At 40.1% G+C, this 144,179-nt stretch overlaps 3 protein-coding genes and 1 long non-coding RNA gene across 6 annotated transcripts; 1 reads left to right on the plus strand and 3 right to left on the minus strand.

Moving 5' to 3' along the window:
* The first annotated feature begins 474 nt into the window (after nt 1-474).
* ITGA2 (integrin subunit alpha 2) lies at nt 475-68,005 on the plus strand. Of its 2 annotated transcripts, none has more exons than XM_064736529.1 (30): nt 475-632; nt 19,268-19,394; nt 27,256-27,365; nt 28,296-28,387; nt 31,901-32,015; nt 32,420-32,547; nt 33,689-33,837; nt 34,842-34,992; nt 35,420-35,585; nt 36,878-36,951; nt 38,303-38,441; nt 41,014-41,159; nt 41,861-42,004; nt 43,906-44,109; nt 44,887-45,023; nt 46,486-46,625; nt 47,582-47,733; nt 48,778-48,888; nt 49,485-49,567; nt 50,369-50,510; nt 52,114-52,206; nt 53,226-53,302; nt 53,400-53,483; nt 56,517-56,619; nt 57,406-57,516; nt 57,981-58,085; nt 58,395-58,508; nt 60,753-60,842; nt 64,106-64,222; nt 64,982-68,005. In XM_064736529.1, exons 1-30 carry the CDS (start codon nt 587-589, stop codon nt 65,069-65,071), a joined length of 3,540 nt encoding a protein of 1,179 aa, XP_064592599.1. In that variant the 5' UTR covers nt 475-586; the 3' UTR covers nt 65,072-68,005. The 2 variants fall into 2 exon arrangements, with proteins under 2 accessions (XP_064592599.1, XP_064592600.1); XM_064736530.1 differs by having other exon boundaries at nt 19,271-19,394.
* On the minus strand, nt 19,244-49,395 carry LOC135459997 (uncharacterized). The gene is made up of 3 exons (XR_010443135.1): nt 49,251-49,395; nt 33,881-34,935; nt 19,244-19,311 (listed from the first exon to the last, which is right to left on the minus strand). It is a non-coding gene; the product is annotated as an uncharacterized LOC135459997 (long non-coding RNA).
* A 3,371-nt stretch (nt 68,006-71,376) lies between the features above and the next one.
* LOC135459995 (molybdopterin synthase catalytic subunit) lies at nt 71,377-79,012 on the minus strand. Its single transcript, XM_064736531.1, has 6 exons — nt 78,950-79,012; nt 78,775-78,850; nt 77,717-77,852; nt 76,703-76,856; nt 75,187-75,310; nt 71,377-74,077 (listed from the first exon to the last, which is right to left on the minus strand). The coding sequence occupies exons 3-6, from the start codon at nt 77,835-77,837 to the stop codon at nt 74,009-74,011; spliced, it is 468 nt and encodes a 155-aa protein (XP_064592601.1). The 5' UTR covers nt 77,838-77,852; nt 78,775-78,850; nt 78,950-79,012; the 3' UTR covers nt 71,377-74,008.
* MOCS2 (molybdenum cofactor synthesis 2) lies at nt 77,793-82,633 on the minus strand. Of its 2 annotated transcripts, none has more exons than XM_064736532.1 (5): nt 82,529-82,633; nt 82,085-82,206; nt 78,950-79,096; nt 78,775-78,850; nt 77,793-77,852 (listed from the first exon to the last, which is right to left on the minus strand). In XM_064736532.1, the coding sequence occupies exons 1-3, from the start codon at nt 82,538-82,540 to the stop codon at nt 78,970-78,972; spliced, it is 261 nt and encodes an 86-aa protein (XP_064592602.1). In that variant the 5' UTR covers nt 82,541-82,633; the 3' UTR covers nt 77,793-77,852; nt 78,775-78,850; nt 78,950-78,969. The 2 variants fall into 2 exon arrangements, with proteins under 2 accessions (XP_064592602.1, XP_064592603.1); XM_064736533.1 differs by having other exon boundaries at nt 77,820-77,852; nt 78,775-78,868.
* Nucleotides 82,634-144,179: the final 61,546 nt, after the last annotated feature.

Genomic DNA, 144,179 nt, shown 5'->3' on the forward strand with positions numbered 1-144,179 from the left:
CAATACATCCTCACCATCATTGCCAAGTTCGAGACAGTTGTGTGGCAAGGCTTCTGGATCCTGTTTCACTCCTGCATAGCTGGGGGCATATTCTGCAAAAATTTCATTTAAAGAAGAAGATATAGACTCAGTGTCATCAAAAGAGCATTTTAATAAGAAAAAGAGCCATCCCCAGCCCTCCAAACCTCTGTTGCCCGGGGTACCCAGGGCGGGGGTGGTGGGTGTCCCGATCCCGGAGCCCCCCTTGGGCACGCAGGCTTGGGCAGCGCCGGGCGGGCCGAGCGCGAGGGTCTCTCCTCCAGGGAGTCAAACCAGGAGGGAGCAGAGTGGGACAACCCGGCGGCAGAGCCTGCAGGGGACGGCACGGCCGGCTGCGCCGCGGGCGCGGAGCGAGGGGCGGGGGACGGGAGGAGCTGCCTCTGGCCCCTCTGCGGCCGTGGATCGCAGGGGGCGTGGAGGAGGAGGAGGAAAAGAAGGAGGAGGAGGAAGAGTATTTGGGGGCGGCTCGGAGCAGGTGGCGCTCAGTGTCGCCCTGGGAAGCGGCCAGCTCAGAGCGGCCCCGGCCCGACCCCGCAGCGCGCCGGCCATGGGCTCCGCGGGCGCGGCGCTGCCGCCCCTGCTCCTGGTGCTGGGTACGTCTGCCTGTCCGTCGCGCCGCTCCGGGAAGCAAGAGAGGAAGGAGGGAAGGAGGGAGGGGAGATCCAGCGGCGGGCGCGAGGTGCGGAGCGGGAGCGGCCCCTCCCGCGCCGCCGAGCCGGGCGGAGACGCGCGGAGGGTGCGCGGCTGCGGGCGCGGGCGGGCGCCGTGCATCGGCGGCGATTTTAAAGCAGGTTAAACTCCTGAAGTCGCGTGGATTTCACTTTGCCGTGAATGGACTGTGTGTGTGCGCGCTGGAGCGGAGGCAACGGGGACAGGCTGATGTGTGCATTTAGGATTATATGATGATTCTACCTTTTTAGGCGCGAAGATGATGTTCTCTCTGTGAAAGTTGCTCCTATTTGCAGGAGTCCCCTAGGTCTGTTACTACACTGTTGGGCAGATGTCGCTCCTTGGACAAGGATAGGGAAACTTGAACCATCTCCTCCTTCTCTTGGCTAACTTAATTACCATTACATCTATTTTCCTGGGAACTATAAGCAATCATATTCACTTGCCATGAGCAAATTCCCAGGCAGTTTCAGAGTTTTAATATTACTGTATACTCTCAAAAACCCTTAATTAGCAAGTCACCAAAGACGCAGCATGAAAATGAGTTTTCACTGATGAGCTGTTCTAACTTGTTCTTTCAATAACTATAGCGAACACTGCAGTGGAATGTGTGGCTGCAGGGTATGAAATAAAATACAAAAATATTAACCTGTGATGTGATATATAGAACAAAACCAACCTGACAATTTTTTTTTTTAAAGAAACAATTCTGAAAAGTACTAGTGGACAAAACATTCTACCGTGTACTTTTGCCTAATCTACTGTTTATTCTCCTAGTTACAGCTACTGAAAACTAGGACCATTAGCATTCACTGTAATTCATGGGGCCTTAAGACTTGCAAAGGTTGTAGAGCAGTGCTGAAAGCAGAATATAAGGCTGATTGTGAGAGGAGAATTCCCCTGGCATTTTGAGTGACAGAAGTGGGATAGGTCTGCTTCATTCATGATTTTTCTCAATTTATACATCTGAAAGCTGTCATAATTTTGATTTCAGATGTGTCATGACATTTGATGTTAGGGCATACAATTACTGGGTTAATACTTGCTAAGGCCTTTTTGATCTTGAGTAACAACAAAAGTTTCAGGACAGGAGAATTTTCATCAAGTGTTTTTAGAGTTCTGCTGTGGTGGTACTCTTGTACCACCTCCCACAATAATTTTCAAGTTGTTCGAATCCTAGTGAACTGGTTTACTTTCAAAGGTGGTATTCTTAAGTTTAATTGGGATAGCTTGGCTGAATTAGTCTTTGCTTCCGGAAAATATTCCAAGTTATTCCATAAAACTTGATTTTATGTCAGTATATTAACTTCTGAATTATCAGTTGTATTAAATGGGTCACATGAGGTGCTTTGCTGTGTCTCTAAATTCAACTAAAAATACTGCAGCAGTGAAGTAGTGGGTTACTCTTTGCTGATGTGTATTTTTGTGTCTGGAAAGTAATGAAGACTTTGTAGATGCTACAAGAAGAAGAGATCTGAAACAGAACTATCATTTTGATAGCATTTGCTACCAACCTTGTTAATTGTTGACCAAAAAGTGTATAGCATAGAGAAGTAGATCATGTCAAGAGGACATAATGATGCATAATAAATGATGCATTAACAGGGCAACCTATGCAACAAAGTCGGAAGCTTTTCTGTTGCCACATGCTGCTGATAGATTTGCCACATCCAGTTCTTTAAATTTACATTTTAAGTATGCATTTTTTTCCTTATCCTGTTCTTAAAAGTCGGAGCCAAAACAACCCAGCTCTCTCTGAGAGTGAAGCCAGTGGAAAATACAGTAGCTTTCCTGGGCTCAATTCTGGTAACATTTTCTTTGGAAAGCTCTAGTGCCCTCATGCTTGAGAGGAGATATTTGAAATTTGGCAGGAAGGCACTATTTGCATTGTCTACCTAAATTTGGCCAAGTAACAAGTCTGCAAAACTGTATTCCTCTGGAAAGACATGCGTTTTTATCGGCTACATTCGAAGTTAATTTATGTCCACATTGTTGTGTACCTTGGTCAGATGTGATGTTTCTGTGTGAGGTCTTAGATGTACACCTGCAAATATAAAAAATTTCTCTCTTGATATCTTATGTTACTTGTTATTTTTAAAGCAATATCCATTGTTGTTTAAATCACTCTGCTTTCCAGTTTGCTTTTCTATGGTGGTCTCCTGACTGTCTGTATTGCATACTCTTAACTGCTTCCTGGGTTTTAGATGAATCAACTTGTTTTCCTTTTTATAAGAATAATTAACTTCAGAGTGAGTTATCATGTGATAGTGTTGGAGTACCATACATAGGGGAGGAAGTAAAATTTGAGGTGACCTCGCCTATACTTTGTCAGCAAGCCTTCATATTGAAGCCTAACATACACCTTCCTCCAGCAACCCAGGATGTGAACGATACAACTCTTAGCACATTCATAAAATCTCCACTCTGTGAAGTACACATCCCTTGAACTCTTTAATTCTGAAATGAAAACTTGCAGTGACACAAGGGTTATGTCTTTTGGCCTACGGGTCTACCACATGAGTGCCATGGATTCTCAAATCTCTCTGTGGGACCCAGGCAGACCAAAGGAGGAAACACGTCTACTTGAAATTGGGCTGTCTGTGTAGAACAGAGAGCTTCCAGTGATGGAAATTCTTGTAATAGGCTGTAAAGCCCTGTAGAGGAATAGGACACCCTACTTACAGACTCTTTTTCTTCAGTATGCTTTTGTTTAAATGGGGATGGAAGCTGTGATAATGGCATTTAACATGCAAGAGCTGGAAAGTGCCCCGAGTAAGTTGGCCACCTGGACTTGTCTCTTGTGCACATCAGTACACCATGCTGTCACCACCTATGAACAGAGAAAGATGGTGTGATCAGATAATGAGCTGGAACTCCTGCCTTGCTTAGTTTTTGAAATTAGAAAGTGGTCTAATGAATGAGAATTACATGTAGGATTAAGATAAATAAATTTCGCTTTTTTCCTTACAGAAGTGGATTCTTTCTCACTCTCTCTTTTTTTTTCCCCCGCAAAAGCTGAGTACAATTTCAGACGAGTCATTTAAATCAAATCTTTGACATGTGGTTGGAGCTTTTGTGTTCTTCTCTTTCTCTTTGCTCAGCCAGGGGTTCTCAAAACTGAAGCTGCGTTTTCACGATCTGGTTAAGCTGACCTGAATGTGGAGCTGATGCTGCAAGGACATTTCATCCACTCCTGTTTGCATGTTTCCACCGGTTTCTCTGTGCTATCACTATGGCTTAGTCTTGGGAACAGGTCAGGGACCCATTTGCTTAAATAATTTTTTCCCCTTTTGAGCCAGGTTAGTTTTGGAGATGAGCTAAACTGATCACTTGAGCAATTTATTTGTTAGTGCTGGCATAGGGTACAGTCAGAACTCGTGGCTAGAGGAGGGAGGAAAGCTGGAAAAGTCTCTTTCACTTGTAGCTGTCACTTCCACTGGCTTGAGCTGGTTGTGCAAGTGCATCTTGATGTGCAAAACTGCTCTGTATTCACTGCTGTGACTGAAGTAAATGGAAATTGTATTTTAAATGAGAAAAAATATAAGGGTTTAGCTGTATCACTAGATATCCAAAAGTGGTAAGTCCTTTTTTTTTTATGGAGGTAAGGATGCTCTCTCATTTCCCTTGAGTGTTGAAAAATAAATCCTCTGTCACATGCAAATACTTAAATGTTTATTTTCAATATATGTAGGCAATAATCAACAAGGAAGCTGCTAAGACTAAAATCATATACATTAAAGGACATGGCAATGTACAAAGCAGAGTGAACTAAACTGATAACTGAATAACAAATGGAAACAAAACATTTGGTGCTATAAATGAAGCTAAAAATTGGGGTGAAAATGCTTTCAATGTGCAATCATGCGCACCATGTTAAATCTGTACAGCCTATTTTGATTTCTGCCTTTCTCCCTCTTTGTGATCACTGTTGATACCTTGATGTTTTATTATCATATTAGTGAGTAATGTTAATGTTTAAAATTATTCTGTAATCTGGAGATGGCTTGAAAGAAGGACCTAAATATGAACTCTTCTTAAAGTAAACCTGATTCTAGTTTTTCCTTCTTTCTGAGATAGCAAGAAGTAGCAGCACTACTATGTATTATTTTTGGAGTTTTGCCTCTCACAGCATTGCAGATTGAAGTAAGGCTTCATTCATACTGCATTACAGGACTTGTATTTTATATTATGTTTATTTTAGAAAGCATACAGGCTATTACTATCAGACACCTAAACACATTAACAGTTAATATTTATTTGTGCATAATTTGGTCAAAGTCAACATGAGATCCTACCAACAAGTTTTAACTGTGTGCTGCCTCTCTCTGGAACAACATGAGAATTGTTCTTTGCTTTTTTGATTCAGTATCACAGCACTTTAATTTAAGAAGTTAAAGAAGTAAAAGTACAGCTACTCCTTTTTTTCATTGTGCTTCCTTGCCACTATATAAATATTATTCATTGTGGTCTGTCTTCACTATTGTAATTTTGAATGAATGAAAGTGGGGTTTGTATGTCCTTCTTGTGATGTATTTTCATGAGGGCTAATAACTGCAACTACCAGTGTAATGTCTTAATGTCAAAACAGCTGAATGTGAATAAAGTACTTTCCTTTAGGATTAATGCAGGTAAAAGGGAATTTCTGCATCTCCAGATGAGTAAAGCAAGTAATTTTCCCCAGCAGAAATCTTGTGCAGCCTCTATCCAGTGTTGTTATTTTCATTTAAAGGTTTCCTTTGTTAGGCTCTGTGCAGGCTGGTTCCCATTTCCATGGTGACCGTGCTGAAATGCAGACAGGACACAGACTGGTTTCTCATCGGCATAGCCATGCACTTGCATACCAACACATGTTATCTGCTTGGCTTAGGACATTTCCATTAGCAGTTCTAATGTTTAGAGCTTCTTTTCTCTGGAGCTTTTAGACCACATAGTGGTCTGGATACTACACAGTGTTGGGATTTCAGACCCTGTGCAGCAAGACAGAACAAGTTGATAAGCTTATTTTTTTGTGTAAATAATTTGGCTCTGCTGTTCCAATTTAAATTACTCAAGGACATCAGAGAACTGTCTGAGCCTTAGTTTTCTTTTCTCTTAAAAGTGATAACACAGAACGATGTTTATTTATAAACCCTTAGGTGGAAGACTGACATATACGTGTGCTAAATAGTTATGGGAACATACACCTTCTTAAGGCGTAAGGATAATAAAAGCAAGTGAGTGTGAATTACACAGGATAAATGATGTCTTCTGTCGGTATTGGTCGAGTGTGAGTATGTGTCTTTGTTAAGCAATATGCAATAATCTTCTTCCTGCTCATATTGTAATAGTTTTCTGAGGTGGTGAATACTAAAGGCATTAAGTGGTGTCAACATAAGCATTTCCATCACTTCCAAATAAGGCTGTGATTTCTGAATTGCCAAATAAACTCAATATTCTGAGTGTTGGTAATCGTTATTTTGAATTATTCCCTGAGTAGCATTTCAGGATCCTGAGGGGAGAAAATTTTATTTTCTCCTGGAGATGCACATGCTATAAAAAATATAGTAAGACTTGCATATTATTCAGGACTTAAAAGAGCAGGCAAAGAAGAAGGATCAACACAGACTCTTTGAATGGAGGATGAGCAAAGACATTTTGTGTGCAACTGAATGGCATGTGCATGGTTGAATGTCACACATGATGAATGTCACGGATTCTTTTGTCCCTTTTAAGTTGCTCTTAGACAGGGTGAAGGGCTTGAAAGTTATGCACAGCCCTGATGGAACTCTTGCCTTATTCCCGATTTATTTTGCCCTTTGCAACCTTCTTACAAGTTTATCATTCTTCCCTTACATCATACACTTGTATGCCCTTTGTTTTTTTCTTAATCACACAAATCTTCTTGCATAACAGGTTGGTTATTTCTAAAGGACAGGCAATAAAGAAATCTTGGGGGAAATTACTGTCAACAGCAGGCTTCAGGGAGGAAGCTTAGTGCACAGTAGAAATACCTAAGGAAGTAGTGGAGTTTGAGGATGGAAGGGGGGCTGTGGATAGGTGTAAAGAATTGAACTAAATTTTTACCTTTTATCTATATGACAGCTAATCTATCTGCCTGTCTAGTTATCTGTCTCAAACATAACGGACCAGCAGAAAAGCTGGCAGTGATTGATGCTCTGTTAGGACTGCAATACAAAGCTGTGTGTGATAAGACTGCAGATGACCAGGCTGCTTCACCCACTGGATTACCTGGTGAACAACTACCTCTGCCAGCTGCAAGATTGGTGTTCTTACCTGACTGAGGAGTAGCTGCCTTGCGCTAGGTCTGTGTGCTAGTGCAGCTAAGGATGCTGTTACTAGAAGCTGTCAGTGTTACCAGCACTTCCTGGGGGATTTGCCTGTGCCATGCTCTGTGCTGCCTGCAGTGAGGTAAACCAGTGGAATTAGCTATCATGTGTCTAAATTTCCACATGCACAGCAGTCACTTCTCATAATTCCTCAGTTTCTGTGACTGTTGTGTTCAAGTTTCCCTTCAGCTAGGAGAGCACACTGGCTGAGAAATTCTACTTCATTATATATTCAGCTTAAAGAACAAAACAGTAAACTGCTGCAGTTCAGGCCTAAATTTATTCTTGGCTGGTCCTGTTCTCTTAGCTGAGTAGATGTCTGCGTAGGTGTCAAATCGGAGCAACTCAAGTCATGAATTTGTGTCCTGCTTTCTTTATAGCAACATGCTAAATAAGGAGAGTAAGACACAAAAGAATCTCCTTGAGAGACCTGTTCAAAGCAGCAGCGAGTGAACTAGCAACTAGTACATCCTAGATAGTTACCAAATATCACTGTAGAGGAGGGTGTGTGACTCAAATATCTCTGTGCCTGTATTCTTATTTGAATTTTCTGTTTGAAGAGAATATTAATTGCTACCTAAACAATAGCAAAACATTTTATGAAATAATTTTTCAGTGATTCAATTTTCTTACCAGTAAATTCTAATAAGACAATGACAGCAGTCTATAATAATGAATTTTAAAACTATTTTATCCAGTATTCCTACTGTGTAAAATTCAGTTGTCTTTATGTGCAGTATTTTAGATGCATTTAAAACAGATTTAATTTAAAATATTAAATTCAGATTTCACTGAAATTCCTCAAATGATAATTTAGCTAACCTTTTCTGCATAGAAAAAATTTAAGTGACATAACACTTTTTTTAATCATGTTCACCAAAGAAAGTTCCCATTTAAACATATACTTAGGTCAAATACAAAACAGCAGAAATTACGAAGAAGGAACTCTTAGTAAGATGGGCAAATATAAACTGACAAAAAAATCCAGCAGTGCTACTCACATAGTTCTTCTGCTAATAATAGTTATCCATTTAACTCTAGCCAAATATCCTTTTGTTTCACTATATCTACTCTCATTCTTTATTTTTTTGCGCTTTTTTTGGGTGGTGGGAGTCAGGGTTGGTACGCATTTTTTTTTTTTTGGGGTTTTTTTTTTTTTTTTTTTTTTTTTTTTTTTTGGTTTTTTTTTTGTTTTCCCTTCCAAGCTGCCAAAAGCCAGTTGATCATATTGAACAGTAAAAAAGTACTTGAGTCTCTGGAGTTGTTCTTCTGAGAAGCTGAGAGCTACAATAGACTTTGGTTCTGTGAGGACAAAAAAGCAACTGTTCTGCTTTTGTGGAAGCAAGAATTATCTCCAGAAAACTCTTCTTAAATGTACATGGGCCCTTCTCTCTGACCCCAAAATGTACAATGGCTTCATTTTACTAAAAAAAAAAAAAGAAAAAAAGATAACTTCCTTCTGAACTCTAACCACAGTACCTGTCACCAACCTGAGCCCTGGCATCTGGGTAAACCCTGTGTGGTGTGTGGGCTGAGGGCTGGAGGAGTGCCTTCTGCCGCCCCAGTTCAGCTAAAACATGGTCCCCCTGCCGCAGAGTGCAGGGTTCAGTGCCTTGGACTCAGCACTTTAAAATGCACAAAAAACCAGCTTCTTGCAAAGCAGGAAGACTCCTGCAGCTAACAGGTGGATCAAGAGTATTTGAACTCCATCCTTCTCAGGCACCATCATAGGGGCTTCCTGCTACTGAGGTCAAGGATGGGGAAGAATTCTGGGAGACAAGTATCCGATTCAGCTTTCTTTCGAGAGGTAGCTGCTTCAGAAGTAATGGTAATAGTCATCCAGGAAATACGAGAAATAGTTACCTTGTTCCCCCTTGAGCCTCATGGTGTAGATTCACCCCTCAGTGTTTTCCAGAAGCATCCTTGCTACCTGGCAACAAAGCAGTCAGACAAGCAGTCTCTACCCCATATATTGAAACGAGGTCTCAGCTCCTCCCAGGAGCTGAGTATATTCATGTTTCCAGACAGGCAAAGATACATCTTGCCTGTGGCCTAATGTCTGGGCACTTAGCTGGAAGGAGGTCTGAGTTGGCTTTTTGGGACCAACCACCCATATAATTCACAACTGGTAATTTATTTGTGCATAGAAAGTTACATAGCTATTCAGTTAAATAATTTAATTATTACAAGTCAAAATAATTAAGTTGAAAATCCTTCATTACCTCTTACTGTTGTAACAGAGTGGGTTAACAGTAGGGTAGAATACTTTGCTCTCAGACAGAGCTGCTTCTAAACCTGATTCATATTCTAAACTTTTGTGCAACTTTGTGTAATGACACCTAAGTGACAGGTAATTTTAGGTTCATTGTGGGCTGGCCAGCTGCTGAAGTCTGGGCTTCCTGGATTGTTTTCCTGATTTTAATGTTCCTAAATTCTGCCTAGACACTATCTGGTGCCAGATTGATCATTTCAAGGTGCATTAAGGTGCAATTTCAGGTGAGTGATTGGGACCACCTGCCTACCCTTCAGGATGCCCAGCCATGAGCTCCCATTAAAATCAAAAGTGAGAAGTAGTCGTTACTTCTGGCATAGGAGAACAAATGTTCTGATAATTATAGCTCTTCCAAGTATTGTGTTATATATCCTGTGGTGCTTTGGAGTTTTTCTTCTTGCAGGAAGCTGATGTAGCAAACTTCTTGCAGCTGAAGCTGCTCTTATTTCTGTGGCTGTCTGTGTACAGGGTACAGAGCTAAGCTTCCAGTTAGCTTCAGAAGCTGTGAGGGAGCAACGGGGTCTTAAACATGCTGCCCTAAAAATGGTATGGTGGAATGGTCACTGGACCCACTGCAGTCCTCATGCTTTAGGCTGTGACACTGGAGTGGCAGAGGGATGGATGGTGATGGCAAGTCCCTCAGCTTTTTTCTAGTCTAGCCTTTCAGGTCACATTTAACATTGATATAATATGATAAAACACACAGTATAATATGTTACAATACACTGTAATTTTCATATAGGCTAGAGTGTGATATGGGTAGGGAAGTACAGATACCTGTGCTTGCTTTCCCTTCTTGATACTTGTGTGAAAACCTTCATTTTTGCTTTGTACAGTCATGTTTTCATAGCAGCTGAGATGAGCAAATGTGGCATACAGGGTGTATAGATGGCAGTCACATTGCTTTCAGTGTGGTGACATGCATTTCCTCTCTTACAGTTGTAGTGTGGCTCATGGTTCTCTGACTATATTTGGAAATATTCCTGGTTTAAAAAAGAGAAAACACGACCACTGATATTGTGGACACAAGGGAAGAGAAACTGCTGGAGTGAAATGCCACTTGGAAAGTCAGTTTTTATCATAGGGAAGCATGCAAGGTTTTTTGTGTTTATCATCATTACTTGTGAAGGCCAGTGACAACTGCATAAATAACATATGTATGTGTACAGCTTGTTACCCTTATGTACTTTTAATCTCATTGTGGTGTTGAAAAAAAATTTGGTATTCTAAGAACAAAGTTGAAAAATCCTGTTAGTACCAAGATAAAAGAAAAACTGCATGTCATAACAAAATGATAGTATTTAAGTGAATTTTCTGCAAAATAAAGCTTTTCCCCACTGAAAAAATGGACGGAAACATGCCAAGATAATAAATTTGAGTAGGCTTGAATACTTGCTGTCTTTATTAAAAACTCATAGGAAGTTGTCAGTCCTGCAGGAGCTGCTCCTAAGCACTTATTTGGAACCAGTCCTTGTGTGTATAGTAGGTTGTCTGGATTTCTTAACTACAGATGACGAGTGGTTGATTTGTCTGCTCTGGAAACCAGGAGGGCAATATCTGGGCCACAAGTAGGGAGTTACCAGGAGAAAGACAAGTCTTGTGGACTAACTAATGAAATTGTGGATAAGTTTAATTAGATCTCTTACTCTGCAGCAGTGTCAGAACAGCAAAATAGACAGCTCCTAGTTGTGTTAGCACACTCTCTGCAACTTTACAGCCACAATTTGTGTCCTGTGAGCTTTGGGCTACTTTCATAGGAGGCTATTGATAACTCCTCAGTGCAGCTTTTGCATTGTGAGCCATTGCAAGGGAAAGGCAGTGTCTCAGGCTTTCACACACGCAGAGGCTCTCAGGCTGGAAGCTGACCTATTTCCAGGAAGATGCAGTCAGCCAACTAAGCCAAGAAAACTTGCTGAAAAGAAGGGGAGGAAGAAGGGTGGGAGGATTGTTACTAAAAGAGGCATTGTTTCTCTTTTGTTCCGAGTGGTGGATTTGGGGGAGGCTTTTTTGCCTATAATTTATTTCTACTCTGAATGTTTTGACTTCGGTTAATTATTAAGAAGCCTGAGATATTGTGGCTGTTGTGACGAAAAAGTTGATCTCAAGATAACAGAAAGTAAAACAGTTAGTTGAAGTAGAAAAATGAAGACTTGCCTTTTTCAAGCTTCTGTAAACGCATGGCATAGTGACAAAGAAACTGAAGTGAGGATTATACAATATTTCAACTGTCAGTATAAAAAGTATCTTGCCAATCACTTTATTCTTTTTGATTCCTGTAGAGGTTCACATTGTCTCTATTTAGGAGGTTGTTCTCTATAAGAAGTGTGTTCAGTTTTAAATAAAACCAGATTAATGTGATTATAAAACTGCTCTTTTAGTATATGAGTATATGACACTCTACTGCTGAGAGTGTGCATATTGAAGAAAAAATTATTACAGAAAGTAGAAAAGCAAATATAAAAGAAAAAACTAATGAGATTTTTTTTTTCAGTTATGTTGACCATACTGGGTAAAGGCTACACCTTTCCAGATTAAATTATAAGTAGTCCTTTATTTTTCTTGCATGTTGTCATGTTGGATTGGATTCTGTGTAGCCATTTGTGAGTATTCTAAAGACAGATAAAAAAGTTATTTAATATTTATGTTCATTTGTAGGAAAGTCCCAAACAGTGAAACCAGTATAGCTGGAATAGTACATTACAAAAGGGAAAAGTTTACTTTTTTTGTGAGGATTTTGCTCATTGTAATGAGAATTGCTTAGTGGCTTCTGAAAGCCACAATGAAGAACATCCATATTGCAATTCAATAGACTAAAGTAACTGCATGCTTGTTGTTGCTTCCTTAATGTTTCCACAGTCTTGTCAATAAAGTATTCAAAGCACAACATATTATGAAAGCTGGGTAAGTTCTTTCTGTAAGAATACTTGACTAATTCCAGTTGGATTATTGCTCTGGTAATATATGTTCTGAATAACAAGGGAGTAACATTACTCTGAAACCAAAATGTTGTTCAAACAGTGAAGTAAGCCTAAATATATTTAATATAAAGCAAATACTACTTGACTACCCTCTTTCATAACTTTATTGCTTCCCCTTCCTGCCTTCATTCCACCTTCTGGCTAACATTGCAAGGACAGTAGGTGATTATAGTGTGAAGGGCGTCTGTAGGTGCCTGTACTCCCTCTCTAACTCTGGAATCTGTGAGCCAACTTCAGCAAACCTTTGCAGAGGGATGAAAAAATTGACCAGCTGGGTATCAGACAGAAACAAAAGCTCTTTTTAAAGTTCCCTGACAACTAAGGAGATCCAGTGTGACTTTGCACAATAGAAAATAGCTGAAAATCTACCCTAAAGAGAGCCCTTAGAAATATTTCAGTCATGGAGAAAGCTTGAACCAGAGTGTGCATCCACTGTGAGATGAAGTCAGTGGAAAACAACAGCTACAAGTTCTCTCATCCCTCCCACCCCTTTCTTTTCTCTGTCCTCAGCAGGGTCTGACAGGCTTCAGGGCCCTGCTGATGCTTGTTCTTTGGAGGTAGAAATCTTTGAGACCAACAGAAAAATTTTCTTTGTGGAATTTGTAGCAGCTCTCTTCGAGCAGTATAACATAAAAGGGCAAAGCAGTATAACATAAAACAGCAAAGCAAAGCCCTCTTCTGTAATGAATAGATATTTTTTAAAAGGCCAGACTGACCAATTAAGGCAATGTCAGCAGCACACATCTTAGAGGCTGCCAATCTAAGAAACTAATTCAGGAAGCAGCCAATAATCCAGTGGGGTATTCTTGATTCGTTTTTCCACACAAATTAATTTACAGATGAAAAACCGTAGTGCATGGTTTTAGCATAATGCCAGGCCATGGCCTTGCTTTTCCTTGGTGACTACATGCTTACCCCTCCCAGCCTTAAATCCCTCAGCATGCTGCTGACCTTGAGTTTAGGTTTTGCAGGGTCAGCTGCCCCTGCTGGAGCTGTCAGAGGGGGCAGTGGTTATAGCTGTGGCTGGGCTCCCTAGCGGAGGGGAGCTGCCAAGGATGCTCTCCTGGCACTGTGACTGACACAAATGCTCCCTCACAAAGACAAAGGGTCACTTAGCTGGGTTATATAACAAACTTTTTCTGGTTTATAGCTAGTAGTTGTTCAAGGAACGGAACACTATGACATTAAGTTAAAAAGGCAAACTTTCCTACTGGCAAGGTTAATATTAGATAAATTTAAAACTTAGTGTGTGGTGGATCCTTACAGACTCAGTGGTCAAAGTCCGTTGTCTCTTTTTTTTTCTTGATGCTGTCTTTGCTAGATCTGTTTGATGGAGAGAGATAAATAACAACAGCAGAGAATGCCTCTGATTGGATATTTTAATAAGAGGTGAGACTTGGCATAACAGACTCTGCTTATGGTATTTTGTAATTTATTGCCATCTAAATTGCGCACATCACCTTTGCAATGTAGTAAAATGTGATTGAAAATTCAATCCTTACTATTTAGAGTGAAAACAAAATGACACATTTATTATGATACCTATGATACGTTCTATTAGAGTTTTACAAAGTTGTTCCACCAAATGAAATAATCAAATATAAAAATCAGATTTCATTTTTTTTATCCTGTTGATTTTTTTTATGCTTGATGTTAATCTGAGTAAGGGGCTTCAATAAAACAGCTATTAAATCTCAGCATCAAACAGACATTTTTTGCTTGATCACTTTAAGCTGTGAACTTTGCTTACAAAATCAAAACAATTATGAACTGGGTGTACCTAATACAAGCTTTTACTTCATTAAAACTTGCTTCAGCTTGTAGTGCAAACAGAATGAAGCAAACAAGGCATTAGAGCTATCATTAGATATGTCATTTATAGTTACAAAGGAATTTCCACATGTTGAGGCTTAAAGGTGCCCAGTCATAACATGCATTATTTTTCATCCTGCTAGGAGAAAAAAATAAATCCTGGTGTTAAATTATAAAACCAGCTATATAACTACACTGCAGCTCCCATGGCTCATACTGCAATAATGCAGTTGCTTAAATATGGGAATTCCTAGGGGAAAAAATATACCATGCAGAGAAGTACTCGAGCTTATTAGAAAACTTAGAGTTTCTTTTATCCCTTTAGGATTTCTTTTCTTGCTTCCTTTCTGAAGCTAGATGTTGGGACTACTGTACTTAGTGAAGGTCTTCCCTTTAAACTGAACTGCCCAAGCAACTTTCCCAGTGGAGAGGAACTGCTGCTTTTGAAGTCTGCAGAGGGACTTTCAGAAGCTTTAGGCTCATATCTAGCTTCCTTTGTTCCACAGAGTCTGTTTACTTGACTGTAAATAAAGTGCCATTTACAGACAGAAGTTAGGAAGTGGATTTTTACTTGCCCGACCAATCTCTCATCATGATCATTAGGTCACAAAGTAGAAGTCTGTCACCAAAAGCTATTAAAATCCAGATAGTGAATTAGTTTTCTTTATTTCAAGATTCTTAAATTATCAAAGTTCATTGCCTGAAGGCAGCAACAGATACAAAATCGTTCCAGCCTGGAATATACAGTACTTTGAACCTAGATGCTTCAATGATTGGCACCCTTTTAATCCATAAGAGACCCTCTTATTTTGCACAGGCTTAAAATAGGTCTAAAGGAAACTTAGAATTTTCTCTTTTTTTGGCTGCAAATGCTTGAGTTTCTTTTTATGGATACTATATAAAGATAGATGTACAAAATGTATAAAAGCTGTCCTTATAGTGTAAGCACTATATCAGATGGAGGAAAATGGCAGGAAAAATGCCTACTATATTATTGCCAGTATATACTTGCTAGGCCCAGCCAACTAAGATTTGTGTGGAGTAGATCTAAAAAAATCTGCTGATGATTATAAAAATGTGGAATTTAAAATGTGACTGAAATATGCTGAAACTAGGCTGATCTGTAAGAACACTGCAGACAACAGTGTATCTTCAGAGGCTGGGTTTTATGATTGCTTTTTTTTGTTCTTCTCTTTTCACTGTCCTTGACTGGATGCCGGTCCAGAAAGTGAACATGATAGAGTCAGATTTGAAGAGACCTGTGATCTGGCAGACACCTCTCCATTGTTCCAGCTGTGCATTTTTGCTCTCAAAGAGCAGTGCTCTGATGCTGCACTAGTGCAAATTATTTAAAAGAAGAAAATCAAGCCCGAGTGGTAAATGGGAAGGGTGGGTGAAATGGTTCAGTGAGAAGAAGGCCATGGGAAGAGAAAAAGGACATTGCTTCTGTAAGCTGTGGTGAAGCCCAGGGAAGCTACAAGGAGTTGAAGCTTCCCAGTGCTTGGACAGGTGCATTATTCCTTGCTCCTTGGAATAAGCCCCCATCTTGGAGAAAATAGGACCACAGAGGGTGGCCCTGGAAGGTTCAGGGATGAATGTTACACACTGGTGGGAGTTTTTGAGGACAAGGGAGGAGATGAACAGGCAACACATAACCTACCACACATTTTGCTGACCCCACCTGTCTTGTCACAGCACCCCAGGGGAATTTGAACCATGGGGACTTTCCTTCAGGCTGTTGGCTGTCATACCTGCTCCCTGTATTTTCACCGAGTTCTGGAGGAAACTTTTGCCTTGCCTGTAGCATTTAACAAAACTCTCACTTTGGACATAAATTAGAAACACCTTCCATGTATTTGCATCAAAGTTGTCCAATGCACTCAGCAATGTAACCATTTGACTTGCAGTATGATTTGCTAATAAGTAATAAGTAACTAATTTGCTAATAAGTCCAGAGAGTCAAGAGTTTTTCTCTAAATGTCACTGGATTTCGGGTCAGACTGGAACTGTTCATCATTCTATATTGCTTTCGTCTCTTTGAAAGCCAGTGTTTATTTTCATGTGCAACATATAATGTGGAGAGTTCTTCTTCAGTATTTTCATGTAGGATGTTGCTGTGTTATAGTCTCCTTTGGCCTCCTGAGAAAGGGAAACTGCTAAATCATGCTTGATTTCTGGTTGAGAATAATACAATTTAGCAACAGACACAAAAAAAACCCCTCAGGATATGACATGCAAAAATGTTTATATAAAATATAAGTATATTAGATCACAAAGGAATTACTGGCAATTGTCGATTACTATCTCAATACACCATTCCTTGTCCTCAAAACCCAGACATGAACTGTGATTATATGAGGTTGTGTTTAGTGTCAAAAGGCTTGCAAAATACAGGGCAATGAGTCTGTACACATTCTCTTCTCCAGTCTTAAACAGCTTGACTCAAGAAAAATATATTTCTCTCTAAGGATGTTTCTCAAGAAACTATACTTCTAGCAGTGGGTGACTTCTAGCTTTCCAGAGGCTGACTGTAGATGTGGTTGTTTGAGATAACTAATGTATGACTTCCTGTTTGAATTTGTGGTAAAAAAAGTAGTAACTCTTTTACTGTTTTATTTAGTCTTCTGCTAATGATATTCCTGTTTTGAATTCTGTGGGCAATGATACAAAATACATTGAGACTTTCTACAGGTCATGAACTTTTTCTGCAAACCTGTGTGATTTTAATATTTTCACTATGATTTTATTATCATTATTACTATTACAATTCAGCTACTGTGATGGGCTGTTTCATGCTGATATAAACCCTGTTAACCTCTCTTCCAAAGCTGCTCCTGGGACCTAGGAGAAAGTGATACCAACAGTAAGCTCTCTGCCCATCAAAACTAGAGAAATGGTTAGAATTTGAGATTATATTTTCAAGATGTCATCTCTCCATAAAGTATCCTTGTTGTAAGGGATTATTGAAAAAGCTTCTTCTTTACTACACAGTGACTCATACTAAATTATTGTGGTGAGGCATATTTGTGTGTAAAGCAGATAAAACTCATTCTGTCTGGGCACACAGGAAGGGAGGGGAAACATGAGGGACATTGTTTAACCCAAGAGCAGCTCTGTGAACCTGCCTCATCTGGAAACCTCAGGGAGTAGCTGAGATCATGATTTCTTCCATCATTGCCATTTTTGGAGGCTTTTCAGGAGATCTAAGGTGTTTCTCAGCTGGGCTGTAGCTTGTTCCTGGAATCCCTCTGCTGTCTCAGTCCTTCCACCTCCACTCTGGGGAAGCAGTTACCTACTCACAGCAGAGTCCCTCAGGGGAGTCTGGTCTTTTTCCTGCAGCTCTCCCAGTGCATATTCTCCTAGGTATCCTGCTACAGTTCTTGATCAGAAAAACAATCAGGCCCTTTATGGATGAAGAGTGGGCCCCCCTGTCCTACAAAATCGACTTCGTCCCTAGTCCACATAGTTGGTTCCTTCCAAAATGGCATGGAATGGCATGCCATTATTCCCAGGCACGTAAGTGCCCAAGAAAAAGCAATTAATAACAAAACCATAGCTAAGTAGAATTGCAATGTTAAATGTCACGATTTATTAATGCTGTTCTATCTTGCATGTTTGTAGTTCTAAGTTTTCCTGTTTGGACAACTGTTCAGACTGTTTGGACTGAAAACAAAGGCTTCTGGCATGATAATGAAATGACTGAAAAATTTAGGTTTTCTGATGCAGCAGATAATCTCATTTTTATTCCAGTGCCACAAACTCAATTATAAACAGTGTTAGCAGGTACACTGAGGCCATTTTGTTTGAGCACGAAAATTGAGGTGAATGGAGTTGCATCCAGCTGGTAGATGGTCACAAGTGCTGTTCCAAGGTTCAGTTTTGCTTTGATATCTCCATTGCCTGGATGAGGGGATCCAGTGCACACTCAGTCAGATTTTGGGTGACACCAAGTTGGATGGTGAGAGTGTTCATCTGCTGGAGGGCTCTGCAGAGGGATCTGGGCAGGCTGGATCATGGCTGAGGCCAATGGTGTGAGGTTCCACAAGGACAAGTGCCAGGTCCTGCCCTTGGGTCACAACAACCCCAGGCAGCTCCACAGGCTGGGGCAGAGTGGCTGGAAAGGAGCTGGGGGTGCTGGTGAGAGCAGCTGAACATGAGCCAGGCTGTGCCCAGGGGGCCAAGAAGGCCAATGGCATCCTGGCCTGGATCAGCAATGCTGTGGCCAGCAGGGCCAGGGCAGGGATTGTCCCCCTGTGCTGGGCCCTGCTGAGGCCGCACCTCCAGTGCTGTGCCCAGGGCTGGGCCCTCACTGCAGGAAAGGCCCTGAGGGGCTGGAGAGAGTCCAGAGAAGGGCAATGGAGCTGGGGCAGGGTCTGGGGCACAAGTGCTGTGAGGAGCAGCTGAGGGAGCTGGGGCTGTTTGTCCTGGAGAAAAGGAGGCTCAGGGGGGACCTTATCACTCTACAGTTGCCTGAAAGGAGGCTGTGGCCAGGTGGGGGTCAGCGTCTTTTCCCAGGTAACGACCAATAGTGCAAGCAGAAATGAGATCAAGTTGCACCAGGAAGTTTTAAACTGAGCATTAGGAAAAATTTCATCCTGGAAAAGGTTGTCAAGTATTGAAGCACTCTTCCCATGGAAGTGGTGGAATCACCATCCCTAGAAGTTTCCAAAACATGTGTAGTTGTAGCCCTTAGGGACATAGTTTATTGGTGGATTTGGCTTTGGGACATGGTTTATTTGGTGGTTGAGTAAGGTTCTTTCAACCCTGTGATTCTAGTGTACCTCAGCAGGCTGTTGATGTGTTTGCTGTGCCATAAGCCCAACTTATGCCTGAAGGTAAAGGAGGATAACAGACCTGTGAATCACACTTTTTTTTTTTTTTGCCTTTATTCAGCTAAAACATTCCCATTAGTAATGCTGCAACTTTTGTTAAGACAAACAGTGAATGAATCACTGATCTCTGCCCGCAGTAATACAACACACATAAACAGTGCTAGAAAAGGCATTTAGCATGGCCAGGGTACTGTGGCAAAATCTCTGTTTTTTCAAGCATGTGTCAAAGCTGTGTTTATTTTCTTCTGTTGGGGGAGCTGTCGCAGATGAAGAGCCTTTTTCACCGGGATCAAAATTCTTCTTTAATTGCTTCTGTTATAATCATAATCTTTCTGTTAGCAGGAATTCTTCATAACTGCTGTGAAGCCTACAATGTTGGGCTCCTGGAAGCAAAAATATTTTCCGGTCCACCAAGAGAGCAGTTTGGATATGCAGTTCAACAGTTTATAAATGAACAAGGCAAATGGTAAGCATTTTGAATGGGTTGGTTTAGGTCCAACTAAAAGGTTAAGTAAAAAAATGTTGCAGCTCTTAATATTTCTTTTATAATTCCACATCTCATTTGAAGGGATTCTGGCAAATTTGTCTTTATATTTCAGCTATCTTTTTACAAAGAAATACTTAATGTTATTAAACCAAAAGTTGAGATATTCTAAAAGTGCGTGCATGTGATGGTTCATGCTTTTTTACTTAACACCATGTCTTTCCTTAACCTGAGGTCATTCTTATGGTAATTTTTTTCTTCATCTCCAATACTCTGACTTCCTTAGCCTTACAGTTTCTCTAGAATTTTAACTTGCATTCCTTTGTGTACCCAGAGCATCTTTGTTGCTCTTTATGCTCTTTTATACTCTTTAATATGTGGGTATTTCCCCATTTTAACATTTTTAAGATCAAAACAAATTATTAGGCCTAGTGAGTTCTAATTATTAGTATTAAAATTAAACTAAATGGATATAATTTTGTGTCTGATACAGTATTAACTGTTTGCCTCACAAGGGATGGTGTATTTAGATGTTTATAACACAATCATAGCAAAGTATTGTTCGCAACATCTCTTCAGCTACAAAATTTGACCTGAAGTCCTCTGTTGCCACAACATTGGGCTTGATGAGCAATTAGTAAAATATTTTTTCTAGTAAAGTTGGTTTCAAGAAGAACTTTAACGTATTATTGGGAGTAAGCGCATTTAGTAGAAAACACAGTGTTTCCTCTTCTGCAGCCTCAGCAGGCACAAATCTTCAGGTGTCTTTATGTGTAAGGACTGTAAGTCTTAGAAAGCTGTTGAGAACTACTGAACTCTTCAGTGGCTGTTTGTGTATACATGGGTTTAAGTCTGGAGCAGAAAGGCCCACGAGATTGTACATATTATGGTATCCTGAGACACTTCGGACCGGTCATCCTCCATGGACAGGAACTGTGTCAGAACCCAAATAGCCGCAAACTGGAAGTTCTGCTTTTGTGACAACACCCTCAGGAACTGCACTTTTTTTCAGTAAAGAGAAAGAAAGATGTCACTCAAGAAAGTGTGTTTTGCCATTAAAATTTGGAAAAGTGGCACAAAGTGACGGAGGCAGCTGAGAGGTTTGTGACCGCACCACTGCCATCGGCTGCAGGCACACACATACAACCCCGACTTCCCAGAGGTGTTGGCTTCCAGGGACCAGGAGACACAGCCAGAGCAGAGCGGAGCTGTAGCCTCTGAATTAATACCTTGGCATTTTCTCTCCCTCAGCTGAGTAGGCTTCCAACCTACCCCCACTCTTCATCTGATGCTGTGGTGGCTTCTCGCTGCGTTTCTGCCTGCTTTAATTACGTGTTTAGTCACCCATAGATCAGAGATCTCTTTTAAAAAAAAAAAAAAGGCAACCAAACCCCCCTCCCCTCCCCAGGTTCTGTGTAAAGCCATTGAAGGAGAACATGTGCCTGTACTGAACTGAAACATTTTGGCTTCATACATGGAGAAATTGTTGTGTTTTACACTTCTAGCGAGTTTTTCTGAAAGCTTGCAGAAGAAGCAATAGCTGCCTGATCCATTCAAGCTATTTATGTTTTATATTTCCCTCTTTTAGTTTTGCTTCTAATATAAAAACTCCTCCAGTACCACTTTCTCAGATAATGTGTGCTGGATAGAAGGAAAAAAAAAAGTAACTTTGCTTTAACTTTTCCTACCTTACAGAATCATGGAATCAGTTAGGTTGGAAAACACTCTTATGACCATGGAGTTTAACAAATCTTCTCCTAAGTATATGAATATTTTGAATCTAGTAAACTTTTCTGTATGTAGGCACTTCACCATTAGTTCTTTCCCTGCATGGTGTCTGATGTATCTCCAAAAATCAGGGAAATTTTATCAGTTTGTGTTCAAGTAACGAGGACTTGTTAGACACTCTTCAGTGAAGAAAAGCCCTTTTCAGTCTTCCACTCAAAAAATCATTAGGCAAGCTTAAAAAAAAGAGTGAGTCATGTTCTACTGTCTTGTTCTCTTAATTTCTAGGCTATTTTATTTTTCTGGGGACAATAGAGCTTTATCTTGTATGCGTTATTAAAAAACAAACAAACAAAAAAAATTAAAACCCATAACAAAAAACCCAACCAAGCAGACAAAAAATAAACCCCAACCCAAACAGAACATTCAATCTCTTTTAAGTTGTTCAGTAGAGTTGTTTTCTCCTATGAGCCATGCGGAGGCTGCGATCCATGCTCAGAGTTCTTGTTGACATGGCTGAACTGGGAACAAGATAAACAGTCTGAGATAAGATCAGGGTGATTTTTCTGTCTGAGGGGAGCATTTATCATCATATGCTTTTGTGGAGAGATCGTCACTGTGCAGCAAGAATGCGATGTACCAGAAAACTCTGTCCAGGCACAGAGAATGGGGCTGCTCACCACACCATGTGCTTACTGGGGTGCCATTTCTCCCCAGAAGAGATTATCCAGAATCTGAGCTCCACCAGAAATTCTGTCACTTCCTAGATTTTGCTTAATAAGTTCACAGGGTGCTATGTGAAATACAGTTTTAAAAAACCTCCTGTATTCAAAGAGTAGAAAGGAGAGCTACAGAAATATAGCACATGCCAGTTATGTTATTCAGCAGTATTTCTAGGAGGTGCATCTCCTGAGGCAGTAAGAACTAAAGAAATGATAAAGAGAGAATTTTTGCAAATTGCTACTGGCTTTCACTTTTTCTTGGAGATGAGTTCAGAGAGAAAAGGGAAGACAGTCCAAAAGGGAATGCAGGACTGTTGGAGTCTGGCACATGTTGGGACGCTGTGGCACAAACCACCAAGGAAGACTGTTTGTGTTAGAGCAGACGATCCAGGATAATTGGGCACTAATCCACTGTGCATTGATGAGCATTGATGGTGTGTGATGCTCATAAATAAGGACAAACTTGCAAGTCAAGCACAGCTCAGGCTTTTCACAGTTTTTGATGGGAATTTTAAAATAGGAACTCTTTAATGAATTTGAGGAAAATTGTGAATACCAATGAAATTCATCAATTAGAAAAACAGTTGGCCATACAAGTAATTAGCCACCGCAGAAACATAATTTAGCTTATACTGTGGTTCTCCCTGTCAAGAGATCACCTGAATCTGAATCTTAAATTTAAACTAAAATTTCTGTTATTTTTTAATCTTTTAGAAAGCCAGATTGTGCCCTATAAAGTTCATCTTGAATGTGCATTCCCTTAACAGCAGCTTACAGTACAGTCTTCAGAGATAACCATATTTACTCCATGTTGAGAGTTGGTTTTATAGCTGTCTCAGGTGAGGAAGATTGAAGAAGTTGTAGATAGCTGTGAAATGTGTCTTCAGACACATGCTCAGCTGTGTCTGTGTGCTTAGAATTTGCAATTATAAAAATTATTTTGGTTTTGAATTTATATTGTGGTATTTTTGTATTAAAATATTTTGTTTCATCTCACATGTCAGTAATGACACAATATACAGTGCACTTACTGATGTATGTCATAATTATTGCACTACCAAACATAGTTTTAAAAATCATTGCCTAATTCTCACTGGTCACCAAATATAGTGGCCTTTCTCCTGATGATCTGTGCGGCCTTTTCAGACCAATAAGATATTTTGCCAGAAAGACACATTTCTGTGTGAACTTCTATTGAAATCAGTACATTTTCAAAGCTTTCTGATTTTAATGAGGAAGGCCATTTCTTTTGAGGATGGTAATTTTTTGATATTTTTTTTTTCTTCTAACAGAAGCTGCCATTGTTGCAGCTCTGTCTTTTCAGTGCCAGAACCACTGCTAATGCTGAGTTCTTTACCCAGTTTTGTTTTCCCTGACTGCATGCACCACAGTTTGCCCTTTTCCTGCTTGGAAAAGCTCTGCCTTCTTTTTTCTAGGACTTCTGAGTTTGTCACTCAAATTCTCTTGCCATAGCTCACTGTAGTTTTTGAACTTCTGATTCTTGTTGAAAGGATCAAAGGTTTTAGATGGTGAAAATGTTTTTATATGTACAGAGAAGCATCTATGAGCATGAAGAGTTTTCTGGTCTCCATATCTACTCACCATTTCCTGTAATTGTAGGAAAAAGGCCAGATAATCTAAGAGGTTCTTTCTATTCTTATTTTCCTATTAACCATCTTCATGTTTAGAAAACAAAACACAATGCAGCACAATAAAAAGCAAATATATGAGAAGAGAGGAAAAAAAATTAAAAAACCCCAGAAAATACAAAACATGCTCTGACAACAACTGGGAATTCAGCCCTTTACTATGAATTTGGATTTTGCTTTCTGCTACATCACAGTTTGCTGATTACTAACTTTGTCATGGTGTAATTTCCCAGAAATAATTCCTGTTGCACTTTGATCTGCCACTCCTGCAGCTTGTGTGGTAAGGCCTTTCTGCTGAACTTCATATCACTTCCTAGTGCCATTGCTTTGTATACAGTGTTGGAGAATGATTAGGGAGAAGAATAATAACATCAGTAGCAATATTACATTATATTCACTATAGTATTTTGTGAAGATGGTCTGCAAGGACAAATAAAGAGGTTTTGTAAAAATAAATATTTGACTCATGGGTGAAAAAGAGCCTTAATTAATACATTATACATGATACAGTTTATTTGGAAACAAGCATTTTCAAGTATTTTAGTGCTGCTTTCTTGCATTCTTTTTTGATATATTCTGTTTCGCTTTGTCTCATGTATCCTGTCTAATTACAGTAAAAAAAATGTAGTTAGCAGGATGCTAGCCAGATACTCCCTTGCTGTCTTCACTTCTGATGTTTCAGAAAGATACACATGCATTTTCCCAGAGCAGTGTTGTGTAACTCCCTCCTGCAATGGTTTATGTTAATTTTGAAAGGCAAGTAGGACTTCTGATTTCTTACGTAGATTAGGGCTGGTATTAAATATTAAGTAAGGCAAAGAATACAAAAGAAATAGAAATTTTGTTATTTCCTCGAGCCTTTAGGGCTGGCAAAAGTAGGGGGCTAAGCTTGGCATAAGTCAGTTAATAATTTTTTCTCAGGCATGTATTGACAACAGGTTAGACTAGTTAAGTCAAATAATGCAACGGGTTTAATAGCTCTGTTCACTTCTGAAAATCACCATCAGTAACAGTCAGTTCTAAGTGTGAATTCTGTGTATGGAGTGGCATTTTTTGGCTTGCAATATAGGTATGACATTGAGATTCACAGACTATGCAAATCTACAAGGAATACAGAAAAATGAATTAATAAAATAAGTCCCACTAAACTGTGAGGAGTGCAAGGCAAATAAAAGACGAAATTAAATTTCTTTATTTGGCATAGATTTAAATCTGGGTTTAAAATGAGAAAAGTTCATCTTGTTTTATCTTACATTTTCCTGTTTGTACCATGCAGCAACACCAAGGTTGGTTTCAGGGGTACCAATAGCAAAATTATCTTGTGAATATCAAGTTTTAGAAGCGATAGTTCCTTGGTATAAGTGCATGTCTGGATTGCAGTTGATGTTGAGGGCAGAGAAAATGGGAGGCAAATAATGCCCATGGAATGAGCAAAAGTATGCATGCTGAAAAGCAGAGAACAGCTTTTAGTAAACACCAGAGCAGGGATGATGTTTGTCTCGATGCCAGTAGCAGGGGTGGAACTTGGAGTGAGCTTGGATTTAGGCTTGGATTTGGGGTCAGCTAGTGCTCAAGCTTCTGTTCCTCTTCTCCCTCTCACTCACTTTTCTTGTGAGTGAGACTGTGTGCTCCGGGCTCTCAGGAAAACCTGTGGCTGCAGAGCTGTGCCAGCACAACACAGAGATTCACAGTGAGTTTCATACTAGATGGGAGTAGTTTCAGTGGCTATTTCCAAGATACAAGGCCATTCTCTGAACAGTAGCTGTCATCCTGCAAGGACTCCGAAATATGTTTATCTTCTGGGAAACTTAGAAAAAAAAAGTGCAAGTGTTTATAAATGTACACAGTGCAATGTTCAGCCTGACAGTTAATACTGGAAAGCTGTTCCCGTTTCAGATATTGCACACACAGTGTTGCCATCCATTTTAAAGCTGTTTCCTCTTTCCACAAAACGTCCTAACACTTCTCTCCCATCAGCCCAGTTAGCATTTTATATTCCTGTACCCAACTCAGTAGTACCTAGCAAGCTAACACCATGTCTTCCTTCTCCTTCTTTCTCCCACTATTGACCAGCTCCAGCCCTCTGTGTCACTGCAAGTATTTGCAGATTTTGTTATCTGTTGGCACATGACCAGTGCAGTAGCTGCTTATGAGCTCTATTTGTTTGGTCCTGAGCTGTGGCAGTTCTGGTTTCCACTGTGCTGAAAAGGCTCAGAAACACTCATTAAAAAAACAGGAAAATCAGAGGCCTCCTCACAGCTACTGCAATATTTTCGTTTTAGAGAGGTGTTTGTATGAAGCTAAATTGCAGATTTAGAGATGCTAGAAGTACACAAAGTCCTGTTCTTGCTGCCTGCATGATCACCCTATTCCAACAAGGTAATTGAGAAAGAGTTAGGCATTGTTAAAATATCCAGACACACAAGAAAGAGAATCTGAAACCAAACCCTCAGCTGAACTGATAAAATAATATTATTTGTGTTTGATGAAAGTGAAATAAACTTAAAAAGAAGCTTCAGTTTAGCAGCATTTTCTCTAAGCAAATTAGAGAAAAACTCTTTCATGTGCATCTAAAACTCTTTTTGTCATAACCATTTTATTCAAACTAACATCACAGCAGTAAAATCAGATGATCCCTAGGAAGTTAACGATATATATAGAAATTGCTTTAAAATATAAAAATTTCACAATTTTTTTTAATAGCACCAGGTATAAAGGTATAGGTTAGATACCTATAAAATTTTAGAGAATAGCAATTTTGCTCTGAACAACCTACTGATGGACTAAAAAAAGATGATTTCTTATTGAATTCAATATTCTGTATTGGGGCTCCATTGCTTGTCTTCCTACAGTCTCCAAAATGCATTACTTACTACCATGGATTGTTCTGTTTGAAAATAAAGTCATGTTGCTGCTGGAGCAAATACCCAGAGCCCCTGCTTTTCAATAATCTGCTTTATTTTTAATAACTCTGGAGTTCAACATTTAGAGACTTTTGATAAAAGAGAGGTGTTCTTAACCAGTATTCCAAGAAGGTGAGCTAAATAGTTTTGTAACGGCTTTCAAATAAAAATTAAGAGTCTTGAGGGGCAGATGTTGGGGGGAAATCTTATGGCATATGAACAAATGAGTCAGAGAACATGAATCACTTTGTGTTGCAGGCAGAATTATCATAAGTATTAACTTTCTTGCACAGGATTACAGACTTGATGCGGCAGATTGTTACCACCTGCAGTATTTTCTTTCTGACTCAGTGTTATCAAGGTGTGGTAGTGCTCAAGATCAGACATAAGTGTTTTATTGTTGCTAAGCAGATCCTGTAGAAAAAGCTGCTTATCAGTTAAAAGAATAATCCAAAAGGAATCAGTTAACCATTAACTGATAGAACAATAAGTAATATGTATCTCGATCCCCAACACATATATTTCTGCATTTTCATGTGTCTATATATATTAGAACCTTCACTGTATTTCTTCTGACCTATGACATAATGTCACATTAAAAATGCTACACGTGTTGGAGGCAGATGAATCCCCAAAGGCTCTCCACCAAAGCTGCCCCTGGTGAATCCAGTGCAGTGTACTGACATGCAAGTAAAGCTTCTGAACAGTTCTGGAGAGGACTCCCACACCAGAATGCCTTGGGTGCTCATGAGAGCCTCTCTACCTGCTACCTGTAGTGTGCTATGCAATGCTGCTGAACTTTTTCAGTATCATTTAGGACATAATCAAGTTCCTTTTCCTTTAGGTTGTTGGTTGGTTCACCTTGGAGTGGCTATCCTGCGAACAGAACTGGAGATATATATGCATGTCCTGTTGGTGTCTCCAAAACCACATGCAAAAAATTGAATTTACAAGGTATGTTCTAACTAACGGTGTCTTGCTACACTTGTTAAGTTTTCCCCTGTGTGTGTATGAGGCCAGTCTACCTTATTAAAACTTTTCTTAACTAGCTGTCTGCATAACCTCAGATTCTGTGAAGGTGTGTGTGTGCTGCAAGGCCTCAGTGCTGATGAGACCTGTGTCTGTCTGAGCAAAAATTGGACCCAGGCCAGGTGATGCCAGCTGCTGGAGACACTGGGGTCTTGGTGTCACCCCCTGGAGCACCTGGGGTCCTTACCCTCCAGCAAAGGGGCAGGAACACTGTGGGTCCCAGAGCCAGTGGCTAGTGGGCACAGGGCTCCATGCTGGCAGGCGCTTGCCCCTGTCCTCCCTAAGCCAGGTAGGGGTGTGTGTTTGTGCCTGCAAACTAGCTATAAAATGGAGTTCAGGTTGGGATACAGCGAAAATACGAGGCAGCAGGGTGTGTTGAGATTGCTCCTTTGTGTTTATTTGTGGTGCAGATAATTTCTGCCCTCCACTGGCCCTTCCAGTTTTTTGTCTAAAGCCTGATACTGGATCAGAGGAGTCTGGTGTCCTCAGGAATGTAACTGTAGCTACTCAGCTGCATCTATTCAGCCAGCCAAAAACATGCAATATGTAGATTTTTTTCTTCCTCTCTTTTGCCTGCAGCTGTCTTCAGGGCAGATACTCTAAATGGCCGTACTTAATTGATGTCTATATTTGATGGTTAGCAATTTTTTTTCCCAAAGATTGGCTTTTGTTTCTTTTATTCTTTTACAAATTGCAAATTTCTACATGCAGTTTATCTCAGAATTGCATGTAGAAATTTGGAAAAGGCACCTTAGATTATGAAAAATCAAGTTTTTGAAATTAATTCTAACTTAGTAAATTGATTCTACACCTTTATCTATTATTCTGTCATTACTTAATTTAATTTTATTTCAGCTTTAATAAATATTCCAAATGTGACTGAAATTAAAAAGGACATGAACCTTGGCTTGACTCTGATACAGAACTCAAAAACTGGAGGATTTCTGGTATGTATCAAGATCATATGCAGTACACACAGAATCTTCAAAAGAGAATCAAGAAACCAGAATTATCCACATATTTTCATAAGTGCAGGCTAAATGTATTTTATTATGCAGCATGGATTAGTACATCCCACTGCACTTACCTAGGGTCCAAAATCAATTGTAAAATGTATCATTAATGCAGGAAAAATTGTGAAGTCTCTCCTTTGTTGTTTATCTAAACATCCTACTTAATGTCTCAGTGATTCAAGTCAGACAATACAGGCAATAATATTTCCACCATTAAATTATTTAAGGTGGTCTTGTATAGTTCTGATTGTGCTTTCAATGGGCTTTATATAACCTCTATCATTAACACTTGCACAGGCACTGTTCTCCTGAGATATCAGTATTTCTAGCCCCTTTTATTTGGTCAGTGAGCTTGGAGGAGGAGGCATTTTCTCTGTGTATATTTCACAAACCACTGTCCTTGGAGCCTGCTAAATAGAATTCTTACTTGAAAGGAAGTGCATGCCTGTTTTACAAGCTTTTTTATGATCCTAGTCATAAGCACGAAAACTCTTGGTGTGTAGGTGTATTTCAGTATGATGTAGCCTTGTGCAGTGCGTTAGTAAAACAATAAAATACAGAGAGAAGGGCTCTAGGCTGTCCTTAAGCTTTGTATTTTTTGTTGCATCTTCCTAGTAAGCACAAAAGTATTCAAGTGTTTATTATATTCACTAACATGTAGTTACATGTAATACATGAAGTACTTAGAGTTATGTCTAATTCCAACCTTTCCAGCAGTCCTCATGGAATTAGTAAAGTTATTAATAACTTCAAAATACAGGAACAGTATTTTCTTGACTTGAAGAAGGCCTTGATTAAAATATCTTATTCTCTCTCTTGAATAATACTTTCAATTACTTTTAATGTCGTGTGCATACCCACTTTTAGTCAGTATGAGTAACTAGAGTGTTTTAAAATATCTCATGCAGGGAAATTTGAATTTTCTAATAATATTTGAACTCTCAGTTAAAAAGTATTTCCTGATCCACAGGTTATTGATTGAGTGTCCTTAAAAAAAAAAAACAAAAACAAAAAAACACCAACACAAAAAATCGGGTTGAATTCTAAGACATAAACAGTCATGCTTTCATCCAACAGAAGTTCTTTTTTAACATAAAGAGAGTGAGGTTCTGGAGACAGGTGCTTATCTGTTACTCAGCCTCAACAAACACCAAAAGCCCCGTGGTTTAATTGTGGCAGGTATTGAACCCAGTGCGTGGACAGCCTGCTCCTATTTGCAAGCTGCTTCCAGCTGGGACTTTGCTCCAAGACTCTGTCTGTGGCAGCTGGCCTCTGTGATGGGCTCTGTGGGTTATTTCAGGCCTTCCTCCTCCCAGCTCACTGTTCCCCTTCCTCCTGAGGCCTCTCCCAGCCTCCCTTTGCCTGTCCCAGTCTGTGCTGCATGCCCCGTCCCTGGGCTCTTTGGCTTGGGAGTGTGACCCAGGCTGGGACATCTGTGCTGCAGCTCCCAGTCCTGCTGGGATGCTGTTTGATGCCAGGGGATTGCTTCCCACAGGTATTCCAAGTGCACGACAGTAATTTCCCACATGCTCATTACACTTTTCTGAGGCATGCTTAGTCCTGTTGGAGAGGGGCTGAAGAATTTCACTGATGGTTAACAAGGTTTTTCTGGATTTCCCATGTAAGTTTTTATCAGTTTGTTTACTGGGCAGTGCTGTGCCTTTAGTTGAAAGAAGTAGCTCTCATCTCCCTGCAGGTAAAACCTCCCTTCTCTATTTGACAGCCCAAACCACCCTTCTCCTTTGCCTTGCTAAACAAATACAGTTTTTTGGCTGAAATGTTCTTTTAAAATAAGTCTCTCTCAAACATCACTGACCAGGTCTCTGCTGTATTCCATGTGAGTCGTTCCCAAGCACTATACAGTGCATTTGGTATTTCCCCAACTCAACAGGTTCTTGTCATGCATCTTGAAGCCATATTTGCTTTGTATGCTGGCTGCATGCTTCCAGACACTCTGCAGTCATCCAGTGCCCAATCCATCTGCTTCTCTCCCTTCTAGTTTATGCCCACATCTCTTAATGTTAGTCCTGCAGGAAAAGTTTCTGCCCCTTTATAACTTTCTGCCTTTCAAGTTCATCCTTGATGATGTGTGTCCCCCCCTGTCCTTGATATGTGGTCTCCCCTTCAGTAATGATGCATCTTAGATTTCTGACTGAAGCAGTGCTAGAACATTAATTTCCCCCCGTTTTTATTCCTCTGAAGATCAACAAAGATTATTAGAACATTTTTGCTTTTTGCTCCAAGGTTAACATCACAGTTTTCAACTACCAACAATACAGAAAAAAAAGTTAGAAAATGGGCGAATAAGAACAATCTAAAAAGAACTTTAAATTAATTTTAAAGGCCAGTAACCCTCCTCCAGCTCCATACAGATGATTTATTTTGTACCTTTCACCTTGCTAAAAATCTGGCTTTTCAGTAAGAACTAACCATGCTTCATGTAGCAGCTAAAAAAAGCACTTGATCTCAAGATCAGATAATGTGGATATACTTCCTTTCTCATCTGCAAAATCCGCCATCTGGTCAAATATCTTAGGATAGTTTGATGTTGTCTCTCACTGGGAAACCAAGTGGGTGATTTAGCTTATTTTCGATTTTTGAATTTAATTACTTTTTTCTACCCTCTACTATTCTTGAGAGAAGTCCCTCTTATCCTAAATAAAGGTGGGTGCAACCAGAGTGTGTATATAAGGAAACTACAATTTCTCACAGAATAGTTGGAGAGAGGTTATGTAGAGGTTACATTTATTTCCTGGAGTTTATAATGTTTTCTTTTAAGAAGGAAATACACTCACCGACTCGCCACCTCAACCCACACACACAACTCCCCCTATACTCTCACGGCAAGATACTGCCTTAATATATGGTTGATATCAGTACATATAAAGATGTTGGAAGATGTAAATGATAGCAGGATGATGAAAACACTGCTGTTAACAGAGGTTGTTTCCAGCAGCGAAGCAGGGTCATTTTCCCCCAAAGCCAACGAAACCCCGGGGGGGAATGTGCGGCCAGGCAGCCCAGTGAGAGAGCGCTCACCGCGAGCTGCTGCAGTGCACCCTGTAGATGCCAGGTGAATTCCCGTTGGGACGAGCCTTTCGGAGGCTTCCCAGCTGTCGGTCCCCCGCTCGGGTCCCGGTTCCCGGCTCGGGTCGCGGTTCCCCGCCCGCCCCTCACGGCGATGCCGGGCGTCCCCCCGTCCCGCCTGCGCGGCGCGCTGCCGCCACCTGGCGGCCGGTGCTGGCGCTGCAGCGCGGGATGGGCGGGGGCCGCAGCGGCGGGAATTCCTTTCGCTCCCTGAGGAACTCTGTGAGAGGGGCGATGCTGGCAGGCCCCATGATCCCCGAGGGCTTTGCTGTCGTCCTGCTTGTGGTGGTTTTGTGTGTAGATATGGTGAGACAAGTGTTGGTTATTTTTATCGTTTCTTTTTGTTGTTATTTTTTAAAGACTTGTGGTCCCTTGTGGGCGCAGCAGTGTGGAAGACAATACTATGCAACAGGAGTTTGTTCTGAAATCAGTCCAAGTTTTGAGATCTTAAGAAGCTTTTCTCCAGCTGTCCAAAGTAAGGCAACATGTACAAAACACATTCAATTAAAAAAAAAACCAAAACAACAAAACCAAACATATTAAAAAAAAATCAAGATATACTGTGTGGGGGACTGGTAATTTTGATTTCTTAAAAAAAAATAGTATATGCCAAAGCGGAAGTCCTGGGACTTATATGTAAAGGCTGACAAATTGTGATCCGATGCTGATGTAAATATGGCCTTAATCCTCTGTATTCAGAGGCTTTGCACCAGTGCAGGTTTAAAACCTGCATATGCTTTTATTGAGTTCTCATACTGTCAAAGCTTCCTGAGCTGAAGTGTTGCCTGTGTGAGACCTAAATATACACCTCTGTATTTACCTGAGGTGTGTATTGAGACTGCAAATGCATTTAATGTCCACTTCTTATTTTCGTTTTAGAGTGTTCCTCTGTTATAGATGTTGTGGTGGTTTGTGATGAGTCAAACAGCATTTATCCCTGGGATGCAGTGCGGGCATTTTTGAAAAAATTTGTACAAGGCTTAGACATAGGCCTTAACAAGACCCAGGTAAGTCAAAGACATATTTGAGAAAGACCAAAAAAACCCAAACAAAACCTAAACCAACTAATTTTAAAGAAAACCAAGCCTGATTCTGTGTAACTACAGTACCTCAAAGCCACAGATTACACAGTTAACCTACTCAGTGTTGAGAATTTTATCTCATGGTTATCATATTTCAAAAGGGATTAGTAATTTGATCCAAAATATAAATTAACTGAAATAGAAGTCAATATTGTATCTAGGGAAGTCAGATCTCTTTCAGACATTAGACATAAAAGTAGTTGAAAATAGCCTTTGGAGATGTGATAAAAGTAGAGCAGATTTTAATGGACTTTTCATACAACTTACATTGCAACTGCTGCATCTTTACAACAGGAACTTTTCCTGCTACTTTACTCACTGATCTTTGAGGGGTTTTTTTTCCTTTTGATTTGATGATGGTAAGGAAAATTTTATTGCCTTTTTTTTGTTTTAAACGTCTTCTGTCTTTACAGTTGTCCATTTTCCCTAAACAGTTCTGAGAACAAAGACTGGGGCACTGGAAATCTCTTTCCCAAAGGCTGCTTTCTTCCTTGGGCTACTTTGGAAGTGAGGTGCTTAAAAGCTAGGCTTCCTGCTCAGTTCTTTCTGAACCTCACCTTTAGCATGTTTTCTTTTTTGCCTTTGTTTTTAATGCACATCTTATCTTACATCTTTAGCTTCACCTGTATTAAAAACAAATAGGGTTTGAAGTGCGGATTCGAAGTGCTGTGAAGTAACTAACCTTTAGGACTTCCTTAGAAGAGATCAGACTGAGGTGCTGTCAGCTTGCAATAGAACTATTGCTATTTTCTCTTTTTTCCCAGAGCTCCTAGTATTATTGCTATCCATCAGCCCTTCCAGAAGTAACCAAGCAAACATTTAATGTCTATTTCAGATCATTTGCAGTAACATACTGTAGTCCATAACAAATGATACAAAAGTGCAAGAGCATTTTAGCTTTCTTTGCTTTTCAAATGTGTTAATATTAATTGGTTTTATATGTGTTGAAAGAGAGCTGTGCCTTTACAGACCTTTTACACCAACCTGACGCATAAGTAAGCATCATGACTCTATGTAACTAATTGTAAAGCATCATGATCTAACACCATTTTTCTTTATTGCATAGGTGGGATTAATTCAATATGCTAATGATCCCCGAGTAGTCTTCAACTTGAATACATATCAAACCAAGGATGAGGTTGTTAAAGCAATGGAGAAAACATCTCAGAAGGGAGGAGATCTCACTAATACTTTCAAAGCCATTGACAATGCAAGGTGAGATGCATTGATGATCTACCGTGCAACTGTTGTAACTTACCTCACATGGCAGTGGGAACATCTTGAGCTTCATTCCTGCTGGGAAGTTCATGTACCCAGGGCCTCTGGAGTAGGTTCCCAGCACTAGGCAGAATCCATCAGGTACATTTACAGTGTCCCATGCAGACTGGCACTGGAATACGTAGACTAGAATTGCTGAAAAGCATGTTGTTAACTATTGGGTTGAAGTCTACTCTGAAGGAATTCTGGCACCCAGCAGAGTTGTTATGTCACAGATCTCTAAACATGACAGTGCATCAAACAGAGTGGACAAGGTTTTAGGAAACATGCAAAACCACTGAAAGAAGCAAAGTTTATCCAGGGATTCAGTGGGCTCAATAACATTTGTGTTTGCAGATCAGGCTTTGGTTGGTTGCAGAGAAAATAAAAACCTCTTGTCTGTTGTCAGTTTATCACTGCAGCAGCATGAGTGTGAAAAAATAGGGAAAATTTAAACCAATGCTTTATGACTCTGAACACATGTATAAACCAGGTCCATCTCAGCAAGAAGATGCTGTTTTGAAGTTTTATCAAGTACAGAACTCTAGGCCAAAATACATGCTGAATCACATGAACTGGAGAATTTGCTTTAGGAACAGGTTCAGCTATCAATGGAATCAATATTTGCAGAAGTATTGAGAAGTCTATTATTAGTTCCATTTTTGTATGAGCTTGATGATGCCAATTCCTGGTGTCATAAAACTTTAACAGTTCTGATACAGCCCCCTTTTCATTTAGAAATATTTGTACAAAAAAATATTGTTTTTCCTGAAGTTTACATTTTTATCAGAAACACCACCCAGTCCTTCCAGCCCTATTTTTTTCCTGCTTCTTTAGTTACATTCCTTATGCACTACAGAAGCAGCTTGCTCTAATTCAGTGATGGGCATATCCATCACAGTGTGTGTGCTGGTTGCATCCATGATGGGTTGATGAGTGATAAACCCAATGTTTTATCACAGACAGTATGCCTTCTCAGCTGAGTCGGGAGGACGCCCGACGGCCACAAAAGTCATGGTTGTTGTGACAGACGGCGAATCACATGATGGCTCCAACCTGAAAACAGTGATAGGTAAATGCAATGAAGACAATATAACCAGATTTGGCATTGCTGTAAGTAATACTGAAATTATACATTACTGCATGTTTGAAGGATTGTTTTGTTATGTATGTATCAAAGTACGTGTTCTATACAAAAGTGGTGTGTAATGCACACATCGTTACACTGCTGAGACTGAAGCAAAGCCAAATTAATCCTCTGAGCTGAGGGAAGTACTGGTCTTTTCACTGGCTGAAAAAGCAGGACTAGAATTGCCTGAGCAACTTCAGTGGTTTTCTCCCTTGCCAGGCCTTATGTTCTTTTCCTGTATGAATGGTCCCTTGCATAGGAATGAACTGTAATAAGCAATTCAGTAGTATGAACAAAGGCAACTTTTTTAAACTATGTAGAATATTTGCTAAAATAACACAGGAAGAAATGGAGTAGCAGCATGATCACTCTCTCTTCTTATTTTGCTGTTTGTTTGTTTCTTTACACAAGGTTTTGGGATACTTAATAAGGCATGAACTGGATACTAAAAACTTAATTAAAGAAATCAAGGGAATTGCAAGTCACCCAACAGAGAAGTATTTCTTCAATGTGTCATCTGAGGCTGCACTGCTGGAAGAAGCAGGAACACTTGGAGAACGCATTTTTAGTATAGAAGGTAAAATACTCAATGCGTTTAAAAAAATACATCAGATTCTCCCAGCTGATGAGCTTAGGATTTTGTTTAGCTTCAGTTTGATGCAGTATTGTGAAAATGAGGGGTAGCTGGAGCTGCAGCCTTCTCCCTGCTTCACTCTACTAACGTAGGCTCTGGTTTACACAGGTGTTCCCCCAGCTACTCCACCCCTAATTAGCCTGAGGTTTAAGTTAATTTGTGCAGTTTGGGGAAAACTCCCCAGCTAATGAAAATGTCTATCATGTCACAGGCCTCAGGTACGAGGGCTTTTCCATTTGCAACCAAATGTATTTGTTGACACCTGAAGAATAAAGGGTATCTTTATGCTTGTGAGCTTCACTTGTGTGAAATCTAAGCTATTTTTAAATTAAAACAAAAACAAACTAAAACAAAACACACCACCAAAAAAACCCCAAAACCAAACAAAAAACCCAACAAAAAAACCAGACCCACAAGACAAACCAGAAGACTGGGTTACTGATGGCAGAACTGAATGCAATTTGTGTGGTGCCTACCGGGCCTCCTCCCCAGCACCACCCACACTCCTGTATTGCTCAGAGGAAGGTGTTGCAGAGGTGTCACAGAGATACTTTGGCTGTCCCAAAAGCCAGCTTTCAAATTAAAGTTAAATTGAGACCTTGGCCTTGGAGATGTGTAGCCTGCACTCAGCTCCCTCAGAAGCCTGTCTGCCACTTTCCTGTGCTCAGGAAGAAATCTTCCTGTTTCTTTGTCCTTCATTTAATCTTTGCTAGGCCCATACGGCTGCTCAAAGCAAGGGAATACATCTTTTTACTGAGCAATCCCACTGAATTCCTATCCATCTAGCTTAGGAAATGGATCTCACAGTATTTTTCAAGACAATTGCAACAGTTTTTAGGAGTCCTATATGAAAATAAAAATTTCTGTTTGGAAGTTACGAATATGCAGTCATTAAAGTTGAGAATTTCAGGGTGTTAATGCTTACTAGGAAACACAAAAAGAGACCAGCCAGAATAGCAAGACTGTGCAAACTGATTCAAGCCATCTTGACCATCATCTTCTGCCCTTTTTTTGGAAGAGACTTACAGCATGGCTCTTGGCTCCGTCTTATAATTTGCCTCAATTGAATCCTCCAAATTTTCTACATTTTACCAGCTCTGATTTTCATTTCTTGTAAATGCTTTGGCCAAATTGGTGGATATACACAGTCCCTCTATAGCTAAACTCAGAGGCAACAAGACTGGATTTTGTGCGGTTACATAGAGATAACCATATATTCATGTCTGTTTTACCAGGTACTGATCAAGGTGATACCTTCCAAATGGAAATGTCACAGGTGGGCTTCAGTGCATATTACTCACAAAAAAAGGTATGTCACTCTAATTATTTAATGATACAAATAGATATACATATGTACACATGAGTGTAAGACAAGAGAAATAAAAACACAATGTCCAATTTTAAGAGCTATTTACAAGCAGAATATCAAATTATCCTTTTAATTTTTTTACTTAAATATGTATTAATAATTATAATTGTATTATAGTTTTTTCATGTACTAATTTTGAGATGTATACAATGCTTTTTGAGATAATACAATGCTTTCAGTGATTTCTGAGTTCATGTAGCTGCAAAAATTTAATTCCTCCTTGTTTGTGACTAGCTGTATTGTAAAGCTGGTAGACAGCTACCAAAATATAAATAAATCAAATCTGAAAAGAATTTCTCTATAAATTGTAAAATTAATTATATTTGTTTAAGGCATATTTAGCTTAAAAATTAGAACCAAAAATCAGATGTATTTTAGTGCTAATCAACTTTAAGATTATCAAGTAAGTTCTCCTTGCAAAATCCAAATGTGGTTCAATCAGCTTTCAACTGAAAGTACAAGAAGGTTGTTTCTTTCTCATAACCCTAAAGATGAATGAAATAATATTTTATAAATCCCATTTATTTTCACAATTTGAAGTTTTAAATTATGAAGCAGTTGATGCTAAGAAATGGCAAAAAAAAAGAGAAACATATGGGCATTTTTTGAGGAAAATTACACATTTAATTTTATTGCAGTTTTCTGTAACAGTATGTCAGTTTAGTGAAGAATTTTAATAACTTGAATAAACTAAACTATGTTTGTTTTCTGTTTGCAAGTATAAGATTAAGTGTTTCTGTATGAAGTATTCTGTATAATGAGCCATGCTGATCTGGATTTTAGTTTTAACTCTTCTCTCAAGAGCATCTCCTTATGTAAAGAATTAAACTGTATTTATTCACATCAGCTTTTTTGTGCTCTCATTGCCACTTTTGTTGTTGAGAAAAAGGGCTTTAGTTTTCTTGTACAGCTGCATTATTGTGATCTTCAGCCTTCTCAGGATCATGGGTGCATAAAAGCATGGACTTAGCAAGCCCAACCCCAGCATGGACAGATGTAGGAAATTATCACAGTGTTTAAATAAACCCATTTTGTCATGAGTTGCAGTGCCACAGAAGCTAGAGCAGTCACTTATCCTCTTGCAGTCGAAGGGTGATAATCCCTTTTAATGGGGCAGTAAAGTCCTGCACCTAAGGAGCAACGATGAGCAGCTCCAGTCAGCTGCCTGCAGGCTTTAATCTGCATCACTGCCTTAAACCCAGTGATGTGAAATTATACATGGGATCGTCAGCTTCGCTCGCACTTCTCCTAAATCAGGTAGCTCTAAAATGTAGGCTTTTGTTTTTTAAAGGATGTTCTGCTGCTGGGTGCAGTTGGGGCCTATGACTGGAGTGGAACAGTAGTTCAGGAGTCTTCAGACAGAGCCACCACCTTTCCAAGCCATGTGTTTGAGAAGATTCTACAGGACAGAAATCATAGCTCATATCTGGGTAAGGGGCTGAAATGCAAATCTGGAAATCTATGAAACCTTGATTAAGATATTAAGGAAGTTAGAAAGTTCCCCCCTACCCAAAATGGTGTTAAGAAATTATTTGAGAATGTGAAAAAAAATTTTGGTCAAAAAGATTATTTTGTACTAGTCAATAGCTCATTGAATAAAAACTTGAATTTTTTTTTTAAATCCTACTAATATCAAAGTGGTAAGCTGAAAAAAAAATCAGTCTTTGTCACTGCTGTGGTTTAACCCGAGCTGGCAGCTAAGCAGCCACTCAGTCAGTCCCTGAAGAGGAGTGAGAATGCAGGAGAGTTCAAGTGAGTGAACTCCTGGGCTGAGATACAGACAAAATGAAAGTCAAGCATGGAAGCAAAGCAAATCAAGGGATTTATTCATCCCTTTCCATGGGCAAACAGGTGTGTTCAGCCATCCCCAGGACAGCAGGGCTCTAACAGACACAGCTGTGACATAGGTAGACAAATGCCGTCATTCCTAATGTCCCCTCCTTTCTCCTTCCTCCTTCCCCCTGCACCTTTACACACTGAGCATATGGAATGGGATAGTCATTTGTGTCACTGGTGGGCAGCTGCCCCGGCTGTGTCCCCTGCCGGCTCCCTGTGACCCCTCCCAGGCTCCTCACTGGTGGGAAACACTGAGGAGCAGACAAGGCCTTGACACTGGGTGAGCACTGCTCAGTAGTAACTAAAACATCCCTGTGTTATCAACACTGTTTCCAGCATAAATCCAAATCACAGCTCCACACCAGCTGCTGTGAAGAAAATTAACTGTATTCCAGCCAAAACCAGCACAGTCACAGAGACATAATAAATCATGTGATTTGAAAAGGCTGCTTAGTGAATCATACTGATCATTATGAGTTGCTTCTGTTACAGCATTTGAGTGTCCTTCCCCACTTCGATGTGGATAAGAAGCTGATTGACTTTCTGTTGTTTCATATGTGGTCACTGTTTTCTTAGCCTTTTCCAGTTCAGTTTATAGATTTTGAATATTACTACCACTTAATAGAGATGCAACTTATAATCTCCATATGTATTTTTGACATGCTTTTGTGACCCAATAAAGCCAGTCTGTATTCTCCGTTCATTGAACTGCTTTCTGTAAATCTTCAACATGCCTGCTCTGCTGTTTCATCCTTGAAAAATGCTACTGCATTAAGCATCTATGACTTTCTCATTCTTAAAGATATTTAACAATATGCTCTCTTTGCACCTAAGATACTCTTTTTTCCCTTATGGCTCAGCAGTACTTGCATCCAACAAAATTAATAAACCTAAACCCAAGCAAATGAGCAGTAGCTCTTTTGCGTGTATGATCTCTTCAGTCTTTCTCTTACTTAATTTTCTTAATAATTTTTAAAAGCTCAGATAGTTCCCTTTCTCTACAAGGCAGTTTCAGTGTATGTACTTTTATCTTTCTGGAGCAAACAATGTTGCCTTTTCTATCCCTTTATTTCCCTTCCACTTTCTGTCCTCCAGTAGGAGCTCTCCATACCAGCTCTGTCTCACCAGCTTGGGAGAGCCTAAGTTAAAGAGCTGCTAGAACATCACAGGCTGCTTAGTTGCTCTGCAGCCCTGCTCTGCATGGCACCCACTCACTTCAAGTGATTGTATTCTGTATTGATTAGGAAGGTGTGTACTTGTAGAATAAAATCTCGTTTTGTTGCTCATTGAAGTTGCAGTTAAAAAAGTTGTTCTCACCCTGTGTCTGAACAAAAATTAGGCTGGTGTGATGCAAAGATCAAGGCATAATCCTTTTAGACTGTGCTCCTCATATTGTTCTGCAGCTTGTTAAAGGTCTGCATATTCTGTCCCATCACTGGCATTTTGTTATTGAGTTTAACTATAGACTTTATAAAGGATTACTTTGTTTTCTTTGCTTAAAATAAATTTGCTGGAACTAAACCACAGAAATCTAAAGTATGTACTAATGCTAGATTTATACTGCTAATACATGTTTACATTTTTACAGGTATTAAATTACATTTTCTGAAAGCAAATAAATGCTAGAATAATGGTAATGACAATTAAAGTGTTCAGAGAAGTTCAATCAGCCTTCCATCTGACAAGCTGTTCATGTAGCCTCTTTTATTCAGACTAACCACTGGTCTGTTGTTTAGTGAGCTGTGGGAAAATGCACTGCAAACTTTGCAGAACCTAGGTGTTCCTCCCTAGTTTGAAAACTGGTTTAAACACTCATCTCATATTTCTCTTTATTTTTCTTTCCAAGGATACTCTTTGCATGTTTTTTTCCCTTCACAAGTGTCCCCTTCACAAACAACACATTTTTGTGGTCTACATTTTACTGAATAGGCAAAGCTATTGTGTTAGTCTGTAAACCTGCTTCAGCTTGATCTGTGTGTCATTGTTCTCTCCAGGAGAATATTGCAAATTTATGCATATGTGACAGCATAACTTCCCATCTGGAATCGTCGCTCTGTTCAATTAACATACTGGATTGACTCATCCTCTGTGCTTTTATCGATAACAAACCGATAAATTGTAATTAAAGATCTCTCACATATGTTAAATGTTGACTTCTATACCCAGGTTACTCTGTTGCTGTTCTCTCGACTGTGAGCTCTGTCTATTTTGTTGCTGGCGCACCAAGATCCAACTACACTGGCAGAGTGGTGGTTTATAATGTTGACAGTGATGGTAATGTTGCAATTGTGCAGTCACGGAGAGGCGAGCAGGCAAGTATATTTTGGTCATGAATACAGACTTTCAGGAATCTTTTTTTATTGACCCAGCAGTAAATTGCAATTTGTTTTGAAAATTCCTCTTTGTCTCAAAGCATTTAGAATCCGCTTGAACTTTTCTCTGTTGCTATACTATTTCAATGAGGTTAGCTGTTGCTCTTAAACTGTATTTTAGGAAGTCATCCACTTAGTGGCAAAAGATAATATACAAATCTAATGTATCCTTCTGTCAACAATTCAAATCAGGAGAGACTCAGTAAATTCTGCTCTGCCTTAGAAGTTATGAAGTAGATGACATCAGAAGACAGATATGGAAGCTCAATTTCATTTTCTCTTTTGGAAAAGAGGAATGGTTTTAGCTGGTTTTGGTATCATCTGTAAGACAAATCTGAGAGTAGATCAGAGGCTGGGTAGTTTCCTGTGCAGTTATAAAAAATACATACTTCCCATATCTTACTTTCTCTTGGCATTTGTATTGCTGAGTGGTAAAGCCATAGCAGCAACTACGGGACAGAAATAGTGAAATATGTGTAAGGATATGATTCTTCCAACAATGGAGCATGCTTCGGAGTAATTTAATTCATCAGCATTCAGTAGCATTAGAGTATTAGTGGATATAAGTTTTCTGAATCAGGTGCTAAAACATGATTTACAAAAGCCACATACAGCAACAACCCATTTGCTTATGATTTCAGATTGGCTCCTACTTCGGCAGCGTGGTGTGTTCAGTGGATGTCAACAGGGATTCTGTGACAGATGTGCTGCTGGTGGGTGCACCAATGTTTATGAATGACCTGAAGAAGGAAGAAGGGAGAGTGTACATGTTTTCCATCACAAAGGTAAAAATGGCTCAAGCTAGCGCTGCTTAGGGCTAATTTCTTACAAATCAGATTGGCCACATGCATGCTGAAAGACCTTTGGCTTCTCCAGATCCTCAAAGTCACTATTAAGTGAATCTTTTCAAAGTGTTAGTAATATTTAAAGTGACTTTTTAACAAGAAACAGAGCATGTGCTTATCCTGGGATGTGGCATAAGGGCAGGGATGAATGGTGCCAAGCCTTTCTGGTTAGGGGGCCTTCCTATGGAGGCCTTTCCAATGCTGCCTTACATGTTCTGCTTTTCAATAGCAGCTGCAAACTTGCCCCAGAACCGCTTGTGCATGTAATCTGGGAATTAGGCAGCTGGAACAGACCAAAATGGAGCCAATGAGCAAGGCAGTAGATAAGCACTGTTAGGGGTCAGGGGCCTGGTGCTCTCTGTGTCTCCCTGGGCCTGGTGTCAGGCAATGTAATTCATGCTAATATAGCATGGGTTGGCTGTATCTCTGAAAAACCTAGCTCAAGGCTTTTGCTAAGTAATTTGCCATTTGTTTTTGGTGAATGTATTTTGTATTCAATGTATCCAATGTATTTTGTATTGAATGTATTCAATGCCTGACAGTATTCCCAAGGCAGTTCTGAGAAATGCTCTTCTACGAGCTTTCTGCATTGTTACATAGACTCTAACACTGGATTGTTACCATAACTCTTGTTGTCCCCTCTGTTCAGTAAAGCTTAGTATCATTGGTCTGATGCTTGACTGACAGTGCTTTTTATTCAGACCCATAGTAGTTGTTTTCAGAATGTATATATTAACCATACTGAGCCCTCTGGCATTTTTGAAGTCTTTCCTTCACTGGATGTCTGCAAAGCAAATTAATTTATGACATCCATCAGAGAAAACAGAAAATGGTCTCTTTACTAGGTAAATTGGCAATCAAATAAATAGAGAGGTCCTCTTCAGCAGGACCTCAGTCAGAGTATCCTGATGCAACAGGAAACTAACCTAAAACAATTTCAATGTAGATGGAGGAGCTGAAAGTTGGCAGATGACATTGGTCTTTTTGCCTATGCTATCAGACATAAGATATGAAAGAAAAAAAAAAGGAAAATTTTTTTTTCTTTGCTTTTGAAAACCAAATAAATTGGAAGACTATCTTACAATTTTTAGTTGTCAAATGTTGGGTTTAAATTTTAAATAAGAAAGAATAACAAAAGGTACTTTTAGTGTTTTTTAAAAATAATCTGGATTTGTGCAAGTTTTCCTGTTGCGCAAGTAATACTTTTCTAGTCATTTTAAATAAATAACTTGGCTGTTATTTCTAAAATTTTAAGCACAGTATGGTAACTGAAGTTAAAGGTGAGAATGTTATTTGCCAGAGCTGCATTTTATCTAGTGTAAATGGGATTATTTAACTATGAAGATCTCCAATCTTTCTTTCTTCATTGGCATTGGAGAGGTCAGGAGTTTACCATTTGGACACATGTTTTTTGCATTAGTTTAGTAAGGAAATTCCATTTCTGTTTCAAAGAATTATGTCCAGTTACATAATTTCCATTCCCTCTGCATAAAAACCAGTAATCCAAAACTGGAAACTGTATTTTTCAATGTATTGTGAAACTTCAGAACAGTCAGATGAGGACAGAGGGGGCATTTAAGCTTCATACATATGGTTATATTTGCTGTTAGTACTTTGCGTAGCATGCTTTGATTTTGCTGTGTAATTCTTGCCAAGACTTTGAGACATAATGCAAACTGAATGGGCAATACAATGGGGAAGGAATTCAGTGTTGAGCTATCTGAGGGGAATGTACTGGAAAACAGAAACAAAAAACAATGCACATAGATACTTGCTCCTAGGTCTAATCTGGTGCAATGATAGCTGAATTTCTGCTTTTTCTTATTTGTCATTTTTTTAAGAGAATCTTGGATCAACAAGAACTCTTGGAAGGTCCACAGGGGTCAGAAAATGCACGCTTTGGATCAGCAATTGCAGCACTTGCAGACATTGATTTGGATGGTTCTAATGATGTTGTAATAGGTGCACCTCTGGAAAACCAAAACTCGGGAGCAATTTACATTTATAATGGATTTCAAAAGACTGTTCGTACCAAATATTCTCAGGTAAATAACTGTGTTGTGTAATGCTGTACTCGGTGCCTTTAAATCTGCTCGAGGAAAACAGAAGGCTTTCTGTGCTTTAATTGGCTACTGTTTCAACCTCTTAAAGGAATGCGGTTATTCCCGTGGTTTATTTCGCATTTTGTGCCTCTCCTCCTTTCAGCTGTCAGTATATCCAGACTGATGTTGTGGTGTTTATAAATGAACCATATAGAGGAAAAGCATGTGCAAGATGCTCATTGTGAGCCATTTTTGATGCCGGAGTGTGAAGTCAACTACTATCCTAAAACTGACACCTATTATTTTCAGGTTTTCAGTGTTTATGTACAGCAATGAAGATTAGATAAATCCCAGCTCTGCAAATTAAAAATACATTAATATTAAAGGTCTTTCTCTGGTCTTCCTATATACTATAGTGGTAATCTTATTGTCATTTTCTATGCAGATTTTCTGGTTGCAGCAAGTATTTGTTAGAACTCCTATTAAGCTTCGTATTCTTTGGGTTGCTCAATGTGAGATGGAAAAAGTTTCCAGCTGTATCTGGCATACAGCAGTCAGTTAGTTGATCTGCTCCCAAGACAGAAAAATCTAGTCCTTTGTCCACTCCAGTAGAGGAGAAAGAAGTGCTACAAAAGCATCTGAGAAAACACCCACAAATGCATTTTGTTTAAACTGTACATTGCATGTACAGGGAGTATCAATGAAAATCTATTAACCAGGCTACTATCTACAGACTTAAGCATGCTTTGGCAAACTCAGTAACCAAACTCTCTTTCCCAGAAAATTTTAGGTTCGGATCCTGCTTTTGGACAAAAGCTCCAGTTCTTTGGAAGATCAGTAGATGGCCATAGAGACTTAGATGACGATGGCATTACTGACGTATCAGTTGGTGCTGATGGAAATGTGGTCGTGCTATGGTTAGTGTACTCTTTCTTAGAAAGGAAGCAGTTAGTGCTTTAGATGCAGCAGTTGAACATGAAGTTAATTAAACAGGAAAAATAAGCAAATTTAAAAGCTCTTTTGTTCCACGTGTTCAGTGCTAGCACACTTAACTGCCTCATCACTGCTATCAAAACTAGCTAAAAAAAGAGTATTAGACTGACTCTCTTTCAGGCATTTATCATTAAACCACTGAAAGCCAAGGCAGTACACAGGGCAGAGCCAGGGTATGTGGGAGGAAGCCAGGTGGCAGAGCTTGCTGGGCAGGACCTGACCAGGAATAAGAGGACCGGGAGACATCTTCCTGCTGCTGCTGTGCAGTCACATGGTCCAGAGGGAAGGGGCAGCAGCAGGGAATGGGGCTTGATGGAGCGTGTTTGTAACAGCAGGCTGTGTACCTCAGTAGCCAGAGTATAATTTTGATAGCTGAGCGTGAGACAAGTGAAACCACATCTCACACAACCTGTGTGACCTTTACTGGCTGATAGGCTGCTATGGGGGCAGCCTTGTCCTGCAGGGTAAGGACAGAGAGCAGTAATAGAGAGCTGACAACTAGTTCTGGCAAGAAACACATTTGTAATGGCAAATTGCCTTTGCCACAGAAGTCAGAGTACTTTCACAACATATAGAAAGGTTTCACAGAACCCAAATCATCTGCCTGCCTAAGTAGGCTTTGATTTCCACTCCTTGCCTGAGGAGCTAAATTCAAATGCTGTTTCCTTTCCTTTGCCTGTCTTCATGCCTGAGGCTCCCCATTGTAAGAAAAATATCAGTGAATTGCTACTTCTTTCATAATGAAACAAGATAATTAAAAATGAATGGTGAGTTTGGACCTTTGACTGCTGCTGCTGCTGGGAATTTCATTAAAGAAAATTATGCTCCTTGAAGTACCAGCCTTTATGTAGATTTGATTAAGATGCTTGTTCTTCTTTCACTCTGACATTTGGGCTGATTAATGCATTTCATTCTGATTAAAGTGTTTGTTTTCACATGCAGCGTTCCTTTGAAACTCTTCTTCAAAATCTTGTTCAATTACATTAAAGTTGTTTTTCAGAAAAGTTAAATTATTAAAAAAAAATGAAGAATTACCCATCCTCACCTTCCCAGAAAAGCTCTAAAGGAGCAGAAGGTTACTTATTTGGAAAATAGGCCAAGAGCTTTATTCTCTGATGCCTTGAGGGATTGATCGGGGCACAGGCTCAAGCCATCAAGCAGCCATTAATTTGACATGAAGATATGTGTTGTTATTGCTGTAAGCAATGATATCAACAAATTCATGTATACCTAAGGAAAAATAATTTTACCAGTGCCATTAAAGGAAGTTTACATTGGGAACCTAAAAAAATCGATACTAACATTTACAGATAGTATTGGATAACAGCCTCTGTATTACCTAGTGTTCTTCAAAACACCATGTAACTTTTGAAATATATTTTTCAGGTCAAGAGGCATTGCAAATGTGTCCATAACTGCTTCATTTAAGCCTGAAAAAATCAGTCTGCTGAACAAGAATGCAGATATAACTGTCAAAATATGCTTTCAGGCTTCATTTAGACCTGCTAAGAAAAATAATCAAGTGGGTAAGAGTATTTCAATGATTTGTCTTATATTAATTTCTGCAAAAGTCCATTTTTTAAATGAGTAAGGGAAAGTCTAAATATGTATTAGATTGACTATCAAGAATCACAAAATTAATGTAAAACTTAAGTGCTTGAGAAAGTGTTTTTAAGACCTAGTTCATCACTGGCTCCATACTCTTTGAAAAGTGGAGAATTAACAGTATAGAGGACAGCTGTGTCCTTGTTGTTCAATAATCCCCAAAAATGTAATTAATGAGGAGATAAGTTCATCCAACCTTCCCTTTTTCAACAACAGACTGCATAGTTTTCCTCTTCATAAAAAGAAAATTAAATATTTTTCAGAGGGTCACAGCAGTTTTCAGTGGGAGGATGCTCTTCTTTTCAGAGCACAGTGAATATTTCTGTGACCAGCAGTGGGCTCCCATGAAGTTTTTAAGTTCAGTCTCACAGACAACACCATTTGAACTGCTTCAGTGCTACATAAAGTGCCTTTAGGAGCTCATGATTTTAAGCTATAAAATAACAATGAACTTTCACAATAGAATAGTCATAAAACAAAGAGGAGGTGGCAGAAATTATTATGTGATTGAAGAGAAGATGCAGATTGTTTAAAGTCACCTCTGAGTTCAGTGACATTGTTGCAAGGCCCCTTTACCTAGGGTAACCCTGGCCCTGCTGACTGGCTTCCTGCCTGACCTGCAGGCTCAGACATCTGCAGTGGAGGCTGGATTGATTGCCATTTGATGTGCCCCTTGCAAATCAGGACCTAAACCTGTTTCACTCCCTTGGAAAACACCAGAGAAAGTATTTTCATTTTAAAACTGTTCTGTGTTTAGCTATGAAAAACATGAAATACTTAGTGTGGTCAGAGAGCCTGGTCCCTGTAATACTGAGCATAGTAATGAGATCACAGGCAACCATGCTCAGTCAAAAATGTACTGTTATTCTTCTTGTAGCTATAAAGTACAATGCAACATTGGATGCAGATCTTCAGTCCTCCAGAGTGACTTCTAGAGGATTTTTCAAAGAAAATAATGAAAGGTACATGCAGAGGGATCTTGTGGTGCATAATGAAGAGAAATGTGTTCATGATGTCTTCAGTGTACAAGTAAGTGCAATTGCAAGTACTCTTGCATAACAAAAGATCAGAGGAAGGCGTGGATGAATTTTTGACTGTAATGTGAATTTCATGGATGGTATACTGAAACCCAAATCCCCTGAGCTGAAAAATACTTAATAAGATTATGATTTCATAGAAACTAATAACTGTCACATTCAGTACAGACTTTTAGGATAGGAAAGAGGGTTCTTAATTGTGTTATTCAGCTTTGGTGTAAAACAGAGCCCATGGTCTATAGTTTCAATAGATTTTAATTTCCCTCTGAGTAGACTGTTTTGTAAGAACTACTAAAACATACATGCAGATGTTTTCTTCAGACTAACATTTAGGCAGAACTTGCATGCATCCTAACCCATGATACACAACAAGGAATTAAATAGAAATAAGCAGGTCTCCATTTTTCTCCAGAACGAAAGACTGAACAGAGCCCTGAGGCTTGCCTTAAGCTCTGTTGCATGATGCTAGGTCAGGTAGAGGACTTCTGTCCCTGCTGTGGTTTGCAGTGACCTATTGATCACATTTAGTGCCATGTGGAGCAGGGAGCCACAGGACTAGATGGTGATTCATCCAGGACTGGAAAAATGAGGAAACATGGCATTTACTGTGTTTTAGTGTCACTCAGGCCCAGATGCTCTTTGTGATGGTAAGACAGAGTGGAATAGGAGTTTGACTTCTGCAGTTAGATGAGAATGAAAGCTATCTGATGATGGCTTTGACGACCAGCTCCTACAGCTGCAGACAATCTGCATGTTCCTTAGCCCTAGTAGTTACTGTAATGTGCACAGTCTCCAGGAATCCTAGAAAAATCAGTTTTATCATGGAAATCACACTGAAAACTGTCAGTCTAGAGGAGCCCACACTGGTCAATTGCACAAAATTATTTTCTTTAAGAAATGAAGCTTTGAACTGTTGCTTCTCCTTGTTTAGAGCAAGTATTATTTTACTGCGCACTCTCAATTCACAAGAGAAATTAGCAATTTTATGCAGTTTTCTGTGCTGGCAGCCATCATCTGAACCTTTTGTGTTTTACAGGAGCCTTCAGATGCTGTGAATTCACTTAGTTTGCGCATTGACATTGGCCTTGCAAATCCTGGCTCCAGCCCTGTCCTGGACATATCTTCTCCAGCATCTGTGGCCTATAGTGTAAGTATGCAGATTTACTGTTCAGAATTGCATGGCCATACACATCCATAATGTGTGGCCTCCACAAACACCAAAGGGAAACACATGCAAGTGAAAACTGGTGCTCTGTGTAAGTCACATGGAGGGGTGTCCCCTGGTTCCTTTCATACCTTTGCCTGTGTTACATGAGCTTGCTCACATGCACACACACACACACACACACACACACACACATCAGCCACCGTAGCACATAACAAGCGTTTCAGTTCAGCCATGTCACCATTGATGTGAACTTCTAGTTGATGACAAAGATGAATTCTTTCAGTTTATTCTTCAGTAAAGGGGTAGAGAGAAGAGAGATGGAACTAATTTGACTACATCACCTTTGTTGTCATTGACGAGTAACCTGTCTGTACCGTTCTTGGATCAGTTGACATGTTGCAACACATTATTCAGTTCACTCGTTCACTTGTCAAGATTTTTCATGTCCTTCAGAGGGATTTTCTTATCTGCAAACCAAGAATGCGCTTCAACTTGAAGGTGTTTGCACTCTAGTGTCTTCAGATCGTGTTAAAAGTTGAGCCCTGTCATTCAGGAAATGTTTTTGTTTTTCCTAGATTCCTTTTATTAAAGACTGTGGTGAAGATGAACTTTGTGTCTGTGATCTTGTTCTGAATGTTCAGCAGAAGGCAGATGATGGGTAAGAGCTGAATCAGTGGAACTGTTAAGGTCCAGTGTCCAGTGTTTTCAACAGCTGGTTTGTCTGTAGGCTTTAGATTAATTTCTAGAGGGGAATGCCTTTCCAGTTCAACATCTACTTAGAAACAGCACAGATAAAAAGAGCAATGGCATTTTAATCCAAATTTAATCAAGGAAAAAGAGGTAGGATAGGGATACAAACACGGAAGTAGGACTCTAGGACTCTTGTCAGCTTAGACCAATCCAAGTTTGGTACCTTAGAGATGAGGACATAGTGAGTATTTGGACAAATTGTATGTGACTGGCCGCTGTTGGGAAAGGGAGAACAATGGGAGAGCAGCAGCAGCTGCAGCAGCTGCTTTCATCCCTCCCACAGGGAGCAGCGAGGATCCTGCAGTAGCTGTGCCAGTGGGGAGTTGTGATCAGCTATCTGGGCAGCACATATTCTAAGTCCATGTCAGATGTATATGCATATATGTGCATCAGAGATAAGACTGCCCATGTGGGCTGCCCACTCTGTCCACCTTCCCACCAGCGAAGACCCCTTGAAAATTCAGCAGTCACTTTGACAACACATAACCAAAGTCCTGCACGGAATACAGTAAATCTATCTGGTTTCAGGAAACACCATCACAGAATTTCTTATGCCAAAGGGTTTAGAAAGCAGAGTGTTTAAGTGTGTACAATGTAGGAAATGTCTTGCTGTGCTTGTTATTTGTTGTTGGCTTCAGGCAACACATTTTCCTGATCCACAGCTGTTCTAGTACCTCTATTTACAACAATGGACTTTATTTTCCAACAGCAAACAACAGTTTATTGTCAGCAGCAAAAACAGAAGACTAACATTCAACGTGAAATTGAGAAATAAAAAGGAAAATGCATATAACACCAGAATCCAGGCTACATTTTCAGACAACTTGTTTTTTGCTTCATCTTCTTTACCGGTGCGTGATACCCAGCTTCACTGTTTCTGTAATTGCCCCTGATTTTTGAACTTCTCAGAGGAATTTTCTTTTTTCCTTTCTAGCAGTGCCTATTCCAGAAAAGAATGTGCATACAAAACTCTCTCACAATTTGTTTTCTTGGATACCAGAATTATTCCCCCAGCAGATCAGTTTATTTAGGTCAAGGAGAGATATTTCCAACTCAGCATAAAAGCTGGCAACTTTTCGAGTTTGACCTCACCTCAGACATCTTTTCCTCACTTTAGGCCTTGGCACCTACATCTGCTTAACTCCCAGCAGCATGCCTGAAGCAGTTGCTGTGCCACAGGGAATTTGTATTTGATACATCAGATGTGCAGTATTGATGATGAATCCTTAAAACACAGACTTTGGATCTAGAAATAGTGTTACTGCCAAGGCCATGTGTTCCAGCTACACAGTTAATCAGATTGACATGATGGCTATACCAAAAGCTCTTCTTCCAACAAATTTTATCTTAGAGAAAGCATAAGAGAGGAAATATGCATACTATTTTGGGGAATGCAGTATACCTATAATTCAAATTGTTGCTCCCAATTCACAAAGGATGAAATGCAGATTTCAGTGCTTGGCTTATATGGTCAGGCTCCTACTGGAGAGGTGCGTGATAATACTGGGGGTGAAATCCAGAGCAATCCCTGTACTGAAGGGAGAGGAGGGATAGCATTCATTCCTGCCCAACAACAGCATTATTCTGAACAATGAATTGGCAAAAGTACTGCACACAGCACTGGGGGTGCCCCTCTACCTCCCCATCCTGTTGTGCAGCAAGATTGTTCATTTCAGTCCTGCCAAAAGACCACACTGGAGCTAGAATTTTCTTTTGCTTTAGAAGCTCTTTTGCTTAGAAGCACTTCAGCATGCAAGTGAAGTTTGGACCAAAAATGTGCCTGCTTCAAGGCAGGAAGAAAAACATAAACTCAGTATATATGGGTCTTTTTGGAGGTCTTGTTTTGAGGGTTTGTTGTGGGGGTTTTTTGGTAGCACAATTCATGAATGGTAAATGTCTAGTAGGAATGTTTTTTTACAAAAGACAGTACTTTTTAATAAATTCTTCTCTAAGGATTGATAATTGGCTCTGGTCTGTGAATTTGTCTTTGAATCAAGGATGATGACAAGCCAATATTCTGGAAAGTAGTAAACAAACTATTATGTATGGCAGATTTTCTTACAGAAAGTTTCATTTCTTCCAGCTCTAAGACTGTGTTAATATATCTGCAAAAGTTCTGTAAAAATTCTGTAAAAAAAAGACTTACAGAAGTTAGTGGTAGAGGTGACCTGTACTCTCTGGCCTGTATTCCTCCTTCCAAGCTCAGTACAAAGTTCTAGTAAGATGATTGCAACCTACAAGAAATTGATAGGTTGCAATGGTCCTTGTCACCTTCCTTGTGACTTCCTCCTGGCCCTGCCTATGCCCCACCTATCTGCTGCATCTCTAGGATTTACTGCCATAACATCTATTTTCACTCCTCCTTACCATAATACATATGCTGTTGAAGGTACACACCTCTCTGCCTTATCAAAACCTGACATAAGATGGTGTTTCTATCTGTTTTCTCTGCAGAGTGATGGGACTGAAGTCTCGTGTCAAACAGGAACAGCACAAAGTACAGTCATTTGCCAAATAAGCTATCCTGTTTTCAGAACAGGACAACAGGTACAGCTAGCATGTTTAAATAACCTTGAATGATACCCAAAACCTTCTCTGCTGTTGCTTTTTCCTAAGTCTGCATTTATTGCTGATAAATGTTTCTTAGATTTTACAACAGAGGTATTGTAATAAGCAAACTAGCGCTTAAAATATGTGACTCCCTGTCAGATTAAAGGACAAAGGATTCTCAAAACTCATTTGTCAAAACTCACAGCTTCCAAATGCTGCTGCAGTTATGTGACTTTTGGAGAGTGAAAGCTGGGGACAGAGAAGCATAGAGCATCATGTGCAGGCTCCTGAGAATTGAGCACAATTCCCATCAATTCCCTCCTGCAGTGTGAACCTGGGGTAACTCCCTCACCTGCTCAGTGAAACTCATCTCTTCAAGAAAGCAGTATTGTTTTGGGAGGAGATGGGAGGCCCACACAGCCCTAAGATGAAGTGTGTATCTTTTTTTTCATATATACCATAAACCTCAGGATATCCACAGTTTCATGAAATCTCTTATTCCTCAAGGGCAGAGTAGAAACTGGGTTCTAGCCTCTAACATAATCAGCTAGAGCAATAGGAAACTTGCTTGAAAGAACAGAAGCATGATGTCCTGTGGTGGGACATGTAGAATAATGAAAAAAAAAATCATATATAGAAAGTTCAGCCTGTTCTGAATGTTAATGGAACAGCTCAAAGTGGACCTGCTGGAACAAATTGAAGAAAAGAGTGAATACAAAGCTTGTGTCAATGCTAGAGTTTAAAATGAAGGAATTGTGAACACCTTTTGTTGCAGCTTACAGCTAGTTGTACACAATTTTAAAATGCAAATGACTCAGGTTTATGTAAGAATGCCAACTTGTAGGGGAATGTAAGAACAAATTAATTCTGACTATTAAGACATTACTGAAATATTACATGGAAATCTGTAGAGAATTCACATATAGAGGGCAGTTCTAGATTGTTACACACATGAATAATGTCTTTTGGGATGTTGTACCAACTTGTTTACTATGTGTCATTTGTCTCTTCTGTAGGTATCATTTGATATTAGCTTTGATTTCAACCTTAAAAATCTTCAGAATGTGGCAGTTCTAAGTTTTCGTGCATGGAGGTAAAGTACATAATGATATGAAAGCAAGTTAGGTATTAAAAGTTTATTTGTATAAAACAATATATTTACACTTGACTCAAATGTGTTTTGATAACAGTGAAAGTAAGGAACAGCAAGACTCGGACAACCAGGTCGCCTTATCAATTCCTTTGCGATATGATGCAGAAATTCACTTCACAAGGTACGCTGATTTATGTAAACAGACAAGGGCATTTTGACAAGCTACTTGAAGTAACAGTCTTGAAAGGCCACTAAAATATAATGAAGCTTTGCTTTTGTTTTGGAAGTCATAAGAAATTCCCTCTTCACCAGTAGTTGCAGATTTGTCCATCCTTCCAACCAAACTTACATGTGAAAATTTAGGAAAGTTGTGGACCTGTGTTTACTTCCAAACACTTGTTACAGATGCTCCTGTGAGCAGAATTGATGAAAAGGTCAAACAGTGCACGTGGTTTTGATAACATAATTAGTATATACTGTATAATAACACTGGGCTTCTTGGCTCAAATGTAATGACATTGGATCAAAACTGGAGTTACAGTGATCAAAACTAAACAAAGGAATATCAGAAGAAAAAATACGCTCCCCTCAGTAAAGGAGGGAAAGAAAAAAAAGAAAAAAATTATGGACGTATCTGCTGAACCTAGAGCAAGAATATAAATTTTTTTAGCAGTTTGAGATAATGGTTTGAACTCAGACCTGAGGTACACCTGGCAGATTCTCCCTTGTTGCAGTTGCACTGGCACTGGAAGCAGACATCCTGCTTTCCCATGCACCTATCCAGATTCTGGCTCAAACCTACCCCCCCTGCTGGGTGCCAGCCCATGTAGAAGGCAAGTCAGGGCTGTTGCAAGAGACATCCTTTACCCTGGAAAGGTAAGGAGAGGCAGCTGAGCAGGCAGGGGGAGAGAGACCAACAAGAAGCCTTTTAAGACCTTTTATCTTTATGTAGTGCTCTTGAAAGTCCTTATCTTGAGCCCTGGAAACACTTGGTGATTTGGGATGCACTCAAACAGTAATTAGTCTGTTGCTGTTCCAAACAAGAATTATTTCAGTTACAGTTTAACATAGATTGCAACTGAAACAAAAATACATGGGTATCACTCTTGGATCAAGGTAGGATGTTTGAATTATCATCAAAGAATAGATTTATTTATCTCTCCCAAATACTGAATTTCTAGGATCAACATGTAATTACACTTAATGCACTTGGTCACCAATTCTTGATGAAAAAATGCTTTTTCATCCCAAAATGTTAAAAAATTAGTAAATATAAATAGATCTAAAAATCCCAGTTGATATTCTCTTTTATTTAGAGAATAACAGAAATTTTTAAAAGAGGGAGCTGCTTCAAAATGCACAGCAACTATGGATCCAGGAAATTAATATTCAGAGATTACCATAGCTACAAGTACTGTTGGCTGCTGTGTAGGATGAGCTGGAATAGGGACCACAGTACAGAAGAGACATGCATCATGAATAGGTGCACCAGTCTTGGAGTCATGCAGAATTTTTGAGATTATTTTAAATGCAGAAAAGCATTTAAGTCAGTGGTTCAAGTTCTTTCAGCTTCTTGAGAAAGTTGCATGAGAGCTCACCAGCAGCAGCAGAGACTGCAGGAGCATCTGTGCAGAGAGCTTCGTAGGAAATTCAGATGGTGCAAACTTGAATCAGTGGGTTTAATTAGCTGAGAAATATGGATTGAAATGAAATGCTTCAGAAGAAGTGAGGAATGGAATCTATAAAAGTTATTCAAGGGAAAACAAGAGTTTGAATTCAGCTACATCTCCTGAATATGAAAAAATTCAATTTCATATGCACATCAAAGAATGAAGGAATACCTACTGCCAGAAAATAGTTAGTTATTTTTGCAGATAATAAATTTTAAAGAATTAAATAAAATGCATATTAAGCCGTGGCATAACTTGGCTTAGAAAGTATTTACCTGGAATTAGTTCTTTCTGAGGCAGGTGATGCAGCCAAGAAGTAATCCCTTGAAATACAAGAGTTGAGAAAAAAGTATTGTTTTGCTGGTGTTAAGTCTTTCTAGGGATAATTTCCAGAGTTTCTAGGAGAAGATGTAGCAATATGTCTTTCCAGAGACTTCTGAAATGACTAGGAAGCTGATACTTCACATCTGGGAAGGACTGGAGTCTTCAGCAGTGAGAAAGCAGAAAATATGTCATGTGTGTTCTCATTGGAGTCCTTGTAAGCAAGTCCTTCAAGGAAAGGGCCCATGGGAGAAAGAGGAGGTTCAGAAAGGATCCACAGTGCAGTATGGAGGACCATCATTGATAAGGAAGCACATCTGTGAGACTTACACACATTAAATTAGGATGGTACTCATGGATGTTACCCAGATTAAACAGGGAGAGAACAATAAAGATGATAGATTCCTTGTGGAACAGGAAGAGCTGATGTAGGAGTTGTAATAGCCTCTATTTATTGTTAACTCACCAGTTTGCTTTTTGACTGCTCAAATTAGCCTTCTAATGAAAGGTAATGATGAAGAGCAGATACAGTTCTGGCATGATTTAGCAGAGGAGCTGCTCACAGGTAGCAAGCAGTGGGTGTGATGCACTGCACAGGGGTGTTTTCCTTGCCTTTGAGCATGGTTCCGACTAACTGAGCTCCTCAAGCACCCACAGTTCCTTGCACCATTCCCTTCCATCACACACCTGCGATTCCATGCTGCAGTGAGCTGAAACCACCCTTGTGTTACTTCGGAAATTCTGGATTTTAAACCTCATAATTACTGAACAATGTGACCCAAAGAGGACTATGAGGGCTATGTGATATGTGCTGTCTACATAAGCAGGGTGATGGCTGTGTTTCCACCCCCAGCCACTTATAGATGTGCCAAGGGAGACAGTCAGGAAGGCCCTTCCTGAGTAAAAAGGTGACTGCAAGGGTGAATGTTGCAGTTTGTGCACAGAGAAGAAGTTTGCACTATGGCCCTGAAACAATGCAGGGTCTAGAAGCCTGAGAGAGCCTGTATCCTGTACAATTCTCTTGTCTTAATTTCACATGTTTGTTCCAGCTCTGGGCTTCAGCACACCATTTTCTTAACCAACTTTGTAAAATTCAAACAACAATCTAAGTGACTGACTTCTCTCTCTGTACTTCTGACCTGTTTCACAAAGGCATATCCAGTAACATATGTTTTCAAAGCAGCTGCCAAATTGAAATGTATTGTTTTATGGTTGTTAACCAGGCTTGCCAATATCAACTTTTATGAAGTATACTCTGGTCATAACATTCCTTCCACTGTGAATAATTTTGAAGATATTGGCCCCACGTTCAACTTCTCAGTTAAGGTTAGTAAGTCTGTTTTGTTCTGGTTCAAGAAGTTGCCTTAGCTCCCTCTGTAGCCTGCTCCCAAAACCTTGTTTAAAAAAACACTCCTGCTTTCATTGTCTGATTTTGAAGCTTTTGAATAAGTCAAATAAGAAAAAAATAATTGCAAATACCATAAGTTCTTGGAGTCTTCATAAGGTTAAGGAAGACATTTGCACCAGTAGAATGGGGGAGGGATTGGTCCTGCACTGTGTATATATTTAGAAGATGGTTAATGCTTAACTTTAGGCCAGCTTCGACTGTTTTTTCACAGAGTCGTCTGACAACTTGATAAAGAAAAACAAGTGTTTGCGGGCTTGGACTTTGAAACTTGAAGTTTGGCAAGGGTTAAGGACTCAAACCTGATGCAAGAACTAGCCAAATCACAGTGCTTATTACATAACACAGAAAAAAACCTTAGATCCAAATATGCAACGTGGAAGAAAGTTAAATTATGTTCCATTTCCATTCCTGTAACTGCTACTCCAAAGGACTAAACAGGCCTATTGGCTGTGGCAGAACATTTGCTTTTCAAAACATATTTCATGCAGTTAATATGAACTCTGCTAAGAAAACAGACAGGAAACTGGAGCTATACAATATACTTTCTGCTTTACTATTCACAAAATTACTACTCCAGTGTCTTAGTAAAAAAAAATTGATATAAAAGGAGTCCAGTTCTTCCATACTCATCCATTATTTCTAATTTTCTTGGTGTATCAAATAATTTATGTGTAGAATTAACTCTTGCGTTTCTTGCTTTGCAGGTAACAACAGGAAGTATTCCAGTAAAGATGGCATCTGTAACAATCAATCTTCCCGAAATGACCAGCAAAGGCAACCCACTGATGTACCTAACTGCAGTCACCACAGATGAGGTATAGAACTGAATTCTGTTTTGGGAGTTTATCAGTACTACAAACATTAATTATCTCCCCAATATTATGGCTTAATTTAAGGGAATCCATACTCTTTCTCCTTGTCCCTTCCTCATAAAGAGGGAACCACAATGCCAGCAGTACACTAGGTTATTACTTTGCAGATGTGGAGTATCTGGATCTCTTCAATTAGGTCCTTCTCCAAGTTCCTGAGAAGTTTATTTTAAAAATGATATTATTAGATGAGGAAAAGCCCTTCAGGTCAATCTAGGGACAAAAAAAAAAGTGTCATAAGAATTACTTACTCCTGACCAAAACCACATACTTTTAGTTTTCTAAAGAATTCAGTGTTCACACTTCAGCTTTTAATAGCCACCATCTAAGCCTGGAAATATATATTACTACAGTGAGTATAAACTCCCAAGTAGCATGTCATCCACTCTCATTCCTGCCATCTTTCCTAGGTCAGAGGTGTTACTTGTGATGCTCAGATAAATCCACTGCAAATAGGGAAAAGACCTTATTCTCCATCTTTCATGAAAGAGAACTTCAGAGCTTCCAAAGAACTGGTGAGTAAAACCCAGGGCTGCAGTAAGCAGGACCTTCTGAGCTGAGGGAAGCAGAGCTGACCTTCTGAGCCCACTGCTGTGCTTGTGAGGAAAGCTGTGATGGGGTGGCATTCCTCATTTACAGAGCAGGAGCTCAGCCTATGGATATTCTTTCAGATACTGCATCTGCTTTAGCACATCCTGTAAGCACTCAATTTGTATGCACAGAACGGGAAGGGCAAGGGGAAAAATTCTACATGTTGCAAGAATATTTTTTAAAGTGTATTTTTAATGCATGCTGTTGCTTCTTCTTGCTGTTTCCCCGGGAAGAACTGTAAGAACGTGAAGTGCAGTACCATCACATGCAAACTGGAACACATTGCACTGAAGGGAGAGTACTTTGTAAATGTGTCCACCCAAATCTGGAATGGAACCTTTGCTGCCGTGAGTATTAGCTGCATCTTTATAGAGAATACAATATTCAAGTATTTTCAAACTCCTGATATTTTTCAAAGTCCAGTACAGAGACCTTACTAAGAGAGTACACAGTACTCTCAGAGTACTTACGGAGTACAGAGACCTCAGTCTAGAAAGACCTTCCTTTACTTTGTATTGGTGTTATTTTTCCCGATTGAAAACTTGAACGTGAAAGTAGTGAGGCTGCATAACAGAGGTGATAAAACTTCAGTCCAGCACAGAATCTAAGAAAATGCTATGATAGTGCAACCTTCACTGCTGAAAAAAAAAGTTTCCTACATCTGTTAGAATCATTCTTGGGGAACTAGAATTTCCACAAAACTCATCATAGGACAGCAGAGCACAGTACCATCATAGTCTGTAAAATAATCATGCTTTTTAGCTTTTGAACATCACAGCGCACATCGTGGTCATTTTAGATCACATCCAAATACCAAAGCCCTGTTAGTGCTGCCAGTTCTATTTGCTCTACTTGATAGAGAAAGTGTGGAAACCATCTTTAATTGATTTTTTTGTGTTTATTAGAGTCGGTGTTAAAGAAACAGTCCTTGCTTAGAGACCTACAGGATGCTTCAAAAAACCATCAATATCTCAGCCTATTTTCAATCACTATGTGTCCTCCAGGATATAACTCATCATGAGTTACCAGACTTTTGAAGTTAGACAATGTTTGCTTCTTAGCTGGGCAACCAACCAAATGATCTTGGAGCCCTGGGTTTGCCTAATGCGTCAGGAACATGGCACAGTCTCCTTGGTGTGTCTGGTGATTGTTGTGGCAGGTATTGACATTTAACAGCAGGGCTGTTGTCAGCTCCAGCATTCAGCTGTTAAAAGGAAAAGGTCAGGTTGATATTGTTAAATATGTTATGGCAGTGTGCGACAAAAAGCATCTGTCTGTCTTTAGTGTTTTTATTTTTCTAATCAGCTGGGTCAAGACCATTTGTTAGTGCTGTTAGGTATGCAGAAGGTGGAGACCTGAAAAAAAGGTTATTACCCTCACTAACAAGTGAGTGGGAATGGTTTGTTTACCATCACTGGCTGATGGGAAGGAAAGTTCATATGTGACAGTTCTCCTCACATCTCCCATTTTGTAATTTTCTATTTGGTTGTAAAAAATTCAGCACAAATAGTCTTGCAAGCACTCTCTCAATCATGCACATTATCAACCTTTTTATTTAGTGGCAATCAGCCATTGTCCAAGAAGGACATGGCAGGTTTGCCAGTACCTGCTAAGCACAGAAAAGATGTGTTTAGGAATTGAGGTGCTTTGAAAAGTTCTCAGGTGTTTTTCTAAACTTTTAGGTGTGCAGGACACACCACTTGGGCAGATGGCCACAGTGCAGGGATGCAATAACTCACTGTAGAGCCAGTCACTTTGGTCTGTTGGCCACTGCAGACCCACAGCTGCCCACAGTATCTGGCCCTGCCACAGAGGAGTGGCTGAGGAGGCAAAACGGCAGAACAGGCATTGCCTTTGGGTCAGCTGGAGAGAGTGGTCCTGTGCTCCCACGGAGCTGAGGCCATTCCTTGTGGTGCTGTGGAACTGCAGCAGTGAACTCACAGTGTCTGCACAGCCATGCACCTCTCCTCCAGTACATCCACAGAGGGAAGTGGGATCTGGCACAAGGTCCCTTTTCAAATAGGAATTGGCTGAAGATTTTTGTCATCATCTCTGTTTTAGCTGAGAGAGCTATGTCAGAATTTGAGACGTGGAGAGGAACACATAGTGAAAGGAAAAAATAAATGGGGAAAAACAGAAGCACTGGATAGAAGTGAGGGCGGGAGGAAGTAAAAGAACATCCAGTTTCCATTTCTTTCAAAAGCCAGAGATATATTCCCATCTGTCTTTTGTTGCTGTGTCTTCTTTTCTCTCTGCTATTTCCCCCCATCTCTTGCCTGACAGCTTTGAAATAACTATAAAAAGGGTTACATAAATATTTCCTTCTGTTTTGCTTGAACTGTACATTAAAGAAAAAGAAAAACCAGTTCCTCAATGTCACTGCTAAGTGGATTACTGATATATTATTACTTTGATTGACATGTTTGCTAGGGAAAAATATTAAATTAATTTTCTTAATACTGTGATTTTCTTTTCTGGCTGTGAAGTCCTCATTTCAAGGACATCAGACTTCAAGGACTTTCAGAATATCTACATTTTAATTGAGTTGCCCTATTACAGAACTTTACAGTTGTTTTAATCTTCTCTTTCAGTTAATTTTCCAGACATTACAACTCTCTGCAGAAGCAAAAATTGATACAAATAACCCTGAGTTATTTATCATTGGAGAGAATACCCTAACTGTAAGTGATAGTTAAGTATATTTTTTCAACTGCTCTATCTTTATCTCTGTATTAAAGTGATAGTATTTCATTTTCAGCATCCTTTAGGAGTACACAGCAACTTGATTATGTTGAAATAATGTATCATTTGACTATATACAAGTCCCTTAAGCTATTAAAATATTTTCATTTCAGCCCATTGCTATAAAAACCAGATATAGTTAAAACCTGTAGGTCTTAAATTGTAGAACTCTGAGAAAAAGTCAGCTAGAAACTTCTGAAATTCAGAGAGCTTTCTGTTCATGAAAAGATCAAGATTTGGCTTTCTTGCTGCAATGGAATTAATTTTTATAGATAAATGAGCTCTGGGAAACCTTCTCACAAATCTGACTTATAGTTTTACTTACTTCTATAAGAGTATGGTTTAGGTTTCTACACAAATGTTTGCCAAAGTTCTCCAGAAAATAATCTCATTTGTAAAGGAATGTGGAATATTTTTAGCATTTGGAATAGCTGTCATATGGACAATGTGGACACAGTTAATCTCAAGAGAAGTCTTCATACCACTGCTTTATTAGTACTGAATTCTTCTTCCAAGCTTTCTATACACAAACATAAAAAACTCTGGAAGAATATAGTAGTACTGTGGAAATTACTGTTGTAATAAAAGAGGACGCCTTATTCTCTTAGTCTGTCTTGAGAGGAACACTCTTCCATTTGCAGTACTAATTTCAGATTTATTTTTACAGGACTTAATAGCCTATTTTACCCATAAAATAACCAAGGCTATTAAAAAGCAAAATGCAAATTAGTAAATGAGTCAAATATATGTAAGAATGTGCAGCATAGCCCATTCACAGGCAATAGAGAATTCAACTAAATGCGTACAAAGCAGTTACAGATTGGTCTCTCTCATTGTGTGGTGTGATCGTCATCCAATACCATTTTTAATCACTGGTTTCTCATGGGTCACTCTATTTTTTGTGAAGAACCTGTAAATAAGCCATTTTGTAATCAGTAAAACCTCCAGTGCCTGAAGAGCAAAGGAAGTATGTTTTCACAGAAAAATTACATGCCAGTATTTGAAGTGTTCTGAGTGCTTCAGTTTGGCATGGTATTATTTCTATTATGAGATGAAGCTCATTACTATACAATGCAAATATTCCAGGTAATTGCACAGGTTTTTTAGGTAACTCATGAATAAGTATTTTTCCACATTTGAAGCATGGTACTGCCAAATCTACATTACCAGAAGTTCTGTTGGCAGTTTCAGGAGAACTAGAATTTAATTATTCAAATGACAGTTGAAAAATGAAAGTCAATTCCTCCCCCAGCCATTGAAACACGTGCAACTGGGACTTCTACACCTTTGAGGCAATAGCTGAACAGACCCTGAAAGTTTTCCACAGGGTTCCTTGGAAACCAAGTGGCTTTTGGGGATTTCCAGCCTGACCTTTACTCAACAATCTAGTGCCCTGTGAGAAGTCTTGGTAAATGTGCCAGGTTGTGAAGGTACATTCTCCCTAGAGCAGACACTTTGACACTTGTAGTCAGTACCCAGCACAGTACTTCTTGTCAGGCCAACAGGGATACCCAGTCTGCCCTTCACACTTCCTTGGGAACAGGACAGTATAGAAGCAAACAGAGCTTATTTCCCTTCTTACCCTGTTAATTTAAATGGATGTAGTAGGATACATCCAATTTAATATCTGCCTTACTCATCCACATTCTATATACCTAGTCCCTGGAAAGACCAGGTATTTCTGAAATGCAGTTCATCTCATCCTAAATTTGATCCTGAAAATAACTAGGGTGAATTAGGCTCTTTAAAAAGTCTGTCCTCCTTTGGGAGTCAAGGAACCATGCTGTAGATAAACTCCAGATGAGTTGAATCCCAGTCTCATGGTGTCTTACTGACCACAGTTTAACTTCAGGAAAGATAATTTGTTCTTAGGCATCAATTTTCCTTTCCAATAGTGCCACTTCACTGTTAATCTAATGCAGAAAGCATTACTAGGCAAACTGCATATATGAAATTGGCTTCTTACATTGGATGAACTGGGTTGTTGTTTAGCCAAATAAATGAATATTGCCTTCTGATGCTACATGGGGAAGCTGCTTAGGTATTTTTACGTAAAAGCTTTCGCATTTTTTCCAATTTGGAAAGGACTGCCAGCTGGAGGCCAGAATGTTAACCTGCTAGAATCATCACTATGGCCATTCAGTTAGAAAATACACAAAGCCATCCTGCCTTGGTGAAATGAATACACATAACCACACCTAGCACAACATTGGAGCCTTCCAACAGAAATTACTTAAATCACTGAAATGTCAGTCCAGTGCAAGTTTCCCAGAAAGCTTAAGATTAAATTACTCCAGACAAATGCACTGAACAACCACCCTGAGAAAATAAACCAGTGTGACTTGTTTTATCATGTTTCAGAAAGGAAAAAAAACTTTCAGCTAACTGCATGTTGTTCCAAGATTAAATCCAAAAATTTGACAGTTCATAAATATTACAGCAATGTCTCTCCAAGAAACTCTGTTATATGTAATTATATATTTGGCTATACCTAATCCAGCTAGATAGGGTATCACCTGAAAACTAACTTCCAGACACTCTATACTCCTCTGGGAGCTCTCTGGTATTGCTTGTGGTTCAGGAGATGTAGGTGTTCCAGAGGTGCTCCTGTTTGACCTATACATCTTGCAGCAAATCCCTGCAGTTGACCCAGGAGAACACAGATCACCATGAGATCTGTCAAGTCATTAGTGGTTTCATAGAAGGTAGGAACAGCAGGCAAAGGAGACTGAGGCACCTGCCCAGCAGGAGGATTGGAATTTCAGCAGATGTGATGGTGTCTGGCCTCAGTGATTAGTGCTGCCTTCTACAGCTGCTGAGCACAGATAACAGGCTCTGACAACGCTTGGTGAAAAGGAGTGCTCCTCCTGCAGTCTGGTTTTGGGGCTGTGTAAACATGGCTGGTTTACACAGCGATGGTGTGTGGAGCCTTTGAAAGGCCTGCTGTTAATGGAGAGGCAGCTGGCAGGAGAGATTGGCCTGTTAAGCATGGCCTCTAGTCCCTAGCCCCTGGCTGGCATTGCTGTGTGCCACAGTGCAACCAGACACCCATGGACACCAGTGAAAGGGCTGCAATTGCTTGGCGCATTCCAGTCACTGATCCTGGAATAGGTGCAGTCCAGGCATTCTTGATCATTGGTTTACAAATCCTACCTTATTTGCAGTTCACATGAGCCCCTAAGACACAATCTCTCTGTTTCAGATCCCAGTTACAATAATGAAGCCGGATGAGAAAGCTGAGGTACCAGTAGGTGTTGTGATTGGCAGCATATTGGCTGGACTCGTCTTGCTGTTGGTACTGGTTGCTGTTTTGTGGAAAGTAAGTTGGTACTTATATCTCAAAACCAGAAAGGGATAAATAAATTTGGGCTATTTTCTTTGGAATCTCTCTTCTCTAGTGTGAAACAAAACCACATCTGCAGTTTGGTGGTATGAATAATACTGCGTTGACATTACACCCTTGACATATTTTAGAAGGGTTTATGAAATGAGTCCTTATAGAAAGCGGTAAGATGAAGATGTTAAATCACCTGCCAATCATTCAAAACAGGGGCTGTGACATTTACTTTTTTTCCTTTCAACACTGTCTGCCTCCTTCCATAATATCCTATCTGGGCTCTGAACACCCATGATATTCCCAGTGGACAAGGGTGGGGATTATGAACAGGGTGAGAGAGGACATATTTTGGACAAAAGAACAGACAAAAGAAAGGGAAAGAAAGGGCAGGGGCAAAAAGTAAATTACAAAGGTTACATAGAAAAAGGGGAAAGTTTTTCTGCGTGCCAGGGCATTGGTGTTTGAAGTGCTTCTTGGCACACCAAGGCATCATGGAAATGTCCATATCTCAGCAGGGAGAAAACTGGCTAATCAGCACTGCTGCTCTAGCATTCAGTTGCACCAGGTAGGAGTTTAGGGCCCACCTCCTTTCATGTTAGAGGCAGGAATTGTCTACAAATCAAACTCTATAGTGTATGCGTGCACACAGGTGCATTTTTACCATCACAGTATTTAGTTTTGCTGAGCAATGAATTATCAATGACTGACTGCAATGTGGTGTTATTTTAATACTTCTCACAGCTTGGCTTCTTCAAGAGACAGTACGAGAAAATGACACAGGATATAGAAGATGTCGATGAAATTGCAGAACTCACAAAGGACAAAGACTGAAGATGAGTTACATGGATAAAGAGGAGATCTGAGCCACCAATAGTAGTTGTGATCAGTCAGTCCTTCAGATGGAGTGCCTTAAAGCTTAGTAACATTTAAACATTTTTAATGAAAGTGTCTTTATAGATGAAATATTTTACAGATTCTACTCTATTATAAGAGTAACTGCAGGGCAGTTTGGTTTTTTCAAAAATGATTTATAATGCCTTTTCTTGTAAATTTTTGCCTTTCAAACAAACTTAACCCTTAGAACTGGCAGGTCCGGAGTATACAGTAACATACTGTTCCAGCAGCCCTTCTCTTGATCCACTGCAGAGTGAAACAGAAGAATTTATTTCAGATTATTGTGGAACAGCATCACTTGGTAATTCAGTTGACAAGTACCACATGTGTTAAATGACATTTTCTATTAAGCTGATGATGAATGTGTGGTGAATACTGCTTCCAGACTGGGAGAAGAAAAGTCATTTTTTCATTGACTGGCTCCATCCTTATTGTTTTAGAAAAATAATTTCCACCAGCAAACCTTTGCTTTAACTGATCTATAAACTGGGAACTGTGTATGAAGATGTCTGTCTGGATGCTACAGGACAACTGGTTGGGCAAAGTCTTCCAAAAGTTCACCATATTTCTTGCACTAAGGTCACAACTAAATTACTGAAGGATATTGTTTTGGGGAAGTATTGTCTAATAGTATGTATAACTGTCTTCTGCATACTTTCTTCCTGAGAAGAAAATATGAATTTCATAATCACTTACAGCATGTTCTCTGCAATGTTATTACTCATTTTCATCTTGAGAAGCACGACTACTGTTATGCTGGCCTTTATACTCTCGGTCCCTCTGATATCAGTTTGGTCTTTGACATAAATAGAAAAGACAGTCAAGATCTTGTCTTTAATTCTGTACTGAAAGATTTTGCGAGACTAAGAGCATAGAGTGAACTAAAGGGGATAGCTGACTGAGGACTTATGCACGTTACAAAAGGGGATAGTGAAGATCTAAGCTCTGTAAAATGTTTACTGCACTTACTTCTTTAGCATCTCAGTGCCCTCCAGGAGACCAAAGTTCAGTACAACCTCCTTACCTACCACATTTTTTTTGGTCCTACCTGTTCATGTCTTGATGAAGTTAACTTATGTTTTATACAGTGAAGTACTGTAGTGCTCTGGAATGAGCTCTGAGCACAACACTTGAGTGACTTTGTGTTGGTTACACACCTCAAGTTTATCACATGCTGTTACGCTGCCTGATTATAATGAAAGCTCAGTCTTATACAAGGCCCATGCTGTAAGACTGGTAACAGTCAGGGGAATTGGCCTTTTGCTTGCCTTTCTCTCTCATGCCTATCAGTTAAACTTAAAATTGATTATGAGAGAAGATGTGTGTGTTTTTTGCATGCATGCTGCCATGCAAGTGAGATTGTCTCCAACTTGAGGTGATTTACTTGAAGAGTAAAACATGCAAATGTGCCTGATTGAGAACACGAAGTCATGGTTTCTTCCCCCCAAAGCTGGCTTGTAATTATGCTTAGGCACTTTTCCATTATTTTTTGAGGGACTAGGCTTAAGCACATTTGAAAGTTTTACTCAGTCTTTTTTAATAGCTAATCAGTCAAAAGCCAACTATCTCTTTGGCAAATAACAGCTTCATTTGCAGCAACAGCTGGATTATGCTCAGTGTAGTTTTATATGTTTTGAATTTATTTTGTGTCTATGAAATGTTATGTTTTGGGACATTTTGTTGCGGTTTTTCTAACATTCTGAAAAACAATTCAGATTCTTATATCAATTATCAAACAAGATTATTGCCATCAGCTGAGTCTGTGACCAAAACAAATATTTAAAAAGTGGGAAAAAATATCAATTGCATAAATCTAAAGAATAAGCTCCTGACTTGTAATTATAAACTTTGAGGGCAAATGCTCTGAGAGTAGAAAGAAAAAATTTGTCTGCCTCAATTCTTATATAAACTTGTGCAGAAAAAAATAACCCCTACAGCCATGTATGTGGGAAGTTCCTACATAATCAGGGTCATGCACTCCAGAGCAGAGAGGGAATTTCACAATACACCAGATGGTAGAATTTTCAATTTCTGGTGCTGCCTACCAGGCAATTCAGGCCTTGACCCAGATTTCCTTCTTCTGCATTCAGTGGGAAGTACAGGTCAATATCCAATATGCATCTTCTTTGGGGATTTAACAGTTTATCAATCAGGTAGCAATGATTCAATTCACTAGCCTTCACTGGGTTATAGTTTGACATGGACAATATAATTCTCCTTCCCAGCCTGGACACAATACTGCTTTTCCAAAATAAAGGGGAGACATAGCAATGGGTAAGGTTTTTGTATTCTAACCTAACCACTCCAAGTTACTAGTTTATTTTTCTTTTACAATTAATACTTAAATGGATATTCAGTTTTTGTAATGGGTAAGTCTATTGCACTTTTAAGTTGGCACAACCGCAAATAATACTGGAAATATTATGTATATTTTGTATTTTGTGCAAGGGTTTGGTTTGTTTTTTCCGTTTAAGTTTACTTTTTTAAAGCAGCATGTTTTAAATACCCTGAAATTTTCAGCTTCAGCATGTACTTCTGTTTGTGCTTGCAGCAAAAAAAGTCAGCAATACCTTCAGCAAACTCAAGTTATATCTGATTCTGGTCTTGAAATCTAGCTGCTGATTTCCTGAAGTACTAGAATCAAGTCCAAAAATCTGAGTAGGTTTCATGTGAGCCTATGTATAAAATTGGAATATACAAGAGAGTTTATAATAAAGTTGACTTCTAAAAGCTAGCATGTAAGCTCTGTGGGAGCAGGGACTGTATCACTGTGGTGGCCTGTCTGAGGGCCTAACAGCATTACTGCAATAAAACCCAAGACTACTGCTGAACACAGACTCATTTATTTTTAGCACCCTAAAGAGAACCAATGCTACTGGAAAAGCACTGCATAAAATGGGGCCAAATATGGCTTTGTCCCAGTAGCACACAGTGAGAACCTGAGGGGATGACTCTGCTAGGTAGACAAAGACACTGCACCTGAAGTCTTGCAGATCACAGTCCAGAGTGAAACATAACCAGTAAGTTGTACTGTACTGTAACCCAGCTCACCTAAGTGCAAAATATTTGTAAAGCTCTAGCTGAGTAGATGGTGTTAAAACATGACCATGGCCAGGCCTTCCTATAAACATGGGCTTATTATCACTGCTATCTAAAATCACATCCCATTCTGCTAGTCTCTGCACTTTATCTATTTACAGAATTGGTCAGCAGTAGCTTTTCACAACTCTGGCTCTGGCTATACCCCACCATATGTTGGAAAAGCTGAATTCAACTTTTCAACAGGAACAATGTGGCAAAAGAAGAGAGGGGGGAACTTGGCTATGAATAGAAAGATGACAGGAAGACAATATTGTCAAAAAGTACCACCTGAAAACTACACATTTTTACATAGCTTTTAATTTCCACTTTCAATTACTCCATACTTTTACCAGTGGTACATAAACACTTAGGTTTCAGGCTACCAATTTTGACACTTCCATCATAGAATATCAGATGAACCAAATCTTAAGGCACAAAGTTCTGTCTTTCAGCAAGTCTTAATTGTTTGCAGAATTACGAGCTAGATTCCTTATATACTGACTTATGTATGTGCTGGTTTTGATTGGGGCAGAGGTGCAGTAGCTAGTATGGGGCTGTGTTTTGAATTTCTGCTGGAAACTGTTGATAACTCAGGGATGTTTTATCTGTCAGTAAGCAGTGCTCACAGGTTCAAGGCCTTTGCTGCTCTTCACCCCACCTCACCAGCGAGGAGGCTGGGGGTGCACAGGAAAGTGGGAAAAGGACAGAGATGTCACAACTGCCCACAACTGACCACAGGCAGTCGGAGTGTTTGGTGTTTGTCTTCCCACTGTCACATGCAATGGAACTCTGCTTTTCTGAGTTTGACTCAACCTGCCTGCCAGTGGGAAGTGGTGAATGCATTCTTTTGTTTTGCTTTGCTTGCATGAGCAGTTTTTACTTTCCCTATTAAACTTCCACCTCAACCCATGAGACTTCACACTTTTCCTATTCTCTTCCCCCATTCCACTAGTGGCAGTGTGAGTGAATGACTGGGTGGGGCTGAGTTGCTGACTGGGGTTAAAGCCCATCCAAAACGGAACTACAACAAAAGATTGCAAATTAAAGACTAAAAGAATTAAGGTATGAAAATGCATCTCAAAATCTATAGCTAATTACCTCAATTTTTTATTGCCTGTGAAAGTAAATGAAGTGTACATTTTCATAGCTTTAAAAAAGTTGAGTCCTACATTTTAAGTGAACCTTTTTGTTCTCAGTTAATCAGTCAATTATTTGTATGCAATCACAGGTTTTAGTATGCTAGCAGTTTTTAAAATGTACTTGCCTCTTAAAATAGTCAAAATGGAACCTTTATAGAAAGAACTGCTACAAAGATAGATCAGGGTGCTAATTTATGGTAAGTTGTTACAATCAAACTTTATGGTGTGTTTGTTTTTCAAAAAACTGGCCTAAGGTGCTCAAAGAAACTGGTAATTTATAGTCATCAGTCTATTCTGAACTCTTTTCAATCACCTCTACAGGACAGTTAATTGTATTTAATGGCATTTAATGCTCAAGGCTATTTTTCACAGCATTTTAAAAGGGAAAGGGCAGCACTGTCTGCTTTAACATCTAATTTGTTAATGATTAGATTTACCAGTTCTTCCTTTTAATGCTTCTGAAGCAACAAATGAATGTGCTACTCTATAAAACTACAACTTAGTTGGAACAGTTGTGCATAAAGTGAGCAGAGCGAAAGGCCAAACATCTAGTTCAAAGTTGAGCATCTAAAGGCTTCATTCCTGAGAGCCGCAGTGCCACTTTCATGAGCAACAGCCAAAGTGAGGGCCTGTATTTGCCAGCTTGGGCAGCACCTGAGCTCAGCCATCTCTCGGCTGCCATCTCCTGGGAAGGCCCCTTATAAAACAACCCCTTCCTCCCCCGCCCCACTATTCCATGACAATCCATCAGCTGCTGTTTTCATCGTATGCATCAGGCTGAGCTTCTCTTGAGAACAGAGCACAATGCTCAAAATCAGGAAAGGAAACGCTTAAAATCAATCAGTGCTGGTACATGGATGTTCAGCCAGACAAAGGGGTGGATCAGTGTATTCAAATTTTGCCAGCCAAGACTAAAGCATCTTTTCAGAAGGACAAATTATCGCTCTGAACACATGCACTTCCACAGACAGCCTTCATCTGGCAGATATCTACAGGAATCACATGGTGACCCTCTGGGTCTGTAGCATTTGTGTCTGGGAACATTGCTCTATGCACCAGAGCCACCAACTCAACACAGCTGGTCTCATGGAGAGGTGGAATTAGCCTTCACTCTGGACAAGGAAGAGAAGCAGCTGGACTCATCCCAGAAAGCTGTGTCTTCCTTGTAGACAGATCTACAGCTGTCTATCATCCCACTCAATGGACCTCACCATAACACAGAGCAGCCCTCATCCAGCACTGCAGTTCTGCATGTGTGGACAGCAAGAATTGCAACAACATCTTTTCTTAACACGCATTGAGACACTGCTGGGATTCATCCCTTGGCCTGGCAATTTGTAAATGCTTCTGGGACACTTCAGACACAGCTTAAGCATTTATCTTAGAATACAGTAATCTGCCCTCTTATGATAATACTGCCCTAGCAGAGAGGGTAGCCCTACAGAGGGAGGCAGAACACTGAGTTCAGAGCATGAACTTAAATTTCAGTGAGATACATTTTACCTCTAATTAACACACCATCCCTCCCAGAAACATTTCCATTTCGCTTTTACATGCCAGCTGAAGAACCCAAAGTTACACAAGACTGATATATCATTGTTCCAGAACAAAGCAGTACTTGCCTCATGCACAGCTAGGGACAAAAAATGACATTTCATTGTCTTTACCATGGCAGCATACACACATTGTAACACTCAGCTGTGACTCAGTACAACATCTCTTCCATTCATTGTTCCTGGTCACTGTGGGGAAGTACACAATTATTCTCTCTTCTGCACCCTCCTTCCCAGCTGCATTGCTGATGGGGAAGGTGCACTTAAGGTCACCCTGGAAAAATCTTCCAGGAGACTGCAGTGCTAGAAAGGCACTAAAGAGACACTACTGCAACTCAGGAATTGCCCCTGATCATGGGGTCCCAAATAGAATTTAACAATGGTAACTAAGATATACTATTGATTTTCTGTATCAGAGCACAACACTAGTATGGAACCACTGCACAAGTTTTACTTAATTCATAAAATATCCACTGAAAAACAAGCTAACATTTATTTTTGTGAAATTAATACACTAATTAGTTGCATAGTAACAGCAAACATAAACATGGAAAAATTAACATCAAGTACAAAAAAGTTCATGTATTTCTTTCTCTTCTGAAGTGAAAAATAGTTCTTTCACAAGGCAAGTGATTGTGCTCAGTATTCTGTACAATTCCCAGAAAAAATGACATTCAAACAGCAGAGGGCTTCTCTCCAACCCCCAAAAAAACCGAAAACTCAGTCTTGTACTTGACCACCTCTGCCTAGATAATAGGGCCCACATGGTTTGTAGAGTGTGTTATCTGTAAACATGCAAAGAGCAGCTGCTGTCCTGCAGATGAAGGCCTGACTTCCACTGAGGAAAGTACATCAATAATTTAATAAGCACAGTTTAACAATGTTTCTGACTGAAGCTGTATGTTTCTTTACAATTTGCTTAATTCAGATACAGTAAGTAAGTATTAAAAGTGATTAAAATCCCTGGTGGGAAAAAAACTATCATGACCTACTTTCCCCATTTTACTTTGTGCAGCTAGAAGTTGTTAGTAGATTTTTGCAGACACAATAAAATACAATATACGGCTGAAGCTTCACTAGTATGTGATGTAATGATTACAGAATCAAAGACTGGTTTGTGTTGGAAGGGACCTTACAGATCATCAAGTTGCAACCATCCTGATATAGGCTGGGACACCTTCCACTAGACCAGGTTACTCAGAACCCCATACAGCCTGACCTTGAACCTTCCCAAGAATGGGGCCTCCGCAGCTTATCTGGGCAACCTGTGCCAGTGCCTCACCACCCTCAGAGTAAAGAATTTATTCCTATTATCTGATCCAAGCCTACCCTCAGTTCAGCTCAAAGCCATTCCCCCTTGTCCTTGTGAAAATTCCCCCTCCAAACTTATTGTAAGCCCTGTTTAGGTACTGAAAGGTGATGTAAGGTTTCTCTGGAGCTTTCTGCAAGCTGAAAAACCCCAGCTCTCAGCCTGTCTTCATAGGAGTGGTGTTCTAGTCCTCTGATAAACCTAGTGGTCCTCCTCTGGACTCATTCCAACAAAACTTGCACTGGGGGCTCCAGAACCAGATACTGCATCTGTTCCAGTAGGGTCCCTTAAGGGCACAGCAGAGGAGCAGAATCAAACCCTTTGACCTGCTGGCTCTGCTGCTTTCGGTGCAGCCCAGGACAGAGCCAGATATCTTGGCTGCAAGTGCACATTGCCAGCTCATACTGAGCTTTTTGTTCACACATACCCTCAAGTGTTTCTCCCCAGTGCTAGTCTTGATCCATTCTCCCTCCAGCTTGTACTTGTGATTGGGATTGCCCTGACTCAGGAGTACGACCTTGCACCTGAATGATAAATAACTATATATGATATAGGAACATATATATGAGCAACTGAGCAAATAATTTTGCATTACCTTATTTTCCTTCACTTGTATCTACCTTGTCTGCACTGATAATGACAACTAGATAACACTGCCTCCCAGCATTAGCAGAAGTGCCATACACAATGGGACTTTGAACTCTTAGCATCTAAATACTACCATGGCACAGTAGAATAACAAATAAAATGACCTTGCTCAGACCCATAACCCAGTATTTCCAGAGAAACCCAGGCATATTATGTCAGTTCATTTAACTAGGTTTCGAAACAGTAACAAGAGAAAAACTGTAAAAAGATTAAATCTGAAATGTGAATATAAATACATAAATGAATTGCAGTAACTCCCTTTTCTTTGAAAAACTATTCCATTTGATGACTTTTAATCCCCACACATATTAAGTCAAATTACTGAACATAATTACACTATAGTTGAGTATTTGTAGTAATAGCTGGCTTGGGTTTTTCCTCCTGCAGCACCACACAACTACACAACCAAAAAGTCACTTCAAAATTTTGTCTAGACATCATTAAGTAGTTACAGATTGGCATTTTATTGCTAATGCAACTCTTTTTGCTGGTAGAGTACTAGCTTTAACTTTGTATCAATCCCTATCCATATTGTTTAATTCAATGGATTCATAGTATCAGCTGCACAGTAAAAATGTGTGAGACAGAGCTACTGGAAAATAAGCACTACTAAAAATTTAATAACTCTGGGGTATAATTTGTATTTTCTCTTCTGTCTGCACTAAAATAGTTTATCTACTTCAAGTAGCTTTCATGTTAGAAGAATGTCAAAATAGCATAAAGTTTGCAAACTTTGTCTGCAGTCATATAAAATTAAACCTCTCTGAACTTTAAGATTGAAAAAAATGCAATTGTCCTGTGGTGTCCTGTGGTGACATGTTCTCATGCAGACAGAGAACACAGACTACCAAGGTATTAGTAAAGAATTAGAACAGTATTTATCACAGAGTAGTCTAAACCTTGCCACAAAGAATTTTAGGGAAGATTCTTTTAAAAACTGACTCCATGTTAAAAATGCACACAAAGGCAATTCCAAAGGACAGTAAAACCCCTAATTAATCCTCATTCATTTCACTCAGTCCAAACTAAATTATTGAAATTGAAACATCTGTTAGAACCATTTAGAAACAGAGAATCGCTGTAAAAACTCAAAGGTAAATATGCTCATTAGGAAGAGTAACACTTTATTTTCAAAGAAGTACAATTATTTTTCTGAATTTGCCCAAAAGCATTCCTTGTTTTCTTTCCAAGAATATTCATCCTCATAAATCTCCTGTAATATAAACAAAGAATGGGAAATGTTGTGAGTCTGCTACATACAGCTACAAGCCAGGCCAAACTGAATAGCCATCCCACTATCATTTACTGATCACATCAGGACTGCACAGCACTTGGCTGGCAAGCAGAAGAGAGGGCAGCACCCTTAGAACATATGGACTTGGCTGAACCCCAGGCTAATCCCCACTGAATTTAAAAGGGCCCACCTAAGCTGAAGTCAATTCAACAGAGAGATCTAGAAGAAATTATATAATAGCTGCAGAGTACACAGCATTGATGCTGCTATATTAACCTACTGTACCGTTGTTTTAAGACAAAAATTTAGATGTAACAAAATGTCAATATTAAAACAAAAATTACATTAATACACTAAATACATTACTAATAGATCTTAAGGACAGACTGGATTACCAGCAGCAGTCCAGTCCTAAGCATCAAATTCTGAGTCCCTGCTTATTTATTCTGAGAGAACTTCCATCTCCTGAGGAGGTATCAAAAAAGTGAAGTAATGTGTGGAATATCACTGTTAACCACATACCAAGTTCTGCCAGGGAGAGGAGGCAGAGATAATGCTCATTACTCGCATGCAACACTGAATTTATACAATGAGGCACTTTCTAGACCTGGGCTGGTTTCTCCACACACTGTTGTGTGCCTATAAAGCTTTGGGACTTCTGCTCATTGTGTGCTGTTGCTTAGTGCTTTGTGCTTTCTCATGGCCACAGCAATGAGGGGCAAACAGACAGGCAAGAAATGCTCCTGTTACTTCCAAACTGCAATGCTGTCCAAAGCAAAGCTGACTCAAATTCTTCCATAAGCCTGTGCAGAACTGAGTTTTGCTACTCAAAAGAGGACAGCTCAGGCATCCTTCGCTTTCACCCTAGGACGGTTTCAAAATAAAGAGGAGCTAGATGGTACAGGTCCAGGAGAACCTTCCAGATGCTCTACCTGCCACAAATGGGCCTGGCTGCAGTAGAGGAAACTCACTGGTGCTAGACACTGACAACTCACCAGGAGCAGCTGCTACAGCCTGGAACGCTGCTAAGGCAGCCCAGATGTCTAAGACTAGCACAGGCCTAAATTTGATTTTGTCCCTAAACATACCTTTTTCCATATAGGAACAGATGCTTTTAAGGTATTGATGCAGTACATCACTGCTTCAAGGGATTCTGCTCTGTGCGGAGAGGAGACTGCAATAATTACACTTGCTTCAGTTATTGGAACCACACTAGGGAGAGAAGAGGAACAACAGCAGCTTTAGCTAACACTTAACATCAAGAGCACCCAAAAGTTGTAGCCATGTCACGTCAGTATTCTGGCCACATGCTCTCCTGACTCATTCATACTGAGCAAGTGTCAAACCACATCCAAAAGATTATACACTTTTAAAAAGAAAGAAAACCATAACCAAAATCAGTACCAGATGTTAAAATTCCACACTCTAGAATAAATAAACCCACCAGACAGAGGCTTTTTTCTTCTATTCTTTCTTTTTTTTTAAATTAAGCCTATGGAATTAAGAGGGGGAAATTGCTAACTTGTAACAATGCATAGGAAACTCATTGGAAGCTGGCTTAATAATGAACAATAACAAATTAGAACAGCCAGTTCTTACCTAAAAACCTAAGAAATCATCTCAGTTTGCATAAGAATTTGTGAAAGAAGAAATTAACTGCCTCACACTATGCAGATTTTGTAATGAAACCAAATTTTTGATGAATTCTGATTTTAGATTCTCAAGTTTCCTACTTGGTATGCTGTGTTAAACTTAAGAGAAGCACAAGGTTCTGTGTTTCTCCTTGCAGTTGTAGCACTCTCAAAATCTGCCCCCCAATCTTCCCTCTACAGTCAGACTCCTTCAGCCCAGTCTGTAGGAAGAAATGTCAGCCTAAATGCTTTGACCTGCCCTCATGACAGCCACCCCCTCTGCTGACTATAGAGGAAATCTAGGGAAACCACCCCTCAGGCCTTTTATCTTAGTTACCTTTTACAATCACATCCCAAATTCCTTCAGGATTTCTGAAAATCCTGCTAGTTTTAGCAAGAAATCTTCTCTGAACTGATAGGGCCTAAGAGTATGTCAGACACTAGTATTACACGTTTTGAATCAAAAGGAAAATGCTTATCGAAGACTCAAGGAACAACAGGAGGCTCTCTCACAAGCATGGCTGGCAATTACCATGCCCCACAGCCTATGCTTCCAAACTTTTTGTAGCATAAATAGACTAAAATCTGACAATAAGAACATTCTGCAGCCCCTCAACAGGAGAGAGAAGAGAAAAAGAAAATGCTGCCAACTTCACACCTTTAAAATAAAGAACAAAATAAACAACCTCCCCTTCCCTGGAGTGAAATATCTCCCCACTTTCAAAATATCACATCAGCACAAAAGATCCTTCCAGGCTAAGTGTGGACTCCAGTAAACCCTACCAATAAACACATTTTTGAAAACAAAATTTTTGAAACTTAGCTCCAGAGCAAGAGCTTGATCCGGCAGCCAGCTTTGCTGCACTATGGTTTCTAAACACTCTTGCGGGTTCTGCAACTATGTAAGCACAGCCATGCAGCAGACAAGAACTGATATTCCAGTTGCAGAAGAATGGGGTCTGGACATACGTACCCAAGTCTGTGGTGCACTGCAATATGTTTGACTGAAGGCCATTTCTTTCTAACATCTCTGCAGATTTTCTTTATTTCAGTCTCTGCCATTGAAGTATATGCTTCATATTCTAAGTGAATCACTTTTTTTCCTTCAAAATTATTTCTTGTAGTACCTAAACAAAAATGATTTATCAGCTAAAAGCAGTGGGCAAATGAATACATATTGTATCTTTATAATACACATTATATACTACATTAATACAGAGTAAAAGCCCAGGATCTCTTGCTATGGTCAAGGTCAGCACTGTGCAAATATAAACAACTTCCCTAATCATGGCTGCATAATGAGATTATTTGAACAAGATAAATCTTTACTATAAAAGGGAGAATTTAGTTTACACATTACACAGATCTGCAGCCCACAATACCCAAGGCTGGGACATCTTCTGCGGTAACTGGTAAGGTTATGTAAGGTTATTATGGCATTTGCCCATATAATTTTTAAATTCCCAGTATTTAGGAGCCTAGTAGCACTAAGGTTTAAACACAAAGCAGTTTCATATGTGTGGCACATACATTAAGCACTATACAGAGCTATCAGCCTGACCTTCACCAGCTCACTGGTAGGATAGTACTTCACTTTCAACTAAGACCTGAGTTACAGAACCTCACACACAGGTGTGGACATGTGGTTGTCACAGCCACAGTACTCCATTTCCCACCCTGAACAAGTTGTATCCCAAGGGACAGGGGAACAACTCCCAGGCAGTTTTCTGCTCCAGAGCTACTGCTCTGTTTAGTCCTATGATAGCCATATCAGCCAGAAAGCTCCACACCACTTTAGCCCATGGCAGCTGTTTAAGAGCTGCCATGGTCTTGCTCTACTAATTCAGAACCTGTTTTCTAAACATAATGGACTCAGACACAGAACTGATTTATTTGAGAACTACAAGTCTGGGATGTGGACAACCTAAGTTACATTTATTAGACTAGTAACATAACTAGTGACTTAGCTCACAGATATTAAACTCACCAATGAACAGAGACACTGCCCCACAGTATGGTGAAACAACCAGCTCTGACACTTCATCTACGGAGAGCTTTTCAGACTTGAGCTTGATAAAATCTTTTGGCACATCTTCGTTTTCTTCCATATCACAATAGAAAAACTGCAACCAAACAGACTCTGTTGTTGTTCCTGAAGATACTAGCATCAGACAACTGCTTTTTATCCAGTGCTCATGCCCCAATTTATGCACAACACAAGACACTATCTGTTTGCCCAAGAGACCTAGTCTACATGTGAAATTCACTTCTCAGCAGCCTCACTAAGAGAATATTAACAGCAAATAACAAGCAATTACTTGGTTTAATTGCATACATATTTCTTTCTGATAGGAAAGTCTAGTACAGTGGGATAAAACTATAATTAGTCCAAGGCCCTGGTTCAACAGTACATTGAACCAGCACACACCACTGTGTAGTGCTGGTAAATCTGTGGTGATATTGTCAGTCCCTCCTATTTATCTCATCAAATCAAACGGTTTAAAACGAAGATTTCTGATAAACATGGATTAGAGTTCTAATCCTAAAGTTGAGTATGCTCTCCAGGACATTCAGGTCCTCATACTATGAGTCTGTTACAGCCACACAGAAGACACTTCTAATTTATCTGAGTAGAAGCCAGTCATTTGATCACCTAGGAATGAGAAGTAATTTGATCAGCAGCAATGGAACAAGCTGCAGTGAATAGATGGACTGGCACTTCAAAGTGGGCAAAGAAATGAAGCTATTCTAAGGATACCTTTTTAACAGCCACAAACTAACAAAATTTCTAAGCAGCAGTCAATTATTTTTACTTTATTATCTTTTCTGTTTAAAAACGGCAGGAAATTTTTCATTATTATCTTGTTTAAGCAAGCTAAGTTTCCACTGGTAGGAAGAAACAACCAGGAAAGAGTAACAAGACCTAAAACCCAGATTCAAAGCAATGCCTGACCTCTCTGGCAAATGTCTTCCATTTACTGCATACAAGTTAATCATTTACTGGTACATTGGCTTATAGTTTCTGCTCAGCACCACTGTACTCACCAGACGGAAACACAAGTAGGGTTTTCTCAAAAGAGTACTGGGGTGGAGGGAGAGAACTGCAATCACATCTTCAGACCTAAACAAGAAAAGGTTCCTGTAACATCACACAGAATTCATGAGGTATTTTAGCACAAGATTACACTCCACAGAAAAGTAGGCAGTAAGTGATACCTACCTAACAGAACCTGGGCAGGTTCAGCCTCCACTAATTGGTGGGATGATGGCAACCTCGTCTCCAGGCTGCAGGACCAGGAGCTGATCTCCAAGAAGCACGTACTCCTGCCGAACAGCAAACACCACTTGATCCCGGATGAGAGCAAGCCTGAGGGGGATTGGAAAGAGCACAAATAGGTTTCCAGACAATGTCTGCATCTAACCATGAGATTTCATTTAACAGCAAACTGGTGCCCAGTATTGGGCAGCTAAGGTAAAAACCACTGAGACTTACACAACTTCACTTCCAAGACATTGTCAAAAATACAACACACACCTCCTAATCTTGGATTTTCTTGTAATGGCTAAAAAGAAATTAGATCAGTATAATTTTCAGAAATCAGGAATTGGATTTGTCATAGGCCTATGTTAGAACAAAACCAATCCATACCAGACCTACTTCAGAAGCTTACAATAAAAAAGTTGGTAACTCAAGAGGCAGCAACTATCCAATTTGGGATTAGAAGGAAATACTGTCTTGATGCAGTCTGGCAGGACTGGAGCAATTTTCTTATGCATCAAGAAGCATTGTGGTATGTGTTCATAAGATCTCATGAAGATTCAGTAGTCAGAGAGTTGCTCTTGTGCGTGCTCAGATTTTGTGAGACTTTGGGTCTTTTGTACTCACAGGTCTGAAACCTCCTATTGATAAGGAATGGCCACAGAACTAAGAGAGCAAATGTGATGTGTCTTCTGGCAGATCTTCTACAAATTTTTTATCTGAGATATTGCTGTGAGAATCCATAGCTCTGGATATCATGAGGCAGGGAATCATTTCTATGACTAAGTACAATTACATAGCAAGCATGAGGGCCATAGTAGTAAGACAGGAGAAAAAAGAATTGCATTTTACTTCAGATGTTTTGCGGAGAAAAGAAGAGAACTTTACAACTTTGTCAAAGTTGTAAAGTTGGTATGTTTATTACAGCGCTGGACGCATTGGAAATTGCTCTTTTCAAAAAAGGCATGCTTACTTTTGAGAACTTCAGGTCTCTCTTTATCTCTTTCTCAAATACATATGCATACAGTTTCATAATAGGTTCATACATATTCATTTCTATGGGTTTTGTTTGACTTTTACTACTAGTTCTTTTTTATCAGAAAAAAAATTTGAGGTCAGGTTGACTTGCCTTTACAGCAGGCTCTGACTCCTATTATCTTTTGTCTCTTTCTGTTTATTTCTGTCTTTCACTGAAGTAACTTCACTGAGCTTAGGCTTTGCAGTCTGGCTAAATAACTATGGTTTCTAACTACAGACTTAACTTTAAAATGTACATTTCACTTAAATTAAAATGGATTTCTATCTTGGAAAATTTTCACTTTGCTTCACAGATGACACAGGCATGATAACAGTTCTTCTTTGAGACCACAAAATCTGGCAAACCAGCTCAGCTGTATTGCGTAGAAACAAGTAAGCAGACCAAAAGAGTACAAGTAAAAATCATCTTGTTTCCTACCAGCTAGATAGACAAAAGTAGTCAAGGCACAGACTGAGCAAAACACAGTAGCACTGATTCAGAGAACAGACTGAAGGGAGGGACTGTATGAAAGCAAAGCAAGCCACTAAAGAACTGTGCACTACCATGAAACTGAAGCGCCCATTAGAAGGGCAGGCTCTAATTAAAGTCCCTTGCAAGCTAATTAGTTATGGAAAATGTGTCGAACAGAAAAGCACAATCAAGTACGCTCAAACTGTAATTTGAATATCCATTAGCAATGTGAATAGAAGTCTGTGGTCAATGCCCTACAATTACATTGAGTTTTTCCAGAAAATTCAACTGCCCCAAGTCATCATTCATAAAAGGACAAAGTTGACAAATTACAGCAAAATGACCAACGGTGCTGCTGCTGCTTCTGACATAGACAAAAAGGCTGCAAAGTAAAATATATGCATTCCCTACTGCCTCTAGTACCCAAACACACTTTATTTCAATTCTCTGTGAGGAAAAGGTCCCTGGTCCAGTGATTTGTGAAGAGTTTCTCACTTGGAAACAGATACCAATGTTAAACAGTTCATTTTTTTTCACAGTGTTTGAGAGCATTTTACTAAAGAAAGACTTGGACATCTAAGTCCAAAGTTATGGTAAGTCCAGAGCACTAAATCCTGCACCAAGCACCAAGCACCAAGCACTAAATCCTGAGGACCACAACCTCTTTTATAATTTACTCTTTTTTTTACCCCCTTCTATCTCTCCAAAATGATGTCCCACCTTTGTCCATCAGACTCATTCTTGACAGGACTGAGCACCTTCCCTCAGCTTTAAACACAGGGGACATTTCTATTAACACTCCCAAGAGCACCAATGCTGCTGAGACCCTTACAGCACACACAGTACTTTCTCAGGATCAGACTCCTTATGAAATGCAAACAGCAGTGTTTCAGAGCATTGAAGTGGCTGACCATAATTGCTGTGTCAGGCTGAGTGGCTGGAAGCCTCTGGGGGCTTCAGTTCCCTTCCTGACCTGCCTTGCAGAGTGTGCCATAGGCCCAGACCAACGGCTCACAGCACAGTTAATCACAGAATCAATTAAGTTTGAAAAGCACTCTGTGACCATGGCACAAAGTCCAATCTTCCCTTAAAAAACTTCAAGGGCAGTGACTCCACCATGTCCCTGGGTAGTTCATTCCAATATCTTTGCATCCTTTCAATGAAGAATTTCTTCCTGATGTCTAACCTAAGCAATTGGAAATACCTACATATTATAATTTATTTCTTATTTATTGTCCTGGCTCTGCATGATCTCTCCTTGCAACATCTCACTCTCTCCACAGCCCAATAACATGGTAGTTGTCAGGTTACCATATCACAGCCCTCCCGGACAATGGACCATGTGTACTCTCAGGCCCAGATTTGGGTACATCTCCTGCACCTGGGCCTTCCTTGTGTATACAAAAAGCTACAACACTTCCAGCTGTACAAAACATTTAGTGTTTAGGGTTACCAAAAGAAGGTAACACCATTGGTTTTGTGCTGTTGAAGTACTGCTATGTGTTCCAGTCCAATGCTAAATACCGAATTTGCATTACAAAAAAAAATTTTACAAATCCACGTTTCTTTGTGCCTCAAGTGTACCTCAAGGGTAACTTGCTGCATACCTGGGGTGCACCTTGACGATCTCCTCCCAGAGCTGGAGAGAGGTGATCTCCCGTGGCACCGAGAGGGTCTCGCAGCGCAGCCCCGCCAGCTCCGCGCTCCTGGCGAAATACAGCACCGAGACCTGCCCGGGGAACAGACAGCGCTCAGGGCCGCGGGGCCTACCCAGAACACCGCTCCCAAAATACCAGCACACGACCGGAACCAGAGCGCCAAGATCTCGATGCCGATCGGTTCAGCCGCGTCCCTCCTGCCCCGGCTGTCAGGACAGGGTGGGGAAGGAGGAGAGGGCGGCGGGCGGTGAGTGACCGCGGATCCGCGTCCGCCGCCCAGGCCGCTCCCGCTGCCCATCGGGGCCAGGGGCAGCGGGAGCCCTGCCGCCCTGCCAGGCACCGGCCGAGCCTCCGGCCGGACCGGCCCCAGGGTCGCCGGCTGGTGGCACCTACCTGGCAGCGCATGGAGCCGCCGTCCCGGGGCGAGCTGCCCTCCGCCGCGAGCCCACGGCGGCGCCTGCGCCGGGGCGAGAGGCGCCGGGCCCGGACCGCCCCCTGCGGCCTGGCCGGGAGCGCCGCAGGCCCGCTCCCCCTGTCGGGCCGGGCACCGCAGGTTCCTTCACCTCTCGGGTGGTGGCGAAGGCGGGAGATGCCGGGGCTTTGTCCAAAAACTGAGAGTACAGTGTTGAGGGCGGCACTTTACAAGCCGGATTTTCAAGGGGACTCGCAGCCCCGCGCGCACCGGGATTGCAAATGTTCGCAAACACGACCCGTCCGCAGCCTGACGTGTTAAACATGTACTAAATGCGCAGAACAGGTAGAGTTGGCGTGTAAAAGCCACGGATCCGTTTCAGTGCTGACACAGGATTTCAGGGTTAGGGCCTGTTTCACCTCTGCCTGCAGTAACTGAGCAGGGTGGGAGAGCGCTGGCTCTCACCGGGGAGGGGAGAGTGACACGGGGTGTGTAGAAAGTGCTGCCGAGAGACCCACAGCAGTTGTTCCACACGGCATAACTGTGTGCCAAAAGTTCTCCTTGTGGGTGGCCAGGGTTATTTCTGTAGTGTTTGTCTGCTGACACTCGTAACCTCACAGCAGTAATGGAGGAGCTCCTCCAGGCAGACAAACCAGGGGTAAGTCCACAGCCATTAGCAGTGTGGAGAAAATCTCTGGCAACGCCCAGGATCCACAATGAGACAGAGAAGTCCTGCAATAACAAACTCTGCTGAAAACTAGGGAGATCCCACTGGGGCATAACCATCTAGGATCTCTCCAGTTTTTAGCAGACACAGCCTCCATTTATTCTAAGCACACTCCTGCTTTTTTGGAGGGTGAGGTACTAGGAAGATACAACCTTTAAGAGATCCGCATACTCTACATAGCTCCCCTCCAGCATGTACCCCCACACCCACTCTTCCAGAACCTGATTGGTTCTTTAACGTTATCTAGTTGTTTGTAAAGGCATGCACACCCATTTCTCCTACCATCAGTGCCATAGAGTTTATGGGCAGTAATTGTGATTTGCGCTGGTGGTCATTAAATTGTTAAGGCTGGAAAAGACCTCTAAGATCATTGAGTCCAGTTGTTACCCCAGCACCACTGTGTTCACCACTAGTCCATATCCCTGAGTGCCATATCCACAGGTTTTTTTAACCCTTCTGGGGCCTGTGATTCTACCACTTTCCTAAGCAGCCTGTTCCAATGCCTGATCACCCTTTCAGTGAATTGCACTTCATATGAAAACTAAATCTCCTCTGGTGCAACTTGAGGCCATCTGCTCTTGTTCTGTTGCTTGTTACTTGGGAGAATAGACTGAGCCCACCTGGCCACAGCTTCCTTCCAGGCAGCTGTAGAGAGTGATAAGGTCCCCCCTGAGCCTCCTTTTCTCAAGGACAAACACCCCCAGCTCCCTCAGCTGCTCCTCACAGCACTCCTCCAGACTCATAACCAGCTCTGTTGCCCTTCTCTGGACAAGAACATCAGTCCTTCCTGGATGCAACACTGTTAGTAAAAAAAAGCAAAAAAAACCAAACAAAAAACCAAACAAAAAACCCCAACCTAACAAACAAAAACCCCCAAGAAACCACCACCACCAAAAAAAAAAAAAAAAAAAAACTAAGAAACTCAAAGAACTAAAAAGATGGCTGAGAAACGAAGCAGACTTTTCTGCGTAGTAATTCTTGCCTCTGAGTTACAAAAACAATGAAAGTTAAAGTGATTACGTTTTCCAAAAAGTGTGTGATAGAAATACAATCATTTTTGCAGAGCAATTGTGTTGCACCAGTTATTCAGTACATTGTGTCTTAATCCTCTGCTGCGAGGAACAAATAAGTTACTTTTTAAAACTGTGTTCTTTTGTGAATGATTAACTAGTGTTACAAATTGAACTCTCCTAAAAACAGCATGCGTCAAGTGAACAAAATAATTGCTTTCTTTTTTTCTCTGGGCTGAGTAATTTTGGATCTATACATCTTAGATGGAATAGATCACTTTGACATGGTGTGTGTGACCCAGCCAGTAGCTAGCAAGTGGCTGGCACATTTTTCCCAAGCAAGAGGTGTACCATAGTAGGTGTTCTTAGAGTGAAGTGGAGGAGTACTGGCCTCAGCTGGAGAAAATTAGCCTCTCAGCCCAGAAAACAGTGAGCTTTGAAGAATTTATCTGTACCTTTAGGGTTAAGACAACTTTGGATAAGGAGAGATGGGTTACTGACAGTGAATTTCTGGATTTTTTTTCTTTGATGTTGAAGAAATAACTCACCTAAACCAATTCTTGAGTATTTTTCAAAGGATGGATCAGTCTTCAGCTCTGCATTGTAATGATTTAGTTAAAGGCAGATTATGTGCCTAGGAAGCAGAGGAATAGTGTATGATTTGTGACTCTTATGGTCCCTTATCTATGTTCTTGAACAACTAAGAAGCAGTTAAAAGTTCTTAATCAAAACCAGGAATTAAGATGAGTTGTAGTATTAGTGGCTAAAACAAATTTCTCCCTAAATACCTCTTTATTCTGGAAGTCTTATCTTCCAGGAACATCAGCCTCAGCAAGAGGTGGGACAACTACACTGCTTGGTTTGAAAGAATGAGTTTTATCCAGATTGATCTTGTTTGATTGTTTGGTTCTTTGGCTTGTTTGGTGTTTTGGGGGGGAGAGTATAGATACATACCTAAAATTAAATAAGAGATAATTTTGTAGCTCTGGAGGAGATATGCTAGCTCTGTAAAGACCAGGATTCAAAACTATCCATTATTATATAGACTAGGTCTATATCATATTCCCTTAAAATATTTCCTGTTCTGTGTCCTTTTTTCAGGCACCATTTTCTTCTTGGACCTTTTGGGTTGGAATATGGGTATCTGCAATTTATAATATCTTGTTCTGTTACTTCTTGAGTCTATTATTTTCAATTAAATCTTGTCCTAAGTAAAGGGGCCTCTGCTGCAGCAGAAAGGTGTGTATGTATTCTCTCATGCCAATATGTACATTAGCCAGAATGTAGTGTATGTACATTTTCAGAATTTATTTCTTTCAGATGTCTTCAATTTCAAAAAAGTTATGTTATGATGTCCTCCAAAACAGGTGTTTCTTATTCCACTTCATAACCTTTGTTTCAATAATTGTTGTTTAATACTGAAAATTCAAATTTTCCTGTATATGTGGGATATCCTTACACTTCCCAAATAGCAGCCAAAGAAGTTTAGTTCTAAGGAATATTCTAGATAGGGATGTTTTACCTACTAATTTCTTTTTTACTTACCATCAGGAAACTTTGAACTTTTAGATGTAGCTAGGATACGCCCAGACACTCTGCTTACAGTCTAAAGCACTAATTCTGCATGTGATGTTGAATAGAGAGAGCCACAACAAAGTCAGCAATGCTTAAATAAGTGCACTACTCTGTCTGCTAGTCCTAAGTTAATTTTGTAACAACTTAGTACAAGAATTGGTATAAAATATGACTGGATGCACTGGGAAAACCAAAGAGGATTGAACTGGAGACATGTTGTTAATCTTTAATTCTTTTCACCAATGATTTACCTAATGTTGCTGCAGAAAAAAAAAAAAGTCTCTCTAGGACTGCACAAGACTGTGATTCTCTAATTTCTAGCAGATTTTCTGTTTCCTTTTGTTTTCATTTTAAACATTTTCTCAGGACTGTTTGGTATAAATCATGAGTTGCTGCTCTGAAGTTCAGATTTATACTTGGGAAATCTTCAGAGAATATTTTTTACTCCAATTTTGTTGTTGTGAAGAATTTAGGCCATGTTGATGTCAGACCTGAGTGCTTTTTTTTTTTGAGATGCTGATGCATAAGATGTTATTTAGAAGAACAAAGAAAATTCCTTTACTTCAAGCTTCCTGAAATAACTAGGGAAAAGAAAAATTATCACTCATGACATGGAATAACCCTCCATTACCTCACACACCCTTCTATTCCTTGGACAACCAGCCAAATCTGAAGTCATTTTAGTATTACATTTTTGCTACTGAGTTCATTTGAGAAAAACAAAAAACCAAAAAAAAAAAAACCCCAAAAAAAAACCAAAGAAAAAACCCCCCAAAACAAAACCAAAGGAAAAGAAGGGAAAAACAAACACCCCAACCCCTCCAAAAAAACACCAAACCTGAACAACCCCGAAAGTAATTTGGAATAATCTACAAGGATCCAGAAGTCAAGCAGGTACAGGAGAGATGTCACTGTGAATTCCAGTAATTCCACTGAATTCAGGTCTGAATTTGGCATCATACATGTCAACACTGGTAATAATCTGGAAAATATCTTCCTGTTTTGGAAGGAAGGAGAGCTGTTTCTTGAGTTTCCATAGTGGAACATTTGAGGGAAAAACTTGAAAATATGAATCTGTCTGAGACACTGTGACCTCTAGGATTCCTGTGTGTGAGGTATATGTGGCCGTTTGACCAATGTATTTAACATTTCCCTTGGCACTCTTTGAAATTGTCTATTACAAAACAGATGGCGCAGTAGTTACTTTTTGAAGGGCTAGAAGAGCAGGACTACATCTGGAATCAATCTTTAGCTCCCTAAACCAATAGATCACCCAGTTTTAAGAGGGCCTTCTAATATAATTGCATTGCACAAGTACAGAGAAAGAATACACAGCTTTAAGGCAGAGTATAAGCACTCCGGAACTATAATTCATAGGGACATAAGTCTTTCTGTTCAACTGTCTCATTTATGGGCAAGTTTTTCTACAAGAATTTATTTTTATTGAGCAACAGCAGTAAGTGAAATGTGTAACTTCTTCAATGAGATTTTAAAAACCCACAAATTTTCAGGGTTTGTATAAAGTATTTTTCCTTTTTGTTGGCAACTGCAGTTCTTAGAGAGATTACTTCTTTCCTTTTTATACTGTCCTTGCCCAAAAAGGTAGCTCGAGGTTGTATTAAACTAGAATGCACACCATCATCATTCGAGTAAAGCCAGTTATGGAGTTTTTGATGACTATTAGGTCATACAACACATGCTCTGAAGAATGATGGGCAAGGGTATTAGGGCATTCAGGATTGATGCTAGCATAAAAAACTATTTCTGCAAACTTCAATGCCAAAGGAAATTGCAGGTTTTAACCCATAGAACCACATATTTGAAACTGTCTTGTACTGAACTGCCTGGCTAATATTTGATCTGGATTGTCTAAATATTTAAAATACTAAATGTGTCATTTGTCTTGGAAAAAAAAAGGTGTTGTCAAAAATGCACTGCTTCCTGCAAAGGTCTTGAATTTCTGTAAAAAAGTTGTTAGAGGGCAAGGAATTTGGAATACTATCAAATTAGATATCTGAAATAATGTTTAGAAAGATAAAATTGGTCTTGTATTTCAGTAGGTTTGTATGCCATTCTGTCCTTTTGTAAAGCACCTAGAACAGGGAGACATGAAAGGCTGGCAGATAAATAGTAGTTGTTGCTTTGCATTCCCAGATTGTTAGCACTCTAATTATCATAACGTGTAAGAATTTGAAATACTGTACAAAGTAAGAAGCATTTCAGAATATCAGTTTTTCTGGAGCCAGTGGAAATTCCCAGGAACTACTCAGATCTGTAGGTGACAGATGAAAATGAACAAAACTTCTGCTAGTTCATAATCTGTAATGTCAAATTACAGATTGCAGTTACCTTGTCTTTCCATTATTTCTAATCATTATAGCTGCTTTACTTGGCTTGAATGGGGAAATTTTGCTGAGGTTTTTAACTAGTATTATTTGAGATCAGTATTTTGGTTTAGTATCCTCAAAACAGCTGCCACTGGGGGCACCTACAGCACAATTGTAATAGAATGTTCTGCAAATGGCAGTCTGTCTTAGGTTTAGATTCTGGCTATACGACATGGTGATCCTTTTGATATCTGTTAACGTATTGTAGAAGGTTTGCCTTCAATCTTTTCCTTTCATTTAAGATATAAATGTTATATAGGTGGTTCTATAAAATGTTGCACAACTTGATTAATTCTACACTTCGAGTTTAATATTTTAAAGTAATAGAGTTAAAAATGCATACACTTTAATAAGCATTCCAAAGGAACAGTTGTACAGTAGAAGTGTACCTGCTCTGCTCAGCTGCAGGGGATGGGCTGCAGCTTGCATCCTGCCTACTCATCCTGCCTACCTCATACGTGCCTGCTTGCTATCCACAGGATCCCTGCTCATCCTTGCAGATGTTCATCACCACATGGTGCATGCATTAAACTGAATTAGTATTGAAAAGGAATATTCTTATTGAAAGGTGTCTATGCTTTTCACTCACCTGTTTTGCACACTTTCAGAAAATCACGCCTAGATCTCGATGGTGTTTTCCAATGAGGCTGATCAGAAAGGCATTATTTCCACCAGCCCAAATGCCCTGGTCATATTCAGCTCCTCTCTGTGATGGCTGACAACTGGAATGCTTCCTTTGTAAATAGGAAAGGTGTTTCTTTAAAAAGATTATAGTCTGTTGAATTTTTTCCAAACCCTGGAAAAACATTGTGTGATTAGTTCTGAAAGCCAGTCACTTGATACTTTTACATTTTAGTATGAATCCATAGGGGTTTTTTTGAGGGAGAGATATTGTGGTTCTGCAGATAATGAGTTCATTTTCATATTTAAAATTTACATTAAGAGCTATGCTATATACTGGCATCCAGGTAGCAAATTCTGCTTACAACTAAGTAAATGGCATTGCCTGTAGTGCAAGAGGATAATGAAAGACTCTTAAACCATCTGTCCAAATTCTGTGTGAAAATCTGAGATGTTAAAGTTTCTATGGCTTTGTTTTGACCAAAAGTTTCATTTTCTATTATATATAATGGCACACTTATCCACATGAGGGCACCAGCTGACATCTTATTCTCAGACCGGTGTGAAACCTGTTTCTGAAATGATCATGTTTATCAATGGCTCTTCCATCTTTACAGAGCTGGAGTAAAGATTAAACTGTTAAATGTTACAGCTCTCCCATTTTGGGGTATTTTTCTCAATTCTTAGGGCAGCAATATTTTCACTTTCTCTAAATTCTACATGCAATAGAAATCTTAAAAAATACTTCAATCACATAGAGATGTGGGGATGTTAACTTTTTAAAATAAATCAAATCAAAATTATTTTTTAATTTGGCTATATAATAGAATCTGAGGGGACATTCATTTAAATTGGAAAACTTTAGTATTTCTTAGCTTTGGAAACAGAACAAATATACTGAGGTTTTAGTTTCATTCTTATTAAACCCACAACAATATGCAGTCAACACCCATTCCATTTGTAGACAACCATACAATCAGGTCGTTTTTACTATTTTATTTTTATATATAATAAAAGTTATACAATCTTAAAAAAAATGCAAAGGGTAATTGATGTACTCTGTACATGTACGGAGTACTAATGACTGTACTCTGGATTAGGCTGAGGATTCAAGACCAAGCTTGTCCATTTCCTTTCCCTGCTGAATATTAAGAACATTGACCAAGGTACACTACAAGAACAATCTCATTTCCTCTACTATCTCCTAAAGTTTCAGGCAATCAAAACCACAAAGGCCTGATGCTTTCTTTAGGGACCAGCAGACTGCATGCTGTATGGAGGTATCAGTCTGTTACTCACTTAGGGAAGGGTACCCAAGCAGACTGCACTGTTATTTGACAGAGACAAGTGCACACAACATGAAGAGATGTAAAGGTTATGCTTCTTTGGAAACAATTTGATAGCTTTTTTAACAAAAATTTTCTTTTTCTTTTGAAGTCGGGGACTTAAAAAATGCTTCAGAGTACATTCACAAAATGTTTTAGCTCAATGAAGCTAATCTTTCTAGACTCTAAGAAGTGGAAACCTACAGTTTTTCCAAAGAATGATTTTGATTTCTCTTGGTTTCCCCTGCCCAAACCTGTTTCTCCATTGACTGTTGGTGTGAACTGGAGAAATTGGGATTCTGGGGCTGATCTTGGTCTTGGGGAATATACTCCCCTGATACATATACTCCCCAGAGAAACAAAACGCCATTTTTTATATATTAAAGTTATCATGGTAGAACAGAGCTCTCTGAGTGGAGTGGAAAAAGCCTAGGAAAATTTCTTCTCAGTAGAAAGCCCATAAAGCTGGAAAAATCAGAAAAGGTGTTAAATTACTCTCAGTCTTTATTGAAGCACAGATACAGACACAAGCATCTTTTGCAGCATGAGAAGTAACCTGAGCATGGGAACAGGTACTAAAAAATTGACAAAATCTGAATCTACGGAAAATCCTGATGCAAAATGTTGACTTAATACTCCATTTTTTTCTAAAAAACAAAAAGGAAAAAATAGCCAGTAAGAGTTTCAAATGTTACAATAGAAGAGGTTCTCCTTGATCCATAAAATATTTGATCCGCTATCTAGAAGTCTGGATTAGCTGAATATATATTCACTATCTGAAAAGCCTGATGCCTTGGAAACACCGGAGGATTTTTAAGATTCTAGACCACTCTTAGCAGAAGTCTGACCTCAATTTATTTCAATGTAGCTGATAATACAGGAGAAAAATTCTATGTCCCTAGAGAAGAAGACAAATCTAATGATGCATAAGAGAGGACCTGAGATTTCAACATGAACACTGAGCCAACAGGAATAAGGCAGAAAATGTAGCTTTGTTGCTGAGTAAACCACTGAGAGGGTCAGTAGCACTATGGGAGTGCTCATACCTGAGGGGAATTGTAAAGCTGATAACACTCTGTGTGCCAGGATTTTTGGCACATGTGAGTCACAGCCTCTTGCATCTAAGTAGTACAAACAACCTAGAGAAACTTTCAAAGTCATTGCAGGAACAAGAAGAACTAAGAAAAAGATGGAAAACAAAAGACTGTAAACTGAAACTGTAGCAACTCTGGCTAGAGTAGCAGTGATTTCTGTAGGAAGCTTCTGAGCGGGGATCTGTCAGAACGGATAGGAGTAGTGTGATATACTTTTAGCTGTCCAGTATAATGAACCTTAATTTGTTGCCTAGGTTTTTCTTATAGTTGATGAAGAGATAGAGACATCTTCAGATAGTGGTTCAGGTTTTTTATACCAATCTAATACTTACTTATCCTGAGTAAGATATCTGCAGTCTAGAGGCAGCTTTCAGTCTACAGTCAGTTTCACTGACTGTAGAAGGATCATCTGAGACGAGATTAGACACAAAACTTTTAGACAGCCAAAGTGAAATAGTCTCATTGATTTCTAAGAGGTGGTGTGCATTTATAACTAGCATCTGAGTGATGGTGTCTTCTGCACAGAACCATAGAATCATTAAGATTGGAAGATACCTCTCAAAACATTGAGTTCAACTGTTAACATAATAGTGACATTTTCAGCACTGAACCATGTCCCCAGGTGCCATATCTAGACATTGGATGGTTCTCCTTCTGATCTCCTTCTCTGACAAAGTGACCCACTTGTGGATGAGGGGAAGGCTGCAGAGGTCAGTCAAGCAGAACCCACCTGCTACACGGCTTGTAATTCTATATGAGAAACTTACAATAGTTGACCTGTCTCATATTTGGTACGTGAAGACCCAGGTGCTAAAAGTAACACACAAATAATGACACCAGTGTGGCACAGGAGAAAGCAGTGATGTAGACAGGAGTTCAGATGCATGCAGGCTTTGAAGACACAAGCATCCTTGTACTGGGAAGTGGCAACTCTGGAAAAAAATTAGAAGTATGTGTGGTGTTTTCCTTGACTCTTCTCTTTTGCTAATAAGTATTCAATGAGAGCATGGATCTTTCTGTGTACTTAAGAGCACCTCTTCCTTGGCACATTGATACCCAAATAACAGTAAATGGGTTCAAATGAATCATTTCCCAAACTAAATCCAAATGTGCTAAAAACATGAAGATTCTGTGATACAGGACCTAAAGTTTCCTAAAAGGCTCCTGATTTTCCAGTGTCATATTTGAAATAATTATTAGTATTAAAATTAATAGGAAAACCCCCAAACTCAAAATACATTTATTAAAACAGTAATATTTCCATGAAAAAAAGCACAAACATGTTTTCCATGGGTTAACTCTGATTGATTTACCAGATAGCTCTACTGTGCAGATAGCTCTACCATGGAAATCAGGTACTGGTATGATTGGTAAAGCTACTGCAGTGAACTTCTTTCTTTTTCTTTTTTTTTCTTTTTTTTTCCCTTTTTTTTTTTTTTTTTCCCCAGTTAGAGGAATGTCCCACATTTTTTCCCTAGCACAGCCTCAAGGCAGACTTTTGGCCTCCACTTCCTCAGTCTAGACTTCTCCTGGACGCCTCAAATTTTTTACATATACACTGACAGGGACCTACAACCTCTTTTTCCAGGCAGCAGTGGGAGCTGAACATACTTGCTTTGGCTGGTGTTTCCGTTGAAGGAAAGCTGGCAGTAGCCCTTTTTGCCCCACTTTTGCAGTGAGTGTAGATCTGCTACAGAATGTTTCCAGAATGTGCCAAAAATGGTACCTGTAGCAGCTTGAGAGAAGCTTACTCTGTACTCATGTCCAGCAGCTTTACAGGGCTCTGGGAACTGCAAAACCTGCTCTTTTATAGAGACCTGGTGACCCTCAGTCAAATTCTGCAGGACTAGCAGTAATGGCAAGGAAATATTGATTAAATTAAAAGAATGTCTCTCTGCCTGTCCAAGGGTAAAACTACTACTGAATTTCATTTTTTTCCTGGCTGGCCACAATTTACAGCTAATCTTAAGAATAATTTTGTCACTTCCCCTTAAGTCTACACATATAAACAGCAAGAACATTCATACAGCTTGTTGTATGCAGAATGATATCTGTGGGCTTGAGTTTCACACACCTTTGTATGCTTTCTGCAATGAGGACATTTAATGTCTCTTTTGAAGAATTTTCACTTTCACAAGTCTTTTCAAAATTCATAATACCCTGAAAGTATTGTAGATAACCTGCTAGTAATTACCCTCTTTTTTTGATAATGTACTGATACTATTCATTCAACGTGATGCTAATTGTTGCTGGCCTTGTATTAAAAGACTAACAAACGCATTTGTTGCCTGAGTAAATACTCTCTAACACAGAGTAGATACACATGTAGCATTTTTAATTTTGGGAGTACTTCTGGTTTGCGGCCAGCATCATGATCAAATGTGGTAACTACTGAAAGATGTCTAGGTTTAGCCAAAAGAAACTTTGCAGAGAAAGCGTATCAGTTCACCATGCAGCTGCATGAACATTGATGCCAGCTCCGGACAGAAGGTATGGGTAGGAACTAGCAGTTGGAAAGTGGAATCATTTATTTCATCAGCATATGCCAAAATAAACTGCTGATGGGTCTGCTAACTAAGGGTTGCCAAATAACAATGATATGTAAATAGAAACTCACTACTGATAAAGTCTTATGTTAGTCATCCATAAATTTAAGAATAGAAAACTGAACCCAAATTTAAAAACTCTAGATGTCTGATACCAGAATGTAATCATTCTCTCAAAATTAAACTCAAAGAAACCAGTCATGACTCAAGAAACTTGTGCATGAAGATGGACATGCTGTTGTCAAAGAAATGAAGATATAAATTAATGAAGTAGACTGCCTTTCATTTTGCTGTCCATGCACGTCATCAGCTGCCCTATGAGCGGGAATCAGGCTGCTGGTAGCTCCAAGACACACATGGTTTTGTGCAGACCTAGGAGTGGTTCCTGAAAAGTAAAATGCCCCTATATTTTGAGAATAAATCTAGACTCTGTGATTAGTTTGTCAAATTAAAGACTCACAAGTGGTTATCTAAACTAAAAAATATTTTATTTGAAGTTACAATGAGAAATTGCTAGAGTATTAAGTAAGCTCCTAGCATTACACCAAGGCCTATGGATTACTCAACTAATCTGGAATAAAGCTTTCTCTGTAAAATTAAACTCTCCAAAGTAGAAAATGATATGGAATTTCCTTTGGGCTAAGTACTCAGATGTCAGACCTGGGAAATAAATGTGGTCTGTAACAAACCTAATAGGAGCTCAAATACTACACAGCCTCCTCCAGAGACCCCAAAGTAATTATTCTTTTCCTCAGTGCTTCTGTTGCTACATCTTGAGAATGCTACTCAGGACTGAGGATAGAATGTCTCTTTTTAGACAGCACCTTCTTAGCTCCCATCTTATTTGCACACAGCACTGGCATTAGACCAATTTAAAACTGGCGATGAGCAGTTGTAGCCTTTATTACTAACACTGAATAATGCACACAGTTATGCACACATAAATGAAAATGTTTAGTGGAAACCTGTATCTTTCAAGCCTATGTTTTTTACTGTAGATCTTTCTTTTGCATTCAAATACATATAGAATGGCGATGTTTGGTTTTTCTTTTTCAAAAAGTTGTTACGCAGTTTAGTGATGCTTTTTCTTTGCAGCAAGATGAGCAGGAGTTGTTAGTTAAAAGACTTGAGTTTACAATCCAGCATATGTGTGACAAGTCATATAGTGTACATGAGCAGCAGTGGTTTGTGAATCACTTCTACTGTGTTGTCTATTTTTCACTCTGTTGATATGTGATAATCCTGACTTGTAAACTCTCTTGCCATGTCAGAGACTGAGAAACCAAAAGTAACAGGGCATTAATTAAATTCAAGTTATTTCTGATCAGTCTCAATATTATTTATACCTTCTGTACCTGTTTCAGCCTGTCACAATTCCCTTTAAAAGAAATAACAGCACAGATAAAGAAAATGTAATACTTTATGCAGAGCACAGCACCACTTCAGATACACATGAAAACTGTGAAAAATATTCACCTTGGTATTGTATTTGTATGTTTCAGATTGAGATTTGTCTTCTGTCTCTTCCAACAAAGAATCTATTTTCTTTTTTTTTTCTTTTTAACTTTTTTCCTTCATTTTATTTTCTTTCTTTTTTAAAAACTTTTTTTCCTTATTTTTATTTTCTTTATTTTCCTTTTTTTTTCTTTTTAACTTTCCCCCCCCCCTTATCTTTCTTTTCTTTCTTTTCTTTCTTTTCTTTCTTTTTTTTCCTTTTTTTTCAGCTCTTTCATGTGGATAAGGCAATTATAGCACGTTGGTTTTGGCAGCTATGAAGGAAAACTAATGTCCCCACATTCAAAGGCCAATATTTGAAAGGACTGTATATAGATGAGCCATATATTTCCATCACGTGAATGAGACAGAGCAACACTGTCAAGAAGTGCTGGAAAGGAAAAGTAAAATATCTTTCTTTCAAAGACTTTACATTATTTTACATTACGACTGTTTCTACATTTTGATCTTGGAGGTTCTTCAGTTCTAGCTTGACCACTGTCTAAGACATGCTATTGTTAAAATCAGACTACTGGTGCTTCAGAAATTTTGCTAAAGTTTAGTAAATGCAGAGGAAAATGTCACTGCTTTAGTTATAAGCATATACAGGGATAAAATATTGTAAATTATGAAGTACACATTGAATATGATTCTTTAGGAACTGAAGTACAGTAACAGCCTTTAAAACTGTGATATTTCTCAAGCTATAGGGGTTTTCACAGTGGTGCTACTGCAAGAGGAAAATTTAAATATCATCCAGTAAAATGATGCAACTAAGTATCCTCTTTAAGACCAGTTCATTTAATTTCACTGTCATGCAGATTAGAGCAGCCTAGATCACCATAATCTTAAACACATGTCAAGATGGAAAGAGAGCACAAGAGCACAAAGATCCTAACAGAACCTGTTAACATTCATGGAGGGTGTGATACTAAGGGATACTACATATATGTACATACATATTATATTTACAGGAGAAACATAACACCGCTTTCCGTCTAGATGAGAAATATGAATGTACATTCACTGATGTATGCTTGTCATGTATGTTTCCAAGAACTGGTGCATCTTGGTTACTGCCTCACACCCGAGGTTATGCCACACCCCCAAAACTTTTCTCCTTCCTTTTTAGTTGGCAGGTGTGGGGGTCTCTCGGTAGTCACTGCGACCCTGAGAAATCTAAGAAAGTCTCTTTTCCCAGCCCAGTGGTTGAAGAAGGAGTCAGAACTCTTCATTTCTTGGTCTCAATGTTGTTTATTGTATCTCATCTATAAAATTCTTTCTACTGTCCTGCCAAGGTCCACTCAGCAAGACAGTCTGAGGCATTCTGCCTGCCCCCAGGGTGGTGTTATGTCTTTATACTAAAAATTATATATAAAATGTTTCCAATACCTATCACCTATATTAGACAGTGAGTTTCTACTCTAAACCAACCTAAAAGTGCCAACATCACAGCAGATGATGGAAGCCAAGAAGAAGAAGAAAGGCTGGATGCACCCAGATCCCTCCATCTTGCCCCCTGAACCCCCATTCTAGAAAACCCCAAAATCTACTTTTTCTCCCAATGATAAATTCACTATTATTCTACTTAACTGTTGTGGCCTGCAGGTCTTCATCTAAGGGTTGTAACTTGCTCCATGGGTCATAATCAAACCCACCAGCATCCTGGGCTCTGTGCCAGGGTCTCTGAGCCCCCTGGCAGGGGTCTTGGCTGCTCAGGACACCCAGAGGGATGTCCTGGGTCCGGACAGGTAGGGAGTGTGTGCAAACTTGGCCTCAGCAGATGAGCCTGTGGGCTCTGGCCTCCTCCTGGCCAAACCCAGCCAGAGCTAACTTTCAGGACAGGTGCAGGATTTGGCTTTCTTGTGAATACATTCTTCTCCCTCAGTCTTGTTTACCTCCCTCAACCTGAGGTAATTAAACCATAGTGTCACAATTGTATCTTAAGCTCTGTTGAGCAGCTTAAATCACAGTCCAAAGCTCCAGTACAAACATCAAGGATGGGTGGCCCTCGCTTGTCACAGCTTCTTTTTACAATTTTGCCATAATGGGAAAAGGCTTGCTTCATAGCAATGCTTAAGCCGTTGCCCATAACATTTCAGTCTCTGACCTTGCTGGTATGCCCAGAGCCCCTGTGAGGCTTTGGACACAGCACCACATGACACCCCAAGCCCCACAGTGGAGAAGCCTAGCTTTCTAGGGTGGACTATACAGGGCATGAAAAGTCGGGCAGATGGATGCAGCCAGGGAATTTTGGTCAGTGGCTCCATGTCCAGGTGGAGACCAGGAATGAGAGGTGTCCCTCAGGGCTCTGCCTTGGCACAAGAGCTCTTTAATGGTTTAGCCAATGACACAGAGATTGTATGGATCTTACCCTTAGCACAGGGGTTTAGGGTTTGCAGGGGACAGGCAGCTGAGCTGGGCAGAGGCTGAGGACGACGACTTAGGGTTGCAGATGGAGGAGAAGCTCAGCAGTCTGTGCTCACAGCCCAGAAAGCCAGCTGGGCTGCGTGGAAAGGAGCAAAGAGCAGCAGGTCCAGGGAGGTAATTGTGGTTCTCTAGTCCACTTTTGTGAGACCCTACGCAGAACACAACATCTGTGTATTTGTACTTTAACTTATTATTATTATTATTAACATAAATATAATTGTTATTATAAATATAATATTATCAATGATAATGATTATTGTTATTGTTTACTTCTACTATTTCTTCATTTTATTATTCTGATTATTTTTCTTCTTTTGCTTATTATTATTTACTACTATTACTATTTCTTCTTTTCCATCATCCTATTCTTGTTGTTGTTGTTGTTATTATTATTATTACAAGTAATTCTTCAGCTTCTTCATCTTATTTTATCACTATTCCTATGGCTATCATTTCTCTGTGTTTTTTTCATGTGGGGTTTTTTTGTGGGGGTTTTCCTTTCTTACTACAATGATTTCTTAAACCCACCTTTCATTTGTTTTGAAGAAACTGTGTGTATTGCAATCCTGCAGTGTGCAGTGTGACCCAAGGAGCAATATCTCCTGTCTGTGCCCATTCTTCATGGATAAAATCCCAAAGGATCAGCTGGTAATCCTTTCAAGATGAGAGGAAATGGCCTTTCCACCAGGGAAGGTTCAGATTAAATATCAGAAACAATTTTTCCCTGACAGAGTTGTCAGGCATTGGAAGAAGTTGCTCAGGGAGATGGTAGAGTCACTATCTCTGGAAGCATTCAAGGGTTGTCCAGATGTGGCACTTGGGGACATGGTTTCAGGGTGATGATGGTGGTGCCAGGGTGATGGTGGGATTGAGTGACTTTCAAGATCTCTTCCCGTCTCGATGATTCTCTGTGATTCACCACTGAGCCACTTGCCACCAAATGTCCGCCAGGAGTGCTGGTTTGGGTAATATGAGTAATATTTGGTCTTGAAAACACTCACTTGGGATGCTCCAAAGCAGCCGGGCAGTGCTGAGGCTGCAGGGCCATGTCCAGGCAAAGGCAGCCCATGTGGCTCCCTCAGGACGTGGGGCAGGCTGCACGCCAGCCACCAGTTGTGGGGCCCGGGCTGGGCCCTAATCCTCGTGCTGCAGTGCAAGGCAGGGTTAGCAGAACTGTCTGCACAGCGCCCACAGCGCCAGTCTGAGATAGGAGGGGTGCTTCTCGTGGGGAGCTGGCTGACACCTGTGGCGGTGCAGCAGGAGCTGCCAAAACTACCACCTTCCCAAGAGTGTCCTCGTGGAGAAGGGATATCTCTCTGCATGAGGCACTCGCACCACATGTTGTTACTAGTTGTTACTCATTGTTACTCGTTTTTACTAGAAGGTCGACAGAGAGAAAAGCACACGGGAGGGATTTTTTGTACGGTATTCCAAGGGCCTTTATTAGCAGCACACTAAAGGGAACCAGGGTCAAAGAACCAAGAACAAACGAGGGTCCAGGGTCATATATGGGATAAGGGAGGTGGAGCATCAGGTCTGAGGGCCAATGGGTTGAGGGAATAGGGGCGGTATGGAGGCGGGGTTAGAGGGTAACAGCCAACAGGGATTCTGGGGAGGAGCTGTAAGGAATGAGGACCAATAGGGTAAGAAGAAGCGAGGAACATTCTAGAAATGTGGAGGGGAAACTAGATGAGGTAACTTGGCTTATTAACATAAAGGCACAAGGAACTATGAGAGAGCATTTCTTTGTGTCACCCCAACTTAAAGGGCTGTCTCTTCCCAGGGCAACCCTGCGTCCCTTCTATATCTTGGGATGCAGCAGCAGCCCGTGTGGCTCCTTCGGAATGTGAGGCAGGTTGCATGCCAGCCATCACCTGCAGGGCCCAGGCTGGCATCAGCAGCAGGCCCTAATCCTCAGGCTGCGGCCCCAGGCAGGGACAGCACAACTGTCTGCACAGCGCCCGCAGCGCCGGTCTGATATAGGAGGGAGGTTTCTTGTGGGGAGCTGGCTGCCACCTGGAGGCTCGGGCTCCCAACTGGGGACCTAAGCAGCTGGGGATGCTGCACGGGGCAGGGCCTGCTTCTGGCACCTGCTTGTTGAAGGCAGGAGAAACTGCAGGTCCTCTGGGTACTTGGGCTTTCACATGGGGAGGCTCAACTGAAACCTCCTGAGGGACAGGAGCTGGGAGCTTATCCTCTGCAAAGTGTGCCAGTCTTTTGTCTCTGTCTTCTTCTTCAGACAGCTCAAGGACGCTCAGATTGTCCCACTCATCCTTGTTCTGTAGCAAGGGCTTGACCTCAGTGTGGTGAACACCCATATGTTCCCATCTGTCCTGCATGAGCTCTTTATCACTGTCATTTTCCCAGCTAGACTGCATGGAAGGTCTGTTAATATTCCCTTTGGACACCTTCTGGCCAATGGAATCTTCCTCTTCAGAAAGTTCTTGGCCAATGGAATCTTCCTCTTCAGAAAGGTCTTGGTCAGTGGAATCTTCCTCTTCAGAAAGTTCTTGGCCAATGGAATCTTCCTCTTCAGAAAGTTCTTGGCCAATGGACTCTTCCCTATCAGAGAGTTCTTGGTAGCTACTGACTTGGGGGGACGGCTCTTGCTCGCTGTATTCCTCCCAATTTTGGGAGCTACTGACTTCTTGGGGAAGACTTTTCTCCGTACGTTGTTCCCAGTCGGAAAATTCTAGGTAGCTCCTGGATTCTTCTGGGTACAACTCTTGTTCTGTGAAGTCTTCCCCTTGGGACAATTCCTGGTAGCTATCAATTTCTCCTGGGGACAGCTCTTGCTCCGTGCAAGCTTCCCCTGGGCACAATTCCTGGTAGCTACCAGCTTCTCCTGGGGACAGCTCTTGCTCTATGCAAGCTTCCCCTGGGCACAATTCCTGGTAGCTACCAGCTTCTCCTGGGGACAGCTCTTGCTCTATGCAAGCTTCACCTGGGCACAATTCCTGGTAGCTACCAGCTTCTCCTGGGGACAGCTCTTGCTCTATGCAAGCTTCCCCTGGGGACAATCCCTGGTAGCTACCAGCTTCTCCTGGGGACAGCTCTTGCTCTGTGCAAGCTTCACCTGGGCACAATTCCTGGTAGCTACCAGCTTCTCCTGGGGACAGCTCTTGCTCTGTGCAGGCTTCCCCTTGGGACACTTCTTGGTATTTGTTCACTTCTTGATGGGAGAGCTCTGGGTCTTCATCATCATACTGGACAGGATCATGCTCTCCAGCCAAGGTGCCCTTCTCTCTCTCCTCTCCACCCTGCAATCCCTGTCCTGACTGGAATGACTCCCTGTCTGTCTCCTCTTCCTGCTTACTGAGTGTCTGGGCTCCCTGCAATCTGGGTGAGGGGCTGAGCGGGGCAGAGATTGGTCTCTCTCTCCTTTCTGCTGGAGCTGCTGCTTCCGGTTCTGCAGCTATGCTTTGGTCCAGGTCCCTCTGTTGCTCTGGCTGCTGGCCAGATGCCTGGACCTCAAGCTCAGCCTTGCACATCACCTCAGAGCTGATGTGCCCTGCTAAGTCCAGCAGAGCCTGGCTGCAGCCTGAGGTGTTGTGTGAGGCAGGGCTCTCTGTCCCTGGGCTCTCTGGGCTGTCTGTCTCTGTCTCTGGTCTCTTTGTCCCTGACAATGGCATCTCATCACTGAGTACAGGAGAATCTGGTGCTTTTTCCTCCTTGGGAGCCAGAGGCTCAGAGAGCTTCTCCTCAGCAGCTCCAGCCATGGCAGTAACAGCTGCTGGCTCAGCCTCTATGGGACTTCCCAAGCCAGGAGAGGTGTTGGCCAGCTCACAGGCTGCCTCTCCTGATACTTTGGTGCCTATGCTGCCAGAAGAGCTTGGCCTCTGCTGGGCAGAAGTTTGGGCATCCTCATCATTCTCTGTGTGCAAGGGTTTGTCCGAAGTCTTGTATCTGACTCCTTCTCCCCATTGGGACAGCCTCTGGTTGCTCACGCTTTCTTCCTGTTGGGACTGCCTTTGGTCACTCTTGTTTTTTTCCCATTGGGGCAACTCTTTGACACAGTTGCCTTTTCCTTGGGATAACTCCTTGTCACTCTTGTCTCCTACTTGGGATAACTCTGAGTCTCTCTTCTCCACTTCCAACTGGTGCATGTGTGGATGGCCTTCCACATCTTGCAAAAGAGATAGATCCTGGTATCCCTCCCCTTCCCACTGGGACAGCTCTTGGTATATTGGATCTTCTTCCCACTGGGAGCCCTTTTGGCATCTGTCATCATTGTCATGCCATGGGTGCTGCACTGTCATGTTTTCTTCACAGTGCCACAGCTCTTGCTGTGTTCCACCTCCCCACTGGACTCTCCCACCTACCTCACATGGCAATGTCATTTCTTCTTGAAAAAATTGGTAAAAGTCTTGGAGTCTCATTTCTTGCCACAGGCAAAGCTCTCGGCCACAAATACTTCCCTTTGGGGAACATTCTTGACCTGCATCTTCTTTCCGCTCTTCATCCACGTTGACAAAGGCCCTCTCCTTCTCAGTCTCTGACGGGGGCAGGGCTGAGCTGCCCTCTGCTCCCAGCCTGGTCAAGGGACTGGGGGGCTGGGAGCCTGGTTTTACCTTGGTCTCTTCCATCTCAGATGTCCTTTGATGCAGGGGGATCCTGGGAGCTGCTTTCTCCTGAGATGGAGATTCTCATGGGATTGGTCAGCATGGGATTGGCTCTGCATCCCTTAAGAATCCCCCTGGCATGGCAGGGCTCTGCCACGTCACAAGAGCCTCTGGGCATCACAGTGTCCCGTGTCACCGAGGGTCCTGACACAACACACCTGTGTCCTCACAGAGAGCCACTCCCACACTCTTTGACGGCCAAACTTGCTGGAACTGTGGGTTTCTAGCCCCCTCATAAGTATTAAAATCCCAGCTATTAAAATTTTCAGAAATGCCTCTGCCTGAATTAAGGTGCAAATGACGCCATATGCCAAAGTGAATAGTATGGGTTTTACTTAACAGTAAACAAGAGGGAGACAGAGAGAGAGAGAGAAATAAAGAAAGGCAAAGAAATAGAATAGAGGTTGGGGCACGAAAGAGAGTGATAGAAACAGATTAAGTAGAAAATATCACCACTCTGTTGATCCCAATGGTGTCCTGTTGATGGTCTCCAAGAGGGCTTCTTGGTGGTGAAAGGAAACATTGAGTTCAGTGGATTGATACACACTTGGGCTGGGTATGAAAGCCAAGGTACCTCCCCAGGGGAGGGGGACAAGTTTGACACGGTCTCTTGCAGATCTCTCTGAATCTGTTGGATCACTTTGTATCACATGCAGTGCTCTGCTGCAAGGCCTCAGCAATGAGTGCCCCTCATGTGCATGTCTCATGGATGTGACCTTCCTGGGGTGGGAGATTTTACAGCTGAGGCAGTTTGTGTAAGGGAGGATGGGTCAGTGATGTGCTGGGAATTCAGTACACATCCCCAGAGTGCGGCACAACTATGGAGCTCCTCAGTTTTATTTCACATGCATGCCCAGGCAGCTAGAATACTTCTGGTGGGACAGACAAATTTACAGAGTATGTGACAGGAAACTGTTAGATATTGATAATATGCAGTTATACATATTATAAACTTTGCAACTATTCTATGTTCAGTACCTTTCCTGAAGGAAAATTTGCAACTAGGTAATTCTCATATGACTGGCCTTTAGCTCTTGGTGTTTATCAACAGTATGGCCATTACATCAGTGTTACATTTAGTCATGGAGAAAGAAATTGTGGTAAACAGTCTCTCAAAACAGGGATCAAGGGCATAATTGATTTAAACTGACCCTGACAATGAAGTGGTCTCATTACAGTGCTCTGCAGCCAGGGCCCATTAAAGTAATCGGGTGTTTTCCTGGATGCTTTTGAGACACTGAAATTTTGTCAGCATTGAAATAGAATGAACTGCCAGGAGTGTATTTGTAGATGTCAATGACATCTCTTTCAATGTTTTTCTAATTCCGCTGCATATAAGACAGAAAAGTATAGGTTCCTCTGTGAGAGATTTATGAAAAGAAAACAAAAATCTTAGTAACTGTATTATCTGCCCCATTTATTTTCATTTTTCTATGGCATCTCCAGGGTTTCCAGCTATAACAGTTTCTGCAGGGGCTATTCTTCCAAGAACAATTTTCTTACGGGATAAATGGATGAACAATATATCTGTAATATGAATTTTTAAAGTTTCCAGAGAGAAAGTACTTTTTTTATCCCTTCCAGGAAATGGTTTTTGTAATGCAAACATTCTACCTTTTAATCAGTTCAAGATAATTGGATACCTGCTGTTACTCTGGGAATTACACCTTCAAGATGCTAAGGAAAATATTTTCCAAGTGGGATCAGGCAGGCACTAGAACAGGTTGCCAAAAGGGATGTGTGGCCTCCATTCAGCTCCTCTGAGCAAGGCATTAAGTAGCCTGAGCTGATGTTGCAGGTAGTCCTGCTCTGAGCAGGTTCTTGAATTGGGTGATATCCCATGCTCCATTCTAAAATCAGTTCTTCTCTTAGCCTATTATTTCAAGGACTTACACAGAAAGTGCTAACTTCTTCAACTCTTGCACTTTAATTGACAGCAGATACCTGTGCTCAGGGATGTTTATTGTCTTCTCAGACTTGGGCCTTTATTAATTAGTAAAATAAAATAACTGACTGAGAAGGAGAAAATGAGGATTTTTATGAAATAATTGTGATTTTAAAAGTGCGGCAATTTTCTTTTGACCTTACGTAAGTACTGAATAATGTTAGTTATGAATAATAAAAATTCATAATAAACTAATAAAGAATAACTAAAAAATTAGTTTCTTTTTACAAAAACTACTTTTATGGCAGCCTAACACAAGTTTCTTGAAAGGGATTAGCTCTGATCTATATATTCTTGAGAACAAAAGTTGGCCATTTTCTCTTAATAGCTTGGATGCCAAAATACTTTTGTGTACTCACTGTTCTGACTACAGTTTCACATGGTCAGAGGTATCAGAAATTTGAAATCAGCCCTGATACGGAAAAACACCCAAACAAGTTCATGTTTTTTCTTTAGTTGAAGCATGGTCTGGATTTTTCTTTTTGTCAAGGTGGTGGTTTGGACCACAAAATGCTGATCCACAGATAGAACTAGCCCAACCTGTGGGTGGGACTCTTCCCATCTAGATTTTTTTCTCAACCCATAAGGTTGTAAACTGCTAAATTGCAGAAAATGTCATTGTTTGTGTGTATTCCTTGGAGAGTAGGAGACCTGGTTCCATTATTTGATTCATTTTTGTGGGTTTCTCTCAGACCTCTCAACATTTGTTTCTTGCTGGCTGAGTCTCTGGGGATGTAAGAAACCAGGACCGGCACGTTTTTATGCCTTTAGCGCTGAACAGCACTGTGGCTTCTCTGGTTACCGTATGTCCCAAAAAGCAAATGTGGGGTGCCAGATGATGCAATGACATGCACCATGCTACTGGCTGAATAGAAGTGTCACACAGGATTCAGCTGCACCACTTTCTTGGCTGCAGGTCTGCATTTTCATTCTTCCTCAATTTGATGCATTCAGAGTTAAAGTTTGTGGGGCACAACTGAATGCAAACATCTAATTTTCTTGGTTTGAGGGACTGAAATTAAGATCATATTTGCACTAGGCTCTCTTAGTAGTCTGTTAAGAAACAGGCTTTTTTAGCAAGTGTTAGGGTTGAGCTGAATAAGAGGCATCCCCTTCTCTTTCAAGAGGGAGCTAACAATGAATACATTCCTGATTAAGGTACCTGGCTAGCTACCCAGAGTTAGGTGAGATGAAATCAGACAGAGCACAAATGCTAACAATGCTAGCCCTAATCCAAATAGTCTGAATCCACAATGTAATTTTCCTAGGAGTCACACAGACCCAGCCTGTTTAACCTTTTTTCTGTGCTGTCCTTCAGTTTTCATATGTCAATGACATTGTCCTCGCTAGCAATGTGTGGGTTCCTACTCCATACTAATTAATTTTTCTTTTGTGGAGAAGTTGCCAATAGCAAGCTACCTGGCATGTCTCAAGGTCCAAACCTGCCCACAGGCAGGAACCACAGACCACAGATGACCACATGCGTGGAACAGTTTTTGGAGGCAGAACAACAAACAGGCAGAGAAGAGAAAAAAAGAGATGCTGAACTGAGGAGGTGAAAGACAGCAAGAAGAGACGAAGATGAGGGCTGATAGAAAGTCCTCAGTTTCGAGAATATGCATCTGGGTTTTTGTGAGAAATGTAGAGCCCCTTATTCCAGGCAAAGTCCAGAGCTGTGTGAAGTCTGCCTTGCTGCAAGTAAGTGATCTCCATATCACCCTGTACTCCAGCCCTTCCACCCTGTTACAGAATGGAATCCAGCTGTAGCTCAAGAATCATCCAGGAGATTGGGAGTCTGATTTGGATTTTATTCTGCCGTGCAAATATGAAGTGACAAAGTAGGTTGGAAGTACAGAAAAAGTAAAATATGAGAACTTAAGGGAGAAATGCAAAGCTAAAATTAGAAAGGTGAATTATGGCTGATATGCTTAGATTCTGTAGGAATTTCTTTTTCCTCTATTGGTTAAGTATTTTCAGTTTGTATATCAGCTGTCATTTTGTAAATATCCAATAATTGTCCACTAGTCAATACCAGGTGCTAGCCTCCCACACGTCTGGGATCTGAGACTTTTCTCTACCTCCTCTCAGTTTTCTCAGTCGTTACCCACATTTTTTTCTGGGAAAAGACTTCTGTCTGCTGCAAAGCATGTCCTGCAGTGGTTTGGGACTCTTTCTCTCTCACTGAAGCTTGTATGCATGAATAAGAGCAGTTGATCTGGTGCACTCCTTTTCAATGCTGAGTCAACATTTGGAGCCAATTTGTATCTCATTAGACACATAGAGTATTTTAGCATTTAAAATTTTAGTGTTTTCTAAAAAATATTTTACTTCTTTCATAATATGCAAGGAATTAATATCTTGATTTATATGCCAGACTGGCAAATAGAAGAGGGAAGGGTGTCTAGCACATAGTGTTTCAGTTTTTGTCTTAGGGGTTTCCCAATTTTTCTCTGACCATCTGTCTTTATGTATGATTATTCTACTATAAACCTTGCTATGATACCAGAATAATTGTATAAATATGCAATTAGAGGTGGGCTCAGTTCAGCCTGAACATTTGTGTGTATGTTTGTGTGTTTATCTTTGCCTCTGTGTATGAGGTTCATTTCCAAGGAATCCAAACCTGGATTCAAGTCCAAAGTCCTCAGATGGTCCCTGTCATTGCAGAAGGCTAAGCCAAAACAGCTGAGCACAACTTTGAAGACATTTGCATTCTAAATCCTGGTCCAAATGACTAGAATTCCTTGCCTTCTCTCACCCCTTTAATCTAAATTGAAGATAAGATCTAGGGAGCACGGGAAAAAGAAAAGACAATATCAACAGTTGATATTAATTGCCCTTTATCAATCCCTGAAGGGTTCTCAAAATATTTTAACAATCTGCTCTAAGTAACAACATTAATAAACTAAATGTGAGAAAGAAGAAAAGCCAGTAATTACAGCAGAGTTTAAACATCACATCTGATAAGTAACAAAGACCTCTAAATTAAACAAATATAAAAGATAAAACAGAAAGCATAGTAAAACAAAAAAATCAAAGCATTGTCCTAAATGACATAGAGGTCACATGAATTAAATACCTCTAATGTCTTTCCAGAAAGAAAACATCCTTAAAAGCCTGGAATAACTAAATTAATTCTTCATCAGCCTTCGAACTGCTTTCTATCCCAGAATTTTTCCTAAGGCCTCGTGCTTGACCCATAAAAACCATGTAATTGTAATAAACAAAAAATAAACTTTTGACCATTAATGGAAGATTAGAGTGTTGTAGGAAGTAGGTGGAGTATGAAAGTCTTAAGCCAAGAGTATATTCAAGGCCTGAGAGAGGCTCTTTAGATGGAATACATATGAAATGTATGGAATTTATTTGGTATTTATTGCAATTACACATTCTCTTTGCCAACCAGTTATATTTACTAAGTAACAGTTACTTGCAGATTCATTTGATTTGAAGATAAACTGTTAACTTTTATGGCAGTTCTGCAATGTTGTGGAACCCAAATTTTTGCCAAAACAATCACAGTCAAGGCAATTTGCAAAAGCTTGTGGTGTGTTAGCCTAACACAAGTTTTTGGGTTAGAGATAAGGCTGCTGAATTGTATCATACATGATTTTTCTTTCACTGGACTTGAATAGACAGACACCTTAAATCCACCTTTATTTAATTCCAAAGCCTTTAATTCCAAGGCCTTTGGGCAGGCAGCTGTTCAGCAACCTCTGCCAGCACTTCCTTCTCCCTACTGCTGAAGCCTCCTCATCTTCATCCTTGATGTTTTACATGGCTGGTAGTCTTCTCTTTCATCAGTCATTTCTAACAAAGTGATGCAATGGAGTTTAATATACTCCACTCCTGGGTAACAAGTATATTTTTTTATGTTTTGCTTGCATTTACTATTAAGAAGTTACATTTTTATGCAACCCTACAATAATTTCATTAAGATGAAACATTGGGGGCATTTCCATTGAGATGAAGGATATGTCAGAATTTTAAGATTGTTTCTCATGTGGTTCTTCTGTGACATATATTTTTTCCTATTAAAAAGAAAAAAAAAAAAAAAGAAAAAGAAAAGAAACCCCAACAAAGGAAATTGGCCTGGGGAAAATGCCACTGAGATACTGTTAAGAAGTCTGACTTAATGCCAAGCAGCATATGCAGGGCGAATGCTTAGTCCACCCATTGTGCTTACAGCCACAGGGGGCTGAGAATAGTACCCTATGAGATTTTACCAGAAGTATGGTAAAAATATTCTGGTATAGCTGCCTGTCTTTCTGAAATGGGAAACCTTAGGTTTTACTTTAACTTATACTACCTACTTGGACGTAGGTTTTTATTTCTGTGTTGACACTGCATCATTGTTCATTCAAAGAAGGGCTGTGAATGTAGTGCAGGCTATTCCTTAGCATACTGCAAAGTTAGTTGTAACCTGGATACCGCTTATTCCAGCGCAGATGATGAGGGGCCATGGAGTCCCTGGCTGCAGATGTCATGGCTATGGTGCATTTACCAGTTAGTTCTTTTACCAGAATGCAACCTATGAAGATCTATTTCAGTCTAGTCTAATTCTGAGCAATGTTCAAGCTGTTTTAATTTGTGCTAAGGAAAGACTTTCAGGCATAGGGCAGAATTAGAAAGGTGAAGAGAAAAATCATCTTTGTTCATTTTTAACTCTCCTGTTTTAAGAACAGTGTTGTTTACTAGAGAACCTGATTCGTCTTTGACAGTTTTTCTTTTCAAAAAAATAAGAAAAAATAATTTAGGGTTATCTGATATCTTGGAAGTGTAGAAGTGCAAAGCATGCTGTGCTGGCTGGTCTCCCTTGAAACACAGCTTTTAAAGGGCAGAGACCTGGTGTAATCACTGCCTCCTCACCTCACTGAGGTGGCCAAAGCAGAGAGCAGCTCCCAAAACTGGAGCACAGCCCTGGTCTCTTGCTCCAGGCCTGGAACAAATCTGCTATTCAACCTTAAGGAAAGGCAAGTTTGTTAGCTAGAGTAATAGCTACAACCTTCAAAACAAAACTTCTTATTATATTGTCACAGAATGCCTGTAGATTTATGAGGCCTTGGGAATACAATGAATTAATCACAGTAGTACTTGTTTGTTTTTATAAAGGTTTGCAAAACAAGTAATAAAGTGTTTATGTGATTTTTTTTTTTACTTCAAAATCCATTAGATATTGTTCTGAGTCTAGTTTTCAATAAAATGAGCTGTTCTAGAATACATATAGGAGTCATGAGCTGGTTGAATTATGATTAGGATTTCAGGAGTTAAAGTCACAAGTTGAAAACCATCAGATCCTAAGTTTAATCTTTGTTATATTTCTTCTTTAGGTACAATAGTAATCTATAAATTTTATAAAAACTGCATGATAAAATTTGTATTATTACAAAGAGCTACCTAGGAAAAAAAAAAGGAGGATTATTCAAGGAAATAGGCACTGACTTTCCAGTAAAATAAATGGAAGTATTGCAAGTTTTACTTTATCTCTTGAAGTAATTAATAATTTAATGGAAGTCTTCTATTTTAGAACTCAGATGTTTTTTATTAGGACTACTAAAATGCTTAAAAAACCATTGCATAATTTGTCAAATTACATCCAACTGCATTAACTAATAAAATATTTGTTTTCAGTAGCTCTGAAAAGGTATTACTTCAAAAGCTGATGTAGTAATCATTCTTCAGAATCTAATTCTGTTCCTATTTTACATCTCATTTCACATTAAAAACACCACGTCTTACATCTAAAACACACTGAAACCACAGGCATCCCTGCATGTTCCAGCAATGGCAGTCTCAGCTGGTGGGGATGCCTGCTATCTCCATGCTACATTGCCTCTTGAAGGAGTCTGTTTTCTCAGTTGATGACATTGCACAGCATTTTTTTTTTTGTCAAGGCTTTTTCAGTAGAGTGGCATGATGTGAAATAGAATAACCTGATGAAATACAATAAGTTAATAATAGTGCTGTACACAGAGCACCTTTCATCATGACAGATCGCAAAGAGTTTTGCTTAGACTGTACATATAAAAATCATTCTTCACCCACCACTGAAATGCAGTTACTGTTACAGAAGAATAGGGTAACCATACCATGCCAGGAATAACAGCTTTTTTGAGTAAGGGAAATTAAGAAAAATGTCTTCCTATGAAACAATAATGGGAATGCTTAGGGACGCTGGATCTAATTACTAGCATTTGCATTTGGTCAACGTGTTTAAAGGACTTCTTGTAAATACATGAATCAGTAATAGGAATAGGGGTATCCATAAATATTTAATTTGCCACACATTCTTGTGACTTTATTTTGCCTTTTCTCAGAAACAGCACCTTAAGCAGCAGAAAAAGAAGAAAAACCCACATATATTTAGAATTGTTTCAAAATTTACTCTAGAAGGAAATGGCAGTTAGTCATGAAAAGTTGGCTCTAAAATGTTCGTATTTTTGGACCAAATACTGGACAGTTCTAACTCTTCCATGAGATGTAATTCAACAGACACCCATTTTGAATATTGTTGTGAGCTGCTGCAGACCATACGGGTAACCCAGGTTTTCTTAATAGATCTCTTGGGGCAGATTAAAGTGAGCAACACTGAACAATTGTTGTTTGTAAATATACACATGTAGGGTTTATTATGGAAAAATTTGGTTGCAAAGAAAAACAGGTATGTCGGCATTTTGGTTATTACTGCATATAGTTATGTGCACAAAATCGCGCTATGAAAAGCCAGTGTCCATGAAGGAGACAGAGGAGTCCTGCAACTTTATTTGAATAAAAGGAGCATCCACTGGGACATACACTCATGCAGTTTCTCAAGGTTTTGGAGGACACAGCCTCCTTTAATCTAAACTCCTGGCCACCCGTTGCCCTCTTCCTTTCCCCATTGGCTGAGGTTCTAGAAAGGTACAACCTTCCCAAGCCACCTACCACATATTTCCCCCTTGAGCACATAATTTTCCTCCAAAATTCAGAAATCCAGGCTATCTGGGTCCTGCAATAGACTTAGTGCACACCAGGTTGTCTATTGCCATCTGGGTCCTGCAATAGACTTAGTGCACACCAGGTTGTCTATTGCCCTAAAGTTCAGTGGTTCAAACTGTAGTCAAACTGCCTGGTTTCTGTAAAACCTTGTGTGGCTTGAGGTTGATAGAGACATTAAGACCCATTTTGAAGACATTAATACCCACTTCTCCTAAAGCTCCTCACTCTCTGGGTTGTTTGTAAAGACATTAGAGATCCATCTTTCCTGTCGGTAATACAACAATCTGAAAGCAATATGAAAGTACAACATCTCCCCAGATAGAGAGAGAAAGGACAAGAGAATGAAGATCTCACCACTTGTAGGCTCCACAACAAGACTTGGGTGCTTCACAGTCTTGGTCAAAGTGTGGTCACAAACTGAATCTGATCATGGGTGAAGTCCTGAAGAAGTGGTGGGCAGAAAACCACAGGAAAATCCATGAAACACAAAACCTACTGGGTGTATATCCACTCTGGTTCAGGTGGGAATGCCCAGGTACCTCCCCAGGGGTGGGGACACTCTGGGAGTCCCTGACACCTTCTGAGACAGCAGAGCTGCCCATCAGTGCTGCCCACCGGCACAGTTGAGTCAATTATGGCCCATTAGGGCTGCTAACAGAGATGAACACTCTCAGGCCACAGTCAATGTCCCAGTACTTCCCTGGGGTGGGGAGGGAGCCCCATGGCAGTGGTTTGTTGAAGGCAGGACAACTGAGCATGGCAACAGGCACCTGCCTGACTCCAGTATCCTTCACCCTCTGTCTTTTCAGATCAGAGGTTTAGCCACTGCCCACCCAAAAGCTCACCTCCTCCACCTTAGCAAAGCACCCTGGCATCTCCACAAATCGGGGAAATACTTTGAGTTGTTACCGTTTAACCATTCACTCTCTCGCAGGTATGTCCAGCTGGAATCCTGTCACACCAGAGGGTGTGACTCTGAGTTCCAGTGCCATTCACTGCAAGACAATACTGGCAGTGGCAATACTGGTGCTGTGTTTGCTCTCAATGGTTCATGATACAACATGAGTATATTGATACTGGGAATATCAGAGGAAATGGAACTGTAAGCCATAAGCATTTACAATGCAGATTTATGACTCTTGATTTAAAAATGCAATAAAAGGGTCATAAGTTATTCAATGTGTGGCAGTTGTGTGGGGTTTTTAGCCTTTACTATTTAAAAAGTCACGGAAAAGAACAAACATTTTCCTTTGAAGATTAAGTCTATTTGCTGTAGGCTAACAGCACTCCCCATCAGTGGGCTCAGTTAATGTGCTGCATGCGCATTTTGCAGCCTGATCATTGTTTTTGCAACAAACAACAACAAACTGAAAAATGGAAATTATCATATCAAGATAGGGAGAGATAGAAGGATCATATAGCATCCTCTTTTTCTTGATACTCATTGCAGCCTGTAAATCAGCATCAGTGACATTTATCACATTGTATATATAGGAAATCTAGCCAAATATGAGAGAGGAATTTGTTTGATGCTTCTCAAAAGCTTAAAAATTATTATAAATTCACTGGAACAGAATGAGCTGAAGGGTTAAAATTAAAATAACAGTTCATGACAGTAGGTTAAGCTGGTGATGAATTATCAATACAGTATCATAAGGATTAATCTCATTGCATGAAATTATTGATTCAATGGAAAAGGATATCAAAACGACAATAATGAGGTTTGGAAACTGAAATAAACATGAAGAAGGCCAGAAGTAATAAAAAAGTCCACACTTAAAGGTAAGGAATATGGATTGGAAGTATTATACTGTGATTCAGTATGAAAAAAAACAACCTAATGTAACTAAAGAATCTAGAATTTATGGATATCAGCAAAAATAAAAGGTAATGATGGACAGTGGTTTAGACATCTGTAACATCATCTAGTGCATAAAAAGTATGTTTCAGGGCTCGACACATAGGAGAAGGCAGTAAGGGGCAGCAGGGGTGGAGTTAGAAGTTGGCTTGGAAAACTAAACCTATCTGCAGCTCTGACAAGTGGACCAGCACTGCTAGGTAAGTGCCATATAGGGCTCTTAAGATTTGTACCCTTCTAGAAATTGTAAGGTACTGCTTTTATGTATTTTTTTTCCTCACTTCTACGAGGAAATTATTCCATTCCCTCCCTCCTCCAGGCCTCACTTGAATATCTATCTCACTGATATCACAAAACTTACCTTCAAGTTATGATTGTAAATCTATATCCCTTATCTCAGATTTCATTCTCATGCCAATATCCTCCATTCTAGGAAAATAATTCCAGATTTTAAAAAGGGAAATAAATTATTTTCATCCGATGTTTGCCAACTCTACAGAATTCCCCAGCTCAAAAAACCTCACAGCAAAGATAAGGAGGGTGAAGTATGCAGTAATTAAGGCTTTAGTTGATGATAAGGAAGGCTTCAATTCATACCCTACTGAGGCCTGAGTCACCAATTTGATTCCAGAGTTGTTCTGGCTCTCATTTCTCATTCTTAAAATGGATTTAATAGTCCCTCTATATATCATAGGAGTCTTGTGAGAGTAAATATGCCACAGATGGTAAAGTACTTGGACACTAAAATCCTGAAAGCCAGAGGAAATCAAAAATTATATCCTTGTATCTGACTTTGAAGTAATTTGAAATTGAGTGCAAAAAGCTTTCAGAGAACGTGCTAGACACAATTGCCTAACTTACAGCACATATGTTATTCCATTAATTAAATTTCCAATATTCCTATGAATTGACCATAAGTAGTTTAGGAACATAAGAATTCCCACCCTATCAGGACAAGAGTTTAATAGATGGCGGGCATTGTGGCACTGCAGCAGGGCGGGTAGCACACAGCCTCCCCCGGGACCAGCCTCCCAAGTCTCTACCATATGTGCAACTCTGACTTCCACAGTTAGTGGGTTTTGATAGATGTTGTTCAGTTGATTGTTTTACCCCCCCCAGTTTTTTTTTTTTTTTTTTTAAATTTTTTGTTGTTTTGAGGTATGCTCTGAGGCTCACCAGAGAGTTGAATACCCCAACAGAAGTGATGGGATGTTTTTCTCAGAAAAAAGTGAGCCCTTTACATCAAGCTGTCGGAAGTATGGATGGAATTTAGTGAATATGTCATCACCCAACAAGAAGAATCTCAGCATCAGCCGGCCCACTTAATGTATTTTATCAGTAATACTCTGTGTGTGGTGGTGCTTATCTGTATGTTAGCTTCTACATCTATAAACCTGACCTATTTTCTGTGACCATACAGCATCTGTATTTGAGTAAATTTGGGGTATGGTGTAAATATTTGCAAATATTTACAAACAGGGCCTTGCCTTTTAGCCATGAATACTCTGGCTGTATTTCTAACCTGGAGATAGTTTTTTCAATGGTAGACTTCCTATGTTTTCAACACCCAGGTTGAACAAAATGACTTTTTTTTTTCTTGATTAAATCTGGGTTTTGTACACCAGCTTTTCACCAGGAAAAGACTCATTCAGGCTCAAGATCATGTTCTTGTTACACAAAACTGCTAGCTGACATTGTCAACACCCTTATTAACTAATTCTTAAAGCAAGCTTTTAGATCATTATCCCTTTACTGGGCTGCTCTCATGTGGAAGCAAAGGCACATGGAATACAATATTCCTCCAGGCCACAAAGAAATCATTAGCAGAAAACAGATTATAATCCTGACTCCTTGTCCATTATTTAGATGATGCCTTTTCCTTGCTAAATTACCCTGCTGTTCAGTACACTAACTCAACACAATGCTTCTTAGAACACTCACATTTTGATCCAGTGTTCCAGAAGAACATAGAAATGACAGTAATAGTGCCTGAACCCTCTTGGGTTTTGTGCAGAGTTCAGGAGAAGAACTGAAATAGAGATAAAGTAGAGCTCTGGGAATGGGGCTTGGTTTTGAACCTTTGTTAGGTGAGGCTGCCCAGACAGATGGTACTAGGTGGTGGCTAACTAACCTCTTCCAGCTTACTGGAAAAGAAGCTTCACAGTTGTTTCATAATCCCAGCAAATCTGTCTTATTTTACAGAAATAAGGCTAAATTGCCCCTTTTTAATTTGAATGCTGTTTTCTTCTAGGAGGAGTGTTGACTTCTTCTACAGGAAAATATCTATGAAACTCTACAATATGATACATAGTTCCTTTTTTACAGTTTTCATTCTAAAAAATAAAAAGGAATAAACTCTTAGGTCTTGGCTACTTTTTTACTATTAAATATGTCTTGGCACTTGCCTAGATTATGGAGTAATCTGTATGTTGCACAACATCATCCTTTAAATAGGTCAGCCAAAACTCTACATCCAAATACACCCTAAGCTCAGATTCAGACTTTTGCAGTTGGATTCTGTCTCTCTAATTGTCTGAATCAAAATTCAGGATACATCCAAATACCCTGAAGCAAGGGTATTGCAAATACGGATCCAGCATGTCTGGCACAAGTCTTTCATTTTCAGGCTTCTTTTTTTATTCTCCTCTTCCCCACCCACTGTCTCCTCCCTTTCAATTAGGGCAAAAGCACATTGTTATTCCAAGAAATATAGAAGATATTATTTTCCAGGATAGTTGATATTCTTATGTGAAAAATGATAAAGTGATTAACTTTCAATACATCTTGAGTAGACACACAGAGAAGAGTAAAAACGTGGAAATTCAGCACATATGTTTTGTAAAGAAAACCTATTGTCCTCTCTGGGAGGCTTTATTTCCCGAGCTTTTTAGGCAACATTTCTTTGTCCCATAAATCAATATGGAGGAGGTCCTGGTGCTCAAGCCTCTGTTTCTAGCTATAGTTGCAGAAGGATTATATGTGTAGTAGGATAGTTACCAAAAGTCTAGAAGAGTCCTCTCAGAACATTACAGTAGTTGTGAGTATTTGAGGTAATCACATTATATACAATGCGTATTGTTTTATTGTGGCTGATACTTGGCTTTCTATCCTTAAAGCAGAGTCAGAGCTCTAATTAATCCTGAACCATTGCAGTGACACATTTTCCAGAGGATATGCGAACTGAGACTGATTTTTTCCATGGTTTTTTAATGTCTTCCCTTTACTTGATTTCTTTTTTGAGCCCAAGCTGTTGCCACAGACAAGCATAGGATAAGATCTCAGTATTTGTTATGTCTTGCCTTCCAGGATATAATTTTTCCTAACTATATCTAATTTAATTGAATTAACTTTGTTTTATAAGTCTACAAAATATAAGGTGTGCTGAGATGCCTAAATGCAAGCATTAACATTGTGTTAACCCAGACTAGTTTTGTGATTGTACTGTCTAGAAAAGCATACCAGAGCTTGGTTTGGTGTACTGGAGCATGTCTCCTGGCTGCAGGTGCTTATATTCCAGCACCTCTTTCATTAAAAAATTAACTTAATATTTACAAATTATTTTGTGCATAATGACTAATGGGATTTATAGATACTTTCTTCTGTTCTTGCCATTTTAATAATCTGTTGAGCACTTAAATTTACTCTTTTGGCATTTCTGTCTCTCTCTATCATTCTTGCAGTGACAGCTTCAATGCCCTATTCATCTCACAAATGCACTTTTACACATTGTCTCAGATCTCATCTGCACCTTTTCCTCCGCTATGCCTTGGTTTGTCCTCACCATTGGGTCCCTCAGGCTCCAAGAAACATGGACCAGAGAAACAACTTTATTTCTGTAAAGACTAGGGCTGGGAAATAAAAAAATATTTTATCCCAAGCTGCTCATGTGCCTTCTCTAACTACCGCCAGTCTCAGCACTTTATCTTGTCCTTCATATTTTATTAATTCACAGTTTCTACTTCCCCTTTTTTGTCTCATCCCATCCAAACTCAGAGAGGGACAGGTTCATGCCAGAGGGAGAGGTTCATGCCAGAGGCAGCGTTCTCCCTCAGCTCTATCTCGAGCACAAATGTGGGTGCTGGTAAATAAATAAAACCTCTTAGGCAGATGGAAGGCACAGTGCTGCCCCAAGGACTACACAGACTAAAGGCTTTGGCTGTTTTTCTACCTGGGTCATGCTGCTCTTCCACACTGCTCAGCACCCACCTCAACATCTGTTGCAAAATGGTGTCTTGGATGAGGATTGACCTTTCCTTCTCATCATGGAGTTAAAGCTGGGGTAGCACTTGCATACCAGGACAATATCTGAAAGTCCTCCTTAGTTCCCATGCACTGAGTACTGCACTGGAGTAGTTCTCACCCCAAATATGTCAGTCTTTGGTTTTTTGTTGATTTTACTTTTTTTTAGCCCAAGTGCCAATATTAGGACAGTCTGTGCATGAGACCATGAGAAAGGAGATGCCTGTTTTACATTCCTGTGCTGCAAACACCAAAATCTGACCGTAAGTTTTGCTGCCTTTTCTTCGAATCCTAGCTACTATTGTCATGATTCATTTTTTGTTTTATAATAATAGCCAGATGTCCCAATCAGGGTCCTGCTGTGTTCAACACCATAGAAACGTATAAGAAGAAACAGGCTTTTCTCTGGAAAACATAAAATTTAATTTATGAAACAAATGTAGTATTGTAAACAAGGTGAGATAGGCATCAGGGTGACTAGTTGCTGTAGGCTGGCACTGGTCACCAAAGAACAGTCTCACATCATGCACTGGGACTTCTACGGTGCTGGACAGCACTGAGCACTGACCCACTGTGGCTCTGTCATCAGCCATCAGATGGAGTCAAGAGCAAGTCCTGAAACAGAACGTGAAGCCAATAAGACGAATTTAGTAGACAAAACCATGCAGTCTGATGGGGGAGCATATGTCTTGGTTAGGTTTTTTTTCTTTATTGTCCCGATGAGGGGACAGCAAATCCCTGACAAGATAATGCTGGGTAGGCTTGTGGAACAAAAGCTGTAGAAAAGTGCTGAAGGGGAAAAAATCCTCCCTCGCGCAGCAGTGAAGGGACAAATCTCAGTACAGATGGGTGATGGTCAGATCTCAGTGAGGAAATGGTGTAATGAAGGCTGGAACTGAGAGAATGAAGAAGAAGACTAAATGGATTTCAAAAAGTTAGGTACTTTTATTTGATACAATAATAATTTCCCTTTAGATCTGAAACATCTATCTTTCTATTTTCTGTTCTTGAAATACTAAGTACTGTATCAATTTTATTATTTTATAAATAAAACCATGTTTTTTCAATAGACAACATAAGTAATTTCTGGAGTATATTTATAAAGTAATTTTGCCTGGTGTATAAATGCAATGTGCTTTTCATTTAGTTGACCATTTGGTGGCAGTACACGTTAGCCTCACTTTTTGGATGATAATGTGTTATTCATTATGGTTGTATCTCAAATTTATTCCTCTCAAATGTGTCAAGTGCAAAAGCCAAATCTTTATATAAATTCTGCAATGCTAAGGGGTAAATGCCTGATCCTAAATCTCACTAAGAGAAACAGGTATTGATATGAAAAAAATAGTGTTTGTTAACGTTTCATAGTAAGTTTTCACCTATGACAAAACTGTTTTTTTTTTCTTCCTACCATTGTTTCTTTTAACTGTGACATTTCACTCAGAAATTATTCTTACAATGAAATATAAACAGTATGTCAGGATTGCTTTCTTCTTTACATGGAAATTAAAATGAAGACAGAATAAACAAAATTAATGGCCTGCATAGAAAGAATAAATCCCAGCTATATGATAAAAAACATGTCCAGGACTTTCTGTGGTGAAAGGCATGTGTTACCACACTCCTGCAGTGCAAAGTATGCTACACTCTGAATTAACAGTTCTGTCTGGTACGGTTCAGAGAAGCACACAATATCTTGTTTTTAATGCAGGGGGGGTGCTGGCATATAAATAAAAATAAATATTTTTATATATAGATAAAAATACTAAGTCTCATTAAATCATAAATATATATATATATATATATAATTTCTATTTCCAATTCTACTGTACTAGATCGGACTGTTAAAAGTAAGAGGAGGGATGTGAAAAGGAATCATCTGTGGTGCTCATAGGGGTTGATACTTGCTAATCTCTGTTTTGATACGGGCAACATTTCATTGCACTGTTTATTTTCACAAAGATGTTTTTTGAACTTATTTATTGAGCTGTGATACTTCTTGGGAAGTGTTTCTGGCTGTGGACAAATAACATCTGTGGTAAAGTAAACTTGTGTATAAAAAAGCTCATTAGCACAAGCTGAAACCAGGAAAGGATCCTAGAAAGGGCCCAGGGAGGGGACCTGTAAAAGTAATGACAGGATGGAAGGGCAGAAGGACACTGAGCTTCAGGGCTGGACAGCAGTCCAGCTTCAAGCTAACCACCATGCAGTGAGCTTGCATTAATGTTACTGTGTGCTCTCAAGCAGGCTGCATCCACCTGCAAAGCATTCCTGGATGAAAAAGAATTTCTGAAATATGGACATGGAGGTGCAAAATGCACAAATTATGGATCATAATTATATCTAAATATTTATGCATAACAATGTGTATCTATATTTAAAAATGAGAATATAACCTCTGCATTTTCAAGTCTCTATGAATTTGAAAACTGTAATCTGAGTTAACAGTCTTAACTTTGGAAGTCCCTTAATTTTCAACAAGAGCTACAGGTGCACTCTAGTTTGCAGTAGCTGTTGGCATCCCTAATTCTCAAATAGAGAACAGGCAGTTTGATTTGATCTTCTCTATCTGACAATTCATCTTCCTACATTTTATAGTCTATATTTTTTCAGTATGAGACATTTATAAAACCTCAAAACACCTGTCTGCAGGAGACAAGTGTCACTACACCTGAGTTTTGGGTTCTGGAAATGAAAGAACCAAACTATTTAAAATATTGCAATGTCATACCATGGTCAGAAATATAGAAGCAGCATTCCTTTGGGGTAGAGGGCTTAGTAGTTTCTGAGTCATATTATTAGTATCCTTCTTGCTTTGGCATTCAATTAATACATTACACTGAGAACACCACTGGATTCAGTTTAGAATTTAAACATTAATTTAAAGCATAGTTTCCAAGTAACAACACAAATTGAACTATGGAGCAGGAAGTATACTTATAAATTGGCTGATATTTTCTGAAGAGATTTTGGAAAAACATTATTAGCAGTAGTCACAGTGTTTGAGTGTTACCTGCAAGTACTTATTCCTGCCACTGGTAAATATCCAAGTTTCTCTAAATCAGGTAAGGCTTGTGGGATTTCAGTGAACACCTCAATAGCAGAAGAGGTGGAGCTGCCACCTTCTCCTCACCCTCAGCAGCTGTAAAGGAGCTCTCCTACATCTCCTAAAATAATAAGACTTCACTGGCTAAGGACAGTTTAAGTTTACAGTTTCAACAGTTAAAAGGAAGATAAGCCATATGGCAGGCATTGATATAATGAGATATTGTTTGTAAAAGGTGGTGTCTGATTTCTTAGTGGGAGTGTCCTTTAGTCACAGGAGTGATTCGTGGCAGGAAAGTCGTCTTGGAAAATGGATAGACCTGCTGCACGCTTAGGCAGTTATTTTGTCTTCATTAGGAAGGATCCAAGTTCACTGAGTTCAGCTATGCTAGAACTTTGTTGTATTAATTTTTTACCACATGGCCATGCATTAACTTGGTTGCTGTGTATTTGTTCCTTGCATATCATACTCTGTAGCAAGTACAAACTATCCTACTCCTGCTGCCATGAAGGAGTCAATTCCATGAAAAAAAGACACGAGGATAGTTATCACAAGCAGTCCTATGTCAATGCCATGCCTGCAGTGACTTGCTCCTCTGGCAAGAACTGGAAAAAACATGGGGTAAAATCCTGCTGAAGACAGTTTTGCTTCTGTTCCTAATGTGAGGTAGCTTACTTATGGCTTCACATTTTCCTCCTATCTGCCAGGCCTCCCAAAATGTGTGAAAACTATAATCTGCCTTTTCTTCACTAAAATTTTTGTATTGTGGAAGTGTTAACAGTTAACAAATCAATTTTCATAATAGAGAAGCACCATATGACTGTTTTGTACCTTTGCAGTGGTAGACTTTTCCTAGACTGCTGAAATGGAGAAAATTAACTTAGGGCAATTTTTTTTAAAGCCTAAACCTCCACAGTTTTTCAAATTAATGAGTTTACTAATGAGAATAGTAATTCCAGTGTGCATCTACTCTTTGCTGAGTTGAGGCACAAGTATCTCCAAGGAGCATGATTCTTGTCCAAAGCATACAAAAGCTACAGACCCTTACCTAGAAGGAAACACAGTAAGAAAAATATTTTTATGTTTTCAGGAAATTGATGTCTTCTCATCTGCAGTGGGAAAATCTGTGCTTGTGCTTGTACTTTACTTTTCCTTGTAATTTTGAGATTACTATCATAGAATTATAAAATATGCTGAGGTGGGAGGAACCAGTCAGGATCATCAAGTCCAACTCCTGGCCCTGCACAGGACATCCCTAATAATCACACCAAGTGTCTGGGAATGTTGTCCAAGCTCAGTCCAAGCTCTGTCAGGGTTGCTGCTGTGACCACTTTGCCCAACCGACCTCTGGATGAAAACCTCTGATATCTGATCTACACCCTCCCTGACACAGGTTTAGGTCATTCTCTTGGGTCCTGTTGCTGGTCTTCCCCTCATGAGGATGTGGAAGGCCAGAAGGAGGTCTCCCCTCAGGCTCCTCTTCTCCAGGCTGGACAGACCAAGTGACCTCAGCTACTCCTTATAAGGCCTTTCCTTCACAACTTTCACCACACTCATGGCCTTCCTTTGGACAGACTCTTAGAGTTAAATGCCTTTTTTATACTGGGGCACCTAAAAATGCCCCCAACACTGGAGGTGAGGCTGCCCCAGAGCAGAGCAGAGCAGGACAATCCCCTCCCTTGCCTGGCTGCTGATGCTGTCCCTGATGCCCCCAGGACACGCTTGGCCCTCCTGGCTGCCAGGGCACTGCTGGCTCATGTTCAGCTTGCCATGGACCAGAGTCCCAGGGCCCTTTCCATGGCACTGCTGTCCAGCCTCTCATTCCCCAGCCTGTCTGTACATCCAGGGCTGCCCCATGCCAGGTGCAGGATCCACCACTGTTCCGTGTTAAACTTTATACTGTTGTTGATTGCAGCCCTCTAATTTGTTAAGGTTTTTCTGCAGGGCCTTCCTGTCTTCAGGGGAGTCAACAGCTCTTTCCAGTTCAGTGTCGTTGGCAAATGAACTTAGCATTCCTTAGAGTTCTGCATTGAAGTGGTTAATGAAGGTGTTGAAGGGCACCCAACCAAGGATGGAGCTCTATGGAACCCCCCTAGTGACAGGTCACCAGTCTGATGTTACCCCCTTCAAAGAAACCTGCCCATGAGCTTGGTCTCACCCATCCCATGTTGTTTTTGTCCAGCTGTGAGCTGATTTTGTCCAGAAGAATACAGTGAGAGAGAACAATAGAAGCTTTACTGAAATCCAAAAAGATCATACCAACTGGCTTTTCTTGATCAACTGGGTTGGTTACCATTTTATAGAAGGAAATGAGATGCAACAAGCAAGATTTCAGACATTGTGAGCCATACTGTTTGTAGGTAATATTTGAAAATGACACTGTAAATATCAATTCCCACCACTAGAAGTGAAGTTCTAGAAGTGAAACCATGTGTTGCCTACAGCCATTTCTGCTTTAAACCATCTGTATCATGTTGCTTTAATATGTGGCTATGTTGCTTCATGGAAGATGTGTTATGATCACTTTTTGTGGGCTTTACCAGTACTCAACAGCTACAACTTCCTGGCAGTATGGTGTCAGGAGATCAGCATATTTAATGAGTACAATATACCCTCTATGGCTACAAAGAAAGAGCAATACAAATGCATATCTCCTAAATTAAGTGGGAAATTGCCTATCTATTACTCTGGGACACTGCATGATTTTGTACCTTCAACGCCATTTATGTTCAAAAATTATTCCTTTTTCCATTAAAGCAATAGTCTGGCTTTTACTATGCTATAGCAAGGTGATAGATTAGACTAATTTTACTCCAAACCCATTTTTGAAAATGACTACTTCATCTATATAAAATTTTTGCCTGGAGCCATCACCCTGATCTTTGTATGTTTGCAGTTTCCATGACCAAGCTTTGGTAGCCATGGGGCTACAGGGGTGGTTTCTTTGAGAGGCTGCCAGAAGCTCCCCCACGTCGAACAGAGGCAATTCCATGGCTCCAAGATGGATGTGCTGCTGGTCCAGGCAGGGCCAATCAGAATTAGTGGTAACCCCTCTGTGATAATATATTCAAGAAGAAAATTATTGCACAGTTGTGGCCACAGAAGAGTGGGGTGGGAATATGAGAGAATATGAGACAGGAACAGCTCTGCAGACACGAAGGTCAATGGAGAGTGAGGGGCAGGAGGTGCTGCAGGGGCTGGAGCTCAGGTTCTCCTACAACCTGTGGTGAGTCCATGGTGAGGCAGCTATGCCCCTGCAGCCCGTGGAGGACCATAGGGATGCAGAGTTCCACCTGCAGCCCAGGGAGGAGCCCACACTGGAGTAGGGGGTTACCTGAAGGAAGATTGTAAACCCATGGGAGGTCTGACATGGAGCAGGCTCCAGGCAGGGACCTGCAGACCTGTGCAAAGAGGAGCCCATGCCTGGAGCAGGTTTCCTGGAGGGACCCACACTGGAGCGTACTGTGCCTGAAGGAGTGCACCCCATGGAAAAGTGCTCTACCTTGCAGCAGTTTGTGCAGAACTGTTGTCCATGGGATAGACTCACATTGCAGAAGTTCATAGAGAATATTCTCCTGTGTGAGAGAGCCTGTGCTGGAGCAGGGAGAGCAACTACTCTCCCTGAGCAGTGGTAGGAGCAACGTGTGATGAACTGACTGTAATCCCTATTCCCTGTCTCCCTGCACTGCTGTGGGGGATGAGGTAGAGCTGGGAAGGTGGAGGATGGTGGGGAAGGGGTTTTTAAAGTCTTATTTTATTTGTCATTATCCTGCTCTGATTTTGTTGATAATGAATTCAATTAATATCTCTAATTCAAGTTGGTACTTGGGTAGTGATTTCTCCTGGGCCTTATTTCAACCCATGCCTTCTTTCTCCCCTGCCTAGCTGTGGGAAGGACTGATAAACATGCTTTTGTGGATGTCTGGCATCTAGCCAGGGTCAACTCCCAGCGTTCTCTGTGGGATTTGGCCACTCAGAGGTGGGGTGCAGGTCACTTGGGATGCTTTTTGTCTGATTACACTGTAGTACATATGCTCTTTTTTGTACCACAGGAACTTTGCTAAACATGGGAATATCCAATCAGAGAGAAAATTGAGTGAAGTGCTTTGAGGATGGACAACCTCTGTGTGTGTAAGATCATTTCATGTGGGAAAAAAGTGAACCTTTTCGACCTGGCACTGTCTTTCTTTTGACTGTGGAGATCTCTGTTTCATAAAAACAGTGTCACAGCCTGAAATTAGTTATCAGTGGGAGAATCAAGGCAGACCAGACATTCAAAGGTAGTGACACTACCCTGTGAACTGTTGCGCTGGTTTTAGCTGGGGTAGAGTAAGTCTTCTCATAGCAACTGATATGGGGATGGGTTTTGAATTTTTGCTGGAAACAATACTGATAACACGGGGATGTTTTAGCTATCACTGGGCAGCACTCACACAGCGTCAAGGCATCTCTTGTGCTCCTCACTGAACCCCAACAGCAAGGAAGCTGCGAGGGCACAAGGAGTTGTGAGGGGATACAGCCAGGACAGCTGGCCTCAGCTGACCACAGTGATATTCCATCCCACATGGCATCAAGCCCAGCATGTAAAGTTGGGGGAAGAAAGAGGAATGGGGAGAATGTTTGTGGATAATGGCATTTGTCTTCCCAAGCCACTGTTACACATGGTGGAGCTCTGCTTTCCTGTTGGTGACTGAACACCTGGCTGCCCATGGGAAGCAGTGAATGAATTCCTTGTATCAAAGCCTAGTTTTAGTCCACCGTGGGGGGAGTGAGTGAGTGGCTGAGTGGGGCTTAGCTGTCATGGGGTTAAACCATGACAGCTATCCATAACACTGTCTGTCAAAATTAGTGTAAGAGATAATAACTCCAGTCATATTATTGCATTTGGGATTTTTATTTCAGGAAAACCAAAGCCATGAAGGAAACGAAGTATTGGAGACCTGGTTACATCTTGCTGAATCAGAAGAGAACTTGAAGTAATAAGTCTACTGGATAAGAGCAGCATGGCTGTAAGCATATGGGGTTAAGCTCCAACATTCTCTTCTTGGAGAAAATGTCCATGCATTTAGCAGGAGCAAAAATTATAAACATGTGCCCATTTTCAACTTAAGCAAGCAGTAATTTACAGTCACCAGTGGGATTATTGTAATGTCCTCTCCTTTATGTTTTCATAAGAAACTCAGACATAGACACTACTGCTACTGGATTTGTTTTATGTAAAGCACTATGCTGGCCCTCAGTTCAGGGAGTATACCAATAGATAGAGTCAGTAAAGCTCTGTTACCCCATTTAATAATCAGTAATTAGATAGTTATGACACTCTTGCTGGACCTTTGCTTAGCTAATACTGTCTTGACACCAAACAGAAAAGAAGGGGTTTTTTTTCAGTCTCTCCACACATGTATTGACCAGTTTCATTTCAGTTCAGGACATTGTGTCCCTCTATCTGTGATTCTGCCCCTTCACTACTATGCTGAACAGGAGCAAAGGGCTTTTCTAGTGAGTCTTGGCCTCAAGAATCAAGGCATGGGTGCTGCTGCTGCCTGCAAGGGCAGGCACAGCAAATCCATCTGTCTGTAAATCTTTAATATAACAAAGGCTCTGGCTCTGCACCAGCCCATGCATGCACCCAGTGAGGCTGGGTCAGACCTCGTCTGGGTGACATCACTGTGGCACCACTGTATTTTAATCAGTGGGAAGGGTAAATGAGGAGAAGAGAAAGGGGGTTTTCCTCAGATGATGTGATCCCAGCTGCCCTACATGGGCATGAACATGAAAATGAAGGCTAAAGTAATGGGACAGAGATCAAGGGACTTGTTCTGGAGCCATGGCCTTGCCTATGTATCTCTCTCATTGCCTCTTGGCAGGGGAGGGACAGGAAAGGCTGAAAACACATGAAATTTTACTACTCCCATCCTATAGATTTAATTCATTTTACATACCTAGTCTAGTTTTCAAACCTGTTCAGAAATCTGGTACCTCCACATGAAAATTAGACCCCAAAATCACTTGTCTATAAATGGCAAGTGAATAGTTATGTACAATAGAATGCTCAAATCTAAAACCTAAGAGGAAGCTAAGCCAGGAGCTACCCTATGTCAGTGAGCACACAGGTGCCAGGAGCTAGGAAAAAAAATTTCTAAGGACATCACGTGTCTTAGACCTTAGCCTTTGCTACAGGCTGCAGAAAATTGCACCCATGGTATGTACAGCCAGGACTCTTTCTGGTATGTATACATTTCTAAAGAGCTGGCAGAGCTCATTTGTTTCTTTAAAAGTATTGTTAGCACTTGTTCCACCCCCTTCAAAAGTAGTGAGAACATTCAAGAGGATACAGACTCAACTCTTTCCTCATCTCAGAATATTTTAATCCCCCTTTTCCTGCTTTTCAGAAAATGGAGGTCACCAGGAGGTGGCCTATTCCTCCTAGATATTTTTGGGAAGTAGAAGAGGACTCTTTTCACCCCTTTGGGAAAATGGGGCTGTTACGCACAAAATTTGAAAGACTGAGTGATGGAGGCAGAGCATGAATCCCTGGTCTAGTGGTGGCTTAGAGCTGAGAGCCACAGTTTGGGAGCCAGTTTCCATGGTCATTCCTGTATTTTAACTATATCACCTAACATACAGATACTGTCATGCGAGCAAAAACCAGAACTCAGAACCCCTACCAAGCTAAGCTACTTACCCACTTAAACTACTGAACTGGGGCTCACTCCATGAACTTTGAAGCCTTGTCAGTGGACTGTACGTTTACCCAAATTGGTTTAGTCTGGTGGCAGGGCATGTCTCTCAAAGGGAGGACATAAAACTCTGAATCATCTCATAAACAAGAGGGAACTAAATTTGGTTGACTATGCCAAGGTGGATAAATTTAGGTACACAAATTAAACAGCTCTGGAGGAAAATTTAAGCTGAAAAAGGCCAACTGCCTATTAAACCCAGGTGTCTTCAGGGATAGGCAGGCATTTTCAGGATAATGTTTTGGACTTCTAGATCCCAAATAAAGTCCTTAAGTCCTCTTTTGAACCTGGCCCAAAGCCCTGTTTGGATCTGAATACAACATTTACATTAAAAATCACTGCTTTCTCACCTTACTTTCAGGTGCAAAGTTCACTGAGTTCATGAATATAAGCCAGTGATCCTGAAAGTTTGGCAAACACAAGAAAAGGTGGTTCAGAGAGCTGGGAATCTGGCAGACCTACAGCACTCAGATTCTACAGTTCACGCATCCTCAAAGCAAGAGAGATTAAATTTACCCTCCCAAGCACCAGCCTCACTGGAGCTCAGTGCAGCAGGCAGGGAGAGAGCAGAGGGTCTGATCTGGTGCCGTTGTGCCTGTAAGTGCTGTAACACTGTGGAGATCCCCCTGCTAGCACTGCTTAAAGCACCCTGTGTGCAGGGAGCTGCACTTCACAAGCCTGCAAGTTGTTTGTGAGCGCAGCATGGAATATCCTGGCACTGTGGCTGATTGCGTACAGGTGGTAAAAGAGAACCTGACATCCACGCTGAAAGCACCTTTGCACAATACTGGCCACCGCAGCACACATTGGAGACAGGTGACAAAAAATGCATCTGCAGTCCTTACTAACATATCTCCGTGCATTTACAGGGAAGTTGCAAGTGAGAATGACAGAAACAGCAGTGGGAAGGGATCTCTAGAGATTATTCAGTCATGCCTCCCACCTGAAGCTTGAAACTGTGGGGTTCTTTTCAGTGCCTCACTGTCTTCTCAGGCCCCTTGCGTGCTGACAGATTCAAAGATGTGGAGTGCATTTCGGGCTCTATAGTACAAAAATAAAATAAAAGCCTAAATGAAAAAAAAAAAAAGTGGTGGGGGGGAAAGGAGAAAAAAGAAGTCAGGAAAGAGCCTCTAGTTTTACAACACATGTCGAAGTCCATGCGTAGTCCCGCTGCAACTGGAATGTGTGGAGCTTTTTTGCCATTAACCCCAAGACAAATGGCTTGTTTTAAAGACAGTAAAAACACCATGTTGTGCAGGTGCCTCCGTGTGCGGGTGGATTTCTCAGGAGGATGTCAGGGACTGTAGCCACAGCATTGGTGCTCCCCAGCGCTCTGCACTGTCTGCGGCGTGTGAGGGGGAAGCAGCTGCAGTCCTGCACAGCCCTTTCCCCAGGTCCTCCTCTCCATCACCACCCCATTCGCCTCCAGACCTCTGTACCTGAAATTCCAGACTTGAGGTTGTTAAACAAAATGCCAACTGAATAGAGCAGAAACTAGTAAATGAGAAATAAAGGAATCGTAATACAGAGGGCGATTAGAAAAGGAGCGGAAATGGGAATAATTCGATAACATAATTCTAAATGAATAGTGAATCTTAGTTAATCCTATTAACTATTTGCAATAAATAGAACAAGTGGTTTGTCAAAGTATGCTAGTTTTTCTACAGTTTGATAGATCAAGGTTAGTTACTGTTAGAACCACAACATTATGCTTTGTTTTCAACTGATGAAGGAGTAAGATTGATTTGAAACATATGGTGAAAAATACTGCCGTTCTTTGTTTGCATCTGTTATACTTTTACTTGTTAGTAATTGGTCCACAAGCTGCATTTCTATTTTTTTTTGTTGTATTTTTTAATATATTAAGTGAAAACAGAGACTTTAAGCAGATGTACAAATGAGAGGATAAACATCTCAGAATGCTTTGAAGCTGTGTTTTATTTTTTTTTCTAGTTTGTTTTATATCTCTAGGGCTACACACAGGGTTTTCTGCTAGTGAACATGGGTGAAAGGCTTTTTATTGGGTCTCTTGGACCCAGTGAGTAGGGGGTCCATATCTGGCATCCTGTAATAGCAATTTTTCAAAGATATAAGAATGCACCCAAAGTAGTAGCACCTTCTTCTGTGGTTCGCCTCTGTTTTTAAAAGTGTTGACTTGTATTGTATCAGAAAGGTTCTGAAGGAAGTTCCAGAGTGTTTATTCAGCTAAAGCCAAGGCTCTGTCATGTGATTAGTTCTTTGAAACTCACAGCCTTCAAACTGTGAATAGCCCAATACATAAAGGTAATTCTTAAGGGTGCAATGCAGTGGATTCCCAGCATTTTCACATCTTTACTCTTTTCTTAGATTATGAAGAACAGCTAATCATAACCTTGCGATCAGTGAGTGCATAGCAGAGCAAGTCTAAAAGTCAGTGGAAATTACAATGTGTGTGCACTTCAGCACAATCAATTTTGTTTGTTGTTTTAGTGGCATGATTCCTGTTTACAGCAATCAAACCATCATATTACACAAAGTAAATCAATAGGGTGATAATGTAGCTGTTTACTGTGCTTATAGACTTGCCTGTGACTATGTCTAGGACACATAATATCACACAATGCAATGTTCTTAATTTTTTATTTCTCTTTGGATGAAGGTTGACATAACTCACAGGTACTAGCAAATCCCACCATGCTACAAAATATAACATTTATAGGAGATACATATGGTACATATTTATAGTGAGCAAAATAAGGACTTGTTTCAATTATGCATGTGGATTAGCTCTTTGAAGAAAAAATAAAGGAGGTGTTACCTCATGCCCATATAAATCCAGGGGTAAAACATGCCTAAAACAAAAACCCTTTTACATGCCATTACTTATACATGAACATTAACATTTTTCAGGCATAACTCTGAACAAGATACACAGACATATGCTGCTATGAATCTTGGAGAACATGCTGTGCTTACATTTTTCAAACTATCCAACAATTTCAGCAATAAACTTATTCTGTGCCAGAAAAGGACAGTATTTGGATATCCTGTGGGCAAGAGCAATATATTTTCAATGCACATCAAATGCATATAGGTAGATGAGCAAGTAACTATTGGCTAAATTAGGAAGTGAACTTTCAGCATTTCAGCCGTTTGAGACATCATCCCGTGCATACACTATTACCTGCTGTACCTTGCCCTGTGCCCAGTGCATCCTGTCTGCCCTTTCACTGAGATGCAATCAGCATCATATCTCTGGGAGGAGACACTGCAGAGTCACAGGCCACTCTCACTTCTGCCTCAGATTTACTCTGCAGCAACCCACCCGTTAGAGAAAAAGCACAAACAGTAAAACCGGGTCAGTTAATTGTCATCAAGAGTTCATCTATGTCTGTTTCATAGGATGGAAATGGCAGACTTGGATCCCTCACTGCTTTTCTGGGAGACACAGGACAACTAGGGAGAAGCAGGAGCCGGAGAACCTCCTGAAGAAGGACCCTCAAGCAGAGGGTACCACTTCCTGATTCAACACAGGATGAATCTAGCAGACAGTGACATTGCTACAGACCTGGATTTTCATGATATTTAGGAGTTATATGCATCCACTTTCTAATTCATGTTTTGTCTGTGTAAAAAAACTGTGCAGTTAAAAGTAGCATTGCTTCCCAGCAACATGGGCAAAGTGCAGATTAATGATATTTGTAACTAAGACACATTTTCTTTGTGTATTATTTTGTGTATTCTCTTGAAATTAATCCATAAAGAGTGAGAGCTTGAAGACTTCTGTGTGTTATTTGCAGTATGAGCTTTTTTGGAGGTTAGTGACACTGGTTCTCTCGTCCTGAATCTCTCCTATTTCTATAATTTCCAGAGTGCAGAACTGCTTTCTCCACAGCGTGCTCATCAAAAGAAACTGCAGTATGTCGTGGTCTGAAAACTTTACCAGAGCATGCTAGGTTTGGCCCTTCTCCCTCTGTCTTCCAGAGACTTCCAAATCTTCCCCTAAGGGGAGCATTCTTCAGCTATTCTCTACAAACCTTGTTTTGTTTCCTGGTGTTTCAGCCTCCCTTTCTTAGGTTTTGCTTTATATGTACAAGTTATATTCCTGAGACTCTTGACAGATAATGGCCCATTCCTTCAAGTCCTCTAGGGTCTTTTCTAGGGTCTAGATCATACTAGGTAGAAATATTTTCTTTTGGGGTTTTTTTGATAGTTTTTTTTTTTCCATAATAACTTAGGACAAAAATTACTTGTAAAATCAGATTTGTGTGTTTAATAAAATGAATACAATTTTTTTCAGATGATTTGACATTTTATGGAATTCTATTTATTTGTGTTTCAATTAACTTTGTTAACAATGGCAAAGTTAGTAATGATGTTTGGCAATCAAAACCCATTATGAAGTATTTGAACAATACAAGGTTAGTTAAGTTAAAGGAGATGTTGTGCAGAGCATTTCAAATTGAATTTGGATAGTGGCAAGCATCTGTGTGTTTGGAAATCTCTAAATTTCTGCCTGAAGGGTAAATTGAAGCTTATATAAACAAGAACTTGTGATCTAATGTTTGGGCTTTTACTGACAAAGGCACAAAGACACACACAGATGCACATATATAAACCTCTATGGGAGGTTACAAAATATAGGGAAGAAAAAGAGAGAAGAGTAGAGGAAGATATGAGACATGTTAGCTGTCTATTTAATGCTTTTCACCCATGTAATACAGCTTGGCAGACATTTTCCACAGTTCCACCAAATGAGACCTGTAAAAGCAATTAGCAGTCATCATAACGTGAATCAAGCTTGAACTGCTGTGGTTCTGAAAAGCGTGACAAAATTAATTGAAATTTAGGCAGTGAATAGTTTTCACTTCCTGAGACAAGGTGTGTTTTCAGGGGAAGCTTGTTGCTATGTTGGATTTAGTTAACAGTTCTTAAGTCTCTTGTTAAAGGATTTGTATTATTTCTGTGGGTGGATCAGAGTCTCATCCAATTATGACTTCAGTACAGCCAAGCTTTGTGTCATATGCTTTACTAGCCCATACTGGTTTGCACATTCCTTTCACTTCACAGGAAGATTTAAAAAAAAATAAAGGCAAAATTTTCTCTCTCAAGTGATTACAAACAGTACTTTGGAACTATCAAATTTCTACTGAATGTTCATTTCATTCCAAAAATATCATTTTGGTGGCTTACTGGTGTATTGTTTTAGTAACTACAATAAAATTGTTTAAAATTTGGCAAAAAAAGTATTAGTTCTCAGCCTAGAAGCCAAATGTGATATATATCTATGTTTCCTTGGTTAGTTATCTTCTAATCTCCTGACTGTAGAGAAGAATGAATTTGCTTTCATGTTGTGTTACAGCTTTTTTTTAAGCAATTTCTGCATTTAAATGGTTTACTGCTAATGACTGAAGTTCTGAAGGCATTGGTATGAGTGCAAGTATGGAAATACTGTATAGAAAGTAAACTGGAACTTCCTTAGTCCCTGGGGTATATTGTGTTCCTAACTGTCTTTTTTTAGCCCAATTTTGCTCTAAAATTACCTTAAGTTTTGGGACTTTTCTGTGCCAAGTTAAAAGAAATATCAAAATATAATTTTTAGGGAGGTTTTTAGAGCTGATTGTTTTGATGCATTATTATTTTTATATTTTCTAATGTTGGCCCTTGGTTCTTGCCCTTGGGGTCTTTTCATGTCCCACAGAGTGCAATTCTTTAGTCACTTTGAAGCAGAAAATTATTCTGAATAATTTCTGAATAATTTCTTAGATGTTCCCAAAAAAATGTTTTGTGAAAGCAGAGTTAATATTTCACTACATTTTTCCAGGTAAGACATGCCAGTAATATAGATAGGATCTGTGGCTCTAAAATAATTTTCAGAGTGAAGACTTGACTAAGAGTCAAAAGAAGCCTTAGTTCTCCTGTCAAACCTCACATGACATAGAAGGACAAAATAATATTATATAATAGTTGTATGAAGGTTTCTTTTCAAAAATGCTAAACCCTTTTATGGCATCCTCCTGCAGCTCCCATTACATCTTCCCTCTGATCTCCAACATTCCCCAAATATCTCTGAAGCAAGAGAGAAACCAAGAGTGAGGATGCCAGACAGGATCTCACCAGAATCTAATCTAGCAATTTTGAGCAGTTATGAGACTCCCATGAGTACTGCAAGACTTGAAATTGCTGCATGAAGTTTAAATTTAATCCCACTGAAGTCTTAAAGGTCCAAACTAATGGAAGTCAATCTAGCATTTAGGGACAGCAAAAATATTTAGGCTGTACATAACAGGCTTCCACAACCTAATAATTTAACCAGAATGTATTTCTGTATTTAATATTTCTTTTCTAATGAGTCTATATAACACCTGTGTGCCCCAGGTCTATTTGGAATTGTTGGCCATTCGGGACTAATGCTTAGAACTGAGCATCCCCAATTGATTCTGAGCCTGGGAAACCACTGCAATTGTACCTGAGGAAAATTGAAGCCTAGCATCTGAGCAGGTACCATTCGATAAAATGAGCAAATGACAGGCAACACAGTTAGCCTTGCAATGGTAGCATTCTCCTTTCCCCCTCCTCTGCAAAACGTAGTTATTTGATATAACAATTCTAATTAAGCACATTATAATGCAATGGAAATTTCCCAAGACACACTTCATTGCTAGAAATAGGCTAAACGACAGTTACTGGAAGCGTCCTTTCCCTGCACACTAGTCATATTGTCCCTTTCTTCCAGTGCAAGGTCTAATTTGGGACATGCAAAGAGCTTTTCAGTTTTCCCCCATTCTCTCTACCCTCTGGAAATGGTTGCATTTTTGAGCACTGAAGCACACACACTCTGCAGTATTACATTTCTCCCATCTGGCCTGCAGCCTCCCCCCTCAGGCAATGAGCTCACTGGATCTCATAAGCTGTGGCAGGGTTAGTCTAGGTCAGCGAGTGCTGCAGAGGGTCTCCGCGCAGAGGTTGGGTGGTGCAGGGATCATGAGTGTCATTTCAGCAGGTGGCATCCTTTCCTTTGGGGCTCACCCCAAAATAACACTGCCATGGGCTGGATGGACCCACAAGTGCAACCCAAGTTCAAGTCACCCCGCAGGTCCATGAAGGTCACGAGCAGAGTGCCAAGTGTCCCCTGCATTTCACAGGTCAGCATTTATGTCTGCTGAGCCCCAGGACAGCCCTCCCTGACACATGCTACCATGCAATCCCTCTGGGAGAGACACACCACGTGGCCTTGGAAATGACAACACCAAATGCTCCATCACCTCCTACCTGCCACCTGCCAAACAAACCTCTTAAGGACTGGGGGAGAAGAAACCCAGGGTGGTTCTCGCCTGAGAATGTTGGGACTCAGCAGGACCTGGGAAATACAAGCCAAGGTAAATTGTGCATAAGCAATGAGACTCAACTGTTCAAAATCTCCCTGAAAAGTCAGGTGCATTAAACTTTCCTGGCTTTCAGGACTCTCTGCAGCAATTTGGTCATGTTGTTCTGCACCATCTGCAGCTGTTTTGTCTCCACTTGCAGAGATCTAAAACTTTCTGACTGATATAGACGCTAAGAATGTAAAACAGTGTCCAAAATTCAACTGTTAGCAATTTTCCCCATATAATTGAAGAGGTCTCTCCTCCAATGGCCATCCAGCTTTTTTTTCCCCTCAGGAGACCATTCACACAGCAAGAAAGAAATCATCTTTTGGACCACTTGGTTCTTTTCCCTGAGATCTGTTGGGTGTAGTGTAGTTCCCAAAACGTTGCACTTCCGAGACCACCTGGGAGAGCCCTACAAACCACTGGTGGTGCATAGACCACAGTTGGAATGCTGTTCTGTTAGGCTACTGGTTAAAGAAAAGGAAATTAAACACAGAAAGTTGTTAAAATGACATTGTGTGTGAGTCATGGCTCCACATTAAGTAATGCTCATACAGAGCACTTGTCTCCCTGGATGAAAGCTCCCCACCTTCTGTCTCTAGTCTCTACCTCTTAATAATAAATATCATATTTTCCTATTACACAAATGAAAGAAATGCTAATGCTTTGTCTGAGAAACAATGAAGTGATAGGAATAGAAACAGAAATAGAAATGTAATGAGAGGTATATGACTGAATACACCACTCATATATTTCTGCCACCAACATGCAAGGAATTCTTTAAATTTCCACTGAAGCCTTTTAAATGAAATATGTCAAATAATACTCCTTTTTCACATTCTCTCTTTCCAAAGTGCACCCCAGTGCAACAAGACTGATTCTTTTTTTGTTCAATATTGGGCTGTAGCAAGCTTGCTTCAGCCTTGCCTGACAACTGATGGGATCATGCAGAGATAGTGTCTAGTGGCCACAGATTTGTGCAGGTCCCTGTCTGATTTTGAAGCCATTTTTTAATGAGCTAATTTTTATGATTGCTGACTTGCTTAAGCTTTAAGAAAATTGGTTCAGATCTGGGGAAAGACTGCTGTGCAAGAGTGGTCCATTACAATCGCAGTCTATTATTATTATTCTTTCATCAGATTACAAATGTTGTTCCCTCAAATCCCAGATATGAAGATGCATCACACAGAATACAATAAACCCTACAGAGGACAGCAAAAGAAGGCATTTTTCCTTAGCATCCTCCCACTTTCAAGTCTTGGACCCAGAATATACTGCTAGTTTGTAGAGCTGTTTGTGACACAGTCACATCTCCATCCGGATGTTTCCATTTGGACCCCGTCTGCCAAAGTGCACGGAGCAAGCAGAGCTCTGAATTTGGCTGATTCCTTATGAGAAGCAATGGGACTAAGGACTAGATATGTCACACTTGGGACCTGCTCCCCACAGTGGGTGGGATGGTCTTGTGCAATCCATAGCAAAGGAGAAGGGTTAGAACAATAGATTTCTGCCAGCGGGGACATAAAAAAAATTGAAGTGTCAAAAATATGGTTAGTGATGCACACAGGATTGTTGTCAGCCCTTTGCAGTGGTAAACTGAAACCTTGTATTTTCAGTTAGTGCCTCATTCCCAAGGCTATTTGTTATCCTCTCAATGTGGCACTGGAGGAGTGGATAGATGAGACAGGGCTGCCAAATCCCTCCATTGCATGAGGCACACAAAGCTTGACGGGCTGGCAAGGAGCTTGGCAAGAAGCTGGCTGTGCTACCACAACTCTAGGATGATGGTCGCTGCCCTTGCTGCCCCAGGGCTGGGATCTTCGCTTGCCTGCCAGCAGAAAGGCAACACTTCTAACTTCTGGGATTTCAGGTACCACTTTATGAGAGCATGACTTGATTAACTTTTTTAAAGCATTCCCCAGCAAATCCACCACACTGACAACATTTCAGTAACAGCATAACCTGGCAGCATAAAGCTGGAAAGAAAGGAAGAAATGATGTAGACAAGACCCTCCAGAAAAGCTCTTGCTAGGAGTGGCTGACATGTGAATTTTCCATCTGGTATATGCTGCCCATCTCTCCAGCAAGGGTGGCACATCATCCAGCTCACTTGAGGCTGGAGACCACCAATACAGTTTCTCTGTGGTGTGTATGTGAAAAGGGGACACTTTGAGGGAATTTCCAGAAGTGTGTGGGCCATTTCTCTATTCTGGAATTGATACTCTGAGCTTGGATGGTAGGCCCATGGTATCAGCTGTCAATGACAGTGTCTTGCATGAACAGTAATGATGGCAATAGGAATAATTTATGGTAATATACTAAGGAACAGTATTTCTTCCGGCAGAATTCTCAGAACCACTGCTCAGTGAGAAGATAAAGAGACTTAAACAAAGTGAATAGGGTATGACCTAATCTTCTGGCAGTAATGCTAGAACATTTTCTTTGGTTGCTTTAACAGATATGCATATCAACATAATGCAAATGAAAGGTCAATTTGTGTTCACTCCCAGATGCTTTACTATTTACACACAAGTTCAGAAAGCAACTAACCTTGCACTTCTAATTTTTACTTTGATTAGACATTTGAGACCTCTTAGTAATGCTGGAAGTAGCAAACAGGAAAATTATTAAGAAACCATTTGAAAACCGGTTCCAGAGCCTCTGGCATAAAGAGTGGAACTTATGTCCCAGCACAGAGCATGGTGTAACAGCTTTTTCCCATGATCATAGCTGCTGAATTTTTTTGACTTCTATGTGGGACACCAGCATTAGATAAGGTGAGGTACCAGAGGGAGGTCATCTCCCTCTGTGAAAGCAGAGAGGTTTGGCCAGGAGTGTAGAGAATCCATAAAGCATACTCTCACCACAATCACTTCCCAGATTAAATCCAAAGGTGAGGCTGAACAGACAAGGATGGGGACCCAGCGAAGGACCCAAGAGCCCTGTATACCCCTCTGTGATACAGCAAAGTACACAGAGCAAAAGCAAGTGATGCTCTGGTTGAAATTTGAAGTCTAGCAAATTTATTTCCATATAAATGTGCATGAATGCCAGAATTTGGGTAGCGGCATCAATCTTGGAGAAAACAAATATCTCCAAACACCAGAGATCAAGCTTCAGAGGAAAAATTGTCATCTCAATTCGAGGCATTATAGTGAAAGCAAAAACACTATTAAATAATTCTGGCATTTGGAAAAGTGTTACAAAGTGCATGAGGACACAGCCCACAGCCAAACTATTTGACGGATATTTAGCACTTTTGAAGTTAATTCCATCATCTCCCCCACCTAAGTACATGAAATTCTTTGGCCTATGGATGGTCTGGATTACTATGGGAGCTAAATAAACCCTTAACCATAATAAATATGGAATGGTGCAGCATTCCCTTGTTTGTTTCATGGAGAACAAGACATGATAGCACTTACTTATGACTTTCGTGCTTTTTTATATGTCTCTGTTCAGTCCATGCACCTGGTGCCTTTTGATGATTCATTTTAATGTGTTCAACACATGCTTGTACACAGACTGAGATCACAATAAAAAAGTGCTGCAGAGTGAGTATCCAGGGATCTACACCCTATCCATTGTTGACAATGACAGAATGACAAATGCTGTCAATATTGTATAATGTGGGAAAAAAAAATCCTACCAGAAAATTCTGTTCCGAAAAATTCTGTCCCGGAAAATTCTGTCCTGGAAAATTCTGAAAAACACAGATCTTCCAAAGGTTTGATGATATAAGCAAAAAGTCCTTCAAGCACATATTTCCCTTGATGAATGTAGATGGTTTCAGTACTTAAAGTCAAGCATACACATATGTTCTGTGGTGATCCAAAGCTGTTACCACTGAAAGTGTATGGCTTTATCTCAGTTCCCCTTCTACTATGATAATTTGTGTCAGATTTATGATTTACTGTAGATTCGTGACATACACCAGACTGTCATTCTTCCTAGGTAGGCAGCTGAAGTAACCTCCAAAATATTTAGCATCATACCTGGAATGTGTGTTGATGGTACTAAATGAATTTTATTGAAATTCATGTAATTCGTTATAAGGGTATGTGGTTCCTGGTACTACAGAGGGACACAGACATCGGAAAATAATAACTCCTGTAATTCCAAAGTACTAAAGGCTGTCTTTGGAGTGCATTTTCAATCTTTTTTCTCTACCTTTAAGAGCACAGATTACTTTTATTACATAGGCAGACAGACAGACAGACAGATAGTTATGGCTAAAACTACCACAACAGAAAAACAATGTTTTTCATTTAAATTGTTTTGCTTTTCAGTCAGCTTGTCTTACTCAAAAGCAACAGAAGACCCTTGACTTCATTTATATTTCAAAGCACAGTCACTCTTAGACATCTGTTTTGGTGGAAGTTTAAACTACTTTGCTGGCTTTGTTACTTTATATAAATGTTTAAAGACAATTCAATAAAGTGCAATTTCTTTGAGACAGGTACTATCATGTCAGTTTGAGGTAATCATGGCCATGCCTGCTTACATGTTTTTAATGCCATTTGATAGGTGTCACTGACTTTTATGAAAATCTTTGAGGCACTTCCTTATAGACTGTGTTTGGAATTACTGTACATATCTCTTTCCTGGCCTCTGGCTGAATCTTACAATGTAAATAGGTTCATATGCCTGGCACAGAGAGGAATAAGGTGTGTATTACTACAGCCAATACTTCAAAGGGGTATGCATGGTTTCAACCAAAATTAAGAACAGGAGAGCCTTATGTAGAGGCTTCTTTTTTTTTTTTTTCTTTTCCTTTTTCTCCTAGTTGTCTGCTTAAATGAAGAATGTCTGGGGTGAAGCTTTCCAAAGAGTTATTTTGAATAATTTAAATAAAGTTATATGTTATCCTACTTGGATGGGGTTTTTTCTTTAGAATTTGTTGGTTTCAGGCATAAAAACTTAGAAAAAAATAGGGATGTTAGAACTTCACAATAGATCTATTACTGCACTGTCAGAATGTTGAGCCAAGGAAAAGACAATTACCAGTATTAGTTATTATAAAGGAAACAAAATTATTTAAACATATGACAGCCAGAAAAATCATATAGACTATATAAATGCTTTAAAAAACATTGAAATGCTCTATTCAGTAAAAAACAAGCCCAACAAATACAATTATGCTGCTGGAGCTACCTACAATAAATAATATCCTACTCACAATTAAGGCAAGAGCTGCTATAGAATTCATTATATGAAGTCCATGCAACTTCTGATGTAACTTTATACACTAATAATGTCCTTAGAAGAGTTAAAATAAGTATTCTGCTATTTCATTTCAGACATGGAATAAAAATTATGCAAGAGAAAGTAATTTTAAAAGCTTTCATTGCAGCCAAGGAGACACAACTGTTTGAAATGAGTTGCCCTTGATCTCATTAGCACTGAATTTGGTCTGAAAGCACCACTATAAGGTATGTACCCCAAAAGCTGAGCAGTTATTTTGTGTTTCAATCATAAATAACCTTTTTTACTAGGGTCAGGCAAAGAAAAAGATCATCTCATGTTAGAATGAACAGACTTTAAATACAGGCTAGAGAGGAGTACCATACTTGCACACAGAAATTACAGGAATTACGAAATTTTTAAACTTTCTTCTGTAGTTTATTGAAATTTATTTGATGCCACATCTGGTTTTTTGGCCCAAGTTGTCCATTTAATAGCTTTGTCCGTCTCTTTCCTTTCTCCAGCATGTGTGTTGGGTACTACTTCTGAGGTTATTTTCACAATATCAAATTACATTTTAAAGGAAGAAAAGAAGGATTTAAGATCTGAGTCCATAGCGATTAGGAGGAAGAAGCCCAGATACAACCTTTTTTGGAGTATCTATTCAAATGGAGGACAACAGCCCTACAACAAATTTTGTCCTATATTCAGGCAGGATGTTCACAATCCTAATCTCCTGCATGAATGCATGCAGCATTTTATAACCAAGTTTTCCTGGGACTTCTCAATTTCTGCTACAACCCCACAACAGAGGAGTAATGCATGCTGCCATCCAGACAGCAACAATTTTGGTCTAAAAGAAATTTTCTGAACAAAAATAATACAATGTTATTTTTATCTTACCAATAATCTATCCCTTCATTCCTACTACTTGTAAACAAAAAAATAACAACAATGAAGTGGTTTTCCTCAACAGAATTTTGTGTGCGACATGAAACCAAGTGAATAATAATTATGAAGTGACAAGAAAAATTACTATGTTATGCCTATATTTATACAAGGTGAAAATCCTAAAATACCGTCTGCAAATTGTGCATCACACTACATCTGATAGATTTGGTGTTGCCTCAGAATATTAAGAGAATATGGGTATACCAGCTGAAATAAATGTTGTTTTAATTTTCCATATGCTGTGGAAGAAAAATCATCATTTGTTGCATCCTTTAGGTACAATCAATATTCTGCTGAAGTCTGTAGAAACCAATATATTATTTCAGTGAAGCACTGGACTAGATCCAGTGCTAGGTGCTTTAGAAACATGATAAAGATGGAATCTGGTGGTCTATTTAAGATAGAAAATCATGAGGTCTTGACCTAAAAAACAGTAAAATAATTCTTCTTAATAATAATAAATAAGGTAGTGTTTGTCAAGACAAATTGGAAAGATGTTATTGATGCAAACATTGGGCAACATAATACATCCAAAGAAATAGTGTGGGAGGCCACACACATCAAAGCAGGTGCTGAACTTTAGTACAAGTATCTTTGAAACATTAGAAGTAAGCTAAGAATTATGTTATTTGAAAAAGTAAAATGCATCCATACGTTTTCCTCTCAGATACTCTTAAGCACTATCTAAAATACTGAAAATTACTCTGTTGCCGTCTAAGCAAAGACAGGTGACCCTCACAATTTGCTAACATTTGATTTTGTTCCACAAAATGATAGGAAAATTTTGCTTTCAAAATGGTCCACTCTGAAGAGCAGAAAGATCGGAATGAATGACATTGTTGTGTTTTCTATCCCTTAGAGTTCTATTTATGCCATGGGTCTCTTTAAATAAATTTTGACTTTTTAAGTTTGTCCATCAGCACTCCCTTTAGTTCTGAGCACTCCTGACTTTGTCTCATCATTAGTCAATAACAGAGCAATTTACTGCTAATTTGAGTTAAACTTTGTACTGCATTGTCTGTACCTGAGTTGACTTGCTCTTGGCAATGCTGTAGATTTTACTCCTCCACCATAAGCCATTTTTTCCACCATGTTGTGATGGGATAGTAATGCCTTTCTTCCTTCCAACATCCTAATTAACTATTTATGTAATTTGTGTCCAGTCACCTGCATAGACACAGGATTACATTCTGGGTGGCTTTAACTTGGAGGTCCTGAACAGCTGGAGTAGGTTCTTGATCAGCTGGGAATGCTAGACAGGTCAGAATTGAATTTGTTGAGCCATTGCCTGCCCTTGGAAGAGGTCTCTTCCCAAATGAGTCTGCACCCTGCTCAATTTAATGCACCAACACAAGATCAGTAAGACTTGTCTGATATTTAATGGTTTTCACTACTTAATTTAATTACTTTAATTTACTTTAGTCTTAATTAAGAACATCACTAACCACTTGCACTCAGAATATTACAAAACCTTGACATGAATGAACTGTCCTCATCCAAACCCAGCCTTTTTTTTTCTGGGCAGACAGGAGTGAGCTGGAAATGGACCAGCCCCAGGCATTCTTCCTGTACGTTTGTCTTGCTGGCGCTGGTCTCTGACTGCCCTGAGCTCCACAGATCTGTGAAGCAGTTCCAGCTGCAGGTCCATTTTGGTAATCTTTCCACAGCCTGTGCCTCCCTCCATGGCCACAAACACTGCAGCTGTGGGCAGCTGCAGCCTTCCTGAAGTCCCCAGTAAGTTGCATGCATTGCCCCTGATCTCAGAATGAGTGCTCTAAATAAAATGATCGTGTCGGGAATCACCTCGGAACCACTTTGCTCAGTGGTTAACATACTTACCCTTACAAGTGCACTGAACAGTTTTGGCCAGACAGATTAGAAAAAGAGAGAGAGAGAGATGCTTCATAAACTTTTAAACTGAAAATAACAACTTAGGAGTGGAAATACCTAGTATGGACCTGTTTAGTGTACTTCAGTAAAACCAACAGTACAAGCAGACTTAGAAACTAATAGACAAATTTTCAACAGTCACTTCTGATTGCTGTCTATCAGAGACATACATCTGTTTTTTATGACACATATTTTGCTTTTCCAACACATAACATTCAAGAAAAATTACCTTCTAAGTAATTATTTAAATAAAATACCCATTTTCATATCCATTAATTAACATGATGGTGGAGTCCTTTGGCCAAGTCTCTTCATAAGGTTTCTAGAAACATGCAGGACAATATTGTATTAGATTGGATCAGCTTCTTTTCTCCTCATACTTGTAGAATTGTGTAAGAGCTATATATAGGAATACTTTACTGTATGCAACTAGCTAAAAGTAGCAGAATTTCCACCCTACTCAGAGCAAGCCAATAATTGCAGCATTAGGCTTGGCACAATAAAGAAGACATGTAAAAGCTTTTTCTAAAAAATCATTTTTTAACAAGAGTTTCTTGTGGTAACTTTAAGGTTTTCCATCATGCTTCTGCATAATAGATAAAATATCCCAGGACTTTGTTCCTAGATGCAGACCTTTTAAACTTTACGTTCAGAAACTCAGAGATTTTTCTTATATTTCAAGTGGCTGGGTATCTTATGTCACAATTACAGAGGTGCAGGTTGACATATGTATTTCAGCTCATGGCCCATAGGGTATTGTTGACGTCATGAGGGAAAGGCAGGTGTTTTTCACTCTTTTACAGAAACTGCACATAGAACATTGGTCTGATTACAAATGTTCTTCAACACCTGTTTTGTTAATACCGAGGATTCAGAACTGAACAAAGCATGGAGGTTTGTGTTGTCTTCAGACAAAGCAGAAATCCCAAGCAACATAATTTGATCTTTCAGTTTTCTGTCATAAATTTCTTTCGTATACTTCCTTATGAAAACAAGTAAACAGATTTGCATTCCAGTCCTAATTCTCAGTTTTGCACACAAGTTCCTATCTCTAATTGCCACCTCAGGGTGCAATTTGCACTCTTGTGGAGGGCAAGGAAAAGATGAAGTCCCATCCTCAGCCTATGGGAACTGTGATGAAATACAAGTCTGTATTATATAGGGCTGTTCATGTTTGATTTGAGAAGCTGTGTCAATGATGTCACTCATTGCAACTGTGTTCTGGAGGCACCATATCTCATCTGGATAAGGTGCAACACAGAGTTCTGGTCTTCTCTGGGGGTAACTGAGGGTCCATCTTTGAAAGAGAACCAAGTGCTGGGCATTAAAATCAATGTGCCAGTTAACTCATACCTCTGGTCCTTCCAGAGGCAAGCACACACATCCACTGATGCCTTTAGAGCTTGCGTTTCAGTGCTTCTTTAAAAACACATAGAACACCATAAGTGCTAAATATGATGGTTACTATGATTAATAAAAAAATCTGATATCCTTCCAAGCTAAAAAGTTTATAAAGAAATGTAAAATTTTCCACTTTTTTCTTTCATAGTGCTCTGGGGCCAAAGGGGACCATTAGATCATCTAGATTCATCTCCTGTATGTCACAGGCCATTAAGTTTCC

This window comes from Zonotrichia leucophrys, chromosome Z, assembly GCF_028769735.1.
Source record: "Zonotrichia leucophrys gambelii isolate GWCS_2022_RI chromosome Z, RI_Zleu_2.0, whole genome shotgun sequence".
NCBI lineage: Eukaryota > Metazoa > Chordata > Aves > Passeriformes > Passerellidae > Zonotrichia > Zonotrichia leucophrys.

Excerpts from the sequence above, each read along its gene's own strand:
- LOC135459995 (XM_064736531.1), bottom strand. The coding sequence starts at position 77,837 with ATGGAAGAAAACGAAGATGTGCCAAAAGATTTTATCAAGCTCAAGTCT. Across the intron at positions 75,311-76,702 it reads GCAGTGCACCACAGACTTGG|TGTGGTTCCAATAACTGAAG; the intron begins GTACGTATGTCC and ends TTCTCTCCCTAG. Across the intron at positions 74,078-75,186 it reads CTGTTCCTATATGGAAAAAG|GAGATTTATGAGGATGAATA; the intron begins GTATGTTTAGGG and ends TTTATATTACAG.
- MOCS2 (XM_064736532.1), bottom strand. Across the intron at positions 79,097-82,084 it reads ATCGTCAAGGTGCACCCCAG|GCTTGCTCTCATCCGGGATC; the intron begins GTATGCAGCAAG and ends AATCCCCCTCAG.
- ITGA2 (XM_064736529.1), top strand. The coding sequence starts at position 587 with ATGGGCTCCGCGGGCGCGGCGCTGCCGCCCCTGCTCCTGGTGCTGG. Across the intron at positions 58,086-58,394 it reads TCAGAGCTTCCAAAGAACTG|AACTGTAAGAACGTGAAGTG; the intron begins GTGAGTAAAACC and ends TTCCCCGGGAAG. Across the intron at positions 58,509-60,752 it reads GGAATGGAACCTTTGCTGCC|TTAATTTTCCAGACATTACA; the intron begins GTGAGTATTAGC and ends CTTCTCTTTCAG.